This window comes from Sus scrofa, chromosome 6 (assembly GCF_000003025.6).
Source record: "Sus scrofa isolate TJ Tabasco breed Duroc chromosome 6, Sscrofa11.1, whole genome shotgun sequence".
NCBI lineage: Eukaryota > Metazoa > Chordata > Mammalia > Artiodactyla > Suidae > Sus > Sus scrofa.
The window spans coordinates 32,333,066-32,463,552 of NC_010448.4; the positions used below are offsets into that span (position 1 = coordinate 32,333,066).

At 43.7% G+C, this 130,487-nt stretch overlaps 2 long non-coding RNA genes across 3 annotated transcripts; one reads left to right on the forward strand and one right to left on the reverse strand.

Annotated features, from left to right (window-relative positions):
* Nucleotides 3,409-42,015, reverse strand: LOC110260955. The gene is made up of 3 exons (XR_002344599.1): nucleotides 41,880-42,015; nucleotides 32,405-32,488; nucleotides 3,409-4,857 (listed from the first exon to the last, which is right to left on the reverse strand). It is a non-coding gene; the product is annotated as an uncharacterized LOC110260955 (long non-coding RNA).
* On the forward strand, nucleotides 42,228-104,715 carry LOC110260956. 2 transcript variants are annotated; one of them, XR_002344601.1, is made up of 3 exons: nucleotides 42,228-42,315; nucleotides 43,067-43,190; nucleotides 101,735-104,715. It is a non-coding gene; the product is annotated as an uncharacterized LOC110260956 (long non-coding RNA). The 2 variants fall into 2 exon arrangements; XR_002344600.1 differs by lacking the exon at nucleotides 101,735-104,715 and adding an exon at nucleotides 43,382-43,949.

A 130,487-nucleotide genomic window follows, 5' to 3' on the forward strand; every position in this document is an offset into this window, starting at 1 on the left:
GTTACATGTTTCATTCATCTTCACAGACACCCCATAAAGGAGTAATGACAGCTCATGTTTATTGAGTACTTTTTATGTGCTGGGCACTGTGCTAAGCGCTTTGCGGGCATCCTGGGAGGCACTGGATCTGGATGGTTGGGAGTTGAATCCTAGCTGGGTGATTTTGGGCCAGTCACCTAACCTCTCTGTGCCTCTGCTTTCTCATCTGTGAAAGCCTTTCAACTTGTGAGGTTGGCAGAAAAGCATCTGGCAGGAAACACATGCTCCAGAAATGTTATCTAACGCAATGAATCTTCACATTCAACCGTGAGAGAGTCACCATCACCCCCATTTTGGTAAGGAAACGGAGGTGGGGGAAAGGGGAAGGACCTTTCCTGCGATCATCAGGGCATCAGGGAGTTGTTCAGCCAAGGCTGGAACAAGATCCATGTGACTCTAAAGCCTTCGTTCGGTCAGGACTGCACATCTGCCCCTGCCCCAGAGGTGGGTGGGATGGTCATTACCAGCTTTCTCTAGAGGAGGAAACTGAGGACCAGAGAGAAAAAGTGTGTACCTCAGTGTGGGTGCCTGGTAAGCAGGAAGCAAGCCTTGAATTCGAATCTTGGACTCTTGGCCCAGGACTGGTTCGGTGACCAAAACCCTGTGTCCTCTTTCAAGAATCACAGAATGTTCCAGGTCTAAAAATAACCAGGAGCCTGAGCTCTGCGTGAAAGCCAGAGTCTCTCCGTGAATTCAGGGGGAGGCGGAGGGGTGATAGAGGGGGAGGCAGGAGGAGGGGGCATTTAGTATCTGGGGTTGAGGACTGACTTGCTTCAGCGGCTGACACTACCTCCATCGACCTGAGGTTGATGAAGGGAGGTGGCATTCCGATGACAGTCATTGACAATAATCAACACCAAGAAGCATCTCTTGGGTGTTTTGTGTTCCAGGCACTGTGATTGTCATAGTCACTTTATTTAATTCTCCCAGCAAATCTACAAGAAAGGTCCTACATTGTCCTCAGCCTAGGTGTGGGAAAGCTGAAGCCCTGAGAGATACTTTGTCACCCAAAGTGTCACACAGTGAGTACCTGGCAGAGCCAGGATTTGAACCTGCATCAGTCTGACTTCAAAGCTTATGACCTGAAAACTTTTACAAATACTCTTTAGTCCTGTGTCATCCCCCAGGGGCCACAGTCCCACAGAGGTCAGGGGAGCCTGAGCAGCTGTGCTCCTTCTGCTCCCCCTCCCCTCTTCCCCACTCACCCTCCCCCATCCTCTTACAGGTGGGAACCTACCCTGAGTTTGGGTTGTGCATAAGCCTGGACACTCCCTCTGCAGAGGACTCGTGAGTGTCCTCAGGAACCAGGAGCTTAATTTTCTCCCACCTCTGTCCTTGCCTTCCTCAGTTCTTGGTGGATGTCCTTTCTTTCCCAGCTCTTTCTTCCTTTGGAGAAGTCTAGATTCTGCTTTATCTTCTCCTTGGAGAAATTTCTTTCTGAGCTGATGTGCATTTGCACAGCAAGGACCCGTGGAACAAGCCGTGATGGCAACACAGAGGGAGGTCCTCTTTGTGAGCAAACAGAGAAGATACATTAGCTTCTTTGATTTCTTTCCCTTCTCTGTCACACCACACACACGTGCACACACACACACACCACACACACTTTCTTCCTCTTTCGTTTTTTTTTTTTTCTTGTCTTTTTGCTATTTCTTTGGGCTGCTCCCGCAGCATGTGGAGGTTCCCAGGCTAGGGGTCTAATCGGAGCTGTAGCCACCAGCCTACGCCAGAGCCACAGCAACGCAGGATCCGAGCCGCGTCTGCAACCTACACCACAGCTCACGGCAACACTGGATCGTCAACCCACTGAGCAAGGGCAGGGACCGAACCCGCAACCTCATGGTTCCTAGTCGGATTCGTTAACCACTGCGCCACGACGGGAACTCCCCCTCTTTCGTTTTTATCGTAGAAGAAACTAAACTCTTAATTTCATTCTTCTCATGGCAACTTCCACCTTAGTAGTCAAATTTTTCTCCAAGTTCCAATTTGGGGCTATCACCTCTGGGTCCTTCCAGGGGCTCCATCTCCATTCTCCCCCATTGATCAGCTTTGGGGTCCTGTCAAAAATCACCAGCACTGCATTCACAGCGTCTGTCACCTAGTTACCTCGATGAGTTCCCTTCAAGCACAATGTGCTTTCAAGGCGGATTTTCATTGCTTTTTGCATCTGTCTTCCTTAGACCACACTGGTGTGGAGTAAAACATAAGCTTTCCAAACAACATTTCTTTGGCTCTAATTATATCTGCCTTATGGGATATCCAACGCCATCATATCATATAGCACATATCATATCATCATATCATAGAAGAAGTGAGATCTAAGAATTTGTTCTCATAGGCATCCTTTCTTACCAGCCTTCTCTTTTTCTGCTATATTTTATTGGTACATTATTGTCTATTCCCATATAAGACCAAATGGCGGCCATGGTGGCAACACCTTCCAGAGTGACCCATGGCTCCTACATCTCTCCACTGGTTGCTCTTCCTGGTGGGAATTGCTGGTACCAAAGCTTTGGATGCTGTTCCTTGATAGTGTACGCCAGAAATTTTTAGAAAATCCTTCGTACTGGCCTTCTCAGTCAAACTTCTTCCCTCCCCTCAAGGTTCCCGATGACCCAAGTGTCCAAAAGAAGTCAGTTTTACAACATCTTCGCCTGTCCCACAGGGGTGGCTTGGCATCAATTTGATTATCTTTGACTTTAAGGGTTTCCTTGGCACAGAGGAACCTGATTCAGTGTATCTCATTTAATGCTCATAACAATGTTAAGAAGAACATCCTGTGATTCCTACCATTAACAGATGAGGAAACTGAGGCTTAGCAAAGAAGAAGGGCTGGCTCGTGGTCATAGAATTGGTGTGTTTGCAATTCAAACCCAATTGTAAACTCCAGGACGGAGATATTATTCTGCGTCCTCTACATGTTCTGTGATGCTCCTCATTTGACTATTTTTCCCCTTAAGAACTATTAAGTGTCTTAGATCACTTGCCCTGATTTTTGGTCCAGAAGTGTGACCACCGAACTGATACTCATTGTTAGTAATTCACAAGGGCTGCCGTGTGCTTCTTCCTGAGGTCCCTGGCCCAGTTTTGAGAACTTTCTTCCCTGATGAGAACTTTCCTGTAATCAAGCTGGTAATTAGGAATGGAGAGTAATTTTCTAGCTGTTTTGGGGTCTATGTCTACAGAAAAGCCCTAGTGTAGAATATCTATTTTTATAGCCAGATTCTAGAAAGAGGTGGTGCTAGCCTGATCTAAAACTCATGCTAGCCTGATCTAAAACTCATGCAGTTTATTTTCTGTCTAAACATCAAAATCATAACCTCTGGCCTTGAGATGCAAAAAAAAAAAAAAAAAAAAAAAATCCTCAGATCCTTTGATTAGTAAAAGAAGTACATTGCTTTCAAATTATATCATTGAGGCAGTTGGTGCTCACCTATAAATTAATACAGTAAAATGTTTATATCTGCAGTAGTCACTAGGGATCCACTGCCCCAAAAGATGTCGTTGCCTAGCTGTTTTAAATACCTTTGCAGTGACTTCCTTTTTAACTCGAAGATAATCAATTTTTCCTGTGACAGGAAGGCAAAATTAAATGCCTAAATTAACCCACATCCCTGGCACTGATGTCTATTTTTAGTGAGATTTCGTTCTTAGGGGGAAAATGTACTGGTTGAGGCTCCCTTGAAGCTGGAAAAGGAGGGGATTGGCTTGGGTTGCTTGAACAACCTTTCTCAAAAATATTCTCGACACCTGCCTGGTGGAATGGGGCTGCTAGCAGAAAGAGGGGGTCATCCTGGGGGAAGATTCAGTACAAAGAAGCTCTTCCGATTCAGAGGTGTCTGGGAGAGGGTTTGGAAAGTCGTGGAAAGCAGATCAGGAAAGGGGTCAGAGCCCAGCCTGTTTCCTTTGGGACTTCATTTCCAGGACATGGACTGGTGGCCCAGGAAACATCCTGCAGGACGGATCCAGCCTGAGCAGAAGGGAGTTCATACATCCAAGGAGAAGATGAAAGCTGTGTTTGATTCTCAAGCATGCCTGTGCTGTTGGCCCAGGTGGCATTATTCATTTAGTGCCTTTCCATACTTCGCAGGAAAAGCACAGCAGGCTTATAATGCTTGAGTTTTTAAACATTCAGAAGGCTGTGATGCTATAAATAAGCTTCCTGTGTCAGAGATTAAATCAACCAAGATGCCTGCCATGCCAACTTTATTTCTGAAACAACGTGTTTTCAACAGAAATCAAAATACTTGTTAATCCTTTCCTTCTGACAGGCTAATACGAGACTTGAAAACCGCAGTGAGAGCTACTGAGAGGACAGTAAGTGGCAGAAGCTGCGTCTGTGTGGCTTATCTGTTGGAGAAGACCGCAGCCATCTCTTGTTTTGGAAGTCTTTTGCTGTAGAATCAGGACTGGGTTAAGCTGTTTTCATCAGCAAAGACTTGCTTGGCTGCTGAAACCAAGCTGTGTCTCTGAGATGACTGATAACAGGGTAGCAAACAATTAGTGAAGCCAACATCCATCCCTCTTTCTTTTGGTAACAACACCCCTAATTTTTCTGAGAAACCATTCTTCTCCCACTCTTAATCCCTGGGGTTCTAGGTGGGTGATGCCATCCTCTAGCTCCGGAGGTGGGACCCGGGCTAACCAATCAGAGCTATTCATCTCCTCGGCCACAGCAGTTCCTTCAGAGGTGGACCGGTGATCGAGGTGGGCCAACTGGAGTAAGTCAAGGAGCTTGGCTGGAATTGGTAGGGAAGAGAAATTCTCTTTTTCCGCTGGAGTTACGACCTTGGAGCGTCATTGCTGCTACCGCATCGCCTGAAATGGGCGCCAACCCAGAAAGAAAGATGGAGAACGATTTCCAATGACCTTGTTTGAGCACCTGCATACAGTCCCACTTGGAATGAGACACACTTCTAGACCTGTTTATGTGAATAAGTTCTATTCTTTTTTGTCATCACTTGGAATTGAAATAGTCCTGATTAATTCAGGGGTGCAGCTGGGTAACTCAGCCAAACTGGTCAATTCAGCCACGAGACGTATTTATGGGTGTAGGACCCTGTTGTTAGACTAGATTTATTTTAACTAAGTGAGAAGGACTGGTTTGGCAGCCAGGGCAGACTCAGCCATAGAACCCCAGTAGGGATAAAGGATGGTTCTGAGAAGCTGGGCATGGAGACGAGTGCTGAGGACTGTGCCATCTGGTGGGAGATTGTTTAGAAGCCCCGCCCCTAGGAAGAAGGAGCCTTCGACCAGGGATCCTAAGACTTCTGGAGTAACTTTAAGGACCTGTTAAGTCTCTATGCCCTTTCCCTAGAGATATTCACCTGTGCTCTTTCCCACGAAGGTTTTTATGTAATTGGGGGTGGCTCTCAGACTCCAGAAACCCAATTAGAGGTCCTGGGGATCCCAGATCACACTTTAAGAACCTGGGCAGATGACTCATCTTCTGTATTTTGTAAGATCTCTTGCAAGTGATAGATATTTGCTCATCAAGGTATTTGAGGACATGTCCCAGGCGCTGGACTTAACATATAGGATTTATATAAATAAATGACAATGACCTGTGGGATAGATGCTATTATTACCCTATTGTACCAATAAGTAATCTGAAATGCCAAAGAGTTAGGTACCTTGCTCAAGGTCATAAAGCTTGTAAGTGAGTGAAATCCAGACACAATCTAGAAGACACAAGGGGCCACATTCTAAATCCCTTCACTGACTTTATAAATTACCCTACTAATGGGTCACAACAATTGACCTAATGCATATCCATTCATAATGATTTGAATTTTTATGTCTAACTCAAATGCATCATCATGCAGTTTAAGCCCATTGCTTCATGGAGGTGATTGGGGTTTCTATTGGTTCAAACCCAAATTAGACAAGTGACTTGTAGTAAATTACTTAGTGTCTGAGACAATTTTTTTTAAATAGAGTTGATGTACAATGTTGTGTTAGTTTCAGGGGTGGAGCAAAGTGATCACAAGATACTGAATATGGTTCCCTGTGCTATACAGTAGGTTCTTGCTGCCTCTTTTGTGTACAGCAGTGTGTGTCTGTGCATCCCAAACTCCTAATTTATTCCCTCTTTCCCCTTGGGTAACCATAAATTAGTTTTCTAGGACTGTGACTGAGACAGTTTCTTTACACAGAGAGTATGGAGAGTATATTTTCATATTTTTTCCATTTTCCTTATTTTTTTAAAAAACATTGGAGAATTACAAAAGGGAAATATGCTTATGAAAAGTGAACTCAGAAATAGAAGGCAGCGAGTAGGTACAGCGTGAAAATTCCCCTCAGTGGCTCCCACCACTGCCATCTGACTCCCCAAAGGTAAGCTGCTTTAAAAGTTAGGTATCTATTTCTCAATCCTTTTCTGTGGATTTAACGTCTTCCTTCAAGAGACGTACAGAGTTTATTTTAAAACAAAACCAGAATCATACACCTTGGCACTTTTCCTTGTCAGTGGTACATACAGACTATACATTTGTTCATACATACATACAGTGTTTTTGATGTGCTATATTTTCATCCACTGATCCGGTCTTTGATCATTCCCTGATGGTGGATACTTCAGGTGCTTCCATTTTCTAAATTATCATTTTAACTCTGCTGCAGAGAATACCTGTGTCTATATATCTTAGCGCACATGCCTGTGTATTTCTATAAAACAAATCCCTGGAAGTAGGGTTGCAGAGTCAAGCGTGTTTCTGTATTTTAAAGTAAATATAAGAAGAAATCATTGGGGGGCATTATTAAAGGGATTCCAGGGATATATCCTAGGGCTTGCCAAGTTTAACTCTTTTCCCTGTGCTTAGGAACATTCGGGCATGGGGACAACGTGCCAGCTTGATTGCTCTGGTTGTCACACTCCCATTGGAGCCTCCTTTATATTCAAGAGCTCATTTGAGTCCCGTCTTCCCTTGAGCAGTCCAGGGCTTATGTGTACTATGGCACATGTGGAGTCAGCTTCCCAAGCTGTGCACATCTCCCCTCTGAACACATGCTGCCCACCTGCAGGCTCAGCTGGAGCTCGGGAGCTGCTGCCCAACCAGGCAGTGACTGGCAGTACCCTCCATGATGCCCACGGCCACAATGTGAAACTTTCTGCAGCCGCGGTCCGCTGAGTGCAAGGTGGGTCCTTAAGAAGCTGCTGAAGACACCAATGCTGGTGGCGTACAGCCTTTGACAAAACTTCATTTATGGGTTCATTCCCTTAACAACTATTTTTTGAGTATTGACTATGAGCCAAGCACGGTGACAGGAGTCAGGGATACAACAGATCACCAGACCCACGTACAGCCCCCTACTCATGATGACTGGTGACATGACCGTGAGTTATGCCCTCTTCTCTCACAGTTTTGGACTTCTGCCTTGGAAACACCTTGAACGAAAGGTGCATTTGAAGAGGCGTTTTAGAAAGCAGATCTAATCAACCTAAGGTGGAGTGAAGATAAACTGTCCTCCAAAAAAAGCAGATTACATTCCACCCTGGGATGGTAAGTCAGAATTAATTCCAGTAATGTTATTTGCTGTGCCTCCATCTCCCGCTTCCTCTCTCCCACTGAGCTGTTTCTTACACCCCTGCCGAGGGTACCACTTGGCCCAGTCTACTCCCAGAACAGCTCATTGGACCAGGATTGAATCCTTGACTCAAGCTCAGCCAATGAGATTCTCTCCCGAGGTGTTGGAGTTGTAGCATCAAGGTTCAGAGCAAGCTTTTGAGGGGCAGCTTAATTGGGAAGAATTTAAAAGGTGAAATCATGCCCCAGCCCGTGTGCAAATGGAACAGAGGAGGTTACAGAGAAAGAGAGAAAGAAACAGGTAGAAGGAGAGAAGCAGTGATGAGAAATGAAATGAAAGAGAGAGAGACCTGGGGAAGGTAACTCTTCTTAGGTCAGAACTCACTCCTGAGATCAAGAACACCTCCTGTTCTTGAACTCCCTGAATCTTCTCCGAATCATTCCAATAAATCTCTGGGTTTTTTTTTTTTAAATCTTCACTTAACCAGATGGTTCCTTCCTCTGATGACCATTTCCCACTCCTGCCCCCCGCGAAGACAATATTTACTCCCTCCTTTGTACTACTGAGAAAAAGGATGATACAGAAGCTTCTTTTTTGTTCTGTTCCTGAAGGCTATACATTCTTAAGATGTATATTCCGTTTGGCTCTATCTGCCATTTCTCTGATGGCCTGATTATTTTGGAAGTGTGCTGAATTCCAGCCTCCGAGACTCCCTAAGGAAGGCTCAGCTTGGAGCATTCGTGAATCCATTTGTTCATCAATTAGGGAGCCCTGGAAGCAGACGCTCAGTGGGTGGGACACTGCGCTTCTCGCTACTGGGGGGCTGGGGGGCGGTGGAGATGGGAGAGGAGAGATGGCCCTGGAGAAGCCTCCCCAGGAAGGTGGCCTCTCCCTGGAGGCTAATGAAGACACAACTTGGACGTGCCAGTTGACACCAGAATTATAATTTTAATCCAAGCCTAGAAGCTCAAAATCACTGAGAGAGCTTCTGGTCACTGGGTAGTGGTGAAGCATGAGGGACAATGACGGGTCTGTCCAGAAAAAATACCTCCTTTCAAGGACTAGGAAAACCCAGAGTGATGAAAGCAAAGTCATATGCTTGCTTCCATGACACATACATAGGCATACACAAGCACACATTAAAACATTATTGTTGGCTCCCTGTGGTATGAATCACGCGCGCGCGCGCGCACGCGCACACACACACACACACACACACACACACACGCATGCACATCCATTACAGGAAAACCGGATGAACCTGTCCAGAGTGGCTTTTGTGGCTGGGTGAGTTCACAGTGCAGTTCAGTTTCCCCAGGAGAATCTCTGCTAAGATGAATCTCTCTTTTTCCCAGAAGCTTTGAAAGCAATGGAACTTAATAATCTTGATAGAGACATTTGTTGTGAAAGATACGTTATGAGTCATCTTCTCTCCTCTCCCAGCCCCCACTGCCTTGGTCCCTAGGACCCGTCCATTGCTGTTCATACCGGTTGACAAAAACCCCATCCGCTCTCCATGAGGACCCAGCGCAGATGCCTACGCCCCCCGAGTTCCCATCACCTCCAGGTCTCCTTTGTGGGTTTTCTCACTCAAGTGGGCATTTTGCATGCAGTACCGAGGAGCAAGGAACGCAGCCTGGCATTGGGAGCAAATCTGGTTTCTTTCTTTGTCTTCCCTCCCCCACCCCTACCCCCCTTCCTTTAGATAGCTGCTTTCAGCTGTGTATAAATTAAGCACATTCTTGTGCTTTTGCAGGTCACATCTGGGATATTCTGGACATCGCTGGTATAAACTCCGAATTTATGAAACCAGTAATTTGCTGCTCCCAGCTTATAATGCCTGACATTGTCACTGTTTGCTTAGAGTTGTGGTATCTGATGGTCTTAATGTTAAGGTCAATTCTATTGATACTGGACTCGGTGCCCTCATTTCTTTCCCAGTTGCATTTTTTTCCAGGCACACGCAGCGAGGGTAACTAATCTTAATATCTTGTGTTCACAATTCTATTTAGCATGAAATCAGTAACTGACATATTAATTATAATAATCTGTTAAATATACTTTACCTCCATGTTAATTATGGGAGACCATTCTCATTTATTTCTCTGGGTAGCCTATTAATTCAACCCAGATGGTACAGCTTTGTGAGACGGTAACACTGAGCATTTGCAGAATAAATCATGTTGCCAAGATACAGCAGCAAAAACGTTATCACATCTGAATAAGCTTTAGTATGATATAACCAGGAAAGAAAACTTACCTATTACTCACAGACTAGAGCTTACTTAAAAACAGGATCAGTACACCAAATGTTTTTTAAAAAGTTGGGGGTGGGGCATAGAATGTTTTTCTGCAAAAGGGTAGAATCTTTATTTCAGCTCAGTGCCCCATAAATAATTCCAAAACGGGGACATGGAATCCTGACGCAGGGAGTTGATCATAATTTGGGGGAGGGGGGGAAAGGCAGCTGTGCTTTTATTGGACATTCTGATGTCAAGGCTGCCTTCATTTGGGGAAGTGCCGAAACGCCTCTTCCCCCTTCCCTCCATTTCCTTGCTTCCCTTTAATTTCTTCCTGGATAAGAGTAGGCAGAGCTCTGGTTTTTGTCTTTTGGGGGTGGGGGACTCTCTAGTTTGGGGCAGATTTACATTTGTGCAGCTGGTGCATCTCTGAACAGGGATGATCCCTGTTCAGAGGAAGCTTGGGATGGGTCAATGGGACATCAATAGCATCTTTATGGAGAAGATCTAGCCTCACTGGCCAGAGAGTCTTTCCGTTCAGCAATGTGGTTCAATGATCTAATCGGCACGCACTCATTACTTATTTCCAAGAAGAACTGCGCCAGTTCTTGGGAGCCAGTGGAGAACAGGACTCAAGTGGGCTGTCCCTTCACAGAACATAGAATGTGGGGGTTGGGGGGATTAAACAGCCACAATATAGTTGACAAGGGTCATGCTATGGAGACAGTGGCTGTCAGAGCACATAGCAAAGGCCGCCAACTCAGATGTGGGGGTGACTTAGGGAAGGCTTCCCAGGGTAGGGATTTCATCACTTGCCTCTGAAGGGCAAGCCAGCGGTGGTGGGCTGGAGGCCTAAAGAGTGATCCAGGGGAAAGGGAGAGCTTCTACAGATAGTACATCATATAATACATGCACCTGAAGGATCTTGGTGCAAGTGGAACAGAAATTTAGGGAGTAAAGGGGGGTTTATGTAGACTTTTAAGAATTGGAACTAGAGAGGGGCCAGATGAGGGGTCTCTGTACCATACGAAAAAGCTCAGCCCAGAGAACAGAGAGCCATCCAAGGTTTTGAGCCCTAAGCTGCCAGGGTCAGATTTGCATTTTAGGATTTCATTGTGGAATTTGACATTTCATTTCCATTCACCAAGGAGAGTAGTTAGTAGGCTGGAGCTGTTGTTAAAGCAAGAGCGGATGGTGTCCTGGAGCCAAAGAGAGACAGAGCCTTTTTTTTTTTTTTCCCACCCGCTTATCCCTTTCAGCCCTGCCTAAGTCCCCTCTCTTTCTCAGAGCTTTTCCTGGCATCTCCAGCTTTCACCAAGCTCTCCTGCCTTTAAGCTTTAATAGCAACATTTTGCAATTGTTTCATATTTAAGAACAAGCAAAGGCTTTGAGTCTCCACTCCCGGTAACCAGGGACAGATGGATCCTTCCCTACCGCCTTCTAACTTCTCTCTCTCCTGTCTCTCCTCCACGAACATGTGGATCATGGTAATGTTTACATTTGACCACCTCCTAACTTATGATGCCCTTGGCTACTCTGGCTCCATATGTGTTGTGATAAGTGTATTTTGGAATTGCGCCTTGATCATACAGGGTAAAAACAGCAGCCGCATAGCTCCCAGCTCCTCTTCTTCATAATGCTGGCCACAATGTTCTATTGGAGGTTAATTTGATTTGCTTGCTTATTTGTCCTTTTTTCTGCCTCCCCTACTAGACTTTCAGTGCTGTCAGGTTGGGAGACCATGCCTGTTTTCCTCATTGCATTATGAGAATGTAACACAGTGTCTGGTGTAGAATAGTTGTGAAATGGGTAAACATTTCTCTCTTTTTTAACTATTAGAAAGTCATTTATTTATTTATTTGGCCATGGTGTGCATCAGCTTGATGTGGGATCTCAGTTCCCAGACCAAGGGATTGAACCTGGGCCACAGTGGTGAATTCATTGAGTCCTAACCACGAAGCTACCAGGGAACGCCCAAGATAAACATTTCTTGAAGGACTGTATTTTATTTTCCTAAATTGAAGGCCCTTTGACTCTTGGGGGGTGTGCTCGGGTCTCAGAACATATTTCAGCTGTGTGATCCTAAGCTTAGAGGCAGAGATGAAATGGAGGATACAGAAGCGGGAATTATGAGCCAAAAAATGTTATAGTGACCAGAAAATAGCCTCCTGTAGCGATGATTAGAATTTACGTAAATGATCTGGGCACGGAACAAACTTGTCAAGCCCCCTGGAGGGAGATTTACCCAAAGAGTGGGGACCGTGAATTCGGGGAGAAAATTTTCGGCATCCAAATAAAAGCTCTAATAGGCAGATATATTTCAGAAGGATGTAATTTTAGAGTTGGCTTTCCATCTTAGATCTTGTCTTCTTTTGTTTTCTGAGAAACAATCAATCTTTGTTCCCTTCTTCCTTCCCCCCCACCAACCTCCTTTGGTTCATGCCTTCATCCAACAGATGCTTTCTGACTGCGGGGAGCCTTCTAGGCTCTGGATTGTGCTAGAATGTGCCTATTGGAAAAGTGGGCAGGTTGGCCTCGGGATGCTAAGAGAAAAGTACACCTCTGCACGGAGGGCCAGGGGAGAGCTACGGAGGAACGACTTCCAACTGAGAGATGGTGTGTATCCAGGTCTGACCCTCCTCAGCCCCACCCCCCATCCCCACCACCCGCTTCTCTTTCAAAGAGGATATTGAGGGTGGATCGGGGGCTGCCACATCTGCTGAACCCTCTGAAATCACAGCTGAGCCCCACTTGCTGGACTGAACATCAACCAGAATTCCACATCCACGACGTGGTTAAGCGGAACTTCTAGCTGGGGAATATAAAATGGTAAATGGCACAGATAACGTCAGTCTGAGTTACTGTTTTCAGAATGACACAGATGTTAGGATAAGGGAGCATAAATGGAAATTAAAGAGAAACAAATTCAGAACAGATGTCAGGAAGCATTTTTTTTTTTTTCATGCGGAGAATCACAAATGTGTGGAATGGCCTACCAGGCTCGATTGTTAAGGCAAAGACACAGGGGACATTCGAGAACTGATCAGATGGCATCACAGGGGAATTAAGCAGTAAAAGAGGAAATGAGCGTGCATACGGCGGCTGGCTTTCAGCTAATCCCCAGCAATGTCCGTGCTCTTATGTTCCTGGTGCTTACACACTTACCTTGGATAAACACACATAATTCCTCTGCTTTCCGTGCTCACAGATTGCACCGATCTCAAAATAGTGATTTTCACATCATAAAGATGACATTGGCAGAGTGTGGAGGAGAGAGCGAGAGAGGGAGGGAGATCCTTTCTTGCAGTTATGTTTTTGGAAGGAGGGTGTTGCCGTTCATGAATTGTCCATGGAAAATGAATGTTGACAATGTATGATCAATCTAACACCAAAGAACATGGGTAGACCATACCCCAGCCAGCCCTCTGTAATGTCTCCCGGAGCTGGAGTGCGAATTCTCACTAAGTACAGAACCACCAAGGAGTCCACGGGAGAAGCTCTCAAAGGCTTTTGCTGTTTCTGTCCTCTCCCTGTCACCTTGTGCCCCAGCTCATGGCTTCGTGGTGCCGAGGTCCTGTTTACCTATCTATTTAATCTTTTTAAGGGTTGCACCTGCGGCGTATGGAGCTTTCCAGGCTTGGGGTCAAATTGGAACTGTAGCCGCTGGTCACATTGGAGCGACGTCACAGCCACAGCAACGTGAGATCTGAGCCGAGTCTGCGATCTACATCACAGCTTGTGTCAGTGCTGGATCCTCAACCCACTGAGCGAGGCCAGGCATCAAACCTGCGTCCTCATGGATGCTAGTCAGATTTGTTTCCACTGAACCATGATGGGAACTCCCCTAGGTTCTTTTTTAAATGGACATATAATTGATTGACGATGTTGTCTCAGGTTCACCCTAGTCCTTTTAAACATATTATATGTGGGAGAAGAGGAAGTTAAGATGTTGGCAGTTCCGTACTGTAGAGAGTTTGAACTAAGGACGGGGCGAGAGGAAATCTGCAGCTCCGTGGCCACTTGTCTTCCTTTCATTGTGCCTTCAGAGCAGCCCTAGAGAGGCTGTAACCAGGTGCCCCTTTAAAGGAGTATCACTAGGGGGATATAGCTTATGATAATAGGGAAGGAGAAAGAGAAGAGCAATGATTCTATGCCCCAAGGGAAGGTAGTTGAGGATAAAAAGTGGAGTAAAACCTCATTAATCTGGACCCTGCTAATTTAGAATGTATGAATAATTCAGACCCTCTGGCTGGGCTGAAGTTTACCTTTGTACTAGATATGGAAAGAAGGGTTTGCTAAGCAAATTAATAGAGTAAACAAAATTGAGGGTAGGGAATATATAACCTATTTAAGAGAACAAATGTTTTCACATACTTAGTAGAACCATCTGCATAGGAACAATGAAGAGGTCAATTATAAGCAGTGCTGGTCTATTTATTAATCTTGGTCTGCTGGGCACCCACACTTAGCAGAATGTTGTCAGCTTTAGCGGGATGGAATGGAATACACGGAGAGTCCTTAAAAGTTCATATTTATGTTGCCTTTCCTCTCATCGTTTATTTCATTTTGTAAGACTTCAAAGACCTCTTGACAAACCATTCTTGAATCCTGTCTGTACTTTTCATCTTTAAGCCTTTAAATTTAAGCTTTTAACTTTGGGATGAGAAAAGATTAATTTGTAGAACACAGACCCCGGTAGTGTTGGCACCAGGGTAAATACAGGAAGCTTGTTTTGGCAGCTTCGCAGCTGCGTAGCAGGAATGGGGGGCTGTGGGTCTGAAAGTATGGGTTCTTGTCTGCTCTCTGCTAATACCCACTGGACTTGGGCAAACTCTTTATTCTCTTTGGGCCCCAGTTTCCACATGTATAAAATGGGATGAGATGAAAGACATCTAAAGACTCTTCGAAGACAAATATCAAGTGAAATCACTAATATGTGGAATCTAACAGAAATGATACACTAGAGTTTACAAAACAGAAACAGACTCAAAGATGTTGAAATCAAACTTATGTTTTCCAAAGGGGAAATGTGGGAGGGAGGAAGGGATGAGTTAGGGGGTTGGGATGGGTATAGACACACTATTATACACAAAATAGATGCATATCAAGGACCTACTGTATGGCACAGGGAAATCTACCTAATACTGTGTAATAATCTGCATGGGCAAAGAATCTGAAAAGGAACAGATATATGTGTATATATAACAGATTTACTTTGCTGTATGCCTGAAATTAACACAACTTTGTAAGTCAGCGATATTCTATAAAAATTTTTTTAAAAAGGATATCTAAAGACTCTTCCAACTCAACAATTCCATGATCATCCTTTATCTTCTCTAAGACAACTTCTCATCGGTAAAAAAAAAATCTAGTAATTCTCATGTTGTTCTGATAATCCAATGATAGAGCGAATGAAGTGCAGTGTATAGTATAAGCTATGAATAAGAAAAGAGCTAGTCAATTAGGAGAAACTGTTACCATGTCTCTGCTGCTGTCATATCCTAAGAATGAATTCCTCAGGACATCCTGACTTTCTTTTTTCCTTCCTGATCCATGGACTTCTTAATAACATTTTCTCACCAGGTAATATGGGAGTTTTCATCAGCCCTGCCCTGCACTTCTGCCACCCCACCCCCCCAAGCCTGTTTAGCCTGTGGGGCACTGCATCAGATGCAAGGTGCAGGACAAAAAGCATCCTCTTGTTCAGCAGACCGATGAGCCGTGAATTGGAACAATGGAGGAAGGGGGATGTGGTTTCCCTCAGCCAGAGATCTTGTTGCCACTCTCCCTGCCACCCTCGACACCCCCTCACAAGATGTGCCAATTTTAATTCTAATACTGAAGGTAGACACGGAGCAGGCAACTGGCATCGGTTTGACTCTAGACTTCATATCTCTGGTCCCACCTGTCACTAGCTTGTGAAGCAAATGGATCAATTAAATGTTGATGTTATGAACCGTTTCCATGTAAGTGATTCTCAAATAATGCTTCATCAATGAATGTTTAAAGCCGTTGCTGCCTAAACAAACCACCCCCTCACCCTTTTCAGATACAGACTCAGGGACCAAAAGCATATTGGGCTTCCATCTCTGTGTTTGGCTAAAGACAGTTCTCTCCTTACATGTGACTTTGACACATGAAACTCAGCAACAGAATAGTTTCAGAGATTTGCTAAAATCATATGCAAATCCCACTGGTATGTACTATGTACAGATAAAGGGCTCTCTATAGAAAACGGGAAAAGTCTGGGAGAAAAATGGGGTGGGGGTGCCGTGAGTAGCTTTTGTGGGGCAAGGGGTTTTCATCAGAGCCTATGTAGTCCCTACGTCATCTTCTAAAGAGATGGACCCTTCATCGCAGGGGCTGTTTATGAGATCTTTATTTAAATTAACTCATCAGGTTTGGAAAGGCAGCGTCTACGGAATCACGAACTTTGGTTTAAAAAAATGTTTTGGTGAGGTCATTTGACATCCTTGAAAACAAATCCGAATGGATACAGTGTCCTGTGCAATTGCTGTTGTCACATTTGCTGTGTTTCTAACATTTGCCAGCAAGCCTTATTTTATTTCTCTTTTTTTATTGACTGCTTGCTGTGAGCTCCATCCTGTGACAAACGCCCTAAGTTTTGCAGAAAAATACTTAGTCCTCCTACCTTCCCAGCAAGGTGAGGGACAAGGTATAGAGACCAAATGTTGTGAAGTGGTAGATGTGGCCTGCAGATATAACTTCTTGGTACCTAGTATCTTGCCACAAATAAGTAAATATATACAAGAAAAACTAAAATTTGATTTTGTTGCCAAAGTTTAGAAATTGGGATCTTCCACTTGAAAATTAAGAGTTCAGGCTTCTCTTGGAAAATTGCAGAAGACTTAGAAACACAGATCCCACATTCTTTAACGGCAACAACTCGCTGGACCTGAGTGATGGCTGCTTCCTTTCATTGAGAAATGTACTCTTCAGTTCCTCACAGTTCCCACCACTCTTAATCTAGCCTAACTTGCCTTGCTTTGAAGGTCATTGTGCCTTTAAAATCCTTGGAGTAGTAACATAAGACAAACACATAAATGAAAATGTAAGCCAGAATATGATTCCATGATCAAATGAATGGTACAGATAAAGACCATGGGTGGAACGACAAGATAATTAAGGACTCTGTGACCTGGTTACCTGGGAATCCTGGTTTGTCATTAGTTTGGTAGATAGCTTACAAAATGACTAATAATTATAAACTGAAATTTTCAAATGCCTTGAAAAATAAGTGAGAGAAGAATCAATGGTATGCCTATAATAATGAAATTGGACCCTTATGTTACTCCTTATACAAAAATGAACTCAAAATGGATGAAACACTTAAATGAAAGATCTGAAACTATAAAACTATTAGAAGAAAAAATGGGGAAATCTTCTTGACATTGGTCTGGGCAATGATTTTTTTTTTTTGGATATGACCCCAGAAGCAGAGGTGACAAAAAAAAATATATAGACAAATGGAATTACAACAAAGTAAAAATGCTTATGCACAGCAAAGGAAACAGCAGAATGAAGATACAACCTGTAAAGAGGGAGGAAATATTTGTAAATCGTATGTCTGAGATGGGGTTAATATCCAAAGCGTTTAAGGAACTCAAACAACTATATCGTAAAAAACAAATAATCCAGTTAAAAATAGGCAAAAGACATGAATCAGATTTCACAAAGAAAGACATAACAAATGGCCAACAAGTATATGAAAAGTGGTTCAATATCACTAATCAACAGGGAAATGCCAATCAAAACCATGATGAGACATCACTCAGAATGGCTCTTAGAATGGCTCTTCATACCTGTTAGAATGGCTATTAGCAAAAAGACAAAAGTAACAAGCATTGCTGAAGATGTGGAAAAAAGGGAAACCTTGGTATATTGCTGGTGGATAAGTACATTGTTGCAGCCACTGTAGAAAACAGTATGGAGCCCGTCTGAAAAAATTAAAAATAGAACGACCATATGGTCCAGCAATCCCACTTCTGGGTATATATCCAAAGGAAATAAAAAACAGGATATTAAAGAGTTATCTGTACACCCACATTCATTGCACCGTTATTCACAATAATCAAGAGGTGGAGACAACTTAAATATCCATCAATGGATGAATGGATAAGGAAAATGTGGTATATGCATACAACAAATATTATTTCAGTTTTAAAAAGAAGGAAAATTTGCTACGTCTGACAACATGGATGAACCTGGAGGACATTACGCTAAATGAAATAAGCCAGGCACAGAAAGTCAAATACCGCATGTTCTCACTTACATGTGGAATCTGAAAAAGTTGAGCTAACAGAAACAGGGAGTAGAATGGTGGTCACCAGGGGACCACCCTCACAGGGGGTGGAGTGGGGTGGGGAGGAGGGGGATGGGAGATGTTTGTCAAAGGGTACAAAGTTGCAGTTAGGTAGGATGGATACATCTAGAGAGCTAATGCACACAGTGAGAGCTCTGGTTAACAATACTTTACTCAGTACTGGAAATATTCACATTTCAGGAGCTCTCATTACAAAAAATTGCTAACTGTGTTAATTAGCTTGATTGTAGTGTATATATATGTATGTATAGGTACACACATATATACGTATGTATATTAAATCATCATGTTATATACTTTACACACAACTTAAAAAAGGAATGAAGTTCTGATTCGTGCTACAATATGAATGAACCTGGAAAATGTTATGCTAAGTAAAAGAAACCAGACACAAGAGGGCATATATTTTATGATTTTGTTGATATGAAATGTCCAGAATTGGCAAATATACAGAAACAAAAGCCGATTGGTAGTTTTGCCTTGAGTTGGAGGGACTGGGAGGGTCATAGCTAAAGAGTACAGAGTTTTTTGGGAGGGGAGGGTGATGAAAATGTTCTAAAATTTATTATGGTAATAGTTGCACAACTCTATAAATATACTAACTACCATCAAATTGTGCACTTTCAATGGGTGAATTGTATGGTATGTACATTATATCTCCATAAAACTGTTACCAAAAAAAAGAAAGGAAGGAAGGAAGGAAGGAAAAAAGATAGAAAGATAGGGAAAGAAAGAAAGGGAAAGAAAAAGAAATAAAAGATTTTTGGAGAGAAGCATTTATCACAGGCGTTGTTAGAATTGCTGGCACATGGTGATATTTACCAATAAACAAGGTTTGGCCAGTTTTATTGTTGTTTTAAAATCTCTACAATAGTCATGTATTTCTCTAGTGCCTGGCATGTAATGGGTACACAATAAACATTTATTGACTTAATTAATAAAAGATGCAAGTGCCTTGATCAGGGAAATACCTGCTTCCAGGAAAGGAACCTAACCTAGTCTAAGAGAGTAATTGTCCTTTGGCTAGTGACAATTAAGATGTATAAGAGTTTGTTAGGCAAAAGAATAAGGAAAAGTACTTTGATTTGAGGCCAAAAGAGAGAGGATTATTGTTTGCCCAGAAAACATCAGGGGGAGGAAGGACAAAGAAACGAGAAGAGAGGAGGGAGAGAGAGAAGAAGAGATGGAGAAGGAAAGAAGGAAGGAAAGCAGAGGCGAAGAAGAAAGAAGGGGAGGAGAAGAAGGAAGGGGAGGAGAAGAAGGAAGGGGAGGAGAAGGACCAGGAGGAGGAAGCAGCAGTCAGGGCCAGTTTAAAATGTGCTTTGTGGAAGACTTGTTACAAAATTTGGACATTTCCATTAGGAAATTCAGAACAAGGTTTAGGTACATAGAGATTACTGTGGGGTGAGAAGTCAGATTCCCTTTTCGTAGGATCATTTGATTGCAAATTGGAAGATCAGTCAAAGAGAGACAATGCAGGTCATTTGGTAAGTAGTTAAGAGGCCACTGGAGTGATCCAAACAGAGATAACGCTATCCTGGGCACGTCTATCGGCAGTGACCTGACCATGAGATGGTGGCGTCTTTTTCTCAGGATGTAGAATTGATGTGGGGAGAGGGACTGGTAGGAATCAAGGATCGCTCCTAGCTGTCTGGCTCTGGCAACTGGTGGACCGTGGTACCATGGACTAACAAGGAACACAGGAAGAGTTGGTTTGCGGTGTGTTTGAGATTTCTGGGAGACATCAGGTAGGGGCAGCTGGAAGGGTTAGGTGTATACATCTGAACCTGAAGAGCGTGATCTCGGCTGGAGAGTTAGATTTGGGAGTTCTTGTTCACAGGCCTTAAACAGATGGAAGCTGGGATATCAGGTGGAACCAAGCAGGGAGAGTGTGTAGAGTGAGGAGAGAGGGCCAAGACAGGACGGCACAGAACCAAGCCCCATTGGGATGGGTATTCTGCCCTGGGAGGAGTGGGAACACAGAAGGCAAATTTCCTCCCAATTGTTTCTACAGGGAGCCATCCCTAGCATGGACAAGCACTTGGGATTCTTTTTATAATGCGACTTAGATTCACTACCCTATCTGGAGGGATGTGAGAAGTCTCTTCCTGAAGGCTGGCTGTAGTTACATAATCATGTACTCCTTGGAGAAATTACTGTGGGATTCCTTTTGGCCTGGCAAAGACTGCCCGTCCCAAAGAACTCATAGTGAGGGTGGAAGTGGGGGCTTAACATCGGGCCATGGAATTTCCTGGGAGAAAGAGTCATAGTCTAGAAAACCTCATAGACACAAATTCCTTTAAGATGCAATATTACCAGAACCTGCCTGATAGGATAATCCAACATAAGCCAGCACAAAATCACCATGAGGCCAGATCACTTATGGTCTTGGTGTTCTGCTCACAGATATATCCTGCACAAACTGGCTGCAAGATTGGTATGTGATTGTGCAGGACGGGTGTTCAATGTGACACTGTCTCCATGTGGCAAAGATATTGAGGACAGCACTGGGAGACTTATCTGACTCTCCAACACTTCCAAGCCCCTGGATTTTGTGGAGAACAAATAGAAGCCTTTAGAGGAAAATTGGACTGCCTACTAATATAGGCAGATGGTGGATTAAGCAATTATTGGCAAAGGAAAGAAGTTGTTACTGTATTCAAACCCCAAACAGATAAAAGATCACTGAACCTGAACACCCTCAGAAAGACCTGTTTCAGGATCACTTTCTTTCACACTCTACCTCCATCCCAAAATCCCAGTTTTCCTTGCTCTGAAATGGAAATCTGGGAAAGATTTGACTTGGCCAGTGTACACTTGCATATAGCTGGAGATGTGCGATAAACTTTCTTTGCTCTTAAATGCATCTGACAGCATTTTAGAGTATTTTTCTCCCTTGTAGTATGCGATCCTTGAAAATTTTTTAAGTATCATCAGGCTGCATAGGTCTCTATATAGACTACGTTTCTATACACTTTATAGAGGCATAAAACAGTGGGTGGAAAGAGGCTTCTGAGAGACGTGGGTTGCACAGTTTTAGGCAGTGTTTCTCCTCATTATAAATTTCCTTAATCAATTGACAGAACTTTCTAATCTGATTTTTCCCCATTTATCCATGCAATGAAACATAGTCATACAATTCTGAAGTCATTATTATGGGACTACATAGTGGCAAAAGGATGCATAATTAGAAACACACAAGAAGCAATATTAATTCATATTTGTTGAAAAAGTCAGGGATTATTCTTTATAGTATTTTTTTAAAATTGTAAATTTTTTTTTGATTTAGGGGTAATAATTAAGAGAAATGCAATAGTTAAATTTAACATATTTCCTTCTTTCCTTTGGGTACTTGTCATTTGAACATTCTCATTTATTTCTATTAAAATTTGTTAAAGTGGTCCTTAATTGCCTTTGTCAGTAGTTATTATATTCAAGATTCCTATTAGTTTTTAAATGTCCCACTTTATTTCCTTCATTTTTCTCATTAAAGAGACTGGCTCAGAAAAATGAATTCAATTCAGTAGCCCATCCATTGTCGATTCTACTAATAAATTGTATTTTGGTTCTTTAGCACTCTTGAGACACCAATGAGGATCTTGAAAAACCAAGTTTGATTGGAAAAAAGTTATCTTCTATTGCAGTTTCTTAGAGAAGATTGAAAACCTTTAAAAACACAGTTTGTGGTACAAGTAATATAGTAACCTTAGATTAACCTTTATTTATCTACATACTTAGTCCCTGTCTGTTTGGAGTAAAAAATATTTGAAGCAACTTAAAGGAATATAAGAAATAAAATAAAATAGAAAAGAAATTAGAGACTTGAAATATAGATAGACTAGGGGGTAAGGACTGAAGGAAAATTAAAATGAATAAACCATTTTAACATAATACAGTTATTGAAAGTGGACTGGATCAAGGAATTATTTTTCTCTGTCCATAGGACTTTTGGTGAGTACTGGCACAGCAGGAGAACCTGGGGACGGGGTTGGGAAAGGAAAGCAAAAGTACCCACAATCTCACAGTACCTAGAATTAAAAGTTCTAGTAAAGGAAGGGGTCAGTGATGACTATACAATAGTTTCCTATCTTCAAGACAATTGAAATCAGAGGTAGACTAAAACTAACTTAGCTACAATCCAGTCACCACCCATCTTATTCTTGTCTGAGTCAAGGTGATTAGCCTCAACCAATTTCTCTGACAATGGAAAGGTAATATGGACTTACAGTCTCTAATTTATTTTATACGAGTCTCTGTCTTATAATAAAAATATGGCACATGAGAAGGAGCAGGAAAATGTGATCCATAATCAAGAGAAAAAATATCCAATAGAAACAGACCCACTCATATAACTCTTGTACCTTGCAAGTGGGAATGTAAATGGCAATTCTGAAAAACCCCTTGGTACGTTCTTATATAACTAAATATACACTTATTTATCATAAAATCTAGCAATTCCACACCCAGGTTTTTTTTATGTTTTTTTTTTTTTTTTGTATCTTTTTGTCTTATAGGGATGCATTGGCAGCATAGGGAGGTTCCCAGGCTAGGGGTCTAATCGGAGCTGTAGCTGCCAGCCTACGCCACAGCCACAGCAATGCCAGATCCTTAACCCACTCACCGAGGTCAGGGATTGAACCTGCATCCTCATGGATACTAGTCAGTTTCGTTAACCACTGAGCCATGATGGGAACTCCAACCCCCAGGTATTTATTCAAGAAAAAAAATATATGTCTCAAGAGAGATAACAAACATTCATAGAAGCAAAATCTAGAAATAATCCCCATATTCAAATGGTGAAAGGATAAATTCTCCAGGTTAAGGGAAATATTTCCAGCTGGAAGAACAGAACAAGAAGGAAAAAAGCGCTCTTAGAAAGGTACATGTATAAATACATGTGAAAGATTTTTGACTGCTTAGAGAACAACACTGTATTATAGTGTTTATTACATATGAAGTAAAATATAAAACCACAAAACATAAGTGTAGGAGGTGACTCAATGATAAGCTTATCATTTTAAGGTTAAAAACTTGGTGTTGAGCCTCCTGGAAGTCAGAGGAAAAGGGAAATATTAACTGTTTTCTAAATAATTTTTATCCACTGAAAAATCCATTCTTATTTCTTAGGAGAAACAAAATTTCTTGTGAAGCCGAAAATAAAATTTTAATTTGCCATTTATAGAGGGGTCAACTAAATCAAATGGGTAAGACACTCAAAAACATCCCTATGATAAATGAAGTAGTGGGTTTATTTAGCAATTTCTTAAAGCATTTCACAATATAACCCAAGAGTGTACTATCAGGTAGGGAAAGCTCTTCTATTGGTGGGCAGTAAAAAAGTGATTTATCACTCAACTTGAAATGATCATCTAAGTAATCAGAAGATTATTTCTTCCAACCCTTAGTCCCACTTTAGTATCTTGAAAAGACATTCATGAGCATATTTAGAACACATGTAAGTCCTTATATAGAAATAATTACCTTAAATATAAATGATTTAAACATAGCAATTAAAAGGCAGAGATCGACGAAGTGGATTTAAAAAGCCATCTAATAAATGCTGCCTATAAGAAATTCATTTCAAATACTTAATACTAATAAAAATTTGAAACAACCAAAATAAGCAAAACTTGTTCAAGTCAGTAAAAATGGTCCAATGTATTTGCAGAGTAATTTAGGAAGTTACTTATTAAAGGCTAAATTCCAAACAAAACTAAAACTTAAGGACTGGCTAGCATTGAAGTTACTCTTCCTTTCTCAGCAGTTTATAGGTGGTATATGTTTACTAAGTGAATATTTTGGATTAAATTGTGATCTTTTCCAACCTATGTAACTTACAAATTTCAGTAAGTTAGTTCATATGAGCTCTGCAATTGGTCCAGTTCAATAATTAAGACAGGTTTGAAAAGGTTGCATTTTGAACAGAAAGCGAACTTCTTTATTCTCAGGAACATGGTTATCATCAAAATAAGATATAATCTAGAGAAAGAGAAATTATATATTTTTGAGAAGTTATATTTTTGAATAAAAGGAGAGAAAAGCTAAACTTAACCAGAGTTCAGGTCTACTGGTATTGAGTGAAATACTTTCATCCATTTATCACTACTCTACTATAGAAAAAAGGTTTGCATTAATAACTTTTAATGTTTTTACTTCCATTATCTTTTGATGCTGAACACAAATGTTTTAGGCATTGTTTTTCCTATCCCTCTTCCAGAAGTTTTTTTTTGAGCAGTAGCAGAATTTGTTTTATAAAGACATCAGAGAATATTCAATCAATACATTACTTAAGAATAGAAATAGAAGTTTCCATAATTAAGAAGGTGGCCTAATTTTAATACTAAAAACTGATAAAATAGCACAAAATAAGAAAATAAGTCTTGGCTTGGAGTATAGAGACCATAATCCTGAATAATATATTAGCAAATATAATATCTCAGGCCCAAATCAGGGGTAAAGAAAAATCTCTTAGCATGAATTGCTATGTGTATATAATCACTTATGACCTCACGCATGTTGATGAAAAGAATCCTATGAGTTGGGTCGCCAAAACCTTTTTTTTTTTCATTATAAAAAAATTAAAAAGCCAAAGGCACTTTGGAGATAGATAGTTAGATATTCTGAGTAACAGAATATAATCCTGTCTGCTTATTGCTTTTCTGGTTTTATATTACTGCAGTAAATTATGGGAAAGTTTATGACGGGGTTCTTGATTTACAATTTAAAAAGACATTAGCTTTATTATTTATTAATTCTAACAGATTTCTTCTATAAGCACTCCATAAATATTAACATATCTGATGGATTATAAAGTTCTGATGAAAGTGAAAAAAACATTATGTCTGATGTATGAGGACGATTTGACAACGTTCTTCTTTTATGTTGTTTGTTCTTTACTGTTTTCGATAGTGAAAAGTACAATTAATTAACAGCTCATGTCAGTGGAAGAGAAAGATGTAGTATTTATGCAGTGAGTTTTAGATTCTTCTACCAGGAATAAATAATCACTATTTCTAGAAGTTTATGGTCCTATTTTTTTAAGTTTTCCTAAGTTCTTATTTACTAAAAAGTTTCCTTTAATTTGCTACTAGGGATTACTTCAGCAGAATCAAAGTTTTCATTATTAAACTAGAGAAATGAATAGTGCCACACAGATATAAGGCCTTTTGAAAATGAGGTAGACCTGGGGCTTTATATCTTCAAGAAACTTCCATAATATACAAGTATTAAGTTTATTAATACAATGTGGTTGTGGGCTCTGTGTAGTGTGTGTGTGACAGACACACACACACACACACACGAGTAAAGTGTTTCTGATGCAGAAACTCATGTGACAGGGAATTCTAGTTTCAATACCTTTTAGTAATGAATCTTATTTCTATATTTATTTCAGAAGTCTTAAAATTAAAAAGTCTGCTAGTAGGTTATAATTCTAGACCATGGTGAGTTCCTCTTCAGAGGAGACCACTTCATCTTCAATTTCAACATGCAAATGGAAGATGTAAATAAAAAGAAGTCCATCTGTGTTTTCTCCATGAGCAAGAAGAATGTGGGTAATAAAAGTGTACCGAATATTTTAAAGTATGGCTAATAATTCTCTCGCCATTTATGTGCCTGGCCCTGTGCTAAGAGACTTCAATATATTATTTTGCCTACCATTTACCCCAAACCTGTGGGGTAAATTATTATTATTTCCATTTTTTTTAATATGTGGGGGAATAAAAGCCTGGGAGTAGATCATGAGGAAAACTGAATTGCACATTGAGAAAGTTATTCCTTTTTAAGTCGTTTCATGCCTTGTGATTTCAACAAAGAGACTTCTCAGGAGTTAGTATGTATTTAATACCTAGGTAACATCTGCTGATCAGTTTCTCTCTCAGACTCTATCACTTTCTCACTCTTCAACAAAGACAGAGCAAACCTCTAGAAATCAGTAATTTGTAGCTAAATTGTAACAATGTTGTTTTGCTTTAATTTCATTTTTAATGCATATTTTCTATTTAGGGTCAGAGATACTATTATATATAGTAGTGCCCTAAGTGACCTTTTGGAATTAATTTAAAGATATCAAGTAAATAATTGCAACATTTATGAAGGTAAAAAGCAGAAGACTGAAATTTGGAAATAGCATAGAATGTGCCACTGCTTATTTGTTGACAAAATGTCATGCATACTTAGCATCTGAGGTGCACATTTTCTGGAGATTTTTAAATAAAGTACGTAGCACTGGGATTTGCAATACTCGAAGTCATCAATGGTTTGGAAATTTAATGTCAATTTATAGACCTAAGTTAATTAAACCAACAGGAATACTATGAGCATTTTTTCTTTTAAAAAGAAAGATAAATGTAAAAGAAAGGGGAAAATATTAAAATTTTAGCCCCCTTGATTTAGGCAAGACGATCTGAATTTCGATTTTTTAAACAACTATTTTTTTTTTTTTTTGTCTTTTTTGCCATTTCTTGGGTCGCTCCTGCAGGTTCTCAGGCTAGGGGTCCAATCGGAGCTGTTAGCCACCGGCCTACACCAGAGCCACAGCAACGGAGGATCCGAGCCGCATCTGCAACCTACACCACAGCTCCCGGCAACGCCGGATCCTTAACCCACTGAGCAAGGGCAGGGACCGAACCAGAAACCTCATGGTTCCTAGTCGGATTCGTTAACCACTGAGCCATGACGGGAACTCCTAAACAACTATTTTGATCATTTTTATATGTCAATCGTATAATGTCTTAAATGTGTTACTTCACTTAATTCTTGCAACAGTCGCATAAGATAGGACCATGGTTGTCTCAGTGTTTAAAATATATAGTAAACTGTCACAGATTAGGTAACCTGATCAATGCAATGAACTTCAATTTTTGACTCTTTTACGTAATGCCTAACATTCAGCGTTGTGACACTGAGTGCCCACTGAGCCCTGGACACTGTACAAGGAACTTTGTGGATATTTCTTCAATCCGCCCCCTTTTTAAAAATGTTGTGCCCATTTCTGCTGTACACCAAAGTGACCCAGTCACACATATATACATATAGACACACACATTCCTTTTCTTATATTCTATCATGGTCTATCCCAAGAGACTGGATAGAGTTCCTTGCGCTATACAGTAGGACCTCCTCGTCTATCCATTCTAAATGTACTAGTTTGCATCTACTAATTCCAAACTCCCAGTCCATCCCACTTCCTCCCTGCTCCCAATTTCTTAGAAACCATACAGAGGTAAGGGTTATTAACCCAGTAACAGTGAAGGAAATGGCTCACAGTAGTCAAGCAACTTACCCATGATCATATATGGTTTACAAGTGGTAGAGCTGGGGTTTGATTCTAAGCTTCTTTGATTGCATATAGTTTTCACTTCATTATGCTTTTCTGTTCCTTCTCCTCACCCTCTTTTAATTTCCCAAGAAATCGCATCTTTTTTTTGTATTTACTTTCATACTCACCTTTTCTGGGGCGGCTCATTTCTTCCTTAGATCTAAGTGTCTGTATGGATCATGTACACGCAGCCTGAAGAACTGCCACTAGTCCATGCAATTCTGTGGCTAACAGACTGTCTCAACTTTTATCTGACAGTGTCTTTTTTTTTTTTTTTTCCCACTGTACAGCAAGGGGGTCAGATTATCCTTACATGTATACATTGCAATTACAGTTTCCCCCCCTCCCTTTCTTCTGTTGCAACATGAGTATCTAGACATAGTTCTCAAGACAGTGTCTTGATTTCACCCTAATTTGTTAAAGATATATTTTTCTGCATATAAAATTCTGGTTTGACAGCATTCTCTTTCAGCACTGAAAATATATTATCCTATTGTCATTTGGCTACCTTTATTTTTTTATAAGAAGTTCTTTTATAAGAAGAATATCATATGATATTTTTTCTCTATGTAATATATCATTTTTCTCTAGCTGGTTCAGGATTTTTACTTTTTATTTCTCATTTTCAGGAGTTCAAGGCTGATATGGCTAAATTATGGTTTCATTTTATTTGTCTCGCGTAGGGTTGGTTGACCTTCTTAAACTTTTTTCCCATTAAATTTGGGAAGATTTTACATCATTATTTAAAAAAACCAATCTTTTGTGTGCCATTCTCAATCACTCCTCTCTTTCTGATACTGTAATGACAATGTGTCCCTTTGGTCACTGTGGTTCTATTACTTTTTCCATTTTTAAAAATATGTATACTTATTAGATAATTGCTATCATCCTGTTATTAATTATCTATTAACTATCTTATTAGATATTCCTATTAGTTTAAAGGTCAGTAACCATTTTTCTGCTTTTTCATTGTCCAGCTCATCCAGTGAATTTTCCATTTCAGAGTGTACTTTTCAAGCGTGGAATCTCCATTTAGTTCTTTTTATAGCTTCTATTTCCCCTTAGGATTTCTCTGTTTACTTAGTAGGACCATATTTTTATTTTCCGTCTTTGAATATATTTACAATGGCTGCTTTAAAGCCCTTCCTTGTTCCAACAGCTTGGTTATCTTAGTGCCTGATGATAGGTTTCTTCTTGATTATAGGCCATATTTTCCTGCTTCCTCACACATCTAATACATTTTTATTGTGTGTCGGCAATGATCTTTCTTTTGGCCCACAACTGCCGCCTGCAAAAGTTCCCTGGCCTGGAGTGGGACATGCCACAGCAGTGAGAATGCCAGATCCTTAACCCACTGAGCTACCAGCGAACACTGAGGCAAAGCTTTATTTTAAGGCATCTGAATTATGATGTTTTCCTTTCAAAAGTGTTGCCATTTTCCCTGGCAAGGATCTTACTGGGTGACCTTGACTACGTACGTCCATGCCACCTTGAGTCTATCTCAATGGCACCTACTTAATGGCATAGTAATTGAAAAGGCAAACTTAGCCTCATCTTAAAGGACCTTTACACAAAGCATTAAGTATGATCATATAAATATGAAGACTCCTCCCCTGCCTTCACAGTACATCTTAATCAAATTTTCTCTCTCTATTCCATGGTGGCTTCTTTAAGAACCTGCAGATTTTATCTCAGTATTAAAATTGGTTAGATGTAAATCGAATATCCATGTAGAAAAAAATGTATTTTGATTTTTACCACACACTATACGAAAATTTTATTTCATATGGATTGTAGATCTATGTATCAGAAGTAACACAATTTTCTAGAGGAAAACAGGAAAAAATATCTGTGATCTCGGAGTAGGCAAAGATTTTTTAAAATAGGACACAAATATGGCTAGTCATAAGGGAAAAATTATTGATAAATGGGAGTAATTTAAAATTGAGATCTTCCATCCATCAAAAGACACAGAGTGAAAAGGCAACCCTCAAAACATTGTATAGATCCACAAAAGTCTCACATCAACAATTTCCTAAAAACTCCTACAGATCAATAGGGACAAGAAAGACAACCTCATAGAAAAATGAGCAAAACACTTGAACAGATAAGTCACCAAAGAGGGTATCTCACTGACCAATAAACATATGAAAAAGTGATACATTTCACTAGTCATCCAGAATACAAAAATGAAGAGTACAGTGCAATACCACTTACGCACCAGCCAGAATGACTAAAATGGAAAAGACGCAAAATTCCAAGAGTCTGTAAACTCATAGAACAATCAGCACGCTGTTAGTGAGGGTGTAAGCAAATAGAGCCACTTTGGAAAACTCTTTCACAAGATCTATTAAAGCCGAATCTACCTATATGCCACAACACAGCCATTCTACTCCTGGGCACGGACTCAAGAGAAATGCATACCTGTGATTGCCAAAGATACGTCCTTAAGTGTATATGGAAGCACAATTTGTAATAGCCACAAAGTGGAAAGTACCCAAATGCCCATCAACAGCAACAGATGTAAATAAATGGTAATAGTCACACAACACTGTGCACTGAGTCTGAATAACATGCAACCAGACAGGACAAGCATGATGATTAAAGACGACACCACGCAAAAGTCCATACTGTATGATCCATTTCTGTAGACTACAAAACAGGCAAAACTAATCTATGATATTGGAATAAAGGTAATGGTTAACCTTGGGGGAGTGACTAGAAACATAGGGCTTTTGTGAGGTTGGTAAGAGTCTGGGTTTTTTTGTTGTTGTTGTTTTTTGTGTTTTTTAATCTGGGTGCTGTATATTTACTATTTGGATAAATTTGTATGTGTCTATATATCCTACCTGTATATCAATGCTATTTCTGTCTTTAACGCACTTAATTTTTTTTAGCTGGCTGGTAGCCGAGCTGGCAATGATCAATCAGTCCCTTTGTTGCTGGCGACTGAATGGAGCTGAATGAGAATTTTACGATTATGATTGCTCTTCTATTTTGAGTGATTGATCCACTTTATATTCTCTACAGCCCCTCTAAGTGCCATTTTAAGGGCCAGAGTGGCTTACTGTGGGTTTGGCATCTGTCCCAGCTTCCCTCTTCGAGTGGAAGGTGTAATCTGAGTTGCTAGCAAACACACCTCAGAAACCAGATTGTTCTTTGGCTAAGACCAGTGAGCCTTAGAGCTGCTCAGCTCTGCACACAGCTTACCAGATGTGCATAGACTCAGATGGCTGTCACGGGGAGGGGACCTGCCCACATTTGCACCCTCTGAAGGTTTTTCAGTCTATGAGGGTCCAAAGCTCCCCTCAAGGACCCAAGAGAAGTCAGCTCTAGCTGCTGGCCCCCCGGGCAGCTGCTGTAAGCTCTGGCATCCTAGTGTTTTCCCTCTGCGTCTGTCACTATCAGGTTGTATGGCTTTGCACTCACCTTATGTTGGGGTGTTGTCTCCACAGCTTTCAAGGCTCAGTTCACATGCTTCCTCCCATAAAGTCTCCCGTGAATAGTCCCCTACATGCAGTCTCATTCTACCTGCTCCCATGGTACTTTGCAGAAACATCCATTCAGTCCTTACTATTATTAGGAGCAAACTGTTGTCTGTGGGTCCCTGTTCCCTCCTAAGTGGTGAGCCTTTTGAGGGTCAACCAGCATCTTTTTGATTTATGGCCTTACAACCTTGGCCTTTACCTCCATGTATGTTTATTGAAAAAAAAATGGAAAGAATTTCATGTAAATGACTTTGCACGATTATTTGCTGAATGTCTGTCCCTCCAACTAGACTGTAAACTCCATGAGGGCAGTGGTTGCTTTTTAGTTCACCACTGTTTCCTTGTGCTAAAAGGGAGCCTAGCGCATGGTAGGCACTCAGTAAATATTTTTTGGGAAAATGAATGAGTCTAAAATGAAGATGTTGCTCTTTGAAGTCTGATCCAGTTTAGAATTATCTAATGAATCGGATTTACTGAATTTAGTTTCTTTTAAAAATAACTATGTGTATATATACACACACAAACCCCCAATATATATGCTCATTTAATGCATATATATGCATCAGCTCAGTAACACACATATAAATAGGTTTATATGGACATTATATAGGACATTATATATTCACCTCTTGAACAAAACAGGGGTTAGGTGTGCCAACCCCCATGCATGCTATCTCTGCCTCAAAAAAAAAAAAAAAAAAAAAAAAAAGGATTTGATAAATGACTCACTAAGGGCAGGAAGTTGAAAGAATTTGGGAAGAATCAGGATTCAAACCCTTGTTCTCCTGATTCCGCATATTGTGATTGCTAATCAAACACAATTTTTCCCCACATTTAGTTAAGATCTGTAAAATGAAAAGCCAAGTACTATATTCACTGAAAAAAAAAAAAGAAAAAAAAAAAACCACGTGTAAGCAGAATCATGCAGTTCAAATCCATGTTGTTCAAGGGGAAACTATATTTGATTGTGTGATTACCGGTTTGATGTCTTTCCTTCATTATAGCGTAAGCATCAGAAGCATAGAACTTGCCTATATTTTTCTTATCTGTCTATCTCCAGCCCCTTGTACAGTATCTGGCACAGAGTAGGTGCTCAATAATGATTTGCCAAATGAATGTGACCAAGTCTTGAAAGAAGAAAGATGGCTTGCTTCTCATTTTGCACTGAGATAGCTTTTCTCAAAATGTAATTTTGCACGTAACTCTATTATCAAATATATTTGGATAGTATCTCTTTCTACACTCCCCTCTTGGATATTTACTGCACAGATTAGTATACTAAAGACTCTGAGAAGTCCTGCAGAGGTCCTCATGAACTTGGCGTCTCTTTAACTCCTTAATTCAATGAACTTTTCATTATCTATTAAAATTCTGAAGAATTAGTACTCCATAAAACACAATTTGGAGAATACTTCCCAAAGTTTACTTAGATTTGCAAGTGACTTACTTTAAGCCTTCTTCCCAGTGCGGCTGGATGGGGTTTCACAGGCTGCACCACGGACAATTCCAGGGGCACCATTCACGATGCAACCTGCAAAGAGTGATACTGATTTTGTACCACATATTCTGTTTCCCAAAGAAATTACCACTCTTTCAATTTACAAAAATTAACAATTTACAAAAAAAATTCATCCTCTTCACAAAAAGAATGTAAATACTTTCTCCATTTCCTCCTTCTACTCTTAGCAGCTTTCTTTGCACAATGTAGAGGTTTCTTTTCGACTTTTATCTTTAAAACCTAATGGTTTCACTCTTTCACGAAAACAAGGATAACCTTAGGCCAAATCATGATGGAGGCAAATAAATTTTTCTTCTTTGCACCTGTCTTTTCTATACCTCTCTTCCACTCCATTGCATGAATCCTTCTATGATAACTTTCTCCTTCCTCCCCAATCAAGAGAAATTTTTGCATCAGCCACTTACACTTTAGTCTGAATTGACTCCTCTCTCCTAGAGGCATTTGTATCTTAAGATATATCTTCCATTGTGAAAGAAAAGCTTCAGACCTAAGTTATTCCAGGTGTTGGTGAGTCAGGAGGAGGCCGTGCTTGGGGAAGTGACCCCCCCCCATCACTTGCCAATCACAGGCTAGCTTCGCATATGATTAGAACCAGCTCTGTAGAGAGTATCTTTTTTTTTTTTTTTTTTTTTTTTCAGTTTTGTTGCCTCTGAGTTTCCTTCCACATATTCCCCTACCTTCAGCCCATGTGCTTGACTAGAACTCCATACCTGGGTCATGGATGCAGCACATCATTAGGCCAGTCCACAAATAAGATTCTTCTGGCCACACTAACTGGTTCAGGAAAGGTGCTTGAGGTAATCAAAGCCAGTGAGACATGATAGGGTTTTTGCTAAGAGTGCTGGGAGAGCCATGGGCCCCTCGCATGAAAGCAGAGAAAATATAGATTTTAGAGTAACTGGTGCCATTTTGCTCCTATGTGGAATCAAGGATGAAGCCACACAGCCAAGACTCAGTGGAAAGAGAGAGAAAATGAGTCCCCATGATTCAATTCCTTCCTCCCTGCTGTTCAGGCAACTCAGCAGGAAAGTTAGAGCAGAATATTGCAAGAGAGAATTTTCCAAATCATAGGTCATAACCCATTAGTGAGTTGTAAAGACAAATTCAGTGGGTCATCAAGAACATTAAAAATATTGAAAAGGACCACTGGGTTGCAATGAAATGTATATGATGTGTTAGGGGCAAAACATGTTTTAAAGCCACTACTAGTCAGTTACACATTTTGGTAATTTCTTCCTGTATATAAAGTAATTATTTTTAAAAAACCCTGAAGGGGTTTAAAAAATACTTTGTAATGATTGGCATTGGTCCTATCTGATGGTTAAAAGGGGAGATAATAAATAATAATATTTTCTATTAAAACAAAAGACAGGAGGAACCAAGCTGTACCTACAGCTGGCCTTACCCCTAGTCTTTTCAATTGGCTTTGCCTAATAATTTCCTCTTTGCTTAAGCAGGTAGGAGTTGGGTTTTCTGTCAGTTGAAACCCAAAGGAATCTAATGAAAACATTAGCCAAAGAGGTGCTCTTACTTTTTTGGGATTTATGCTTCCCTAGCTACCTGACCTAGGGATAAATTCAGTCCACCACTATCAGAAGAATAGAGGAAGAAATAAAATAAAAAACTTGGAGAGGTCTAGCCACCTTGGGAGGGCTCATGCTACATCTAGGGGAGACGTATGGGCAGACTTTTCCTTGAGGTCTAGAAATATGTCAGCTCTGATGTCACTTCTAGGAAGGGTACATCATATTATGCCACTCCCATATCTACCACTGCTTTGGAATTGGGACTCACCACCACGAACACAAACACACACGTTCATATGTTTGAGCAACATATCAGGGAAGGCTGAGAGACGGAAAAGACGCTGCTCACGGGCTTATAAAGCACGTACGTGGCTTGTGCCTGAGTAACTTTAAACCCAGAGAAATGCAGTGTTTTGTCCTGAAATTTGCCCTATAAGGCCTGGCTGCTATTACAGACTCTTATCTATCCACCTGGACCAAGTGGCTGCCCCTCAAACCTCTCCTAGGCAATAGTCACCTGTTAACCTGGTCACTGTGCTAAGGGTTTCCTAAGAGCTTTCTAGGTCTCTGTGTATTTACTCAACTCTCAAGCCCCAAATATTGTGTGGATTCTTGTAGAGGAGGATAGTGCACAGTCTTTTCAGCTCGCAAGCATTATAGGGTTATCTTTCCAAGAGGATGCTAGGTTCAGAAGAACCTATATGCCTGAAAGAAGGGGCTTTCTGGAAGACATAGAAATACACAGAAAACATTTCCTTCTTTCTTGCCTGGGTCAGGGAGAGAAGGGGCTCTTTTTTCCAGGATTCCCCACCAAAGGCTTTAGAACACCAGTTCTTCAAAATGAAGATACCAAGTAAGAAGGAATAAAGGACATTTTGAGATAATTGGTGGGGAGCCAGCCACATCAAATCAGAGTACTCCAAAATCCTCCTCCGAGTCGAGGTAATAACCTGGCAGGGCTTGAACGTGGCAGCTCTGTTTGTTCAGTAGTTGTTTTACTATGTATTTTTATTGGTTATTTTTCCTTCGATCCCCTGTTGATAGAGGGTACTTAACTGTTTATGAGTCCTGTTCAAGGGTGATGTTTTTGATTTCCTGCCTGGAATTCTAAGTGAATGGAGGCAAGTAGGGAGGGGGAGCAGGTCACTAATAGAGGTTGGGGGATGGGGTGGAGTTTCCCAGGGCCCCGCTGAGCCCAGCCCTGTGTATTCACATCACATTATGCCTCTCCCATACCTAACCGCTGCTTTGGGATCTAGACTCACCACCACGATGTAGCCTATATTGTTTCACAGACTCTGGCCACATGGTTCTATTATTTCCACTTCCTCCTATGCTCCAACCACATCTGGTCTTTTTCCAATTTTTCAGCCATGATGCCTTCCAGGTAAGGGCTTTGCACATGCTGTTCCCTTTGCCTGGGACAGACTAGGTGAGTTTCTCATTATATGGTGAAGAAGAGTCCATTCATGGTGGGGCTGGCTTGTGAGACAGTACAGGGTCTTCATAAGAAAAATGAAAGTATTACTTGAGAAACGTGACACCCTTAGCTGATTTTTCCAGCAGATCTGGAATACTACTGAAGTATACTGTGTGGGCAAGGGTGCACAAAATTTAGAGAGGAGGGACACGGAGCCATCAGCAAACTCATAATCTTTTCTTTTTTTTTTTTAGGTTTTTAAAAAATGATTTTTATTTTTTTTTCCATTATAGCTGGCTTACAGTGTTCCATCAGTTTTCTACTGTATAGCAAACTCATAATCTTGATGACACTAAATTACTGATTTGCAACATCACTAATCAGTAGGGAAGTGTGAATCAAAACCACAATGAGATATCACCTCATACCTGTCAGCATGGCTGTTATCCAAAGGACAAGAAATAACAAGTGTTGGTGAGGGTGTGGAGAAAAGGGAGCCCTCATGTACTACTGGCAGGAATGTAAATTGGTGCAGCCACTATGGAAAATAGTGTGGAGGTTCCTTTAAAAATTAGAAATACAACTACCACATGATATAGAAATTCCACTTCTGGACTCTTATCCAAATAAATAAATAAATAAAAGAACACTAATCTGAAAAGATGTATGCACCCCTATATTCACTGCAGCATTATTTACAATAGCTGAAATATGGAAACAACCAAAGTGTCTATTGATGGGTGGATGAATGGATGAAGAATATATTGTGTATATATATACATACATATGTATTTCACATGTTATATATATATATATATATAATGGAATATTATTCAGCCATAAAAAAGAATGAAATCGTGCCCTTTGTGACCACATGAATGGACCTTGAAAGCATTATGCTAAGTGAAGTAAGTCAGATAAAGACAAAAATTGTATGAGTTCACTCATATGTGAAATCAAAAGCAAAACAAACATAACAAAACAAAACCCATAAAAACAGAGAATAAACTGGTGGTCGTCAGAGGGGAGAGGTGTTAGGGGATGGAAAAAATGGGTGACAGGAATCAAGAGGTACAAATGTCCAGTTTTAAAATAAATAAGTCCTATGATCATAATATACAACATGGTGACTACAGACAATATTATGTAATCACAAATTTGAAGGTTGCTAAGAAAGTAAATCTTAAAAGTTGTCATCACAAGAAAAAATATTTTTATAACTTTTTATGGTGGTGGTAACTAGACTGTATTGTGGTGATCATTTCCTGGCATATTCAAATGTCAAATCATGTTGTACATTTTAAACTAATGAAATGTTGTATGTCAATTTTACTTCAGTTAAAAATAAGTACATAAATTACTGATTTGCACTGTGGTCTATAACTGGAAACATGAGCCTGATAAAAAATGCTACAAAGCAACAATCATCAAAACTGTATGGTACTGGCACAAAGACAGACATATAGATCTGTGGAACAGGATAGAAAGCCCAGAATTCAATCCACGAACCTACAGCCAACTAATCTATGACAAAGGAAGCAAGACTATACAATGGAGAAAGGACAGCTTGATCAATAGGTGGTGCTGGGAAAACCAGACAGCCACATGGAAAAGAATGAAATTAGAACATTCCCTAACACCATACACAAAAATAAACTCAAAATGGATTAAAGACCTAGATATAAGACCAGACACTATAAAACTCTTAGAAGAAAACAGGCCAAACACTCTCTGACATAAACGACAACAAAAATAAATAAATGGGACCTAATCAAACTTAAAAGTTTCTGCACAGCAAAGGAAACCCTAAACAAAATGAAAAGACAACCCACAGAATGGGAAAAAAATCTTTGCAAGTGAATCAACTGACAAGGGATTAATCTCCAAAATTTATGAAGACCTTCTGCAGCTCCATACAGAAAAAACAAAAAAAACCCCATCCAAAAATGGGCAGAAGATCTAAGCAGACAGTTCTCCAAAGAAGACATACGGATGGCCATGAAAAGATGTTCAATATCACTCATTATTAGAGAAATGCAAATCAAAACCACAATGAGGTACCACCTTACACCAGCCAGAATGGCCATCGTCAAAAAGTCTACAAACAGTAAGTGCTGGAGAGGGTGTGGAGAAAAAGGAACCCTTCTACACTGTTGGTGGGATTGTAAATTGGTGCAACCACTGTGGAAAAGAGGATGGAGATGCCTCAGAAAACTAAATATAGAACTACCATTTGATCCAGCAATCCCACTCCTGGGCATGTATCCAGAGAAAACCATGACTCGCAAAGACACATGTACTCTGATGTTCACTGCAGCACTATTTGCAATAGCCAAGACATGGAAATAACCTAAATGTCCATCAACAGAGGAGTGGATCAAGAAGATATTGTACATATACACAATGGAATATTACTCAGCCATTAAAATGAACGAAATAATGGCATTTTTAGCAATATGGATGGACCTAGAAATTATCATGCCAAGTGAAGTCAGCCATACAATGAGACACCAACATCAAATACTTTCACTGACATGCGGAATCTGAAAAAAGGACAGACTGAATTTCTTTGCAGAACAGATGCTGACTCACAGACATTGAAAAACTTATGGTCTCCAGAGGAGACAGTCTGGGGGGGTGGGGGGGTGGGGGGATGTTCTTGGGTTATGGGATGGAAATCCTGTGAAATTGGATTGTTATGATCATTATACAGCTACAGATGTGATAAATTCATTTGAATAATAAAAAAATGAAATATCTGTTAAAATAAAAAAACAACAAAACAAAAAAAAAAGAGTTGGGCAAACTTTGATTAATAATACCTTACATTTATTAAGTGCTCATCCCATTATCTCTTTTCCAATGTGAGGACGATTAATAATAATAATAATAATAACATCTATCTAGCACTTACTATATTCCAGGCACTATCTAAACTTTTCTTTTTACAGCTGTACCTATGGCATATGGGAGTTCCTGGGCTAGGGGTCAAATCATGCCACAGCCACAGCAACACTGGATCAGAGCTACCCCTCAGTTTGCGGCAAGACCAGATCCTTAACTCACTCAGCGAGGCCAGGGATCGAACCTGGATCCTCACAGACACTGTGTCAGGTTCTTAAGCCTCACAGACACTGTGTCGCTTGAGCCACAGTGGGAACTCCTAAACTCTTTACATGTATTACATTGTATTCACAATGATCTCATGAGGTAGACAGTACTATTACCATGACTTAACTACTGAGGATAATAAGTCACAGAGAGATTAAAATGTGTGCCCAAGGTCACACAGCTTGTATGTAGTGGGGCTGGGATTCCAACCTGAGGGCATAGTCCTTGGACTTCACCACCACAGACCACCCCGTACACTGCCTTGCAGGGCAGGGGAGAAATCGCACCTAAGGCATTGGTTAGAGTCGTCAGATTGTGCCCTTTAGCATCTCTGGAAGTCTTCAATCTGTAACTACTGGTTACATATTTCCTTGGGGAAGATTTTCCCTGAAATAGCATTTTCCTGCCAACATGAAGGTGGTTAAAGGGTAATCTGGGGTCAGGAGGTCAGGACCAAAGTAACTGGTGGCAGAATTTTCAGAAGTCAATATTATCATCAGGTCAACAGCAGGAATCAGTCCAGCACCTGTCCTTCTTAGGTTCCAACGTATCACAAATGTCCCACCCTCAGGGATATTGCTAGGGAATTCCTCTCCCCGTTTAGATTACTCTGAACTGACTCTGAAAGAACCAATGAATTAAGTGCAAGTAGTTCCAAGTAGCTCATTTGGGAGGTGCTGAGGATATAAGCAGGGCAATTGACAAGTGACACAGGGAAGGGAAGGCAGTCAATAAAAGATGTATTATTGGATCAGCTACCAGAGTAAGTGGCTAGAGCTCAGCCCCAGAAGGAACACACGACCTCAGAATTATCCCACCCAAGGGTGAGGAAGCTGGGACAGTTACACCCCAACCCTCAAGAACTCAGTTGAGGGTTTCTTCTGGCTTGCAATTCTCTAGCGCTTCTGGTCTGCTCTGCAAGGCAGTGCAGCCTTCAACAGATCTGGAAGGACCCAGAGGACATTTTGCTAAGTGCAATATTCCAGACCCAGACAGACAGATACTGCACAATCTCACTTACAAGGAGAATCTAAAAAAGTTGAACTCATGAAAGCAGAGAGCTGAATGGTGGTTTCCAGGTTTGGGAAGGGGGAGAGGAAAATGGGGAGACAGTGGTCAAAGGGCCCAGACTTTCAGACATAAAATAAGTTCTGGGGCTGCAACGTACAGCATGGTGATTACAGTTAAGCCACGGTATTGTAGGATTTCCCTTGTGGTTCAGTGGGTTATTGTCACTGCTATGGCTCTGGTTACTGCAGTGGCATGATTTCCACCCCTGGCCTAGGAACTTCTGCATGCCATGGGCACAGTCAAAAACAGAAAGAATACTGGAGTTCCCATTCGTTCATTAATGACCCTCAGATCCATGAGGATGCAGGTTCGATCCCTGGCCTTGCTTAGTGGGTTAAGGATCCAGCGTTGCCGTGAGCTGTGCTGTAGGTCACAGACTCGGCTCAGATCTGGCGTTGCTGTGGCTCTGGCGTAGGCCGGCGGCTGCAGCTCAGATTCGACCCCTCGCCTGGGAACCTCCGTACGCCACGGGTGCGGCCGTAAAAAGACAAGAGGAAAGATGGAGTTCCCGTTGTGGCGCAGTGGTTAAGGAATCTGACTAGGAACCATGAGGCTGCAGGTTTGATCCCTGGCCTTGCTCAGTGGGTTAACGATCCGGCGTTGCCGTGAGCTGTGGTGTAGGTTGCAGATGAGGCTTGGATCCCGTGTTTCTGTGGCTGTGGTGTAGGCCGGCAGCTACAGCTCCGATTGGACCCCTAGCCTGGGAACCTCCACATGCTGTGGGTGCGGCCCAAGAAAATGGCAAAAAGGCAAAAAAAAAAAAAAAAAAAGAAGAAGAAGAAAGAAAGAATACTGTATTGCACATTCTCTAAAGGGAGTAGATTATTCTGTGTTCTCACCCCCACCACACACACTCACACACTCACAAATACACCTACGTGAGGTGACAGACGAGTTAATTATCTTGATTGTGATCCTCACTTCACAAGGTATATGTATTTCCAACCATCACCTTGTACACCTTAAATATGCACAATTTTTATGTGTGGATTCTACCTCGACAAAGCTGGGGAAAGTCAGTTTTCAGGCAGACACAGGCTCCGGCAGCTACGAGCAGCCAGGAAACAGTGGTGGGCAGGCGGGGCGCTGCCAGCGCCTATGGTACCCCGGTTATGGCTGAGGACAAGCAGTTATGAGAGATGTGGAGATGGTCAGACCTGGGTTTTCAATCCAGCTTCCAGCACCTACGCTGTGACCTTGGATGAGTGATTTCATTTCTCCAAACATGAGGTCTCTCTTTTACACCACGGAGACTAAAATAATGATGCAACTTCTCACTAAAAAAATGCAACTTCTTATTATTTTGTGATTATTATCGTCGTTACCTAATGTGACACGTCCAAGCAGAGGGAAAGGGCCTTGGGAAGAAAGTGCCAGTCTCTGAGATGCTTAGAGCAACTCAACGCTTGCCAAACAATTTAGAGCTGTCAAAAGCACTCGGATGGCGTGAGGCTTCTACGAGCATTTTCTTCCTTTCCCTCCCCCAAAAGGTCAAACATATGCTTCAAGTGGGACATTTCCTTCAATCACTTTCAAAATAACAATTTGCCAGAACATTTTTATTAACCTTGAAACTTGTCCAATCTGCAGAGGAATAATAGGCTACAGTGATACGGATGATAATAAAGTCCCAAACAAACCTGGCCAACAAGTGACACATGGACTCTCTCTTTGCACATAATTACTTTTTTTTTTTAATGCTGCATGTGATCAGCACACAGAGCTGGTCCTCTCTGGGGGAGCATTCACTTGGAAAACTGCCAAAGGAGGACGCCCTGCTTTGCTTTAATAAAGAGGTAAGGGCTGAGTTCCCGTTGTGGCTCAGTAGGTTAGGAACCTACCTGACTAGTGTCTGGGAGGTTGTAGGTTCCATCCCTGGCCTCGCTCAGTGGGTTAAGGATCCAGCGTTGCGGCGAGCTGTGGTGTGGGTCGCAGATGCGGTTTGGATCCTGCGTTGCTGTGGCTGTGGCCGTGACCAGCAACTGGCAGCTCCACTTCGACCCTTAGCTTGAAAGCTTCCATATGCCGCAGGTGCGGCCCTGAAAAGCCAAAAGAAAAAGAGGTGACCGCTATAGAACTTCCCTGCATAAGCCTTGGCTCTTGGCTTAGAAGCCATCAGGTGTGCAGAGCCTGTGCTAGGGAGGTGGGTCCGGCAGCCATAGGTCCAGATTGGAACCCACGGTGGGGGAATTCCACAGGTGAGAGTCCATATCCTCACCTGATCAGCTGTGAGAGGAGGGTTGTGTGGGGCTGGGTCCCCTGGGAACAGACTTACCTACAGAAGGTTCCTGGGGCACCTTCTCCAGAGACGTTCCAGGAGGACCGTGGCAAGAGGCGGGCAAAGGGAGAAGCTGGTCCTTGATGTGGTTACAACGGAGACCTCGGCCCCCCTGGGGAGCACAGGAGTTGGGGTAGCCCTTCAAAGGTGTCCCAAATTGAGGCAGGGCAGCAGAAGCCAATTTTTTAAAAAATATATTTGAAAAAAATATTGTCATTATGAAGGTGCAGTTGCCAAAGTGGGAGGATGGCGCTTACTTAACAGCTTTTAGCTTGATTTATAGCTTGTAAATATCCAGACACACGGTACGTGGGCTTCTATTTGCAGTCCTGCCCCGTGCCCTGCGCGGGAAGGAGGCAGCCTGGAAGAAGGTGTTCGTTCAGCTGCAGAGCTTCGACTCCACATAGGTGGATACAGTGTGGAGTTAGCACAGGTAAGGGAGCACAGTCCTGTCATGTCTGGCTTTGTGACTCTGTCTACCAGAGGTAGCCACTGCTGTTATTACGCTTCTTTGGGCCATTGTGGATCTGAGAGCTTTCTTTCCTTGTTCAAGGTCGTGCGGTGGGTAAGATGTAGAGCCCAGGACGGAAACTAGACCACCGAACCCAGGGCCTATACACTCCATGGTTCTTTGTGCAAGGCCAAGCCGGCATCTGGTCCGTGCCACAGGTGACACAGATGACATAGAAGCCCACCTCTCCTCTCGTTGCTGAAATTCTCTTTGAATGTTAGGGCCTGTGCAAATGTCACCTCCGGCATGACTCTTTCTCTGGTTTTCCTCTGCCGCATTTCTTTCTTCACTTTGCTTGTCTTTCTCAGACATAAACTTATATACCCTGATTAATATTTAAATTGGTTTTCTGGGTATCTTCTCTCCAGGCCTAGAATATAAGTTCCCGGGTGCCAGCGTTCACTGTATTCATTTCTGTGTCCCTTTATGTTAGTTTTCCCTTGCTATGCAGGAGAGTCCCAGGAACTTAGCCGCTTAAAACAACACAGAGTGACGATTTCACAGTTTCTGTAGAAGTCCGGCCTTGGGGTCCTCTTGGAAGCCCACTGGTGGTTGGCTGAATTTGTTTCTTGGCTGATATAGGCTCCGGTCCCATTGTCCTGATCGTTGTCAGCTGGGCGCTGCTCTCAGCTTTGCGTCAGCCCCCACCCCATGAATGTTTGTTTTCTTCCAGGCCAGCTGCAGCCCATCTCCCCTGCCTGCAACACCCTGAAGAACACTCTTATTTTCAAGCATCACACGACTAGCTCGGACCCACCCAGTGTCATCTTCCTCTGGCAACAGAAGAACAATCACAGGTATGATATGGGATGTGATCATATTCACAGTTTCAACACAGGGTCCAAGGGCAGGGGATTATACAAAGGTGGGGGTCACGGGGTCATCTTAGACTTCTCCCGCTATCCTCTTCTCTCATCTAAAATGTATCCTGTGAAAGTTTGCAAGGCAGTGACTGATTCCTCACTGAGTCACTGTTTCATTTTCCTAGTTCATTGCACTTGAAGCAGAAGCACAGCAGCACTCCGGCTGCCTGCCTTCTTTCCCTCTGGGAGACAAAAGAAGAAACTTACATCAAAGAAGGCAGAAATAATTTTGGTCCCTCCTATTCTTCGAATCCAGTAGTTCCAAAAATAAATATATCACCCAGGGAATACAAGATGATGCTAAGGGGTGTATGAGCATAGTCATAAGTAATATGGAAGCAAATGATGAGAAATGCATTCCTTTTTCAATTCTTTTCCAATACCTCTTATTACACTCAGGAGAACGTCTCAGTTTTCTGCCAACATGTGCTTAACACCTCCTACGCTTGCAAATCTCCCTTTTTAAAAAGGAGGCTCAGGCTCAGAGACTTAAAGGTGCAACCGTATCCACCTAGCACTGGACAACATTTTTCTTTGCATCATGCCAATTTTTACATCCCTTTAATTATGGCAAACGATATCACTGCTGATAAAAGATTTCCTTATTAATGGAGTTCCCGTCGTGGCTCAGGGGTTAAAGAGCCCGACTAGTATCCATGAGGACTTGTGTTCAATCCCTGGCCTCCCTCAGTGGGTTAAGGTTCCAGTGTTGCCGTGAGCTGTGGTGTAGGTCACAGACACCGCTCAGATCTGGTGCTGCTGTGGCTGTGGCATAGGCTGGCAGCTGTAGTTTGGATTCAATCCCTAGCCTCCTGGGAACCTCCATATGCTGCAGGCATGTCCCTAAAAAGACACACACACACAAAAATTTCCTTATTAAGATTTTTTAAAAGAAAAAAGTAATAAATGAAGTTATTATATAATGAGTGTACTGGTGCTTCACAGATGTGGCAAAAGTTATCAATGTAGGATGTGAATGATGGCAGTTGGAGAAACAGTGCTCTAACCTGGGGGTTGAATGGGCTGCAGCATCTGGGCTGGGGCGGAACCTGCAGGGGAGACGTAAAGGGGGCTCAATTGCTGACACATTGGAAACAGAGAGGGAGGGGCTGGAGAACAGCCCGGGCCGTGGGAGCCTGGCTTCTTGTCCTGTGTTGGCCATTTCCCAGCTGTGCGCCTCGGAGCATCCTCTTCCTTTTCTGGACTTGCAAGATCTCCACTGCAAAGCGTTTGGACCTGATCACCTCTAGTGTTCCTTTCTACCCTGACTTTTTATGATCCTGTGAATGAGGCAGGCATTATAAAGTCTCAGTAATTTTGAGCCACATTTTAATATGTTGCTGTGGAAAAAAAAAATCTCTCCATAGCTGATCATTGACAACGGGGCTTCTCAACTGTTGCATTACTGACATTTGAGACACCATAATATCCTGTCGTGGGGATTGTCCTATGCTTTGTAGGATGACTAGCAGTCCCTAAGCTCTATCCACTAGGTGCCAGTAACAATTTCCCAGTATAATAACCAAGAATATTTCCAGACACTGCCACATATCCTCTCGGGGGGCAAAATCGCCCTGGTTGGGAATCACTGATTTAGGAAAAATTCATCAGTTTTGGTGTGGTCTACGTTCCTTTGGTTCTAACAGCAGAAGGTGACTCAAACTTTCCAATGGTATTTCTGGGGTGCCTATTGCCTTCCATGGAGAAATAGGAGACACTAGGCCACTGGATTAATCGATTGGTGTATTGACTAATTCTCTCACTAATCATTAACTGAACATAATCATACTGATCATCCGGCATGCAATGGTAAACGAGAACTTTTAAGGACTTTCAACTGGCCATCCTTGATTCACTCATCATTTTTGGCAAACCGTATTAATTAAGCGATTACTTGCATGCCTGTTCTTCATCCAACAAACAGTTCTTGTGTGTGTGGTGTTTGTTAGCCCTAGGCTGAAGCACAGAATCAGTGAGAAAGACAGATGGGCTACCTCTCCTTCAGGAAGTTCCAGCATGCAAGGCACTTGCTCTGCTAGATATTGCTGGGCACTCGAAGGTGACCATGATGAATGAATATGAATATGATGAATGAAGGCCACCTCAAGTATGCTCAGTTTAGTGAGGATGAGGAGGCACACACCCAGTGGAGTCTATTAGAAAACAAGAAGTGGGAGAGGTTCCCTGTGGCTGGGACGATTATACCTTCACGTAGGCATTTGAGCTGATAAGTAAAAACAGCAAAAATGGGCATTACCATGTACCCATTTTAGAGATGGGAAAATTTCAGAAGGCTGAGGACATTGCCCGAGGTCATGTAACTAGTGGAGTGCTGTGGATGGAGGGAAGATGGAGAAGGAACTTGCATCCACGTATGGATGTCTAGCAACAAAGCCCCAGGGACTAGTCTACTTTCCCAGGCTGATACTAAAGAGTGGTGGGAGAGTTCTCAGAGGGAGACAGATAGAAGCTAAAGAAGAGCAAGGGAACAAGAGTAGCAAAGCATTTGCAGAGCATCATCTGTACAAAGGCTGTGTAACAGTAAATGAATGACCTTTTCTCATCCCAGGACCCTTGGCTCCCCCAAGAATCCATTCCCAGTGGGAAAGAGATGCCACAGCTGAGATAGAGAATATGGTGGCTACAGCAGGAAAGCTGAGCATGGTTTGAGAAAAACAAGCAGTGGCCAGATTCAAAGTGAGCTGCACCTTTGTTGTTCAGACCTTTGAATCTTTATAGGATGAGTCATCAGAGAATGGCTCCCTCTTAAGGAAACTTAAAGGAGCCTCTTCTTCTTTTTAAAATTAGAGTATAGCTGATTTACAGTGTTGTGTCAATTTCTGCTGTACAGCATAGTGACCCAGTCACACACACACATATACATATATACATTCTTTTTCTCATATTATCTTCCATCATGTTCTATCTCAAGAGACTGGATATATATCGGAGTTCCCGCCATGGCGCAGCGGAAATGAATCCAACTAGGAACCATGAAGTTGTGGGTTTGATCCCTGGCCTTGCTCAGTGGGTTAGGGGTCTGGCATTGGTGGTGTAGGTCACAGACGCGGCTCAGATCCTGTGTTGCTGTGGCCGTGGCATAGGCCGATGGCTACAGCTTTGATTTGACCCCCAGCCAGGGAACCTCCATATGCCTCGAGTGTGGCCCTAAAAAAAAAAGAAAGAAAGAAAAAGAGAGACTGGATATAGTTTCTCGTGCTATATAATAGAACCTCATTGCTTATCCATTCTATTTACAGATAATAGAGTTGTAGCCTCTCTTCCTTCTGGTGTCTGCCCCCTTTGTGGCTGAAGTGGGTAGGGGGCCTGCAGTAGGCTTCCTGATGGGAGGGGCTGATGCCTGCCCACTGGTAGGTGGAGCTGATTCTAATCCCTCTGGTGGGTGGGGCTTAGTCTGGGATGCGATTAGAGGCAGCTGTGGCCTGAGGGGTCTCTAGGCAGCCTGTTTACTGAAGGGCAGGGCTGTGATCCCACCTGGATTGGTGTTTGCCCTGGGGCTTCTCAGCACTGACTGACAGGTGGGGCCAGACTTTCCCAAAATGGCCCCCTCCAGAGAAAGGCACCGCTGCTGTATATTCCCCAGAGCTTTGCTTTCAATGTCCATCCCTCACAACAAGCCACGTTCACCCCTGTTTTCCCAGGATGTCCTCCAAGAACTGCAGTCAGGTTTGACCCAGATTCCTATGGAGACTCTGCTTTGCCCTGGGACCCAGTGCACGTGAAAGCCTGTGTGCGCCTTTTAAGAATGGGGTCTCCGTTTCCCCCAATCCCGGGGAGCTCCTTCGCACAAGCCCTGCTGGCCTTCAATGCCAGACGCTCCAGGGGTTCTTTCTCCCAGCGCCAGACCCCCACACGTGGGAGTTTGATGTGGGGCACAGAGCTTTCCCTCCTGTAGGTGAGTCTCTGTGAACCAGTTAGTTTCCAGTCTGTGAGGCTTCCCACCCGGGAGGTATGGGGTTGTTTATGTCACGAAATCACCCCTCCTACCTCTTGATGTGGCCTCCTCATTTTCTTCTGGAGTAGGATATCTTATTTAAGGTTTCCAGTCCATTTGGGTGAAGAGTGCTCAGCCTTTAGTCGTGGATTTTGTTGTTTTTAGGAGAGAGGTTGAGCTCCAGTGCTTCTAGGGTGCCATCTTAATCCCACCTCTCACCTGCTTACCTATTCCAAATGTACCAGTTTGCATCTACCAACCCCAAAGAAGCCTCTTCTCATTCTAGCTTTCAGTCTTGGTTTTCTGCTTCAATGTGCTTGCAGGACAAACCCCGACCTTAAAGACATCCCCCGTTACTGGAGACAACAATCTCTGCAGGTTCTTTACTAGTTTCACTACTGAGCAAACTATGCTACCGCAGAGAGCATTTTACTCGTTCAACTAAGGAATAGGGGAATAATTTCAGTATGTGCTGTACGTACCGTCAGCATGTGTTCCTGTCACATGCGTTTATCTCTCTTTGCTGCCTCCTCCCTCTGTGATCTGTGATTTGTTCATAAATAATACACAATCTGAGAGCAAATACAGGAATTTCATCTTGTTGCATCAAAAGAATTTCTGTTGGAGTTGGGAATTTTTTTTTTTTTTTTTGCTAATGGTATTTAAATATATCTGGAAAAACTAGTTGTGTCTAGCAAAAATGCCTTAATGTGGAAAAAAAATTATCCACATTAGAATATTGGTCTTGAAAATATAAGATGGAATGTTTATTTAGAATAGATGATTATGATGATTTTAGCTGCATTTGTAATATCTTATTGATCTTTGAGAATTAAACCTTTAGGAAACCCACTGTATTTACCCTGATGGGCTGCAAATCACAATATGTACCAAGGCTGATGCATATTTCTTTTGGGAAAAAAGTGATCAAAGTGAGCATGTCTGTGTCTCCACCAGATTTTAGGTTTCCTGAAGTCAGGGAGAGGGGCTTTGTATCTGTCCTAGCATCAGGCACAGGAACTTGCATAATGGAGTGCTGGAGCTGACTTGCTCTGGTTTAGGCACGCTTTGGCAATTTTGCAAGTCACTTGTAAAACCCAGGGTGGCTTGAAATTGGCCATAGTGGAAATCTTTGCTCCACAGAAACTGACCAACAACAAATCAGGGTTTTGTTTTGTTGACTGCTAGTTTTCCAGGAAATGTTTGCTTGTCTAGAATGTGGGAGCCTCTATTTTGAGAAAATAACCACAACAAATCCTAAACTAATGCTTTATGATTGAGTTGGAACTTCTTCTTTTGCTGACTGGGCCATCTCTCCCTGCAATAGTGTTATTCCACAATATGCATGAAGAGACCGGGTAGAACGTATCCTAATTTTCCAAGCACAGACCCTTGTCTTATAGGCTATGTCTACCATAAAGAAGGCCTTTCCAACTTTATTGTGTGTTACACTCTTTCCATACTGCCTTCTTTCAATTAATGCTCTGACACTGAAAGCATAGTAATTAATACTCTGATTTCCGTCTTGGGACCCCACAGTGCACAAGGCACTTTGCCAGGGACTAAGGGACACTCAACATGACGAGGACCTAGTTCATGCTGTCTGATATTGCTCTTCTGGGAGAAGGAACAGGAGACTATAATTGATGGAGAATCTGGACTGGCCATTCTGTCCTGTTACTGTGATGTGTGGAGCTAATATCCATAGGAAGCAACAGGTCAGAGCCAGGGTCTCCCACTCAGCTAGAGCTAGAACAAAAACATGGCATAAGGTGTAACATAGTCCAGGAAGCTGTGAATCAAGAAAAGTCAGTGTAAGTCAATGTGGGGATGATGGGACGCTGAGTCTGGATATTCTAGACGTGAAGACTGAGCAGCAGGATAATTCTGGCATTGACCTGTGCGTGTGGTAATTTCTATGTTTCCAATCTGGTGACTGTGGCATGGGGTGCTGAGTCCATGGGAAGAGATGTCAGGGGCACCTGTGATCTCCCAGAGCTTGCAGATGACTTGAAGTGTCCTTAAACCCCCAGGAAAAGGGAGTTCATGATGAAGTCAGAAGAAATAAGTGTTAAGTAAGTGTCAAGGACTGAAGTTTAGCACGTCTCTGGATGCAAGGTTGATTACGGAATGTCTTCAAGGATGAAGTAGTATTTTACATTTAGAATAGATAAGCAATGATGTCCTACCGTATAGCGCAGGGAACGACATCCAGTCTCTTGGGGTAGAACATGATGGAAGATAATATGAGAAAAAGAATGTATATATATGTTTGACTGGGTCACTTTGCTGTGCAGTAGAAATTGCACAACATTGTACATAAACTATACTTTAATAAAAAAAAAATCAAGAAGGATTTTAAGGAAGAGGGAATTCCCTGGTGGTTCACTGGGTTAAGGATCCGGGGTTGTCACTGCTGTGGCATGAGTTCAATGCCTGGCCTGGGAACCTCTGCATACCTTGGGTGTGGCCAAAAAAAAAAAAAAAAAGAGAGAGAGAGAGAATTTGAGAATTTCAGGGGGAAAACAGCAGAGCCTTAAACAGAGAGTGAGGACTCCTGACACATGTCACATACCTATGAAGCCAGGTTTGCATTTGTTTCTCCAATTTGCCTAATGACAAGAATTGCCTTGGGAAAGGATATCGATTTTTACAGGTTGTTTAGCATCTCCCCCTTATAATCCAATACAGGGGATTGGGGGTGGAGCCCTGGCATCTGTATTTTAATTGGGGAAATTGCAGTGTGCTCTGTATCCTGGCTTTCTTGGGAGGAACTGCTCTGTGCTGAGCACTGTGTGTTTGTCTGGGGAAAGGGAGCGGGGACAGCAGGTGTTGGGAGGGAAGTCAAGTGTATGTGTTAGGCAGGTCCCCATCTTCCAGACTTGCTCCCGCCGACATCTCCAATGCCAGGGACAGGCTCCTTTATTCCCCAGAATTGGAACTGCCTGAATTTTAAAGCACTGCACGATTTATTCAGACGAAGTCTTTCAAGAAGGAGTGGGAGCTAGGCTGCAGGATTCTAATCTTGAATATTCAGGGAAAGCAGCATGTCCTATTCAACACGGCTGATCAATAATGAGTGCATTCACACTCTAAATGTGTGCATTATGTACAGATACAAAATATACAATGCCCCCAAAACGGGGAAAGACATTTCTGATTGAATTTTTTTGTTTGGGTTTATAAAAATAACTTGTGGTGCATCAATTACTCTCCATTTCCATGGATACAGGCAATACTTTATTATGTAACTCTACAGCTGTGCCGGTTTTTAATATAAAAACCCAGATTTTTTCATCTATTCCTCTTTCATAGTTACTGAACTGAGATAATAACATCTTTTACCTATGAATGTATTCAATTCCTTTTTTTTTTCCCCCACCATCCTGCAAACTCTTATTGATTAGAATTTCATTTTGTGGCTTTTGTAATAAAATCTCCAGTAAATGTTACCATTGCAGGCAGTGGAAGGGCGGAGCGGGAAAGAAGGTCATTCTTTATGAATATTGTGTGTAAATACGTATGTAGAAAGGATGCAGTGTGTGTGTGCCTTTCTTCCAGCTCCAACAAGTGAATGCCTGGACATTGTAGTGGCTTCCCACTTGTTCTAGGGCAGTTTGCACATAATTGTTTATGAAATCTTGAGAAAATAATTCCTCTACTTTTTTTTTTTTTAAAGACCCCACCATCCTCTTCTCTGAGAACAAAACTCTTATCTCTGTACTTCTATAATTTGTAATTCAGCATCCCTGTTTCAACTGCCTGGTGATGTTTATAGTTGATGAATATCACGTAGTTCTTTCCAGATGTCCCTGCACAGAAATGGCCTCCCATCGTCCCACGGGGTTGAGTAGTGAGATAGGGAGGGGGACGGAAGTGATGATGGGGAATGAAGACCCAGGGCGCCCTAAAAAGGGAGGAGTTTAGGCGAATGGAGCTGGATGGGATGTGAGGAGCTGCGGGGAAGACTCCGTTCCTGCAGACCATCGGCATTTGGAATCCTCCGCTAGCAATTCGAAAATTTTTTATATACAGCGTTCACTTAGGGGACAGGAATGGGGTTGAAGGAGTTAACAACTCCCTTCACTTCTATGTGAAGCGTTGCCTAGATGTGAGTGTGTGCATTTTGGAGGAAAGGAGCTGTGAGAAGTAGATGTGGGGGTGGCCACCTGGCCTAAAACAGTTCTTGGAGCGGTCACTCCCTCTTTGGATGACAGAGCCCTCCAAGAAAGTGGGGCGTAGTCAGGCCATCCTTCACCATTCTGGTCACAGTGATTGACCATGAGGTGGGCATCTGACCCGAGCCAGGCCAATTAGAATCTTTCCCTGGGGGTTTTCCAGCTCCACTGGGAGGAACGATTGCCCTCTCCTTTCTCCATGCTGGTGTGAGGATTCAGCCCTGATCTCCACCATGTGGCAAAAATCTGTCTACAATAGGAGGGAATCATTAAGTGATTGATTAATTCACAAGGCCACCATGGAACAGAAAAGAATGACGAGATATCATAAGATACTCAGTGTTGGCTCTTTCCTCACACTTCTGTAGTCTTCTTTCCCAGGAGGAGACAAATGCACAAGAATTTTAGTGCCATGGCTTTTCTTTTCAGGGAGCCTCAGGGTCTCAGTTGCCCCCCATCCATCAAACGGGTCATCAGAGGTTCACCCCTACCTCCTTCACTGAGGTGTTGTGAGGACACAATGAGCCTTTTTAAAAATTTTCAAATTTTATTTTATTTTATTAAAGCAGAGTTTATTTACAATGTTGTGTCAATTTCTGCTATATAGCAAAGAGACCTAGTTATACATATGCATCCTTTCTTTCTCCCATACTCTCTTCCATCATGGTCTATCCCAAGAGATTGGATAGCATCCCCTGTGCTGTGCAGTAGGGTCTCATTGCTTATCCATTCCACATGTAAGAGTTTGCATCTACTAACCCAAAACTCCCTGTCCATCTCACTCCCTCCCCTGTCCCCCTTGGCAACCACAAGTCTGTTCTCTATGTCTCTGAGTCTCTTTCTGTTCTGTAGACAGCTTCATTTGAGCCATATTTTAGATTCCACATATAAATGATATCATACGGTATTTGTTTTTCTCTTTCTGACTTAGTATGAGAATCTCTAGTTGCATCCATGTTGCTGCAAATGCCCCAATGAGACTTTTAAAATTACATGTTGTTTGTATACTCCTGGGAGTTATAGCAGGATCTATGCTGACATGTCTTGGTCTGAGGCGGCAAACATGCACAAACGAGGTTAATGCTCCCTTTCTCTGCCTGTGGCAGACATCACCAATTGATTCTAGCACGCTTTCTGGCTCAACTTCCTCGTGACCTTACAGTCTTTTTCAGTACAGTTCTCCGTGCAGCCTCCACCTCTGAGCAGAGTTGGCATGTAGAATAAAACCCATCTGTGGTCTTCGATCTGGGTTCTTGAATGGCTGGTATTAGGGTTGCAGCCTGGGGATCAATTTCCCAACTAATCATGGGGTAGGGATAAAGATATAATGATATGCTGCCACCATTGTGAAAAGGACAAAATGGTATAACTGTGAGGAAAACATAAACAGGAATTGGGGGTGAGAAGAAAGAGATAGTCATTTAAATGTCTTTGTTATCATTAATAACAGAAAACAGGAAGGTTAGCTAAAAATCACTCTAATTACTTCCCCTTCCAGCCGCCCAGGCTGTGAGCCTAGAACTGAACAGTTTGACAAGTCAAAACAGGACATAGTGTAAATCAGTATTACTTCTTGCTTCTGGGAATTTAAGAATGTGAGACTATAAGAACAACCTGATGTCAGGGGACATAAAACGAATAAAAAAATTCACCGAAAAATACTTTTTGAGTGGTTGCGGGGGAGAGCATTTGTAAGCCTATTGGTATGTTTCCCAGAAGTGAGCAACCACATGCAAAACCCTAGCTCTGTCAACAACTAATCAGTGGACAGAGGTGGCCTCTAAGGGCCTGAAGCGTCGGTGATGATAAGTCACAGACCCACAGCAACTGCATTCCCTCAGGCTCTCCCCAGCTTGCCAGTGGCTTTGCAGGACACGCTGGACCGAGATCACGGCCTCATTTCCACAGTGGCTTTGGGCTCCGTACCTGCGAGGTGTCTACACACAGGGTCCACACCCCGAACCAGGCTACGGTTGGCTGAGTTAGAGCCGGATTCCTCATCCGAGCTGAGCCAATAGGATGTTCTTTGCCCACTTTTATTTTTTATTTATTTATTTTTGCTTTTTGGGGCCACACCCTCAGCATATGGAGGTTCCCAGGCCAAGGGGCGAATCAGAGCTACAGCTGCTGGCCCAAGCCACAGCCACCATGACACCAGATCTGAGCCACACCTGAGACCTACAACACAGCTCATGGCAACACCAGATCCCCAACCCCCTGAGGGAAGCCAGGGATCAAACCTGCACTCTTGTGGATATCAGTCGGATTTGTTTCTGCTGTGCCACAAGGGAACTCCCATTTTACCCACTTTTAGAATTAAGTGACCAGGTCTCTAGTAAGTACCACTGGACCTAGGAGGCCATTTGGATGCGGAGGATAAGAATTCAAGGCAATCGGGATGGGCTGTGGCGGGCAGAGCGCAGAAGCCTTTTGGAGGAGGGTGTGGTGAAGGCTTTGGCTCTGCATTCTGAAACTACAGCCCTTGTCACTCCAGCTAGCTTAACTGGGCTTCGGATCTTTGTCAAATACTCTGTCCTGACCCAAACCGCTCCCCCAAATCTGGAGTGCTTACCTCTGGGTGCACAAGCCAGTATTTAGGCAGCAGGAGAGATGATTTTCTGTGGCGCGCGGCTACAGACTTTTAAAACATCGCCATCGATTTCAGTCGCAAGAAGGAAATTCCCTTTCAGCCCGGTTGATTATCTCAGTTTGGTGCTTGTCTTTAACACCTCAGACTTGCTAATTTCCTAGTTCAACAAAGAGAAGCTAGGGCTTAGGCGAAGAGCCTTCAGCAATCAACGTGATCTTGGTAGAATTTAACAATATTAACTTGCATGTAGTTGTAGGTAGCCTTCCGTTATGGAAGGGGATCTTAGTTTTCCTCATTCCAACCCACGGAAGCTGTGAGAGATATTAGACGAATCACAGTTGTTTAAAGCCAGGAAGTTTAGGGGTGGTTTGTTACACAGCCACAGATAATGGGAACAGAATCCATGCCAGATGATTCAATAGAGGACAATTAACACAGAGAACTGGTTAGAAAAATGTTGGAAGAACTCAAAGGGCTGGGAAGGGATGGTGCAGCCACCCAGCATTAGCGATGGCAGGAAGTCGCTTCTGCTCATCGGGCTATGGGCACCAAGAGGGTAGGAGACGTTACGGGTGGCAGGAGCCTGGGCCACCTGGCTGGAGCCGGAGCCATGGTGGAAAGGTCTGGTGGGAGATGGAAATGTATCTCCTGCCAAAGCCAGAGTCCAGATGGGGTGGGGGCAATATAAATATTTTAGCTTTTTCCTTCCCCCTTCATTCAATCTCCCCTTGAGCTTCTCATGAGACTCTTACCAGAATCCGGTTGCCATGGAAGCATGAGCACCATCATTTGCAGCGGTCAGTGCCCTGGGATACAGAAGAGGGCAGGGCAGAGGGGCCAACAGACTCAGAGATTTCAAAACCATACTTATGGCTACCAAAGGGGAAACGTTGGAGAGAAGGATGGATTAGGATTGGCATATACACACTGCTATATACAAAATCCACCAGGAACAAGGGCCTACTACTGTATAGCATGGGGAAAACTATGATAGATTCTGTGATGGCCTGTATGGGAAAAGAATTGGAAAAAGAATGGATGTGTATGTATGGTTGAGGCACTTTGCTGACCACCTGAAACTAATGCAATATTCTAAGTTACCTATAGGCCAAGAAATAATTATTTTTTTAAAAAATAGCAAATGGAGCAAGTACCCAGCACTCAGGGTCAAGTGACACAAACCAAGGGAAATGACTGTGGCTGCATGGCTCAGAATGGAATTAAGGCACGTGGATTGTCACAGACCGCCCTTTAACCATTCTTATGCCACCAGATCTATAGCTATCCCTGATTCATTAAATATGACTTAATCTTTCCACATTTGTACTAGTAACAGTCAGAACCCTGGCATATCCCCCTTTGTGGCTCAGTCAGTTAACAACCCAACTAGTATCCACGAGGATGCGGGTTCGATCCCTCGCCTTGCTCAGTGGGTTAAGGATCTGGCATTGCCTTGCCATGAGCTTCGGCATAGGTTGCATATGCGGCTCCAATCCCTCAGGCTGACAGCTGCAGCTCCGATTCCACCCCTAGCCTGGGAATTTCCATATGCTGCAGGTGGGGCCCTAAAAGGAAAAAAAAAACAAAAACAAACAAACAAAAAAAAAACAGAACCCTTCTCAGTTGCAGGTGGCTCACTTTTCTGAAATGTCCAGGGTGAAAAGGCTTCAGGCACAGATGGATGCAGAAGTTCAACTACATCATCAGGTGAATGTTCACGTCAACGCTGCTCCTCTGTCTTTATTCCCAGGCAGCTGCTTTTCATGTCGGGCAGCCTGACTACCAGCAGCTTTAGCCTTGCATCCATTGGCCGAGCAGCCCTAGTGAAAACTCAATGCCTCTTTTGCAATGATGGTTCTGGCCCAAGTTCGTGAGTTGAGTTTCGTTGGCCTGTCTTGACCGCAAGGGCCAGGAAAGTGGGATATTCTGGGTTGTGTTCATCAGTGTGCCCGTTCATGGAGGCAGAGAACCAAGTGAAATGAGGCGGGGGTCGGCCTCTCCTGAATGAAGACAGTTTGCTTAAAGAAAATTGTGGTACTTGTCCTTGAAACTGGGGGGTGCTGGGCAGGTGCAAACAATTGATGCAGCCTCGAACCCCTCCTGCACTTCTATTCTCTGCCTTCTTCCTGTTTCCCTGCATCCCTACCAGTCAGGCAAATGTTATACCTCATTCATCTCTATATCCCAACAAGATCTGACCTGGTACCAGAGACCAAGTAAGTGCACAGCAGATGCAGAGTTGAATTGAGGTGTAAGTACTTGCATTACGCATTTATTTCTAGAGCACAAGGGGTGTTTTCCATACCCTGAGCAAGGAGCAGACTAGATTCTTGTATTTTCTGGAGGGCGGAGGGGTGATAAGCAGAAGAGAAGGCAGCAGTGCTGGCCCAAATGCAGCCCTACTCGCATCCTGGAAACTTCTCCCTGCTGCCAGGTCCCTTGGGGCCTCTGGCCAACCCAGCTGAGCGCTCATCTCCATTTGCTACAAATTAAAAAACCAGCCTTTTCCTTTCAGTTGGCCTGAGGCACAATTTTTCCCTTCCAATTTGAATTGCATATAAGTACCATTTCTTCCCGGTGAATGTCTAAGGACAATCTGACACTTCAGTTGTTTTTCCTCCCCTTTCCGATTTAAAAGAGAAAACACATTTTAGAGCCCTGACTGCTATCCTAGCCCCCTTTTAAAAAGTACTGTTGGCATCCCACCGCAAAACCAAAGTTCTTCAATTACTCCATACAAATTAACTTCAGATTGGTCTTTGCCCAGGGCCACCACGGAAGCCCAGCCTCCTTTAGTCATCGGCCTCCAAACATTCTCCCACTAAACAGAGCCGTTATGGGGCCTGTTTATAACAGCACCATTAAAAATGAAGAGCTGTCAAGAATGCCTTATAATGATGTTGGAAACTGTATTCAGAAAGATTTTTTTTTTAATGACTGGGTGGTTTTTAAAAAGGCAATGAAACACTTTTAAGGAACTATAATGTAATAAATCAATCATAGTCCCTCTGACTTGACGACACTGTCTTCGCATTTATTGCAGCGTATGCAAAACCACACTTAATTCTTTCCTCCCTCCCCCACCCCCTGCAAAACTTTAGAAGGCATCAAAGTAGAGCATATTTATATCTGAAGGTATCTATATTTGCTTTGAGTAGCATTTACTACATCCAAGCGTCCAAGTATTTATTGGAACATGGGCTCTTTTAAATTTTACGTTCAATGCTTCCTCTTTTGAGGGGATGGCATGGCTTAGCGTTCTTTGATTGTAGGCAACAGAAGCTGACTTTGACTCACTGAAGAAGAGGAAATTTATTACCCATCCATCCAGGAACACTTAGGTTGTTTCCAACTCTTTTTTTTTTTTTTCCTTCTCCATTTTACTGAGAAATAATTGACATACCTCACCGTAGAAGTTTAAGCACAGCATGATGGTTTGATTTACATAGCGTGTGTAATGATTATCATAACAGGTTCAGCTAACATCCATCATCTCATATGGGTACATGGTAAAGAAAAGGAAGAAGAAAAGAGAAAAAAGAAAAAAGGAATTTATCCTGTGATGAGAACACTAAGGATTTACTTTCTCAACACCTTTCCTGTGTACCTAACAGCCGTGTTAACTGCAGTCATCATGTTGGGTCTTCATATCCTAGTACCTCTTTCACTTCTAGTGGAAATTTATACCTTTCAACCACATTCCTCCAATTCTCCCTTCCTGCACCCTTCACACCCAGTAGCCCCATGTTTTACCTCTTTATCTATGAGGTCTTTTGTTCTTTTAGATTCCACATATGCGGCTTATTGCACTTAGCATGATGCCTTCATGATCCATCCATGTTGTTGCACATAGTAGGATTTCCTCACTTTTTAAATACTGAATAATGTTTGGTTGTATAAACAGATACGACTTCTTTATCCATTGACCCATCCGTGAGCACTTAGTTTCTGGGTCGTGGTGATGGTAAATAATGCTGCTTTGAACACGAGGGTGCAGACAATTTTTTTGGACTTCGTATTTTCCAGAAATGGAATGCCTGCATCATACGGGAGTTCTATTTTTAATTTTTTGAGGAATCACCATGCTGTTTTCAATACCAATTTAAAATCCCATCAACAGTTCACAAAAGTTTCCTTTTTTCTCTGCAGCCACACCAGCATTTGTTATTGCTTATCTTTTTGCTGATAGCCATTCTAACAGACATGTGGTGATATCTCACTGTGGTTTTAATTTGTATTTCCTTAATGATTAGTGATGTTGAACATCTTTTCACATACCTGTTGGCCTTTCAAATATCTTTAGAAAAATGTCTGTTCAGGTCCTTTGTCGGTTTTTTAAAAATTGTGTTGTTCTTTTGCTGAGTTGCATAAGTGCTTTATGTATTTTGGATATTAATCCTTTTATCCAGATAAGGGGTTGCAAATATTTTTTTCCTATTGCACGGGTTATCTTTTCATTTGCTGATGGTTTCTTTTGCTGTACAAAATCCTTTTGGTGTGCATAGTCCCAGTTGTTTATTTTTGACTTTGTCACTTGTGTTTTAGGTGTCATATCCAAAAAATCATTTCCAAGGTCCACATCAGAGAGCCTTATTCCTATGTTTTCTTCTGAGAGTTTCATGGCTTCAGGTCTGACATTTAAATCTTTCGTCTATTTTTAGTTAGTTCTTGTGAAAAGTGTAAGGCAGGCGTCTAATTTAGTGACCTTTTCTGGTTTGGGTTTCAGGATAATGTTAGCCTTGTAAAATAAGCTTGGAGTGTTCCTTTTTGAATTTTTGGAAGATTTTGGGAAGGATTGATGTTAATTCTTTAACTATTGGGTAAAATTCACCAGTGAAAGCATCTGGTCCTGGGCTTTTCTTCACTGGGAGATTTTTAATACCAGTGTAATCTACTTTTTTTTTTTTTTTTTTTTTTTTTTTTTTTTTTACTTTTTAGCCGGCATATGGAGGTTCCCAGGCTAGGGGTCAAATCGGAGCTACAGCTGCTGGTCTACCCCACAGCCACAGCAATGCAGGATCCAAGCAGCATCTGCAACTTACACCACAGCTCACAGCAATGCCAGATCCTTAACCCACTGAGCAAGGCCAGGGATCGAACCCGCAACCTCATGGATACTAGTCAGGTTTGTTAACCACTGAGCCATGAAGGGAACTCCCCATCCTTCCTTCTTGTAGCTCTGCATTTTCAATTGTGGCCCCCAAACTCACTCTGTGGGTCGTCTATATTTCAGGGGAAAAGAGTGTGGAAGATTGCCCCTGCCCTCCTCTTATTTTTAAAAGGAGTCTTTTTTTTTTTTTTTTTTTTTAATTTTATGGCTGCACCTGTGGCATATGGAAGTTTCCCGGCCAGGGATTGAATCCAAGTCACAGTTTTGACATACGCCAGATCCTTTTTTGCCCACTGCACAGGGCAGGGGATGGAACCTGCACCTCTGCAGCAACCTGAGCTGCTGCTGTCAGATTCTCAGCCCCACTTGGGGAACTACCCCCCTGCTGCTTTTTAACAGGCCACCTCTGGGGGTGGTAGACATCACTTCCACTCAGATTCCATGGCTAGCAGTCAGTCATATGGCCCCAGTGAATTTCCCAGGGTTGGAAAGTATAAATCCTGCCAGGGTATTTGCTCCATCGAAGGAAAGCATAAACCTTTGGAGGAAAGAGAGATGGCTCTGCGGCAGCAGGGGCAATGAGGGATGGATAGACAGCCTCCTCCAATAGCTACAGATCCAATATGGAGTTTGCCCAGGTGTTGGATTTCTCGGAGTTGAGCATGAGTGATTGCAGAAGTGACTTTTTTGGGGCCACGCCCACTGCACATGGGAAGTTCCCAGGCCAGGGATCAAGCCACTGGCGTGACAATCCCAGATCCTCAACCCACTGCGCCAGAAATGAGACTTTAATCTAGTTTTGATACCATACCTTTTCCCTACCCCCACATCTGGTTTTTGATCTACAAGTTCCCAGTGACTCTGGAAAGTGTTGTTATCCCAGTCTTGCACCTGGGACATTTGAGAATTAAAAAAAAAAAAAAAAAAAGAACTTGCATTTAGTTTTTTTTGGAATCTTCAGAACATACTCCTTTTACTACGCAATCCCAGTATTTTGACATCTTGTTGTTACCTTAAGCAAAACAGAAAATTCCAAACTAACATTGGAACCAAAACGAAACCCTATTGCCCACGTCCATGGAAGAGGTTGCTGTAAACGTGTCATATTTCAAAATAAAACAAAGCCTCCTTCGTTTTTCCTCTCCCCTTATCCCCCATTTAACCCACCTCCCCACTTCAATTCTCCATTTGGGCTCACTTCAAAAGTTTATTTTCTCCCAGAGATGAAAGTTTCTTACAACAACCCCAAGCATTTTAAAACAAAGATCTTAGTTGTTATGCAAACACAGTCTCATTTCCACAAAAGAGCATTTCACAAAAAGAAAAATAAATGCACATTTCAAAATGTCAGTTAAAGAAATGGAAAAAAAAAAAAAGAAAACAATGAAAAAGAATGTAAACCTGCCAGGGAAAAGATGCAATATAATACCAAATTGCCTAAAGAGTTTTCCAATGTCATTGAGATAAGTGAAAATGACTGGCTTACGAACAGGAATATTCTGACAATTTTAAAAGTGTGTGTGTGTATATAATACAACATAATATAATATAATATAATGTAATATAATATAATATGATATAATATAGTTAATATAATATAATATAATCAAACCGATGCAGTATATTAGTTAGAATGGTAGGTTGAGAAAAGGAAACGCAAGTTTACTACCTTAATTTCTTGCTTTTGTATCATGGGTCTTTAGCATTAAATTCACATTAATTATACCATTAAGCAGAGTAAGATGTAATTCTGATCAATGCTGTGTCATTTCTTGGGGCGGTGGAGAAGGCCATTCACCCTGTTGCTCTACTATGCTAGAGAGAGCTGTGCACTGGGTTTTCGGTCGGAAGAGCTGGGTTCAAGGCCAAGCCTTGCTTGGGACCATGGGCACTAATCACGTCTGCTCCTGCACCCCTCGAGTGAATTTTTCAGGTTAGTTATTGTAATTTTCACCTTCCTCATTTCTGTTTGGTAATTTCTTATGTTTCTGTGCTTTTGTTAAAATTCTCACTTTGCTCATGTAGTGTCCCTGTGAGCATCTTTACGATGCTTATTTTGAATTCTCTATCAGGTAAATCATATAACTCCCTTTCATTAGGGGGATTTCTGGGGATTTATCTTGTTCCTTTAATTTGGAACCTATGTCACTGCTTCTTCATTTTCCTTGACTCTCTCTGTTGGTGTCAGTGCACTGGGTAGCCAACCTGTCCAGTCTTCATGGGCTGGTGTCACATAGGAAAAGACCCAGAGCTTCTTGGGGCTTCTTGAACCTTTGTGCCGTCTACTCTGCTTCTTTATTCTTAGCTGCCCCCAGACATTGGGAGGGTACCGGGTCCTGTCAGCCCTCTAAGACAAGGGAGACTGAAGCCAGTTCTTCAGGAAGCTTCCAGAAAAAGTTGGGTCATTAGATGCTCTTTTCAACTCTTTCCCTCCCCAGGGAGAAGAGGGGGTCTGGAGTTATTCACCTATTTGCACTGTGCTGAGACATAGGGCCATCATGTCTTAGGGCCATCTCTGCGCTCCCTGGTCCCCAGGTGGCAGGATGATGCTGGGCTCTGTCAGCCTTCAGAGACAGGCTTAGTGGAAGCAAATCCTCTGGGGAGCCCCTGGGAACATTGGGCTGTTGGATGTGTGGTCCACTTCTTTCCTTCCCCAAAGAGATGCTGGAAATTAGGGTGTTTTCTCCCAATACTAGAACACTGTGCTGGAGGTAGGGAGCACAGTAGGGAAGAGGGTATCTTGAATGTCCTGCCAGCCTCAGTGTGGAGGGTTTCATGCTCACCCAGGGTGCAGGAGCCCCTCAACTGATTTGTGGATTTCTCACATAGGGAACTTGTCAGTAAATTATTGTTGACTTGGTGTATATGTAGGGGGAAGAAGGATCCAGGGCTTCTTATGACCCCATCCCCCCTCCTTCTAGGAAATGAAGGGGTTAGAGGCGATGATTTTGACAGCCCTTTCCAGTTATAAACCATGGACAAGCGAGTCCACTGTGCTTCTTCCAAATCCCAATTTTCCATGTAAACTTAATTACATCGCTCTTCATTTCCTCTTGCCCTGAATTTTCATATTAATGCAATGACATCAGGTAGATTGTCTTTGATATTAGTGTTGCAACAAATTGATGCGCCTGATTAGATCTGCTTGGTCCATCTGACCCAAGAAGCTCATTATGAGATGGTATCTCCAGCATTACCCACGATGACTTCTCACTCTACAAGAGGGAACAGACAGGAAACCTCTGCTCAGATCCACAGAACTTCGGCACGTGATGGGTCTCCTGCATTGCTTGCCTCAGCTTCATCGCTCTAGAGAAGAGCAATTGGAGATGTCGCAGCCACCACAACCACCCCCCACCCTTGTCCCTTCACACTGTTGGTCACCTCACCCTCCCCTGGGAAGGAAGCCACATTTCAGCATGGTCTTCATCACACTCACTCTAAGAGCTCCAGGGCCCAATTGGAACCAGATGTGACCCGCAGAGTCCAAAGATGCAGCCCAAACCAGAAGGGTTGATGAGTGAAGGTTTTGTGAGGCAAACTCCACCCAACGAGAGAAAAAAAGATGTCAAAGAGTTTGCAGATGAATTCGTCACCCTTCCTCCCTTCCACAGACAGTTCCGCATTGCAGTGATTCTGTAGTTTTTCTAGGGATGTCTACATGGCCAAGCACTTGTGTTTCCTATGAGACGTGGCCAGGTCAGTAATGCACCTGCTTGTATTTGCTTTTCCTTCATCCCTGCCTGGCATCTTTTCCCCTCACCCTTGTTGCCCTGGTATTTACTTTCTAACAAAGCCCTAGCAGGCAAACTTTGCCTCGGGCTGTTCCCTAAGGAACTGTGCTAAGACCACATCGTCCAGCAGCATCGCCCCAATACTAGACACTTACCTCTTGCTTTTGTGAGATTACTTTATGTGTCCCACACAGATAAAATATTGAAGCCCACAGTGAAAAAGTTGCTTCTATATCAATTTACTTTCAATCGTTTTATTTTTAAAATTTTTTATTATTATTTTCTATGGCTGTACTGCCTAATCCACAGCCACAGCAACACCTGATCTGAGCGGATCTGTAACCTATGCTGCAGTTTGTGGCCATGCCAGGTCCTTAACCCACTGAGCAAGGCCAGGGATTGAACCCCAGTCCTCACAGAGACAAATTAGGTTCTTAACCTGTTGAGCCATAATAGAAACTCCTGCCTTTAATGCTTTTAATTGCCCCATGGAGCAAATTTCTATTTGGAGTGACTATGTCTTAAATAACTGTCCACAATTCAATTTGTTCCTTCTCAACAGAGACCAGATTGAAGGCACAAAATCTTCAGCAGTAATCCTAAGCAATTATCATTTAATCACAGTTTTTCATACCCACGGTATTTATTCTGTGTTTGGTTTCCCTTTATAGTAAGTGACACTCATTTTTTGGTTATGCTAGTGATATACAGTTCCCTTTTACATAAAAGGAGCCAAAAAAAAAAAGTCAATTTGGATTTCCCTTGTGGCTGTAGTGGAAACAAATCTGACCAGTATCCTTGAGGATGTGGGTTCGATCCCTGTCCTCGCTCAGTGGGTCAGGGATCTGGTATTGCCTTGAGCTGTGGTGTAGGTTGCAGATGCAGCTTGGATCCTGCATTACTGTGGCTGTGGTGTTGGCCCCCAGCTGCAGCTCCAATTGGACCTCTAGCCTGGGAACTTCCATAGCCTGGAAACTTTGTGCTGAAAAGCAAAAATAAGAAAAAAAAAAGTCATTTAAAAACAAGATTTGTGGTTGCCAAGGGGAAGAGAGGGAATGGATGGGAGTTTGGGGTTAGTAGATGCAAAAACTATTCTGTTTAGAATGGATAAGCAATGAGGTCCTACTGTACAGCGCAGGGAACTATATCTGGTCTCTTGGGATAGATCATCATGGAAGAAAATATAAGAAAGGGAATATAGGCGTTCCCTGTGGCTCAGTGGAAATGAATCTGACTAGGAACCATGAGGTTCGGGTTCGATCCCTGGCCTTGCGCAATGGGTTTAGGATCCGGTGTTGCCGTGAGCTGTGGTGTGGATCTCAGACATGGCTCGGATCTGGTGTTGCTGTGGCTCTAGCGACCAGCTACAGCTCTGATTCGACCCCTAGCCTGGAAACTCCATATGTGTTGGGTGAGGCCCTAAAAAGACAAAAACACACACACAAAAAAAAAAAAAAAAAAAAAAAAAAAGAAAGGGAATATATATACATGTATGACTGAGTCACTTTGCTGTATAGCAGAAACTGGCACAACACTGTAAATCAACTATAATTTTTTAAAAAGCAAAAATAACTCTATATTATTATATAGGTATAGTCTTATATAAATATTTCTAGAAGAGGAGCTTCAGATCTCCTTCTGCTAGTTTGCTTCTCCTAGTCCCCTCCTGTCCAGAAATTCTTATTGTTTCCACTGAATCCTTCCCTCCCCTTTTTGTAGCTTAGTTGCTGGAGCCCACCCTTGCCACCTGCTCTTTCTTAAGTTTCTGTCTCTTTCTTGCCTCTCCCATTCCAGGCTTCCATCACCTGGTTTTCTTCTTATGTTCTCTGAGCCTTTTTTTCAGGCTTCCTTACCATCCTCAAAACACGATGTTTAAATGTCACCCTTCTTCCATAATTTATGGAGAGCGGTTTACCAAGGTTTAAGAAATGCCATTGCCAAGACACCCGTCCCCTCCCTAGAAGCCATCACCCTCTTCTCCGGGCACGCACACACAGAACCAGATATGGATTTCCTCTTGGCATCTTGGGGTTCTTTCCTGGGACGAAGGACCCAGAAGTACAAGATCTTGACTCTCAACAGTTCTTTCTGGAGTTCCCTTTGTGGCTCAGTGGTTAACGAATCTGACTGGGAACCATGAGGTTGCAGGTTTGATCCCTGGCCTTGTTCAGTGGGTTAAGGATCCAGTGTTGCCGTGAGCTGTGGTATAGGTCGCAGACATGGCTCAGATCCCATGTGGCTGTGGCTGTGGTGTAGGCTGGTGGCTACACCTCTGATTAGACCCCTAGCCCAGGAACCTCCATATGCCATGGGTGCGGCCCTAAAAAGACCAAAAAAAACCCCAACCATTTCTTTCTGTGTTGGAGCCAGGAGAGGACTGTGGTCAGGAGGGCCATGCAGTCTTGTTTTTTGTTCCTCTGCCCTCAGGACGGAGGCTTCACCAGACCTGGGGTCCAGCCAGGACAATCCACTGTGGGATGCTCGGTGAAGAGCCCCAGCGCTCCTTCCTTCATTCATTCGGAGGAGATTCCCAGGAGAGTCCCCAGGACACAGAGCACCATTCTGCGCCCCCCTCCTTTTTTGAAAAATAAGCCAAGCGAGAAAAGACAGGAAAGGAAAGGAAAAGAGAGAAAAGGAGGGCCATGAGGAGGGGATGGGACCCAGGGATCAAGGCATCCAGTTCTACTAAAAATGGGTGGAAATTTGCTGAGGACTCTGGGGAAGTTGGAACAGTAATTTTGAACCCCGGGTTTGGAAAGAATCAAGACTTCCTGCTCTGGGATGGGCTCCTCAAAGAGATGAGGGCAAGAGTTGGGGGCAACCTCCCTCCCCCATATATGTCTACCCAAGAGTCTGAAATAATGGAGCTATTTTTTTATACAACCTTGTGATGCAGCCCTAGCCTCACCACCTCCTGGAAGCCTTCCTGGAATACTAGCCTGTATTGCCTTGTTTGACTTCCCTTCTTATTTTTCAACTTCGCTTTTTCCTTTTTTTTTTTTTTTAGGGCCACGCCCACAGCATATGAAAGTTTGCAGGCTAGGGGTCGAATTGGAGCTGCAGCTGCCAGCCTACACTGCAGCCACAGTCACAGCAACTCGGGATCTGAGCTATGTCTGCGACCTACACCACAGCCCACAGCAATGCTGGATCCTTAACCCACTGAGCAAGGCCAGGGATTGAACCCACGTCCTCATGGTTACTAGTCGGGTTCGTTAACCACTGAGCCACGATGGGAACTCCTGAATATGTTATATCATGCAACAAAAGGGGAATAAAACCTACAGATAGACTGAAGGATGCTAATCAGCTGATCTTCAAATGGGAGATTATCCTGCATTATCCGGATGGGGCCAATGTAATCACAAGTGTCTTTAATCATGGGAGAGGGAGGCAGAAATGAACCAAAGAGATGATGCTGAAAGAAACACTTAGCCTCAGGTGGCTGGCTTTGGAGGTAGAGGAAGAGGCCAGGAGCCCAAGAAGCTTCTAGAAACTGTAAAAAGCAAGGAAATGGATTCTCCCTTCCCTAGAGCACCCAGCATGAGCGGACCTTGTGGAGAGCTTGCTTTTAGTCCAGTGAGACCCATTTTGGGTTTCTGATCTTCAGACCTGTATGAGAATGGGTTGCTCTAAGGTTGATGTGTTGCTGCGTGGTCATTTGCTAAGAAGCAGAAAGAAAGTAATATATAGGTGTTGTGTGTAAAGTCCCTGGCACATAGTGGGTACTTTAATAATTGATAGCAGAGAATGAATAAATGAGTGAATGAATGAATGAATGTTAGTGTTTCCCACTCGACTATTAGCAGTGTGAGGGCAGTGTTTCTTCTCTTATATTCTACCCAGCATCTCCCAGAGGGCTGGACACACACCAATGCTCAAAGAGGCTTCCAGACTCAGCCTGGATGGCACCTTTGGAGATTGAGTGAGGCCAGCAGGAGAGATGGAAAAGAGACTCGGCGGAGAAGGGGATGTAAGGGCTTGTAAAAGGCAAATTGACTGTTTCTTGAAGTGTGGGTGTGGTGCGTGTCGGCTACCCCTACATGCACATAATGCAGAAGCCAGGTTTTCAGGCCACCGTGCTGGGAGGCTGCTGGCGAAGATGCTGGGGGAAGATGGGAGAGCGGACCCTTCATTCATCTCCGAGACACCCAGGTCGTTTCTCTGGGTGAGAGATGCTATTCATCAGCGGGGAAATGCTCATTACGAACAAGCCTGTCTCTATGTACCAACACTGTTTGCTGAGGCATCAGGCTGAATTCACCCAGCTATCCAAAGAGCCAAAGCGGGACGCAGGCTAAGACAGGGACGGCCATTCCAGAGCGGATTTTGCACATTTTCTGGATGCATTTGGGCCCTCCTGGAAGTCCAGGTTCCAAAGAGGAAATCTTGGTTACAGGGATCCTGCTGATGGATTGATCAGGGTGATGTGGCTGCAACTCACTGAATGTCTTCCTTCCTTTAAAAGAAAGGGCAGAATTTGGTTTCAGTTCTGAATGCACAGGGTAAGAAACCCAGGGGTCACTTTCTCTTTCTTTCAAGCTCTCTCTCACTCTCTTAAATAAGGAGAAAGGCTATATTTTTCCATGGATTAAGTCCAACACAGAGAAAACTGTCACTGTGAAAACAATAGAATTTATCTCCACTGATATAGCTTGACACTGGGACAAGTGCCTGAATTGTTGCCATAGCAATAAATGTGTCGGACTTATGCATGCGTTTTCTGCTATAGGATTTTGATTAATGGCATTGACTCAATGGTGTGAAGGGGGGGAGACCATGCAGAAGGCCCAAGGAGGGCAAGCCAGGCTGCGAGGGTTTGCCATGGCCCACGACAGAGGAGTGGCCACTGGGGTTGACCGGAAACCAGTGAAACGGGAGGCAGAACCTCCTCTGTGGAGCAGCATCTGTAAGGCAGAAGCGCCTGGTGGCAGAGACTGAGGGGGAGAGGAGGGTGCATGACACTGAGGCCGGAGCTGCATCAGGGCCAGAGAGCTAATGAAATCTCACTTCTTTTGAATGCTTCCTATATGCCTGTGTGCTTGGGATCTCATGCGTCTCAGTTTATTAAATTCCTTCCATGATCTCTACGAGGCAGCTATTGTTATTAATTTTCTTCTGATATAGAAACTGAGACACAGAGAAGTTCATTCACTTGCAAACGTCACACAGCTAGTGCGTGGCTGAGTCAGGATTCAAACCCCCAGGATGTTTGGCTTTGGGGGCTGAGCTTAAACAGATACTGCCCTCCTGAGTTTGCCCATCAGTGCTGGCAATGATCTTGGAAGAGGGGCGAGGGGAGTGGGAGGAGAGAGAGGGAGAGACAGAGAGAGAAAGAAAGAGAGAGAAGAGAGAGGGGAGAGAAAGAAAAAGAGAGAGGGAACACAGGCAGGGGAGAGAGAGGGGGAGAGAGAGAGAGACTCAGTAAAAGACATCCCACCTCCGGAAATTCAAGGCAAAGTCCTCAGAGCTCCTGCAGGAAGGGGACACATCTTACCTGTGGCCGATGTTGTAGACACCAGTCAGTGCCTGGGCCTTCAGTGTGCGGCCTGTCTGTCTATACCAAGCATTTCACGTTCACCAAAAGTCAGGAGAGTGCAATGGTCAGAGGTCTGGAAGCCAAAAATCTTGACTCCTGACTCCCTGCTCTCAGTAGGACTTTGGACTTCTCACTGGATCTCTCCAGGCCTCCATTTCCTCATCTGTGAAATGGGTAGAATACAAGTACCACCTTGCCTGTGGCTGTGAGGATTGAATGAGACAGCGTGTTGCACACACTGAACACAGCAATTGGCACACTCACTCAAGGAACTTCTCAGATTAACTTTGCAGACGGCTCAATTTTACTAATTTGCCTGGCATCCAGAAAACCCTTTCTGTTTTCAGACTTGGTTTTTCCTTCACTTCAAACAAGTTACCTACTGTCATTTTCCTTGACTTTTGCTTCCGATCCTCCTATTCTTTCCTTTTTGATACTTTTTTTTTTCTTTTTAGGGCCACACCTGCCATTTATGGAAGTTCCCAGGCCAGGGGTGGAATCAGAGTTGCAGCCCCCAGCCTACACCACAGCCACAGCAACACTGGATTCAAGCTGCGTCTGAACTGACACCACAGCTCATGGCAACGCCAGAGCCTTAACCCACTGAGCGAGGCCAGGGATCGAACCTGCATCTTCACAGACACTATGTTGGGTCCTTAGCCTGCTCAACAATGGGAACTCCCTTGATATTTCTTTTACTTGTAATTTGGGTCTCTGGCGGTGTATGCCTGCCCATCTTCCCTCCTCACTCTTTGCATTTCTAAGCTCTAGTCTCCTTTGAGATCAGGCTGCCATCATCAAACCTCACTCATTTGGTATTTTTCTTCAATATTCATTCTATTGTTCCTTCCTCTAAAATGGTTCCGACTTTTATTCCTTTATGATTATTTAATCTAATTATACAGAGGTATGTTATATTCAATATTTTCAACATCATTATTCAGCAGTCTTTTAACTTTTTTTTTTTTTTTTTTTTCAGTTTTCAGCAATGAATCTGTATGAGAAAGGCTGTTTCTCCAAGGTGTCCCTGTTCTGCTGGGCAGTGTTATTGGTCTGATTTCATTCATTCATTCATTCATACAAGAGTCATTTACTGAGTGTCTATTATACACCTATATCATTTATCAAGTCAGATGGTCATAAATTATCTGAAGGAAAATATAGAGGGTGATAGGGGAGCCAGATTGGCAGGGGTAGTTACTGTATGTGACCTTGGCAAGCAAGCCCGCTCTGGGAAGGCAGTATTTGAAAAAAGTCCTGAAGAAAGTAAGTTAGCAAGAGATGTAGCTCCCTGGAATACCTGTCATGGCTCAGCAGTAACGACCCCGACTAGTATCCATGAGGACATAGGTTCGATCCCTGGCCTCATTCAGTGAGGTAGGGATCTGGCGTTGCCGTGAGCTGTGGTATAGGTTGCAGATGTGGCTAGGATCCTGCATTGCTGTGGCTGTGGCATAAGTGGCAGCTGTAGCTCTGATATGGCCCTTAGCCTGGGAACTTCCATATCCCATGGGTACGGCCCTAAAAAAGACAAAAAAAAAAAAAAAAAAAAAAAAAAGATGTGGCTCTCTGAGGAAAGAGGGTTCCAGCAGAGAGAACAGCCAGTGCAAAGGTCCTGCTCCAGTTTCAGGAACAAACCTGTTTGCTGTAGAAGACAGCTTAAGTGGGAAACTCCATGGAGATGGCGGTCACCAGGGTGCCTCTCTGGCCTCAAACCTCACCTACCCAATAGGATACTTTTTTCAGGGTTTTCTCTAGTTCCTAGAGATTATACACACACACACACACACACACACACACCACACACACACACACCCAGGAGAGGGACTTTGAGTCAGTCCATGACACCTCCTTCAATAAGGCACCATTTGTACTCTAGCAGAAATCCTTTGAGTTTTGAGAGGTAGAAGACACTTACCTTGGTTTCAGGGACTATTGTCGGTATGCTGATGCCTTAAAAAGAGGGCCGCACCCACATTCCACTGTGGGAGAACAAGGATGGCAAATGCACACCACAAGTGCCCTGCTGCCATGACAGGTAGCACTTGTTGATCATGGGGTTTTTTCTTGCTGAGATAAGAAGCCACTTCAGAATCCTTCTTAACACTCCAGGTTAGTCAGAGTTGGCAGCCAAGGGGAAACATTTCCATCATCCTTGGTGAAGGTTTCTGACAATATGCACATAAATTCTATATTTTTTTCCTTTTACAGCCGCATCTGCAGTATGTGGAAGTTCCCCTGCTGGGGGTCGAATTGGAGCTGCAGCTGCCAGCCTACACCACAGCCACAGCAATGCCAGATCCAAGCCACATCTGCAACCTACATCACAGCCTGTGGCAATGCCAGATCCTTAACTCACTGAGTGAGGCCAGGGATTGAAACCCACATCCTCATAGATACTAGTTGTGTTTTTAGCCCACTGAGCCACAACAGGAACTCCAATAAATTGTATTTTTGTACTAGGTCGAACTGTATGAAATTGCTAATAGGTAACTTTTTTAAACCTCAAAAAATGACAATTTCATGTGGTCCAATCTAATTCACTGAATTAAATACAGCTCTGTTCAATGGACCTTTGCTGGGAAATCGTTGACTAAACAAAGATTTCTTGGTGAACACATAAACCCTCTGTGAACACATAAACCCTAAGACACCTGCAACTCTTCATGTATTAATTTTTCTTAAAGTGGAACCTGTTTGTGTTCATTAATATCCTAATACGTCTATCTTATACCAGCTTCATCTTTAGTCTTTGCCTAATTTTTTAGAAAAACTTCTAGGACCATGAGGTAACCAAACTTAAAATAAGAAGCCCCCAAAAGACATGCCAAGAGGCCAAAGCTTCCCCTCTAACCTCTATGTAGTAGCTGCTGTTATTTTTCTCTTTCACTCCCTCCCTGTAAGAGGTTTATACTTCCCCCTCTTTGCCACCTTGCAGTGCTATGGGATAAGTGACTTCAGGCTTGGTCATGTGACGTGCTTTGGCCAATGGAATGTGATATATGATATTGCGGGCAGAAGCTTTCAAAGATATTGCAGGGTTCATTCATCGTGCTCTTTTCTATCTGACCTGGACATCAGGTCATGGACCACACATGGAGCAGAAGTGCAGAGCCTGGGCTTTGCTGCAGCAGCATATGGGGTGAGTGTGAAATAAACCTCTGTCAACCACTGAAATGTTGGGGGCTATTTGTTACAGTAGCTCTACCTCGACAAGGCTGACTGATATACTTTGTCAGCATTAAATACCATGTGAAGAAATAACTTTCACAGGGGCTTGCCCAGGGTTAAGTATCATATAGCTATAGCAATTTATGCAGCATATTGTGGTTTATGTAAGCTGTTGATGTGGATGTGGAAGGTGTCAGATCATCCAGCCTTTCTAGACATAATGTGTGATAGATGTGCCAGAGACTTTTAGGAGAATGGGTCCAAGCCATTTCAGATGCTTTGTCAGAAAAGAGAGAGAGAGAGAGAGAGAGCTGGACCTCAGATAAATTGGGAAGCACTGGGTTAAGTGGAGTTAAACAGGTTTCTTTCCAGCAAGACTTCTCAGAGCTTTTAACATGCTGAGATGCATTGTGAGTCTCTAGGGAAGAGGGTGACATAGATTTACTGTTTTCCCAAATTGTTTGATCATGGAACTCTTTTTTATTTTTTATTTTTCATGGAGTATTTCATGGGCTTAATGCTCTGCAAAAGAACCCATCAAATGTTGCCCCTGGTAGCAACAGATTTTGCATATTTCTCCCATATTTCCCATCACTTCCAGCCATTTTATCTATTTTGCTGTTTGTCTTCTCTCTCGCCTTTGTTTTGTCTTCTGTCTTCTTCTTCTCCTCTCTCTCTCTCTCTCTTTTTTTTTTTTTTTTTTTTTTTTTTTTTTTTTTTTTTTTGGTTTTTAGCGCTGCACCGGAGGCATATGGACATTTCCAGGCTAGGGATCGAATCAGAGCTACAGCTGCCAGCCTATGCCACAGCCACAGCAACGTGGGATCTGAGCCGCATCAGCAACCTACACCACAGCTCATGGCAACGCAGGATCCCTGACCCACTGAGTGAGGTCAAGGTTTGAACCCTCATCCTCAAGAACACTAGTCAGATTCATTTCCACTGCACCACAATGGGAACTCCTGTCTTCTGTCTTCTTTTGCCACCTGCTCCTCCATCTCCTCTCCCCTGTCCACCTTTGCTTCCTATTTCTCCTTCCCCCCTGCCTCTTCCCTCCCTTCCTTCTTTCCTCCCCCATCCCCTTCCGAACCCCATCGTCCCCTCCTCTCTCCTCCACTCCTGCTCACTCTCCTCATCCTCTTTCTCGTACTCTCTCTGGCTTTTCAAGAAGCCAGAGGGTTTTCTCCGACTGGGTGACTCAGGAGAATGTCCTGCCGGATCGCCAAGCATCATTCCTGAAAAGGAGAGCTAGCCACGGCGGCGGCGGCGGCACTGCCTGCTCTTCCCAGGTGTGGTGTTAATTTTAAAGGGATGGGCTTTAACATGGCATCAGCCTCCTTAAGGAGAGATCCTTTGTTCTAGACTCAGACAAAGCAGCCCAGTCGGCCTTAAAAGAAAAAAAAAAAAAAAAAAAAAAAGCTGTTTCATTTTATATTGGAAAAATACAATGTGACATCTGGAGAATAAATTGTTCAGTCAGCCAGAAATACGCCTTGTAAAAATTGCTTAGGTTTCTGTAACAAGATTATTTACTGCGAGTGTTCACCTATAATACAGCACACTTTTGAAATGGACCTTTTATGAAACACATCAAGAACTGTAGAAATGTATTCAGTGCATTAATCTACAACACTGCACACTTTGCCACACTTTTTAGAGCAGATTTCAAAACTCAGCCCATCTAATGAGATAGAAAAAAGTTATTCTTGTCCTATATTCATTCCAGTCATGTTCTATACGGAGCCCTTGGGATAGTTAACATAATGCAATAGGTTTTTCAACATGCACACAAACACACCCTCTCCATCTCACACACAATCGTACACACCGTGACACAAGCCCTGGCTCACACACAAACGAAATATATGACTGTTCAGACCACTCCAGTTTAGAATGAAGTAGGCCCGTATTTCAACAGCCTGTGTGCAAGGAAAGGGCTGGCTATTTTAGAAACCAGAACTTTATAAATATTTAAAGATCTTGATTTAATTCAAATGAGAGATCGCTCAGGTGCTGTCAGTTACTTTCCAGAGCTCCTTCATTTCTGATCAGGGGGTGACAGTTTGGAGAGCAATCTCCTGGCAATTGGAGGCACTGCCTCAGTTAGAACCTGGCAGCTGGGCCTGGGCCTGAGGTGGCTGAAGCAGGTGGATTGCGGAGAAGTGGGTCAGGTGGGGGAGGCAGGGAAAAGCGAGCCCCACGGTTGCCTGCTTTGCTGACCTTGACTTTTCTTTGCTGCTCCGATGGCAGAAATGGGTTCTTCCAGCTGGGCAGCTCCATGTGAGGTGGTCCAAGCCCTTCTGCCTCAAGGTCAAATCAACTGCTCCCTGGGTTCAATGGATATCAGTTCTAGAACATATGGAACTGAGACCTGCAGAATGATTCCTCCACTAACCCAGGGAAAGGCTCAGGCTCTCAAAGTTTGCCTTGGCCTGGAGGTTTTAGTGTTGCTGGGAGAGCTAACGTGGCCCGTATGGGGATTCAGGAGAGGAGAAAAGGGGCCACACTGGAATTCGCTTTCCAGTGCCAAAGATCAACTCATTTCTTAGCCATGACTTCCTATCCTCCTCACACGTCCACACAGCAAAGTTTGCATGAGACCCAAGGCAGAGCTGGGGGGCCGCTGTGTGTCAGCTCGGGGGTACTGGAAGGTTTGCCAAGCTCTGCATTCTGAGGGCCTCTCCTCTCCGACACTGAGGCTCTGGAGGAAGCTTTCAAGAAGGCCTGGTTGTTCTTAGCACAGAGCTACCTGCTTCTCATTTCCTTTGCCAAATTTCAAGCCTTTCTTCCGGCTCTGCCCTCCTGGTCTGGTGGAGATTGGAGAATGACATGTTTTACTGTTGCTGCTCAGCTTTCTTAGACTTTTCAAAAACGGGCTTTAGCATTTTTCCGTTTTTGTTTTCTTCCAAGTCTTGGCCTCTGGGGATCTTCCAGGCTCCTGGAGGAACTTTCTTCTCATCACAGTTTCCATTCCTTCCATGGAAGTGTTGTCTTTCTTCTTCATGGTCCAGCCCGAGACCATGTCCTCCATGAAGCTTCCAGGACCCTCTGGCTCATACCAATCTTTTCCTCTTTTCCTCTCAGGCTAGGTATCAAACTGTGTCGTTTAACACGAAATCACATGTGGCCTGGCCTTGCTTCATCCATCGTGCCTTCCCCTGTAGGTGAAGTGGAGGCACAGAGGGCACTAAGGTCAATAAACAAGGGGTTCTAGTCTCCACACCATCCTCTACTCATCATGGGAACGTGGGCAGGTGCCTTAACCATTTTGAGCCTCAGTTTCCTCGTGTATCAAATGGAGGTGTTATATGACTTGTCTCATTAAAAAGATGTAATCTTAACAGTGGTATGAACTGAATTAATGAAGCAAAAACACTTCATAAACTGAAAAATCCTGGAACATAGATAGAGTATCAATAGTATTGAACTTCTTGTCTTCCATTCACTTCCATCTTCCCACAGTGGCTAGAAAAATGTGGACCACACAGAAGGAAACCAACAAATGTTTGTTATATAGAATGTGTCTTCTTGCCCTGCGGTAGCCCTTACAGGGTCCAGCTTCTGGGACGTCTACTACAAAGCACAAAGCAAGTCTTAATCAAGATGAGAAAGGTGTATAGACCCTGTCTTTTCTTGACACAAGGATGTGGAAAGCAGAGTTTCGGTTTTCCGCTAAGGTTTTCTAGAAAGCTGGGTCGAGAGTTTTGCTGTGGAGGATTCTCTGGAAAGATGCCGATGGGAGCTTGAAAGTTTAGCACAAACCATGAGATGATGTTTCTTCCCTTCTTGCTGGAACAGGATACGAATAAATTAGGATCATTATTTGGTAAGTCAGAGGTCACTAAATTACTTCCTGTAAAATAAATTCATGCTTATACTAAGGGAAAGTGAGAAATCCCTACAGCCCTGGTGAGAGCCCATTTGATTAGGAATTTGGTTGACTTGCCACTTAGTATTTCTCCACAAATAACCTTCTGCCTGAATTCCGAAGATGGCAATGGACTTGACTTGAGGACAAGAATGAGAACCCTCCTTTCCTTGGTGGCCTGGGGCTGGGGGTAGGGGATTTGGTTCTAGCCCTGAGGCTCAGAACCACTCAGATACTTGAAGATTTCACCTTCAGGCTGAGGCTCAAAAGGAATGTGTGCTATTTGTGGATGTGATTTGGCTGTTCAGGTAGTAAAATCAACTATACTTCAATGAACAAAATAAAAATTAAAAAATAGGAAAAGATTGTTGAGTAAAGAGCAGGTGAATCCTTTCGGTCAGACTCTCTTTCTAGGAGTTCTACCATCTGTCTCACTGTGATGAAATAAAAACTAAGAGTGGACCACTCCACATGGGAGAGACAGCATCAGGGTTTACCTCCCCCAACAGAGATCCTGAGCTCTGTACCCCAATTGAAGCAACTCTCTTTCTCTCCCCTTGTTCCTCTAAACATCAAAACACATATCTAAACATCAAACTGATGGAGGGGTGGGATTCAGGCTCCAAACTGAGGCCCCATCTATCAAATTCACTCTCTTCTCCTTCAAATAATGTCTAGAGGGAATTGAGGCAACTGTATCTCAACATGGACCTCATTCACTGATGAAAATTTCCCTTTAAAGACATTTTTAAAGGCATTCATTGAAAGGCTTGAAGGTTCAAGATTTCGTGGGGGAAACTGTGGAATAAATGGAAATAAGTAAGATGTGCTCCTTTTCTCAACAGCTCGCTTTCTCCTGAGGGAGATGGAGCTGTACAGATGCGAGGGTGGCTCTACACTGCTGCAAAGAGCTGTAAACCATGGCAAGCGCTCACTGAAAGAGCAGGGAGGAAGATGTGTACATGGGCTGAGCGGGTAGAGAAAGCTCCTTGGCGGAGGAAGGCAATCTGCAAAGGGCTGTCCATGGTGATCAAACCAATGTCTTCAGCCCCTACGCTTTAGCTTCACAAGGCTTCGGCTCCAGATTGATCAAAGAGGTCTTTGAGGTGTATTTGACATGTCATATTGGAGGAACGGTCCTAGAAATCGTGTTCAGTCTTTAGATACAGAGACTTTATTCAGCAGTATGAGCCCTGGAGATTTTTCTCATCGCTTCCTACATCTCTTCTTGGTCTTTATGATTCTTGTTTGGCCGCTAGCAACAAGGTTGCTGATCTGGGTACTGTCAAAACCATTTGACTTTCAAGTAACATAAGCCAACTCAAGAGAGTTCCAGCAAAAAAAAAAAACAAAAACCCAAAATATGAATGTCTTATGAAACCTGGGGAGAATCATATTTGAGCCTCAGAACAGAATTGCTTTCAGAAATTAGAAAAGCTGCCAGGCATCCAGGCACTGCTCCTTCTCTCTGTTTCTGCTTCTCTCTGAGCGTCTTTTTCATTCTTCTCTTTATACGCCTGTTCTTACTGTTTCTCAGTCCATAAAAAAAATGGCTGCCTCAGACATCCAAGTTTTTAATGTGTCCTCATATTCTACCATTCACATAAATTGGTTATCTCTGAATTCCTATTTCACATTCCTGGTAAAGACAGTCTGTTTAAACTCACTTGAGTCATGTGTCTCCCTTTGGTCCAGTTAAGTTTCTAACATCCGATTCCAGCTGCAGTGAGGGCTGAGGGCAGTTCCCAGCACATTCAAGGAATTCTCTGACACTAGCTGGGTGTCCTCCAATTCAGTTCAACTCTGACACTGAGAGAGCATCTGATTCCACAGGCTAAGGTCTCAGTACCTCAAGACTGACCTCCACTTCAGATCACAAGTCCAGTTTGTCACTTGGGCTTCTGACCAGCTGGCTATAAATCAGAGATTCTCACAACTTCTTCCTTGGGTTTGATTAATTTGTTAGAGCAACTCACAGAACTCAGAGAAACATTTTGCTTAGTAGATAACTGGTTTATTATAAAGGGGTATGACCCGGGAAGAGCCAGATGGAAGTGGTGTGTAGGGTATGATATGGAGAAAGGGCACAGAATTTCCATACCCTTCCCAACCCACCACTCTCCCTGAATCTCCACTGCTTACCAACCTGGAATCTCTCTAAACCTTGTCCTTTTGAGTTTTTACAGAGGCTCCATTACATGGACATGATTGATTGAATCACTGACCACTGGTGTTTGACCTCAACTCCAGCCCCTCTTCTCTCCCCCTAGGGCGGAGGTGGGATGGAAAGTTCCAACCCTCTAATCACAAAGTTGGTTCTCCTGGCAACCAGCCCCCATCCCCAAGTATGGTCCAACAGTCGCCTCATTAACATAACAAGAGACACCTTTATTGCTCTTAGCATCAGACATTCCAAGGGTTTTAGGGGCTCTGTGACATAAAGGGGGGCTAAAACCCAAATATACAGTTGAATCTTAGATACCTCCGTGGTTATGGGTGCCAATCCCTGTGGAGTCTAAAATCTAACAATAGCAATCTCTGCTTTAAAGTTAAAAAAGTGGGGGTGGGGGGAGACATTCAAATTGATAAATGACTCACCCAAGGACAGGAAGAGGAAACAGTTTGGGTAGAATCAGAACTCAAACCCTAGTTCTTTAGATTCCACACATCATGTCCTTTAATCGAACACAAGCTCTTTTCCACATTTCGTTAAAGATCTGTAAAATGAAAATACAGACATTATATTTATTGAAAAAAAATCCACGAATAATTGGACCATCGTGATTCAAACCAATGTCATTCAAGGGTCAACTGTGTATTTCTTCTTACAAATCACAATATCACACCAATCAACTTGTCTATAGGCTGGGTCAAAGTGTATAAACACAGCTGTCAATGTTCCATTCCTGTGGCAGAGAGAAGGTTCTTTAAAAAAGGAGGAGCTGAAAAAAAAAAAAAAAAGGAGAAGTTGCTCTGAGACTGGGCAGATCACTCCCTCCCATCTCACCTCAAAAAATAATATATTCCCTATCTCTTTCCAAGTGTCTCTGCTGTAGGAGAATCACAAATGGCTGGTATAGAGAAAGTGCATGTATAGGGAGAAATAAGAAAAAGAGCATTACTAATTTTAAAGGCCATCCTTTGGAATAACAGTGACATGAACCTAATCTTCGTGAACTCAAGCTTTGAGCAAATCAAGGTTGTGTTTCTGGATGTTGCTACAGTGCATATACCTCTATTTTGCTGGGTCTCAATAACTTTATTTTCTACCAGATGTACATATGGTGCTTCCAAATAAGGCAGGTTCATGAAGGATCTAGGAAGTCCAAACTCTTGGGTATCAAACACAAGGCCCTTTTAGAGTCTGACTCTTGGAGTTCCCTTCATGGCTCAGCGGTTAACAAACCTAACTAAGATCCATGAGGATTCAGGTTCGATCCCTGGCTCAGTGGGTTAAAGATCCAGCATTACTGTGGCTGTGGTGTAGGCCGGCAGCTGTAGCACTGATTCAACCCCTAGTCTGGGAACCTCCATATGCCACAGGCGCAGCCCTAAAAAAATAGCAAAAAAAAAGAAAAAAAGGTGAGTCTGACTTTTGCTCCTTCTCCAGTCTCAATGCTGACCACTCTTGTTCTTACAATTTACATTGCAGACATTTAGAATTTCATGTAACAATGCGTAATGTTTGAGAAGCTATGCCTCTGGACATCTTCTCTCTTTCTGGAATCTCCTTCTCATCACCTGTCCATATCACAAATGCCTGACCACCTGTTAAAAACTGGTTCATGTATATCCGCCTCCAGGGAGCTCTCCTTGAGATCTACACACACACACACACACACACACACCACACAGACACCACAGACACACACACCATGGAATGGGATGACAAAGTGACCTAACCCAACACAAAGTGGCCCTCTGAGGCTTGGGGCCTCCATGCATAGCACCACCTCAAGACTTTCCCTTTTCTTTGGTTAATGAATTATTCACCTAATGAGCTATGACCCTAATCTCCCTTAGGATAGCTGTGTTTTTATTTATCTTCATATTTATTTTCCTGCAAACACATCTTTGACTGAGAAAGTAGTGAAGATTGAAGATTAAGCAAAAGAACTCTGGATATGTGAGAAAAAGAATGTATATATGTATGTGTGACTGAGTGACTTTGCTGTAGAGTAGAGAATTGACAGAACACTGTAGACCAGGTATAATGGAAAAAATAAAAATCAATAAAAAAAATAAAAAGAACTCCAGACGAATGGTTGGATGGACCCACCAGGGTTCAAACTGGAGATTTTCTTCTGACTCTTAGCTCTAACCCTGGGAAAGATATCTTACTCTCTAAGTTTCTGTTTGCACCTGTAAAATGGGAATAAACTTAAGACCTGTAAGTGTTGTAAAGTGGTGATTTCATGAGACAATCCGTGTACCCTAGAAAGCCCTTGACAAATGCTGGATATTATCCACATCTTCTGAACAGGATTTCTCTTCTGTTTGATAACGTGGAAGAGACTCTGTTTCAACAATAACAAAAAGTCTCATGCACCTGGGGGATTGTTTTTAAGAACAATGGGAAACGATTGTCCATTAGATGGGCTAAAATGCTGGCTACCAGAAGCCTCTGGTTAATCCGTTCGGCTTCATCTTCTGCATACTTTGTAGCTTTGAGTCCTTTTCCCTTTTCCTAGATGGGGAGAACTGGAAACACAGCTGAGCTCTGATTTTGTACCTAGGGATTCTCTTCAGCAGCCACGGGACCACAGGGATGAAATGTCCTTTCATGGTTCTCTCATCCTTCTCCCTGCTTGCCAGCCAAGTCTCCGTTCAATTCATCCCTGAAAAACGTCCGTCTCGAAACAATAGAGGAGCTTATATAAAGTTCTAGAACTCTGAGCTTCTCAACCAGAACTCCAAGGGGAATAACCTCTTTTGCAAGAGAAAACAGAAATTGGAAGGGGAAGCAAAGGAAAAGAAAAAAAAAAACCTCAGTCTCTCTCTCTCTCACACACACACACATGCTCTCTTTGTGAACTATAGGATTTTTGAATTTATAAGAAAATGCAGCTAGTTTTCTAAGTCCGCTGGTGACAGCTCTTCTTTCTGGATGTCATTGGAGTGTGAGCCACCTCAAAGTTGCCCACATCTTCAAGGGCACAAGGACGGAAGGCTTGGAACCCTGCTACCTGCTCAGCTTCTCGTGCTTTCTCTGGCCCTTCATGCTCTGGCTTATGGTTTCTCCTATTCTTTCATCTCTTTCCTCTCTGTGCTTCTTTCCTCTCCCATCTTTTCCTCCTCCTGCATTTTCCTCCACCTCCTTCCCTCTCCCCCCTGTTATTGGCGAAGCCTGGTCATTCCTGGTCATATTCTATTCCCAACGCCAGGAGATGGGACACGTTTCCAGCTCCACAACACCAGCCCCAGGGCTGTGTTCCTCACGCGTGAGCACAGCTTTTGTGAGCAGGCACATGCCCGGGGGATTCTGGCCCTGAAACACCAGCAGCCTCTTGTCTCGAACTGTAGAATGTGGACAATATTGCTCCATCCAGAAAAGCCTGCACTTCCAGAGACATTGTTTTCAGCCTCAGCCAAGCAAGCTCTTTATTGCGAAACCATTTCTTCTTGGATTCTACAACAACCTTTCTCAAGAAAGGAAGGAAGGAAGGAAGGAAGGAAGAAAGGAAGGAAGGAAGGAAGGAAGGAAGGGCCTGCTATGGCTCAGCAGAAAGGAATCCGACTAGTATCCATGAGGATGCAGATTCTATCCCTGGCCTTGCTCAGGGTTAAGGATCCGGCGTTGCTGTGAGCTGTGGTGTAGGTCACAGATGCAGCTCAGATCTGGCATTGCTGTGGCTTTGTTTTTGGCCCAAGTCTGGGAACCTCCATATGCCACAGATATGGCCCTAAAAAGAGAAGGAAAAAAAAAGAAGAAGGGAAGAAGGAAAGAAAGAAAAAGAAATCACCTAATCACTGTGTACTTATTAACTGGCCTGGGAACACAATAGATTTCTGGCCTGATGCAAATCCCTGTTTTAAATCTGTTGCCACTTTTCTAAATACTGGCATTAGGATTAAACTGAAATGTCTCCTACCCCAAGTAAAAGAACACAAGTTTTAAGGCCAAAGGGAGTTGATTCTGACATTCATTATGATATTAAAAAAAATATGTATTTCAGTTTGGAGAAAATGAGATAGAGGATAACTGTAGAGAAGAGAGTTGGGTTTTTTCTTTTTTTCTTTTTTCTTTTTTTTTTTTTTTTTTGAGACCGGGGTTGGTTCTGAAGCCATGCATGTCAGAGAATTTACCCAGGAGGACGGCGAACCTGCGGCAGAGTCAATTTAGTTACAAGATCAAAATCTCTTGACTCACAGGAGACAGTGTTAAAAGGTTGGGAACAGCTACAGATCTGTTAAAATCATGCTTTTGCAGCAAAATCAGATTCGGAATTGCTTTACAGGCTCTTCATTTATAAAGCCCCTTTCAAGCTGGCAGTTTTTGGTCCAAGCAGTCAGGATGTTTAGGAAGCTGTTAAACCAAGGCATTGACTTCCTGCAACCCCCCTCCCCCACCTCCGCCCCAGATCCCAGCCCTGACCCCAGTCAAATCCAGCTGCTTGAAGGACAGGAAGAAAAAGGAAAGTCTCAGATTAGGGCTGATGCCCAAATGTTTGCAGAAGGGTTGATTGCAGGACTAGGAAGCCACTGCCTGATGCTCTCTTGCTCATATGGATAACAAACATGTTCCTCTTACTACTGAGCCCTTACTATATGCCAAGCACTGTGCCAAGTATTTATGGATGGGGTCAGCAACTCTAACCCATGGACCAACGTGTTCAACCCCCTGCTTCTTCTTTCTTCTTCTTCTTTTTTTTTTTTTTTACAGACTCCGAGCTCAGATAGTTTTGACGTTTTTTAAATGGTTAAACAAAAAATCAAAAGAATTAAAAATTACATGAAAATCAAATGACAACGTCCATCAGTAAAGTTTTATCGGCCCACATTCGTGTTCATTCATTACGTAATCTCTATGGCTGCTTGGGGGTTACAACAGCTGAATTAAGTGGTTGCAGCAGAAGTGATATGAACCACAAAAACCTAAATTACTGACTCCCTGGCCCTTTACGGAAAAAGTCTGCCTACCTCCGCTTATGTATGTCATCTTAGTCTTACAACAGTCTTTCCACAGGAGGGACTCTGACTATCCTAGCCGTCACAGTTGGAGAGGGAATGGGGGTGCAGAGGAGTCATTGTCCCCCAAGCACTTTGCATGATTTTCTTCTTTAAAAGTCACTTTTGGGATTTCACGTCATGGCTCCGTGGAAACGAGTCTGACAAGAAACAATGAGGATGCAGGTTGGATCCCTGGCCTCGCTCAATGGGTTAAGGATCCAGCGTTGCTGTGAGCTGTGGTGTAGGTCACAGACGCAGCTCAGATCCTGCATGTTTGTGGCTATAGTGTAGACCCGTGGTTGCATCTCCAATTCAACCCCTAGCCTGGGAACCTCCATATGGCCCTAAAAAAAGTCACTTTTGGCAGTTCCCTTGTAGTGCAGCAGATTAAGGATTCGGCCTTGCTGCTGTGGCGTGGATTCGATCCCTGGCCAGGTTCTTCCACATGCCATGGGTGTGGTCAAAAAATGAAAGTCACTTTTGATGAGATTTCTTTGAAAAGGAGGCACTTCTGGAATTCCCACTGTGCCGCAGCAGGTTAAGAAGCCAACATATTGTCCGAGAGGTTGTGGGTTCAATCCCTGGCCTCACTGAGTGGGTTAAGGATCCAGCATTGTCACAAGCTGCAGTGTAGGTCACAGAAGTGGCTTGGATCTGGTGATGTTGTGCCTGTGGCATAGGCTGGCAGCTGCAGCTTGAATTTGACCCCTAGCCTGGGAACTTCTACATGTCATCAGTATAACCATTAAAAAAAAAAAAAAAGAAAGAGGAGTTCTCGTTGTGGCGCAGAGGAAACAATCTGACTAGGAACCATGAGGTTTCAGGTTCGATTCCTGGCCTTGCTCAGTGGATTAAGTATCTGGTGTTGCCGGGAGCTGTGGTGTAGGTCGCAGACACCGCTCAGGTCTGGCGTTGCTGTGGCTCTAGCATAGGCCAGCAGCAAGAGCTCCGATTATCCAATTAGATCCCTAGCCTGGGAACCTCCATATGCCATGGATGTGGCCCTAAAAAAAAAGACAAAAGACAAAAAAAAAAAAAAAATTCAGGGAGTGAAAAAGAGCAAGAGGCCAAGTCACTGACCTGGAAGAGTTTCAGTCTCTGGTGGGAGTTTCTTATATGTAGTTAGTATAATTTTTTTAAGTCATAAAACACTGTTCTTTCATTCAATTATTTAATAAATGTGTCTATAGCGTGCAGTTATGTGGCAGGTCCTATTCTAAGCGCTTTATACATATTAACTCATTTAATTCTTTTGCTGGGGAAGCTGAGGCACACACTAAGGTTTAGTAACTCCCAGCTATGCAACTAGACAGTGGCAGAGATAGGATTTGAACTTGGTTGAACTTAGTTATGCCCTTGGTCAGCATCATGCTGTTCTTGCCTTCCCAATGTGTCATTTGATCTTCACAGCAATTCCCACTGGGAAGATATGGAATCTGAGAACCTAAGAAGTTCAATGATGTCCAAGGATGAACACCTGTTTTTGTGGGGTGTTTTGTTTTGTTTTGCTTTGTTTTTAATCTTTTTAGGGCCACCCCCACAGCATATGGAGGTTCCCAGGCTAGGGGTCGAATCAGAGCTGTAGCTACTGTTCTACGCCACAGGCACAGCAATGCAGGATCCAAGCCACATTTGTGACCTACACCACAGCTCACAGCAATGCCAGATCCTTAGCCCACTGAGCAAGGCCAGGGATTGAACCTGCGTCCTTATGGATGCTAGTCAGATTCGTTTCTGCTGAGCCATGATATGGGAACTGCCAAGGATGAACACCTATTTCGTTGCATGTCCACTCACACTCTGCCATCCCCTGCCTACTTCATGCCACACCACTCTCTTCTTGTCCTTTGCGTCCTATGAGCCACCCTGATTTCCTTTCAGGTTCACTTCCCAGGAATCTTCATTCACTTGGCTCTTTTTCATCTCTCCCATGAGGTGAACTTAGCAAAAAATAGGTCCTGCCTCACTCACAAAGAAATCTCCAAATAATAGTATTTATCTCTTACTCATGCAAAAGTGTGTATAGATCTGAAAGGCTGGTGGACAGCTCCATCATCATGAAAGGCCAGGCTCCTTTGTCAACACGGCTTCTGTCTTGGAGTCCAAAGACATTGCTCCAGCTCCTGCCATCACATCTGACTTCCAGTCATTCGAAAGGAGGAAGACAAAGCAGGACAACTCGCCTCTTGTGCTCACATTCCATTGGCCAAGATTTGGTCAGATGGCCACACTGAGCTGCAAGAGAGTTTGGGAGAAATAATCTTTTTTCTAGAAGGCTTTACGCCCTTCTAAAAACAGAGAGTCCTGGTGATGGGTGGAAAGGAGAGAATGGGCATGAAAAGACTACTGCCATAGAACCTTATACTTTTACTTAGTTGCATGTCTCCAATTTGTACTTAGATCTTTATTTGCTTGACTATTATTAAAGGTCTTCTCCTCTCCCTAGAACCTAAGACAGTCTGACCTGTTTCTGCTCTGTCCCCAGCACTGAGCCGAGAGCCTGGCCTCTTGGTGCTAGCTGCTCAGTATTTTTCGAATGGATGCCAAGCAGAATCAGGCATGGAACTCAGATCACCAGGCTCTGAACCTGTTTCCCCAGCTCCAAGCCAAGGCATACAGGGAAATGTCACCTTATCTTTATTAAGCTATAAGGTAAGAGAATTCCAGGCAGAGAGTACACAGGTGGGCACTCCTTTCCTGACCCTCTGGGTAGAGTTGTATCGTCTGATCAGTGATTGCCCACGTGGTCAGAGAGACGCCCAGTGGGAACGGAAGATATTGAATGTGGTCAACAGCAACATGGTAGCTCGGGAGCAAGGGACCTGGGTTCCTCTGCCAGAGTCATGCATGGCAATGTCATTTCATGAGCCCCAGACCACAGGGAATGTAACCATGGGGTCATTATTTGAGCACAATTACTACCAACCCTTCTACTCTTGAGATCTCTGCTAGCCAAGGTCAATTTTAGAGCTCTCTCCTAGAGAAAAATCTTTTTGTTTTTTTTTTTTTTTTTTTGCTTTTCAGGGCTACAGGTACGGCATATGGAAGTTTCCAGGCTACAGGTCAAATCAGAGCTACAGCTGCTGGCCTACACCACAGCCAGAGCAACGCAAAATCCAGGCTACACCACAGCTCACGGCAACCCACTGAGTGAGGCCAGGGATCAAACCCACATCCCCATGGATCTTAGTCAGGCTCATTACCACTGAGCCACGATGGGAACTCCTCCCTCACAGAGAAACATCTTTCTCCATCACTTAGACTTTTCCTTTTGCGGAGTTCTAGGTAGAAATGTCAGGTCTCAGCTGCCCACTATGTGCCTGGAACACCCAGTCTCTGGAACGTACACTGTCAATCAAGGCACTTAACTGCTATGAGAGCTTGTCAGTATAACCAGTGGAATAAACAATGTGCTATGGTCAACAAGCCGTTTCTTTTTCCTCTAGAGCTCATAGGCTCATAGAAAGTTTACATTTCTTATCTCCTCTTTGATGGGGGGGCAGAGGGTCTGGTCCGTAAGCAGATCTGGACCCTGGAATGTGGACAGCAGCCACATATGTTATTTCTAGATCAGACTCCTTTTTCTCTACCTGCCCTTTCCATGGTGTGGTGGCCACGTGTGCTCCGAGATGGGAGAGCGCCGAATCCTAACCACTGGATCCACAGGGAGGGTCGAGCTACAATATGGAATAAGCCCATACCCCTTAATCCCTGAGTCTCCACGTGGGAAGCATCCCAGGAGCCTGTCTTCCTTACAGTATTCCAGTTATTTCCACGATTGCTAGCTCACCACAAGTTCAAGCCTGCAAGTGTTACCCACATCAAAGCTCCATTGTCGATGGTGAATATATAAATAATTCAGAGGTGTCGAAGCGCCACGGGGGCAAAGGCTTTCTTTTTCCAGTCTTGTTGAAAAGTAACTGTCTACCTCACCGTATAAGTTTGTGTACAGCACGATGATTGCATTTACTCTGCAGAATGTACCGCCGTAGAATGATCGCAACAGGTTCAGCTAACAGCCATCATTTTAATGTTCTTCTTGTGATGAGAACTCTTTGGGTATGTTGTGGGTTTTTTTTTTTTTCTTCTTTTTACAGATGACCCTGTAGCATTTACAAGTTCCCAGGTTAGAGGTCAAATTGGAGCTGCTGCCACCAGTCTACACCGCAGCCATGGCAATGCCGGGTCCAAGCAGCGTCTGTGACATCCGCCGAAGCTTGTAGCAATGCAGCATCCTTAACCCACTGAGTGAGGCCAGGGATGGAACCCACATCCTCACGGAGACTACACTGGGTCCTTAACCTGTTGAGCCACAATAGGAACTCTGAGAGCTCTTAAGATTTACTCTTTTAACTATTTTTCTGTATATTATACAGCAGCGCTGACTGCAGTCATTACATCCCTAGTCCTTATTTATTTTATCATTGACTCTTTGTACCTTTTGACCACCTTCCTCAAATATTCCCTCTCTCTCCCCTCCACCTCTGATAACCACATTTCTGATGTCTTTTTCTATGAATTGGTTTTTTTGGTGTGTTTTTTATTTTTCATTATTTATTTTTATTAATGATTTTTATTTTTTCCATGATAGTTGGTTTACAGTGTTCTGTCAATTTCCACTGTACAACAAGGTGATACATACATACATACACATATACACACACATTCTTTTTCTCACTTTATCCTCCATCGTGTTCCATCATAAGTGACTAGATATGGTTCCCTATGCTATAGGGCAGGATTTCACTGCTTCTCTACTCCAACTCAGTTCTGTGTTTTACTGTAACAACGCTGCTTGCCAACAACTCTGTGTAGTAACTATAATTTGCCCATTTATTTATTTATTTATTTATTTATTTGGTTGTTTAGGGCCTCACCCACAGCATATGAAAGTTCCCAGGCTAGGGGTCCAATTGGAGCTGCAGCTGCCCGCCTACACCATAGCCACAGCAACACCAGATCCAAGCCACGTCTGCGGCCTACACCACAGCTCATGGCAATGCCAGATCTTTAACCCACTGAGCGAGTCCAGAGATTGAACCTGCGTCCTCATGGATACTGGTCGGGGTTCGTTTCCACTGAGCCACAATGAGAACTCCCTGAAATGGAGGCACAGAAAAGTTGAGTAACTTGCCCAAAGTTACTTGGCTGGTAAGTGGTAAAGCCAAGCTTCAACACCACCAATCAGTCCTCGGGTCTCATACTCTGAATCCATCCGCCATGCTTACTCTTCAGGGTTATGGTGAGAAGAAGAGATAGGAAGAGACCTGAAAAGTGTAAATTACCAGAAGGAGCATTTGCACTGCTGTTGGTGTCGTTACTGCTGCTTCCTTGGTGGGCAGGTGTCAGGAGGGCCTTAGGTGAGGACATTGGTTTGACTCAGCTCCCTCCAGCGGTTTCTCCCTCTCCACTACCCAACCCTAAAGACATAGATTTTTCAGGAGGTGGTGCTGTCTCCGTCATGAATGATTCTCCCACGAACAACTCCACGCACGATCTTTTTCCAGTCCAGGTCTCATTAACCTAAAAATCTCAGGCGAATGCGGTGATTAGAATGAATAAACATCAGTCACCAAAGGGCCGGCTCTGTGAATAAGTCATGTAGCACAATGTAAAGTGGGATAACACGTCGTAAATTAATGTTGTTAAAATGAATACTTGATAGTAATCCCAAGGAAGGCTATTTACCATCAGCCCTTGAAGCGACAGGGGCAGTGTGGAAGCCAAAGCAATTTGCATCGCATGGAAACACTCACGTTTGCCGCTGCTGATGAATTATCAAACGCTTTGGCTGTTCTCCATGTGCAGTGCTGTTTAATGTTTGCCTAAAAAGCAGTGGGGCAGGGATGTGCTCTGTGTGCCTTGCAAATGGCGAATGATAGAGGTCAGTGGTGATGCATGAAGCAAAGCAAAGGAAATCTGTTTTAGTAGCCATTCCCCTCCCTGGATGAACACACCTGGCTTTTAGCCTCTCTGGAATTTGATGGGACCCTTCCAACCTGTAGTTGGCTGAAGAGACACGGTCGTGACATCAGCACTCATCTGCTCTCTCTATCCCAGCCTCCCTTTCCTGGTCGGTTTGCCCCGATGAGCAGCCTCCAATTTTTTGGTGCTGGGGTTTCTGTATGCCTAATCAGGCAGCTAAGGAACGGTACTTTCCATGAGTACAAGTCTTGGGTGAAAATTATACGTGTCTCTCTTTAAAAACATCCATCCCAGGAGTTCCCACTGTGGCGCTGTGGGTTAAGAATCTGACTGCAATGGCTCCGGTCACTGCAGTGGCATGGGTTTGATCCCTGGATCGGTGCAGTGGGTTAGGTTAAAAAGATCCAGTGTTGCAGGAGTTCCCATCATGGCGCAGAGGAAACGAATCTGACTGGCATCTGTGAGGACGCAGGTTCAATCCCTGACCTCGCTCAGTGGGTTAAGGATCTGGCTCTGCAGTGAGCTGTGGGGTAGGTCATAAATGTGGCTTAGATCCCGCATTGCTATCATAGGCTAGCGGCTACAGCCCGGATTTTACCCCTATCCTGGGAACCTCCATATGACTCGGGTGCAGCCCTAAAACAACAACAACAACAAAAGATCCAGTGTTCCTACAATTGCAGTGTAGGTCACAGCTGTGGCTCAGAATGAATCCCTGGCCCAGGAGATTCCATATGCTGTGGGCACGGTCACAAAACAAAACAAAAAATATCCATCCCAGAACCCTGGGGTCCTCACATCCCCCTTGGAAGCCTTGGATGCCACATAGAGAATAACACATAGTACTGTTGTCCTTCTCTGCATCAAAAGCCAGCATCCCCCTCTCCTATATCCCAAGGGTCCTGACACTGTCCAGAGCTGATCTGCCTTATAGCTGTATTTATCTTAGGAAAATTCAACTAGAAAACAGGCAAGCAAAATGACGAAGAAAAGAAAAAGTGTAGAGTGCTAATGAGTGCACGCATACTTCCTCTTCCTAGGAGGTTGATAAGGGGAAGAAGAGTCCGATAGTCTTAGTTCCTGTTGGCTTCTCGATAGCATGAACAGCTCTCCACACTGAATGCAAGGGTTAGGTATACAGACATGCAGTTTTCATAGAACATGGCCCTTGACTTCTACTTAAGGGAGTATGAGGATAATAACTTGCTTTTCATTGTTTTTTGAAAAAAATTGTATTGGAGCATAGTTGACTTACAATGTTGTATTAGATTCAGGCATACAGCAATGTGAATCCGTTATGCATATAAATATATCCATTATTTTTCCCCATGTGGGTTATCACAAACTATTGTAGATTTTCCTGTGTGACACAGTAGGTTCCCATTACTCACCTATTTTACATAACATTGTGTGGATGTTATTCCCATCTTCCTAAGTCCTCCCGCCCACACCTCGGTTTCCCCTATGGTAACCCTAAAATTGCTTTTGAAAGCGTGAGTTTGTTTCTGTTTTATAAATAAGTTCTTCTGGATCATTTTTATTAGATTCCACATATAAGTGATATGATAGGGTATATTCCACATATAAGTGATATGATAGGGTATTTGCCTTTCTCTATCTGACTTAACTTCACTTTGGTACAATAATTTCTAGGTCCATCCACGTTGCTGCAAATGGCATCATTTCATTCTTTTTTATGGCTGAGTAATATTCCATTGTATATGTGTACTGCTTTTTATTTTAAGAAGTAGAGTCTATACTCACTGTAATGGTGAAATGTGATACCTAGTTAACACCACTGAAACCCATTCTTTAAACTGAGCTTTGAGTAGATTTTTTCATGTTCTGGGAGGACAGCTCTCCCTGGTACTCCTTCTCGCTCATGCCACCAACAAAAAAAAAATGTCATGTGGTCTAGAATAGAGCAGACCTTTACTTAATTTTCATCTGGTTGTGATCAGGATTTCTCAAACTCGAGTAATATGTAGGCTTTTTTTTTAGAGGAAAATAATCTTTCTAGGTCCCAGTGAGAACATGAAGTGTTTTTACTCAAATGTTAATATATATAAATGTAAAATCTGATATAATCTCCTTGGGCTTATTGTTTTAGTCAATTATGAAACCAAAACAAATTAGAAATTAAATTTAAACTTCACTGCAGATGCAATAAAATTCAAATTAACACTATTCAATAACTACGATGGATCATGTTGTTTGGCTGAAATGGATTCCTCTCTTTGAACACGGATGTCATATCAGGCTTTGGTGCAGGCTCTCCTGGGGTAGGAGACCTAAGCTACCAACAATCCCCTGTCTCTCTTCTTCTCATCACTTGACACGATTTTATCATCTCATACGAATTTATGCACTGTATCCTGCTCTATTCTTTAATGCAGACAGAAAAGCTGCAGTGATGGTCAATAAAAACGGCAAAGGTCCTTTCTATTTTTTAAAAAATGTATATTATTATTATTATTTTTATTTTATGACTGCACCATGGCACATGGAAGTTCCCAGATCAGGGATTGAATCCAAGCTGTATCTTCAACCTATGCTTCAGCTGCAACAGTGCTGGATACTTTAGCCCACTGGGGATTGAACCTGCACCTCCAGAGCAACCAAAGCTGCTGCAGTCTATTCTTAACTCACTCCCCCATGGCAGGAACTCCCCAAGGTCCTTTCTGGCACAGTGTGGCCAAACCCCCTTAGAAGAAGTTGGCCATTCAAATGATCCCCAGGGTGCTCCTATTGATTTCTTTTCCTTGTCATTGAAGTTGCAGGTGACAGTGAACATTTCTTTTAGAGGGAATAATGCATGTGGACCCTCCGGGGGTGTAGACTCTGGTTTGAGCACAGTGTTCTAAACGAATTCTAATGACCTTTCCATGTCTCTACCAGCCACCTCCCTTTGCGCCGTGGTCAGTTTAAGAGATCTGGTTGGACAATCTGGAGACTTGGAATCTAGTTCTGCTTTAGCCCTCTCTACCTCTGACTCTGGCCAAGTCTCTTCTGAGGTCTCTACCACCCCAAGATTAGCCACCAGCATCTCTGGCCCTGAAAAAGCCTCCACATTTGCCCACCTGCTTCCACTCCTGGGCACCTCCCCCTTTCATTCTTCACCCTATAGCAGAGAGTGATCATCTTATGCTGTTAAGGGCCGCACCTATGGCATATGCAAGTTCCCAGGCCAGGGGTCGCATCAGAGCTGCAGCTGCTGGCCTGCCCCACAGCCACAGCAACACTGGATCCTTAACCCACGAGCAAGGCCAGGGATCCAACCTGCATCCTCATGGATACTCATCAGGTTCATAACCCGCTGAGCCACGATCACTTCCTGTTTTAGCATCGTCCCTTTGGGGTTCTAATTTTACTTAAAATAAAACCCACGACCTACCAAGCCGTGTGGGATCCAGCTCCAGCTCTCTCGCAAGCCCAGTCCCCACCTCACTTCTCTCCCTCCCCGTGGTCCAGCCTCAGAGGGTCCCTTTCGTTCTTCAAATTGCTCCAACTCTTCTCTACATGAGGCCTTTCAACGGGCTTTTTCTCTCCTGGGAACACTCGCCGCTTCCACCTGTCAGCTCTTCTCTCTCTGGTTTCTTATTATCTTTTAGAGCCCAGCTTAAGTCCCTACGTTTTCAGATAGACCATCTCCGATGACCCAGCATAGCTTAAATTCCCCCTCAACGTTGCTCTCTGTCTCCATCTTTTGCTAAACTTCATCACCCACAGTTCACTTGTGCGATGTGGGTGGACTCTCCTCCTCGGGTCTGTCTTCCTCTCCTCCACTCTCTGGCATGGAGTCCACGCTAAATTACTTAGTTAACATTGGGCATTGAAAAAGGCATTCCGGGAATTCCTGTCATAGCTCAGCAGTAACGAATCTGGCTAGTATCCATGAGGACACAAGTTCAACCCCTGGCCTCGATCAGTGGGTTAAGGATCTGGCGTTGCTGTGAGCTGCGATGTAGGTCGCAGACGCGGCTTGGATCCTGTGTTGCCGTGGCTGTGGTGTAGGCTGGCGGCTATAGCTCCAATCAGACCCCTAACCTGGGAACCTCCATAGGCCGCAGGGGCAGCTTTAAAAAGACAAAAATAAATAAATAAATAATAATAAATAAAAAGGAGTTCCTTGGTGGCTCAGCAGGTTAAGGATCACTGCTGTGGTGCAGGTTCAGTTCCTGGCCCAGGAACTCCCACATGCCACGGGTGCATCCAAAAATAAATAAATAAATAAACTCACTTTTAAAAACTCAGGGAAGAATGAAGTCTTTCCACTGGGCTCCTTTTCAGGGTTTCATTTCCCTTAGCTGTAAAGTGGTGCTAATAACATCTGCTTTATTTGCCATCATTCGCTTAACACAGAAAAGTGGCTGGCTTGGTACAAGGGACACACATTGTCTTGAAAACATTCAAGGCATCTCGAGGAAGGTCAGGTTCTGGAGGCGTGGTGTCAGGAGCTGGGTAGATGGTGTGTGACTTGGGGCTGACTCCCTCTGCCCCAAACAGCTCTGCTCTCGGGGCACCAACCACCCAGCACCCCAGGGGCCTTCCCGTCCCCGCTCCTGTTGGTCTGGCTGCCTTGGAGTCAGAACAAGGTGCACTTTAGAGGTGCTCACTGAATGACCATGGGCCCACTTCAGTCTCTCCACCGTCTGCCCATGTTGCATCTTCTTTAACATCGCTTCTTGTGCACCCTCTTTCCACTTTCATTCTGGAGACTCCGATGGAGTGGATGTCATCAGCCTGGCCATGCAGCGAACACAGAATGAGCACCTCTTCTCGGCTGAGCGGTGTTCTGGGTGTTTCTAAGCAATCGAGAACTTTGTCTCCACTGCGTCTGAGACAACACAGTTCTTGGTTATTATTTATTTATTTCTTCTTCTTTTTAGGGCCACACCTGGAGCATACAGAAGTTCCCAGGCTAGAGGTCAAATTGGAGCTGCAACTGCAGGCCTACACCGCAAGCCACAACAATGCGGGATCTGAGCTGCACCTGCAACCTGAGCTGCAGCGTGCCGCAAGCCTGGATCCTTAACCCACTGAGCAAGACCAGGGATCGAACCCACATCGGCACGGATGCTAGGCAGGTTCTTAACCTGCTGACCCACAACGGGAACTCTAGTTCTTGTTTGTTTTTTTTTTTTTTAAGGAGGTATAGTTAATTTCCAATATTGCGTTCCTTCCAAGGGTATGGTATAGTGATTGCGTTTGTTTTTGGTTTTGTTTTTGCAGCTTATCTTCCGTTATAGGTTATTATAAGGTACTGATATAGCTCTCTGTGCTATCCAGTAAGGCCTTGTGGCTTATCTATTTCATGTGTAGTAGTTTATATCTGTTGATCCCCTACTCCTCATTTGTCCCTCCCCCACCCCATCCCTTATCCCGTTGGTAACCACATGTTTGTTTTCTATGTGAGACAACACAGTTCTGGTCCTAATGTAGGCTTGGGGTTTGGTGTGCTGGTTCCGCTTTTCTGAAGCATGTGTCCCTTACAGAACCCTGGGACATGGAGAGCACATGGCGGGGGACAGGGCACGCTGGAGCAAGGCTTAGGGACCTCGCCTTCTTCCTTCATTCTGCATTAACCACGTGCCCTTGGGTGGGTCTCTTTATTTACCGCTCGGGAATCAAGGACTTTCTCTCAGGTAAAACAGGGCTGTCGATTCCTGCTCCACCTACTTTTGAGGGTTTTTTCCAAACTGGAAAAAAAAATAACGAGTAATTACAAGGGATCTTTAGTGAAGTATAGAGCAAAGTGGAAACATAGTGAACTCAACAGCTATAAAATGCTAAGCAGACGGAAAGATGAAGAAACTAATGGTGATGACATTTCCTGGGTGCCTGAGGCTGTGTTGAACACTTAATATGCAACACCCGAACCCTCTCCCCGAACCATTTTATGAAGAGAAAGCTGGAACCAAGAATATTTAGGTCAGTTTTTCACAAGTGTGCAGACTGTAAGCAGTGAGGTCAGCTTTCAAACCAGATGCGAGTGACTTTTTTTTTTTTTAATTTTTTTATGGCTGCACCTGAGGCATATGGAAGTTCCCAGGCTATGGGTCAAACTGGAGCTACAGCTGCCAGCCTGCACCACAGCAACAAAAATGACACATCTGAGCTGTGTCTTCAGCCTACACCATAGCTCATAGCATCACTGGATTCTTAACCTACTGAGCGAGGCCAGGGATCGAACCCGCATCCTCCTGGATATTAGTCTGTTTCCTTTCAGCTGAACCACAGCGGGGAACTCCCAGCATGACTTTGAAGAACAGGATTCTCACTTTTCTTGACAGCCCCAAACAGCCAAACACTGGGTACTATTCTAGAGGGTCATTCGGCCTCTACTTAAATGTTTCTGTCTGTTTGTGATCTGATTTCCTTGAGGTCTTGCCCCTGAGGACAGGTGAGAAGGACCTAAGAGCAAAGCCTCTTCCTACTGTTAACGTTAGATCTTCTGTCCTTCCTCAATCAGCTGGAAATACTTTTCTAGGAGTCACAGATTTGCAGGCAAAGGGGAAATGTCTTGCAAAATTAGTTTCTCCTTTCAGACAATCCAAGTTTCTTCAAGTCACTATTGTGGGCTGTCAGCCTTATGATTCCAGGAATGCCTCCCTCTCTGCTGGAAACGCCATCACAGTGACAACCAGTTTCTGCATTCTGAGAACAGCTCCCCATGCCAGTGGTAATGGAATAAAGGGATCGAGGCTGCATCGAGAGAGAGAGAGAGAGAGAGAGAGAGAGAGAGAGAGGGAGGGAGAGAGAGAGATGAAGCATGTAGCAATTTGGTAACAGCTAACATCCCAAATACCCCGAGCTTCATCTGTATTCAGAATCCCCCAGTACCATGGATGGCTCCCGCGGACTCGAGTTTATCTTAGCCTCAAAGCTAATAGAGTTAAACCAGCTGGTCAATTTAAACAGGAGCAGAACCAGTGAGATGTTACTGTATTCTGAGATGGTGCTAATAAACTTTAATAGATTTCAGCTAACAATTTGGGATAAATTAGACATCGCACTGCTGCTGAGGTAATAACTTTTGGCACTAAATAACAGAAAATCAAGCTTTGTGATGTGCTTCAAAAGCACCTTCATCGAGCCTCCGAGATTCAGGCAGATTTCACTATTGATTACCGCTTACTCTTCCCCAAGCTTTAAGAAAACAGCAAACTGCTCCAAAACGCACCCCCAAAGGAGCCCAGACTTTTTCTCTCACTGGCTCAATAGCTCATTTACATGAAAAAGACTTTGGAATAAACGTGGGGGACAAGGTGGCTGGGGGGGGGGTCTCTCATGGTTGAGTCAGGAGCCAAAGGGAGAGGTGATCTTCTCAAGGGCAGGCAAAACACTTGTTCACAAATTTCTGGAATCTTCCAGAATGTTCACCAGCTGAATTCACTTCCCTTCTATTTAACACTAGAATTTGTCATTTGCAAGCTCTGAAAATAGCTTGGGTTGGGCACTAGAGTCAATTGGATGTGTAGCAAGAGGTCTGGCCATGGCATTGGGAGAAGATATTCTGGTCCTGGCTATGGCACTAATTATCCGTGTGACCTTGAGTGAGTCCTTGTACCTCAGTTCCCTTCCCTGCCTGCCCTCAAGGATTGCTGTGAAGTGGCAGGAAAAGTGGGAATCCCTGTGAAAGGGCTTTGTAGGTTGGGGCATGCCACCAAACATAACTTGTGAAATTCAATAAGCCACAGGACTGTGTGTTGGGCTTCTGAAGTTCATTGTTGCCCTGTTGAGCTTTGGAAGTGGCCAGAAATTTCCTTGTTACACATCGACCCCTACCCATGGGTCCGGGAACCCATCCTACTCTCTCCCTCCACTCTGCCCTTGTAGGATCTTCACAGACTTGGAATCATACTCAGAGTCAGCACTGCAACTTCTGTGTGGGTCTTCACAGGGGTCAAGAGAGTTCTTCTAGATCAGAGCTCTGCATGGGGTCTTGTTATTGAAACCTGTGCCATATGTCTTTGCATGTAAGACACACTTTTTCTCACGACTTAACATCTCTGGATTGGGATGTATCTCTCGGGCATTGCCAGGCCAGAGTTTCATTAGCGGCATCTTTTTCTTTCTTAGTGGTACAGGATAATGATGCTTCTTAACAATTGAGGTTATCCTAGAGGTGATGGGTTATGCAATTGTGTTCCTCTTATGAACCAGGTGCTCTTCTGGTGGCTGGAGAGAGTGGGGCCCAAGAGAGCACATCCCCTTTCTTCTGGTGTTCACACCCTGCCACTGTGGAGTTGGGGAAAGCAAAGAGGCAGCAGTTCAACAGAAGAATAGCATCTAGTGTTGAGTTTTGAAGTGACTCAACAGGGGAAAATGATAAAGAATGCCAAGAGAGTGGGATACTGTTGTGAAGCTCGTCCCCGAAGGCCTCTCTGAGGAGGTAAAGCTGAGTGCGAGAAGAGAGGTTGCATGGTACGATCTTGGATGAGAACTTGTCAGTACACGGGGGGGACAGCCAGCTGAACCCTGAAATAGGAATGAGGTTAGTGGGACATGGGTGACATAATCAACTAAGTGTAAATGAGAACAGTCGCATATGTTCCCAAAGACCTTCTCTCTCTGTCCTTCCTTGATTTGTTTCTCCCAAGCCTCCAGCTTGACTGTCATCAGACTGTACGCGTTTCCCATGGCTGCTATAACAACCACAAACTAGGATGGCTTAAAACAAGAATATTCGGAGTTTCCCTTGTGACTCAGTGGGTTAAGAACCCGACATAGTGTCTATGAGGATTCAGGTTTGATCCCTGGCCTCACACAGTGGGTTAAGGATCTGGCATTGGGACTATGGCCAGCAGCTGCAGCTGGCCCCTAGCCCGGGAACTTCCACATGCTGCAGGTGCAGCCCTAAAAAGAAAAAGGAAAAGAAAATTTTTATTCTCTCCACAGTTCTAGCAGCTAGAAGTCTGAAAACCAGGGGTGGGCAGGCCAGGGTCTCTCTGAAGAATCCAGGCTTTTCTCTTAGCTTCTGGTGTTTGCCTGCAATTCTTGGCATGCCTGGCTCGAAGACATGTCCCTCTGATCTCTGCCTCCATGGACACATGGCGTTCTCCCTGTGTTTCTCTGTCTCTTCTCTTCTCATAAAGACACCAGTTATATTGGATGAGGGCCCATCCTCCTTCAGTATGACCTTCCCCTAATCTGATGACATGGGCGAAGACCCCATTTCCAAATAAAGACGTAGCCACCAGGGTGAGAATGTCAATATGTCTTTTGGGGGGGGCTGGGGGACACATTTCAACTCAAAGCTCAGACACTGACGACACACCCCAGGAAGGATTCTCAGTGGAGATCAAAGCACCTTTGATAAAATGGGAACCAAATTCTCCTACTTCCGAACCGATCTTCCATATTTTGCCTGCTAAGGGCAAAAGCCATGACCCCATCTTCAGCATGAGAAACCCCTAGGGCTGGCTTCGCTATGAACATTTATGTATTTGTTTGTTTCTTTATTTTTATTAAAGTATAGTTGATTGACAGGGTTGTGCCAGCGTCTGCTGTACAGCATGGGGACCCAGCCATACATGTACATACATTCTTTTTCTCCTACCCTCTTCCATCCTGTTCTATCCCAAGAGATTGGATCTAGTTCTCTGTGCTGTACAGCAGGACCTCATTGCTTATCCATTCTAAATGGAATAGTTTGCATTTACTAACCCCAAACCGCCCATCCATCCCACTCCCTCCACCCTCCCCCTTGGCAACCACAAGTCTGTTTTCTATGTCTGTGCATCTGTTTCTGTTTTGTAGCTACGTTCGTTATGGGCATGTTCTTATTTCTCTTCTAGCCTAAGTGATTTTGAAGCTTTATTTGGGTGGAAACAGGTTACCACACCACTATCTCTAAATCTAATCACTGATTGCAAAATTAACATTACTTACGACTACTGGAGACGCGGGTGGCAGCAATAGCAAATTGAGACCTTTCAAATAACTTAGTAGCCAGTTATCATCAGTAGTCTTGGCATAAAAATAGGTAGTTAATTTCTCCGTCTATTCCCTTTACTATCTACCGCCACCTTTGAAAGTCATCATAAAATAATAATAGCGAACATTTATTGAGTGCGTACCATGTGTTAGGCATTATGCCACACAGTTTAAGTGTGTTGTGAGTCCATTTAATTCTCACAATAACCCTGGGAGGGAGGGGCTACTATGATCCTTATTTTACTTAGGGGAGCATGAAGTCTGGGCGGGCTTCTGTGTCTCCCATGGGGTTAGGAGGCTGGTGAGCACTAGAGATGAGATTCCCACCTAGAAGGATGGGCTCTAAAGTCCACGGATGCAACCACTCGGCTACTTCTGTTCAACAGGGCAGCCCCCTCATTTTGTGCCAGAAACGGGGAAGCAGCATTTCCAAGGTCACATGACAAGGAGATACCACAACGGGGAGAACCCAGATTCTTCTGAGTCCCTGGCCAGCACCTGGTATTCTTTCCATGGCTTTCTCAAGGCTTTGTTAGCCTTCACAGCCCGGAGAAATGCTCCAGCTTGGCATCTGACCCTCAGTCCCAAGAGAAAGTCTGGGTGGTCCATGAGAAGGTCTAACTGGCTAAGGCTTCCCCGGTGGTATTGACCTTGCTCAGTGGATATCAGCCTCTGGAAAGTCCAGATGTTCCTCAAGGTTTCGGGGCACAGAGATACCTTTCTATCTAAAACTGATATCGTGGATCTAATACTGCCACAGAGCCAAGTCAGCTCTGTCCCAGGTGACCCGTGGGTGACGGAGACGGGAGCTGGAAAAATGCTGTTGGGCCACCTTTCTGAAATTAAAAGCCTGGATTCTGACTGGGCAGTGAGTTTTATCTCCTGCACCACATCCTCTCAAAACAAATGGTTGCCTCACACGTCTCATAAATGGCAGCTTGGTCCCAATCTGGGGAAAGGAACTGGGTGACTGGGGATCAGGGTTGGGAGGGAGAATTCTCAAGTATATACTTTTGTGTCTGTGCCCTGACAATGTACTGGATAATACATTTTAAAAGATCTGGAGCCCTACCTCGGGATCATGAGAAGATCCTAAATACATTGTAATTAATCTGGGGGTCTCCCACGGACACAAGAGAAGGCTGTGTCCGTGCATGAGCTGTGTGTGTCTTATCTCTGAACCCTCGTCAAGATGCTCATAATTTATACGTTGTGAAGATAGAGCTTCTTATTTCTGAGGGAGAAGATCCTAGGGCAGTTGCCAGTGGTTCACCCGCTTGCCATCCTTCCTCAAAGCTCCCCATGGCTGCATGAATGCCATAAAACAGGTTTTCACAACTCCTCAGCTGTAGGGGGAGAAAAATAGACAAACCAAGAGGAATCTTTGTGTATGACCTCACTCCCTCCTGTTGGGCTTCATTGAAAACGGGCCTTGGCATCTTTTTTGGACCCCCGCCCCCGTGGGGGGCATCCTTCCCCTGTGCTCCCTGGAGCCCCCCCTTTCTCCCCTTCCTCCTGCAGGAACTCAAGAGCAGTTGTGGGAGTCCCTCAGGTAGGATCCCCCCAACTCACACACACACACCTCATTCAGGACCTCAGCCTCCAGCAGAATTTTAAACAGAAGAGGAGCACAGGTGTGGAGACTTGGGATGAGCCTCTTTTGCTGTTCCCTGCCTGGGAAAACTGCCCTCGACAAACACATTTGTTGCTCATACATTATCCGTTGGCTATCTACCCACGTGCCCATCTGCTGAGATGGCAGTGTGCCTGATCCCAGGTCCCAAAGCCAGCTCCATTAAACCTAGGTGCCAATCACCTGTGGGCCGGCTGCAGGAGACTTCTCCCTCTGGGGACCCTGCCCCCACCTGCCCTTGAGGATACTGAGACCTCCGGCTTCCTCTTTCTCACCTGGTCCCTTCCAGAGATCCCAGTCAGGAGGAGAAAGGCTTGTCCTCTGGAAGCCAAGGCTCCATGAAAGCTGGGACTCTGTGTTGGGGAAGGAGAGAGGTGGTGAAATTGAGATGTGTGTGTGTGTGGAGAGTTGGGGGATCCTACCTGCCTCTGCTAGGGACACAGAAGTGTCAAGCAGGATAATCAGAACTGCATCCCTTCCACCGAATCTCATGTGTGAGTGTGTGTGTGTCTGTGTATTAGGGAAGGACTAAATTCATCCACATCATCAGTAATACATCAAAGGTCTTTATTCCCCTCCTTTGGTCCAAAATGAGTTTGAAGGGCCAAGTGTCTGTGCAACCTGCTAACAAAGGCACATTTTCATCTCCTGTGATACAATTAAGACCCAGAAGGCACCTGGCAGGAAGGAGGAAGATGATTAACTATGGTTTGAGGCCAGCAGGATGTCAGATACATACTAGACACTCAGGCAAAACTGTTGAATGACTGAATGAATAACAGAAGTCCTCTCATAGAATTGTTGTGTGAATGCAATGTGATGATGTATTTGTTTACATTAAGTTTTAAGCACCTACTCATGCCGGCCACCATTCTCGGCTATTGGGACGTAGGAGCAAGCAAAATAGACAAGATCCCTGCTCCCGTAGAGCATATCTTCCATCAGGGAGCAGACAGAAACAAACAAATATGCACAATGAAAGTTGCAGAACTCAGTCACATTTGTGCTCTTTCCTGTGCTCCTGTGGAAAGGAGCAAAAGGAAGGAGACTTGAGGGCATGTATATGGTCAGACCCGCTCACCGGCATTTGCCAGCTGATTTCTGAAGAACTTTCCTCGCTATGGTCACGTACTCACATGTATGAACATACACACTCACATGTACACACATCATCTTGGATGCAGAATGCTCCTGAAATATTTTTATTTTCAAAAATGAAATCTACGAAAGATGGGCTCATGTAAACTGACCGAGGAACTAGTCAAGGATCCAGGGAGATCTGTTTGTTCAGAGCCATCGTCAGGTCACGATCCCTCCAATCGGAACATTTGGGCATTTCTTTTTTTAATTTTTAAAAATTGTAGACAATTTCTAAAGGTTGTTTCCATTTACAGTCATTACAAAATACCGGCTATATTCCCCATGCTGTACAATACATCCTTGAGCCTATCCTATACTCAAAGAGTTTTTCTCCCACTCCTCCCCCTCTCTACTGCCCCCTCCCCAGTTGCTAACCACTGGTTTGTTTCTCTATATCTGTGAGCCTGCTTCTTTTTCCGCTATGTTCACCGGGTTGTTGTATTTTTTAGATTCCACATATAAGGGCTAACATACCGTCTTTGTCTTTCTCTGTCTGACTTAGCTCACTTACCGTATTTCTTTGTAGCTGCACCTGGGAAAGGATCATGGCTCCTGGATCGTGTTCCCTAGGTCTCCACCCTGGAAACCTACAAGCTGGAGGAAGAGAGCATGTGAAAAGCAAAGACTGGAGAGATTCCTAAATAAAAGGTAGGCGGTACTCCACCTCCTCTAAGACCTCATCTGCCTTAGCGAGTCTGTGCTTCCTGGAACATTCCAAAGCTCTGACCTCCTTGGGCTGGTTTGTTGCTCAGGAATGGCAGGGTGGTGGGACCTATGGCTTGTCCAGATGATTGAAGCCATTGGATGTCAAGAGAGAATACCATCTACAATCGAGAAACTGCGCTCAGGAAAACTAATCTTCTATGAGATGAAGGCTGGGTTGCCTCTTTAGCATCTGTGGACCACTCTTATATGTCGAATACTCAAATGACCCAAGAGTAGCCCATTATAGTGTTGACATGGTGACCATCTTCAATCATGACCTGCAGGATTAAGAAGACAGTGTCTGTGAAGCTCTCCGAGACTGGTGAGTGAGTGCCCATGGGAGAGAAAGGAAGATCTGGATGGGCCCTGCTTTCCATGTGCTACGATGGAAGCAGTCTTGAGCCCAGGCAGTCTTCTTTGTGCGTGGTGGTGGGACCATCTGCTTCCTAAGACAGGAATCTTATCACTCTTGTCCATCACCATATCATCAGTGCCTACAACAATGCTGATACGAAGTAGGTACGCAGTAATATTGAGGGATGACTAAGTGAATGATTTGTTGCAATTTTTCTTTTCCCCCAAATGAAGTAAATGTAGTCGAAGTTTAACTGGTGCTGGTATCCCTAGTGCAGAGAAATTGTTAGCATTCGTGGTGGTGATGGGGAGAGGATCATCATGATTAGACTAAGAGATAATGTACTGCCTTGCTCTGGTTGCAAAAGCCCAGCATAAATCAAATGGTCAAAGATAAAAAATAATCATCACCAGTGTGCTGAGTGCATCCATCAATAGACAACTTCTGGTAAGTTTTGTAAAAGCATAATTTGGTACCACCTCTTTGGAGAAGAAGGTTGGCAAAAAGTTTTAAAATATTTAAATATGTTCAATAGTTTAGCTGCAGCCAGATAAACTGATTATATAACTAGTTCTAGTAGTTTATCTTAAGGAGCTACCTGAGAATACACACGGATGTTGAACGACTGGGGTGTTTAACATAGAAAAAATATTGGAAATATCTTTAATGTTCTACATAGTAAATTGTGGCTCTGGAATAACACGCTGCCATTTATTTTTGTGTTCATGAGGATGAGGTTTGGCTTAGGTAACAGAGAAAAAATTGTGGGTTTAGTTTTTTATGAGAAACTTTAGGGCTTTGATGGGGCTCCTCAGTCTTCTGGAATTGAGCTTCCGGATTAGGAATGGTGAAAACTCCTAGCACTGGGAAGCCATGACAGAGTTCTGAAAAGCATATGGCTTTCAACTGATCTGCTCCTTCTTTGTAAAAATGTCCTAATTCTTCTCAACAAAGTTTGGAGCTGCTCTTGTTTGTGTGACTTATGCAAACTCAATCAGGGCTTATGAAGATTCTAGACAACGAGGTTGGGAATATGGGACTCCAGATGGTCATGACTCTGTCTCCCTGATTAAGCTGCTTTTAATTTTTGTTGGCTCTTTCACTTCCTTTATAATCTAAATTAATAAACAGTCAAAGTTTGGAGAAACACATTTTTTTTTAAACTTTGATGCTGCCGTGATAAAAGGCGTATGTGGAGGGCAAAGAGGTTTATTTTAGTCTTTCCCAGCAGAGCCCCATGCGTAATTGTGTTGGGTGATGTCCGAGACACCAAGAAGCGTTTGTAAAGATTTTCTTTACAAGCCCACATTTGCAGCCTTCTATGAAAGGAAGGCAGCATTTGCTCATTAGGATGGACCCCGAAGCAAGGAAAACATCACCAGTCTTCCTGGAACACTCGATTCAATCAAATTAGGTAGGAGAGCATCACTTCAATTCCAGCATTGAAAGGCCATGGCCCCAAGCCAAAATAATGGGCATTAAGTGTTGACTATGATTACTTCTTGGAGGCAAAGAGTTCTGGGAACCTGTGTGGGATGAGAACTTAGGGAGTTCCAAAGGACTGAAGTCAGTGGTGAAATGGTGACATGTTCATGGCAGGTAGAGCCCTGATTTACTGGGTAGGAAAGAGTTAGACACAGCACTCGTCCTGGTGGAGGACAGAACAGTGTCTCAATTTATATATTTCCTCCAGTTTTATTGAGATACAGTTAATGTACAGAATTGTGTTAGTTTAAGAGGTATAATGTAGTGATTTGATATATGTATATATTGCAAAATGATTACCACAGTAAGTTTAGTTAACATCCATCATCTCTCACATAACTACAGCTTTTTCCCCATGGGATGTGAACTTTTAAGGTCTATTCTCTTGGTGGCTTTCAAATATACGGTACAGGATCATGCACTGTAGTCATCAAGCTGTCCATTAGCTCCCCAAGAATCATGCATCTTGTACGTGGAAGTTTGTTTTTGACCGCCTTCACCCATTTCTCCTATCCCCACCCCTTCCTCTGCCAACCATCAATCCATTCTCAGTTTATACATTTTTGATAGCAACTTCCATCATATTGATGTTTCATGGGTCTCTTAAATGGGCATTTTCATCAGAGGCATTTATAACAAAATCAGAGAGAAGTCAATAGTGCAAGTGCTTTACTCTATGAGGGACTCAATGGGTTGCAAGAAATGGCAACCAGCTTGAGTGGGCTGATGTACTAGAAACTTTTGTAAAAGGATTGGAAATATCCTATAAGCAAGTATGGCTAGGTGAAAAAAAATCTGGAACCAGGAATGGTAAAGCTATTAGGAGTCTGGTGAACTTGACCGACCAGCTCTCTCTGATTACAGGTGGCGGTACCAGGTTCTGGATGGTTGCTACAGATAAAAACTACTACGTATAAAATAGATAAACAACCATGTTCTACTGTCTAGCACAGGGAACTATAGTCAATGAACTATAATAAACCATAATGGAAAAGAATGTGTGTGTGCATATATATATATATATATATATATATATATATATGCATATATAAATAACTGAATTACTTTGCTTACACCCAAAACTAACACATATTGTAAATCAACTGTATTTCAGCTGGAAAAAAAAAAATGCTCCTACAAAATGGCTGCACTGGCGACCTTCCAAGGCTACATAATCCTACAGTTTCAGCACCCAAAATTAACCGATATTGTTTCTTCATGTTCCAAAGATCTGAAAAAAAAAAATATGATTGGTTCACCTTAGGTTTTATGTTTATCCATTGTTCAATCAGCTTTGGTGGAGGGGGTAGGGTCACGGGGTTGGGGTATGGAAGCAGAGTCTTGGAGAAAACAAAAAGGGCTGATCCTCTCCAAAGGAAAATGGAGCAGGAAGAAATGATGAGCAGAGAAGCGAGTTGCATCTCTAATTTATTAACCCAGAAGGAGAAGCCAAACTATTGCGCTCAGAGCCTAGAGGGTGCATTCCTGGGAGACAGGAATGCACGCTCTGGTTTTCCTTCTTGCGACTTCTCCGTTTACTTTGGTACCATTTTCTAATTACTACCAGCAGAGCGATCAATACAAGGTTATCAACAATAGGGACAAGTTAATTAAGATGAGCAAATTAATCAGGTAATTAAGTGGCCTTCCAGAGAGGGTGAGCCTGTTGCGGTGTTAGTGATGTTAGGTCACCTCGAATTGTCTTGATGCAGGCTCTTAGGAATCTTGGTAACGATAGTTTATGCCAGACATCGCTCAAAGTTTATCATCTCATTAATGGGCACATGATTGCTCTTGGTCTTATCCATTATAAGTCCATATTCCAACACATGCCCAGAGCCTTGGTCTTATTCTCATTGTATGGGCCCTTTGTTTCAGTGCACACGTGGCTAGTTAATAACCCTTAGTCTTTCCTTTTACCCAATGAACAAAACTCCGATCTATCCCTGGGGGCCCAGCTTAAAGACTACATTTCCCAGCCTCCCTGTAGCTGGAAAGTTGCCAAAGAGATTAAATAGAATCACTGAGTGTGTCTCCTGGGGTTCTTTGCAGGGGCTCAGTCAGCTGGAAGATATACTCTATTTCTGTTATTCAGTCTGTAATTTTCGTTTTGGTTCTTTTTAAATTTTTTTCTTTTTACGGGTGCACCTGCTGCATTTGGAAGTTCCCAGGCTAGGGGTCGAATCAGAGCTGCAGCTGCCAGCCTGTGCCACAGCGATGACAAAAACAGTTCTGCTGCATTTTTGACCTAGGCCACAACTTGCAGCAACACTGAATCCTTAACCCACTGAGCAAGGCCAGGAATTGAACCTGCATCGTCATGGGGACTATGTCAGATTCTTAACCCACTGAGCCACAACTGGAACTTTTAAAAAAAAGTTTTAAAAAAAATTTTATCTCTTTGCTGAGATTTTCTATTTTTTTCATTTGTTTCTGGAGAACATGAAGTTGATTGTTGGGGCATTTTTATGATGGCCGCTTTCAAGTCCTTGTCAGATGATTCTAGTATCTGATTCACCTCAGTCCTGCAGTTGGTTGATTATCTTTTCTCATTCAGGTTGTGATTTTCCTGGTTCTTAGTGTGATGGTTTTCAATTACATCCTGGACATTATTGGCTATTATTGTTAGGAGGCTCTGGGTCCTATTTAAATCTTTCAGCTTAGCAGGCAAACTAGGTTCAGCACACAGCTCCTGGCATGCCTTTGTGGGTTGATGAGAGGGAGAGGTGAGATATGAGTTTAGGATGCACATTTCCCAGGGACAGTTTAATTTTTAGAGCCTTTGTGGTGTGACTTTGGTGCTTGGTACATCTGGTACTGTGGGGGCTCCCACTGGTCTCTAGTAGAACCACCTGGGGGGGACACACGGCAGCAGGAGGGAGGCACTCAGTGGAGTAGAAGAGTCTCAAATCCCCCAGACAAAGAGGGTTTCTGGGACTTCCTCTTGTGGCTCAGGGGTTAAGAACCTGACATAGCATCTGTGAGGATGCAGGTTCAATCCCAGGAATCGCTCAGGGGGTTAAGGATCTGGCATTGACACGGCTAGGGTGTAGGTTGCAGATTTGGCTCAGGTCTGACAATGCCGTGGCTGTGGCATAGGCTGGCAGCTGCAGCTCTGATTCAACCCCTAGCCTGGGAACTCCATATGCTGCGAGTGCAGCACTAAAGAGGCAAAAAGGCAAAAAGACAAAAAAAAAAAAAAAAAAAAAAAAAGGAGCGCTTCTGGACCTGGCTGCTGGATGTCTCTTGATGGGACCAGGGAGTCTCTGGCCCTATGAGAATGGGGTACTTCTTCCAACTGCTTATTTGGGGGTCGGGAACAGAAAGGTAGAAGGAACCTGGTTCTGCTGATTGAAACCCACACACTAGCTTCAGAGAAAACATCTCTCTCTCTCTCTTTTTTTTTTTTGCCTTTCCTACGGCTGCACCCATGGCATATGGAGGTTCCCAGGCTAGGGGTCTAATTGGAGCTGTTGCCGCCGGCCTACACCAGAGCCACAGCAACAGGGATCCGAGTTGCGTCTGCGACCTACACCACAGCTCACGGCAATGCTGGATCCTTAACCCACTGAGTGAGACCAGGGATGAACCCCCAACCTCATGGTTCCTATCAGGCTCGTTAACCACTGAGCCATGACAGGAACTCCCTCTTTTTCTTTTCTTTTTATGGCTGCACCTGTGGCACATGGAAGTTCCTGGGCTAGGACCTGAATTAGAGCTGTAGTTATCTGCCTACAGCCGTAGCAATGCCAGATCCGAGCCGCTCTGTGACCTACACCACAGCTCATGGCAATGCCAGATCTTAACCCACTGAGAGAGGCCAGGGATGGAACCTACATCCTCATGGATGCTAGTCGGGTTCTTGATCCCCTGAGCCCTAAAGGGAACTCCTAAATAAATAAATTTTAAAAATTGAAAAAAAAATGGATGGTTGTGAATAAAGGAACTGTTTGCTGTCGGTTTCAAGTCAGAAAGTACTAGAAGGTGCTTCAGCAGACATGGCACTTCCCTTCCTAGAGGTCAGAGGAAGCACCAGGGCAAGTTATGCTTTGCTTCTGCTTTTACTGTAGCTTCCCGGACACCTCATTTGCCTTTTCTGCTCACAACTTCCACCAGTAGGCGCCAGCTGGTTGGATTAACAAGGAAAAACCCATGTAGCAAGAGAGATAGAAATCAAGTAAAAAAGTGAGAGGCTCAGCTGAGATCAAAAGGCAGATGCTCTTGAATTGGCACAGGGTACCACTGGTCATCTCTTTTCGCAAAAGCAAAATAAATTAAAAACTGCTCGTTGAAAGATACCATGGAGAAAATGTCAAGAACATGCACCAGAGGAAATGCATAGACTTTTTTTTTTCTCCCGAGAAGGAAATGCAGATGGCCAACAGGCATATAAAGAGATGCTCAACATTGCTAATCATTAGGGAATGCAAATCAAAACCACAATGAGATATCACCTTATACCTGTTAGAATGGTAATCATGTGTAAGAACACGGAGAATGACTGATAGGCCAGGGTGTGGAGAAAAGGGGACTCTCATACACTGTTGGAGGGAATGTAAATTGGTACAGCTACTATGGAAAACAGTATGGAGGTTCCTCAAAAAGCTAAAAACAGAGCTATCATAAGACCCAGCAACTCCACTCCAGGGTATATATTTGAAAAAAATAACAACACTAATTTGAAAAGACACTTGCACCGCAATGTTCATAATGGCATTATTTGCAGTTGCTAAGATATGGAAGCAATCTAATCCAAGAACAGATGAATGGATAAAGAAGGTGTGGAGTTCCCACTGTGACTCAGTGGAAAAGAACTGACTATGAGGATGTGAGTTCCATCCCTGGCCCCTGCTCAGTGGGTTAAGGATCCAGTGTTGCCGTGAGCTGTAGTGTAGGTCACAGATGTGGCTTTAATCTGGTGTTGCTATGGCTGTGATGTAGGCCAGCAGCTACAGCTCAGATTCAACCCCTAGCCTGGGAACATCCATGCCAAATGTGGCCCTAAAAAGCAAAAAAAAAAAAAAAAAAAAAAAAAAGTGGTGCATATATGCGATAAAATATTAGCCATAAAACAGAAAATTTTGCCAACATGGATGTATGTGGAGGACATTATGCTAAGTGAAATAAGTCAGAAAGGGAAAGAAAAGCACTGTATGATACTGTTTTCTGTGGACTCTTAAAAATACAACAAACTAGTGAATATAACAAAAAAAAAGGGTAATGTGAGAAAAAGTATATATATATATATATATGTATGACTGGGTCACTTTGCTGTACAGTAGAAATTGACAGAACACTGTTAATAGACTATAATGGAAAAAATAAAAATCATAAAAAAAGAGACACAATTATAAAGAATAAACTAGTGGTTACGGCGGGGGGCAGGTGGCAGTAAAGGGTTGGGAAGTGGGAACAAACCATTAGGTATCAGATAGGCTGCAAGGATGTATTTTACAACATTTAGAATATAGGCAATATTTTGTAATAACTGTAATGGAGTGTAAGCTTCTAAAATTGTATAAAAAATTTAAAAATTGAAAAAAAGGAAGAAAGGAGTTCCCATCGTGGCACAGCAGAAATGAATCTGACAAGGAAGCATGAGGTTGCAGGTTCAATCCCTGGCCTTGCTCAGTGGGTTAAGGATCCAGTGTTGCTGTGAGCTGTAGTGTAGGTCACAGACCAAGCTCGGATCTGGCGTTGCTGTGGCTGTGGCGTAGGCCAGCAGCTACAGCTCCACTTAAGACCCATGTGCTACGGGTGTGGCCCTAAAAAGACCAAAAAAAAAAAAAAAAAAAAAAAAAAAGAGAGAGAGAGAGAGAAAGAAAAGCAAAGCCACAGCCTAGGAGAAAATATTGCAATACATGTAGCTAAAAAATATGTATCTAGAATATATGAAGAACTTCTAGGAGGAGACCCAATAATACAGGACAAATTACCCAAGAATAAATGGACAAAAGATTTGAAGGGTTCACAAAATAAAATCTAACAAAGAACAATGAGCACACAAAAAGATGTTCATTTTTAGTTATTAGGGAAATGTAAATTAAACTGCAATAACACACCACTACATAGCCACTGCAATGGCTGAAATTAAAGACCAGGAAGCCAAGTGTTGGGAGGGGTGTGGAGCAACCAGAGTTTTCAGACATTGCTGGCAGGGTTGCAAAGTGGTATATCCACTGTGGAAATCAATTTGGCAGTTTCTTAAAGTTAACCATTCACTCTGATTCTGCTTATGACTATTTACCCAAGACAAAAGAAAACATATGTCGAGGAAAAAAACTTGTCCAAGAATTTCATAGTAGCTTTATTCATAATAGTCCAAAACTGGAAACAGCCTAAATGCCCATTCTCCGGTGAATGGATAAACCACAACGTGGTATAGCCAAACCATGAAATACTACTCAGCAATAAAAAATGTATTCTCATGAACTGATTAGAATAAATACTCTATTGATCTGCAGATAACCCATAATAAGAACAATGAATCTGAGTAACAGCAGGCAGATGCATGTACTGTACAATTCCATCATATGAAACTTTAAAAAAAATCATAGTGACCCTATTTGTAATACTACAGCCTGGGTGGCTTAGATAATAGAAATGGATTTTTCTCATAATTCTAGGAGCTCGACGTCCAAGTTCAAGGTGACGGTTGATATCTAAAGCCCTCTCTCCTTGACTTGTATTTAACTGTCTTCTCTCTGTGTCTTCACACGGTCCTCCCTCTGTGTGTATCTGTGTCCTAATCTCCTCTTGTAAGGACAACAGTCGTATTGGCTTAGGGTTCACCCATATGACCTCATTTTACCTTAATTACCTCTTTAAAGGCTCTGCCTCCAAATATGGTCACGTTTTCAGGAACTGAATGTCAAGACTTCAACATATAAATTTTGGAAGGGGAGTTCCCGTTGTGGCTCAGTGGTTAATGAACCCAACTAGGATCTATGAGGATATGGGTTCTATTCCTGGCCTCACTCAGCAGGTTAAGGATCCGGCGTTGCTGTGAGCTGTGGTGTAGGTTGCAGACCCGGCTTGGATCCCGAGTTGCTGTGGCTCTGGTGTAGGCTGGTGGCCACAGCTCCAATTCAATCCCTAGCCTGGGAACCTCCATATGCTGTGGGTTCGGCCCTAGAAAAAGACAAAAAGAAAGAAAAAACTTTGGAAGGGATACAATTCAACCTATAACAGCGACAGAAGTTTGCTTTGAAGCCAAAGGTAGAAGAAGTTTGGCTACAGTGGGCCAAGAAGGAACTTTTTAGGGTAGCAGAAATTATATTATAATTCTGTAATTTAATTGTTCTATATCTTAATTTGTTGGTGACAAGGGGGCACATAACATTTGTCAAAACTCATTGAAATGAATACTCAGGAAATGAGGGTATTTTGGAGTTCTCCTGTGGCACAGTGGGTTAAGAATCCAGTGTTGTCACAGCAGCAGCTCCAGGTCACTGCTGCAGTGTGGGTTCGATCCCTGGCCCAGGGAACTTATATATGCCATGAGCACAATCAAAAAAAAAAAAATTAAAAAGACTGCACTTTATTGTATGTAAACTATACTTTTATACAGTCGATTTAAAATGAAAGCTTTTATACTTTCAGAATCATTGGTAATAAAAGTATTACTCCACTATAGAACACAGGTTATAAAAAATAGAAGAAACAAACTAAAACTATGCTTGATTGTACCACTGCCATAATTTTGTTGTATGTCATTAATATATATTCATATTACATATTTGTACATATATATCTTTTAACAGCAAGAAGTAATACATGCTTTTTCAGCAACCTCCTTTTTTTTCTCTCAGCAATATAGAACAAGCACCCTTCCTTATCATTAAATTTTATCCTATTACTTCATTTTGAATAATGTTATAAATTGTGGACCATCATTTAATTACCTGGTTTCAATTGTTTCACCAAAGGTCATTTGGTAATTTTTTTTTTTCTTAGCATAAGCGAAGCTGTACATTCTCATAGCTAAATCTGTGCACACATCCTTAATTATTTTCTTAGGATGCATTCTAGAAGCGGAACTTCTGGGTCAACAGTTAGACAAATTTTGAAGCTTTTGAGATCTAGATTTCATACATACATCATTGTTATCTGTATCACCTCTGATGGGGGAAATCTGAACGATAACTAAAGCAGTGTTTGGAAACATATTTGCCAATGGAGAGGAGGAAAATGGTATCCCATTGCTGCTTTGGTTTGCATTTCTTGGGTTGCTTTCACCAGCTTATTCTTCCCATCTCGGCTGTGACGAGCTTGGACCCAGAAGTTTACCATGATTAGGTTCAAAGGCTGGAGCAGAAGAGAAGATGGATGAGTCCTGACTCTCTGAGTCTCCCCATGCTGGGGTCAATGGCTAATATTGGCTCTGACGCTAAACGGGTTCCTAGGTAAGGGGAGTTTCTGAAGCAGATCCCTAGTTCAATGACAACCCAGCCGGTGGGTAGGAAAATGCCTCAACGCCCAAGGATCTTGGTCCAATTTTAGGCAGTTCACACCTATGGAAAGTGAGCTAATTCACATTAACAGGATATGAGCTATTACGGTCAACACCCGTTGGCTTATCATCTCCTTCACAACACAGAGATCGATTAAGACTTTGATGCTGTACTGAGCTTGCCCGTGGGGAAGTATCATCCAGAGCAACAATAACAGCAAAAGGGGAAAAGGTTGACATACAAAGAACATCCCCATTTCTACCATCGCCCGAAATGAAGGAAGAGTGAAAACAAGTAAATGCTTCGTAGTAATTATGGGAAAACAAAGCGATTCCTGGTTGGTAGGTGGGCAGCTTTTTCTTTTCTACAGCATTCAGAGCTCTCACTCATGCCCCCGACGTCTCTTGACTTTCCTAACGAGGGAGAAAGTCTGTTTGTCCTTCAGTCTTAAAGAAAACCTTGAGCCTGGAATGTTCCATAAAGGCAGATCTGTTGGTGCCAGTAAAAGAACAATGTCGTGTATTGTGAACACAGCAATTGATGAGGTCAGAACCACCCTAGGGACATGAAAATATATATTTATGTAAGAGGCCATAAAATTTGTCTGCAATTAAGTTTTACCAAAACCCTCAAATCTGTTGTTTGGTTTTAAGCAGATGTTGAAAAGGTTTATCCTGGATTCTGTCTTTATTGATAGGATGTCTTTTGATCTGCAGCCAAATAAGAAATCTGGATGTTATTTTGGATTTGGAAATTTCCTTTAAATAAACATATTAGTTAAGTATGTAAATCTGCTTATCATCACTTTGGGCATGTTGCCAGAGTGGAAAACATCTGGGGCCTAGTGTCAGCCGACTTATTAATTCACACTTAGAGTATGTTTCACCCAGGTTATTGCTGAATAACGTTATCGTGATTGCCTAAGTCAGCTGTGTCTTGACAACAGTTCGTTACAAGTTGGAGGTTTAAATTTTGACTCCTGAGAAATCCACTGTGTAAGGCCTGTCTGAGCCTAGCGATGTGGGCTTCCAGCCCCCTTCAGGATTGATTTCGCAAATTAATTGTTAACATTTTGGATTATGAATGGTGGAGATCTGTGCTATTTATCTGAACTGGCCAGCATGTAATTCCGGGAAGGGATTATATGACCTCCTCCTGATAAGCACTGAAGTGGGGTCATTAATACAACTTTCTGCCATAAAGCTCTCTCCACTTTATGGAAGCACCTCTCCCTCCAGTTAAGATGATACTCAATTGACTTCAACCTTTAAGTCTAGAGTGAATCATTTTATCCGGTGGACCAGGAGAGGATGAATGGTCCCAGCCTGGTGTTCTCACTAATACAGGTAATAGAGCGTATAAATCCAGGGAATCCTCTGCCGCCATCCCCCGCCCCCCCCAACACACACACACACACACACACACGCACACACGGACACACACACACACACACACACACGCACCCACACATTTCTAGGCCAGGAAACCAGCACCAGGGGATGAATGTGTTTGGAGGGCACCCAATGAATGAAGACTTTGTGTTCAACAGAGAAAGCGGTTCTAGCCAGCGATTGATGGAGCAGCTGGAATTCATATTCCAAGGCCCAGGAGACACGAATTGTGGGGGAAAAGACCTTCAGAGAAGCTGGGTTTATGTGTGTCTTCTGGTTAGTCCTTACAACACCTCCACTGGCCTTTGTTGGTGAAGCAGCCCGGTTAAGCAGTAATTCCCGCGGTGGACCAGCTGCAAGGAGGACCTCAGTCCTGGACTTCTTTGCAGAAGGAATTCAGCAAAGAGACCACAGCTTTGAAACAGAGACAGCATATATTAGAGGCCAAGTACGTGTGGAAGAGCACACGGGCAAACTCGGAGTAAGTTGTGTGAAACCAGGGCGGCTTATGTTGCTTATAGGGCGGCAATTTTCTGGCTGGTCTCTGGCCAATCCTCTTCCTTGTACACCAGTTGCAGCGGCTCAGCCTGGGCCTATCTATCTCCTACCTCAGTAGCTCTTATGACTAAAGAAAAGACGTCCTCATGTCAAAACAGAAGAGAATGGATGTGTGTTTCCAGTTCACATACCTGTGCCATGTGGATCAGCAGGTGTGGGGATGCGAACGCTGCTCCACCAGTCGCCCATGGCTGGGGCTCTTCCCATTGAGAGGCTCTGTCAGTCCCAGGACTTTGGTTTTTTTTAATTTTTTTTTTTTGTCTTTTTGCTATTTCTTGGGCCCCTCCTGCAGCATATGGAGGTTCCCAGGCTACGGAGCTGTAGCCACTGGCCTACGCCAGAGCCACAGCAACGTGGGATCCGAGCCGAGTCTGCAATCTACACCACAGCTCATGGCAACGCCAGATCGTTTAACCCACTGAGCAAGGCCAGGGACCGAACCCGCAACCTCATGGTTCCTAGTTGGATTCGTTAACCACTGCGCCATGACGGGAACTCCAGTCCCAGGACTTTGAAGTCCTCCATCCGGCTGGAAGATGAGAGAAATGAGAGCACAGAGGGAGATTTTATAAACCAGGCCAGGCATCTTTTCAAATTTGTGTTTTTGTTTTTTCTGGATATAGACCCAGGAGGGGCATGGCTGGTTCACATGGTAAGTCTATTTTCCACGGGGATGGCACCAACTTACAGTCTCATCAAAAGTATGAAGGTTCCCATTTCTCCATCCCCTTGACAACATTTGCCATTTTTCTCCTTTTTGATGAGAACCATTCTGAGGGCGTGAAGTGATATTTCCTTGTGGTTTGATAAAGATGATGTGGTATATATACATAACATGGAATACTACTCAGCCATAAAAAGAAGGAACTTTTTGCCTTTTGCAACAGCATGATTGAGTTGGAGAGGATTATGCTAAGTGAAATAAGTCAGACAGAGAAAGACAAATACTGTATACCACTCATAAGTGGAATCTTAAAAAATACAACAAACTAGTGACTATAACAAAAAAGGAAAGAGACGCACAGATATAGAGAACAAATCAGTGGTTTACCAGTGGCTAGGGATTAAGATGTATAAATAATTATGTATAAAATAAACACAAGGATATATTGTGCAACTTAACCCGCTGAGCGAGGCCAGGGTCGAACCTGCATCCTCCTGGATACTCATCGGGTTCCTAACTGGCTGAGCCACAATGGGAACTCCCCATTTATTCACCTTCTGCATGCCTTCTCACTGGCATCCAGTTTCCCATATGGCGTTCTCTCTGTTCCGTAGCCTTGCAGGTTTAGACGGCTCTGGACCTCATTATGGTCACTGCAGACTGTCAGACACCACGTCAGTTGTCTAGGTTGGAGGAGAGCAAGCCACGGAATCCACACATTCCTCTTCTTATGAATAGCATTGACTGCCTTAGACTTTTCCTTGAGCCTTTGGGGAAAAGAGATGAGCTTATAAGCGTGCAGGATTGAGAAGGAAGAAAAGAGACATGGGAAGCTGTTGAGGCCTGGGAGAGTTTAGCAAGAAGGGCGAATGTCAGCTACGGATTCCCTTGCCTGACCCCTGGACCGAGAGAAGTTATCTCTGTCTGCAGAGGGGATTTCTCTTTTCAGTCTTCAGCAAGGTCTTCTTTCTTGTGACCTTTGGCTGTCGATTTGAGAAAAAAAAAAAAATTGAAGAACTTAAAATGTAAACTCACTCGGGATGGAGAAAGTCTAGTTATCCTCTGATTAAAGAATAAAAATAATTTTTTTTCTCTCTCTGTACATACACACACACACAATCTGTGAACAGTTGCTGAGGATTGGTTGCTGGACTCCACTGTGACATAGGTCAGGTGGATGCTGTCTTTTTACTGGCTTGGAGGATGTCTCTCATGGACTCCCTGCATTAGTTTCTTCTTTTGAAAAAGAAAAAAAGAAATACGGAGTTCCTGTTGTGGCTCAGTGCTAATGAATGAGCCTGAATAGTACCCATGAGGATGTGGGTTCAATTCCTGGACTCGCTCAATGTGTTAAGGATCCAGCATTGCCATGAACTGCGGCATAGTTCACAGACGTGGTGGCTTGGATCTGGCATTGCTGTGGTGTAGGCCAGCAGCTGCAGCTCTAACTCACCCCCTAGCCTGGGAACTTCCATATGCCACAGGTGTGGCTCTAAAAAGAAAAGAAAGAGAAAATAAATTCTAGGAATAATGCCACAAGTTATAGCAACGAGTGCAGGAAGTTTCTAGAGGAGAAGAAAGGCAGGTGAGTCTGGGCTTCTTGCCTAGAAAAAGTATGTGAGTTTTATTTTAGAAAGAAAAAGATGACACTTAATTTCAGGTTTCTATGGCAAGGAAGGTAGAATTGAGCCCTGGGGTTTTTCTGGATTCCCTCAAAGAAGATGGCTCAGTGTGGTTCCTTAGCTACTCAAGCTTACCTGTTTTCACCTAAGGTGATGGTTGGAGAAGCACCTAATATCTTCTAAATTCCTGTGGAGGTGTCAGGCTGAGTAATCTATGACCCCCATAGAGATTATTTTGGACATTTAAGAGCAAATATACCCAAATGTGATCTGATAACCTGCCAAATATCACATAATCATTAAGAATGTATTGATTGCTGGAGCTTCCTTGTGGTGCACTGGTTAAGGGTCTGGCATTGTCACTACATGTCCCAGGTTGTTGCTATGGTGTGGGTTCAGTCCCTGGCCTGGGAACTTTCACATGCCATGGGGGGGGGAAAATAAATTTATTGATTATTCAGTCACCCTCGGATACCAATCAGACAGACAGGATTTCTATCTGGTTGGGAAATGAAGGCACATCTCTATTATATTAGGATTCTTTTCATTTGAAGTGACTGAAAGCCCCAGTCGAACTGACCCAAACAAGAAGATAAATTATTGGGTCATGTAAATGAAAAATCGAGGAGTGGGGATGTGTGTATCAGTTAGCTGTTGCTGAGTAACAGATCACCTCAACATATAGTAGCTTAGAACTCAAAACCTGTGGATCAGCAGTGTAAGCCGGGCTCAGTTGGATGGTTCTTCTGGTCTCTGCTGGCCCCCCTCATGCATCTGCAGTTAGTCGTGGGCAGGGTAGGTACCACTGCTCCTGGCAGTTGGCTGGGATGCCTGGCTCTCCCCTACCTCATCCCTCCTCCTTCAGCAGCTAGTCCAGGTGTTGCTGCATCCTGGCCAGATTCGAGGGAAAGGGAAAGTACACAGCATCCCCCCACTGCTTTGCTTTGTGCTTTGCACAAAGCAAATCACAAACCAGTCCATATATTTGGGGTAGGAAACAGTCTCTAGCTCTTAAATGCTTTCAGCGGGAGCATCTGCCATCACGTTACAAAGGGTTTGGATGCAGGGAAATACAAAGACTTGTTTACCGTTTTTCTCCAGTCTATCTCATTAAGGTTGGCTGCTGGAACAATGTCATCCTTCTACTCTGCTGGCTTTAGCCTCAGGCTCCACACACTGGCACAATGGCTGCAGCAGTTCTGCCCTCACATTCAAGTCTAATGGGAAAGGATGGCCCATTTGATCACTTATCTGCATTCCCATTGTGGCTCAGTGCTAATGAACCCAACTAGCATCCATGAGGACAAGTGTTCGATCCCTGGCCCAACTCGGTGGGTTAAGAATCCAGTGTTGCCGTGAGCTGCGGTGTAGGTCACAAACTCGGCTTGGATCTGGTGTTGCTGTGCACTGCAGCTCTGAGTTGGGGAACTTCCACATGCCATAGGTTCAGCACTAAAAGACAAAAAAAAAAAAAAAAAAAAAAAAAAAAAAAAAACAACATCTGATCACTTATTGCTTCTCAGTCTCATTGGCTACTTGGAGCCTGTGTGCCTATAACTAAACCAATCTTTGTGGCCAGGGGATACATATATTCATCAGCTCAGGTCTGGCTATACTCTAATGCGTAGGTCCATTCATGCAATGGAGATGAAGCCCCAGTGACGGAATCTCAGGGAAAAATTTTGGCTTTGGTCAAGAGGACGAATGGATGCCGCTGGGGGTAATGAAGGTGGAACACCAGACATCCATAATGTACCCATACCAGAAGGCAGAACATTTGCCTACGCTCCATTTGCTCGTTACATAGACTAATACAGTAGGTTAGGAGAAGTGCAATGCATTCAAGATTTGAACCCAGATCTTCAGATCCCAAATCCTGCATTTTGGTTTGCGTTACTTTCTCCTCCAGACTCAGCATAATCCTACACGGTAGGAGGAAGAGATGGTCCTACCTGGAGGGACTTTTACTTTGTAATAGAAATATCACCCTGATGGCAGCTTTAGCTTTTCACGATCATCTTCTACGTGTTGTGGGATCAATACACTTTCAATACTCGCCCATTCACCAAGGCATTATCTCCCCAAACTTCTTTGTCCTTGCTTATATTTGTCAACTTTACAATCCTTTTATTACCAGCAAAAGCTTTGGGAAGCAACAAATAAAAGCAGGGATTATAAAAGGATTCTTATTAAAGCATGCTTTCTTTGAGCACAGAGTACAATGCCCTCCGTTCTCCCCTTGTGAAAAGATGTGTTTTCTTGTTTAATTAGAACAGACCTCCATTCCATTAGAAGAGGACAAGTAGGGCAGCAGGATGGAGACTCCAGGCCCCAAGGAAAAAAAAAAAAAAGGTTTATTTATTTCAGCAGCTGCCAACTTTAAGAGCATATTGCAACTTTGCAAAATCTTCTATCATATTCCGAGATGGGTGGATACATGTAAAGCACTGGGTCCCTGCTGCATGGTAATTGGTTATAGGCTCCATTTTTGTTGTTGGTTTTGTTGTTGTTGTTACTTTGCAATTAAAAGCCTGTGTCGGAGAAATGCAAAGCCAAGTGCATCAATTAGGGTCCTAGCAGGAAACAGATGGCACACTCAATTTGGATAATTTGAGGGAAGCTTAGTAAAGGATTGTTTGCAAAGATGTGAGCAGGGTTAAAGGAAACCACAAGGGACAGTGTTGTACCCTACAAGTTAGTAGCCACAGGGGACTGTCTCGCCTAAAGCGGAGGTTGGCAAACCATCATCCATGGGCCGAATCTGGCTGGAAAACTGTATATGAAAATAAAGTTTTATTTAAACATCGCTGTGCCCATTGGTTTATGTATTGTCTCTGACTGCTGTCACATTTCAAAGGCAGAGTTGAATAGTTGCATCGGAGGCTGTTTGGTCTGCAATACCTAAATTTTTTTTTTTTTTCTTTTTAGGGCCACACCTGAGGCATATGGTAGTTCCCAGGCTGGGGGTTGAATGAGAGCTGCAGCCACAGCAACAGCAATGCAGAATCTGAGCCTCGTCTGCAATCTACATTAAAGCTCGCGGCAACGCCAGAGCCTTAACACACTGAGCGGGGCCAGGGATCACACCCAAATCCTCATGGATGCTAGTCAGGTTCATTACCTCGGAATAACAATGGGAACTCCAAGACTTAAAATATTTACTGTCCAGTGCTTTATATGAAAATTTTTCATCAATGCCAGGACAAGTGTCCTAAGAGTCAGTGCTTCCTTAAATTTTGCACCCTAGCCTCCTCACGAATTTCTTTTAATTCAAGACATATATATTATTTCGCTAAGCACTTGATCTAGAACCTGGGCCCTTTGTTTAAATGACTACATTACATTGTTGAACATTCTAGATTACCTCTCTTGGGTAAACTGCATTCACAGGCATGAACTATGAATTTGAGTTTCATTTTCCTCAAAATGGAACATGAAGCCATGAGAGACAAAAAGAATGTTCTCAGGGCCGTTTCCATGTAGGTCTTCACAAAGTCCCTCAATTATTTTCCAAATTTGCCCATAGTCATTTTACTGACTTCCCTGTATCAACTATTTCCAAAGCATTCCTTCTCATTTTCATAGAAACACCTCTGTTTCCTTTGTCACTCACAAAATATGTCTGTACATCATCACAATAGCAAATACAACAGGTTTGGCAGTGTCGCTAATGGATTCCTAGGGAACACAGCACTCAAGCGATGGAGGCACGGGACCAGGACATTCTGGAAAGTGGCCTACTTGCCATGAGCCTTGGACCTGCCGGGGGCACGAGAAGCGCTGTTTTACCAGCAGAAGGGAGAGCTTTGGTTAACTGGATGAATTGGTTACATGGAGATAATTTAAGAAATGTTCCAGTGTATGTAAATGGCACGCAATATTTTTGAGCTCATAATTACAAAGGACTGTCCCTTTAGTGTACAGCACAGGGAACTATATCCAGTCTCCTGGTTAGACCATGATGGAAAAGAATATTCAATGATGTACATATATGTATAACTGAGTCACTCTGCTGTACAGCAGAAATTGGAACAACAGTGTAAATCAACTACAGTTTTTAAAACTTTTTTTCGGCGTTCCTCTCGTGGCTCAGCGGGTTAAGAACCCAACTAGGATCCATGAGGACTCAGGTTCCATCCCTGGCCTCACTCAGTGGGTTCAGGATCCAGGTTGCCGTGAGCTGTGGTGTAGGTCACAGAGGCAGCTCAGATCCCACACTGTGTGGCTGTGGTGTAGGCCGGCAGATGTAGCTCCAATTCAACCCCTAGCCAGGGAACTCCCACATCCTGCAGGTGTGGCCCTAAAAAACGAAAAACAAAAAACAAAAAAAAAAAAAAAAAAAAAAAACAAAGGACAAACCTCTTCATCACTGATGTTTGCCCTTCTAGCCTACAAGCAACCCAAAACAGTGGTACGAAAGACAAGCCAAAACTGGACAGTGGAGACACTTGCAGTGAACAACAGTGAGGGTTGTCATTCTAGACTTTGGTGCTTTCTACCCTCAGCATAGACCCAGGGCAGTCATCTCCCAGCAACTGCACGTACTTGTTTTCCTTTGGCCTGATTTTTACCCAATAACTTGGATTCCCTCTGAGTGGTGAGGACAGGAAACTATGAGTACCCAGCCAGATGCACCCACTGGGGCTTTAGTTGGACTGAAGCACAAAGAAATGGGCTCTGGAGTTCCTGTCGTGGCACAGCAGAAACAAATCTGACGAAGAACCATGAGGTTGCAGGTTCGATCCCTGGCCTTGCACAGTGGGTTAAGGATCTAGCGTTGCCTTGGGCTGTGGTGTAGGTGGTAGACAGCAGCTTGGATCTGGTGTTGCTGTGGCTGTGGTGTACGCTGACAGCTGTGGCTCCGATTAGAGGCCTAGCCTGGAAACCTCCATATGCTGTAGGTGTGGCCCTAAAAGAAAAAAAAAAAAGTCAAAAACCCCCAAAAAACAAAGAAATGGGCTCTAGTCCTTTCTTGGGGGAAAAATGCTCTGTGTCAAGGAACAGTTAGACATCTGGAGCCCTGTGTGCTAAAGCTAGCACCTCCACGTGCATCAGAGAGCGGGAGCTGGAGGTCACTGATGACAGAGACCCCAGCCTTTTACCTCCTCCGCTCGCCCCTCCCCGCCTTTTTCCTTGCCCCCCCTTTCTTCCCTCCTTCTTCCTTCCCCCTCCCTTCTTTCCCTCCTTCCTTCTTTCATTCCTTCCTCCCTTCCCTTCTTCCTTCTTTTCTTCCATTCTTTCTCCCTCCCTTCCTCCCTTCCCTCCTACTTTCCTTTCTCTTTCTTTCTTTTTCTTTAAGAAAAAAAAAAGGGCGATAGAGTGAAAGTGCACATTTTGAAGCCAAGCAAAATCTCATCTCTCTTACTTCTCAGGCAACCTATTGTCAGTCACCTTATCTAAAAAACAAAAAGTGTTCATTGTGAAGAGTAAATGGGATAGCACGTGGAAAATCTCCAGGAACAAAGCAGAAACGTACCAAATGTCTGTTTCCTTCCTCAATTCATCAGTTTCTCCTTTCTCTTTTCTCTCATTTTTCAAAAATCCTTCTTGAAGGAAGGGGTCAGGTGGGGGGCTAGAGAGAAAAAGCATTTCTGCTTGTACTATATGCTCTACCTCCAGCCGTGTCTTCAGTTGATATGCCAGTGGAAGGCAGAATCAACTGTGACACTCAAGGTCATCCCAAGGTCAACTCAAGGTGTTGCCAGTTGCCAGGAAATGCTTAATCAAGAGATTTCCATGAGAATCACTATTCTTTCTAGAAAAGGGACCACCATGCCCAGGAGGGCCCACTAGCATTTCTCAAACTTCCGTGTTTCTGAATCACCAGGGCATCTGGTACAATGCAGATTCTGATTCTTTAGTTCCAGGGTGTGGCCCAAGAGTCTATATTTCTGACAAGCCCTGAGATGATGGGCCCTGGACTGTACAGTGAGTGTCCAGGACAAAGAAATGAAGATTTAGGGGATGTTAGTCTAAGTTAGAATCCCGGATCTGCTATTGGTGACCTTGGAGGTTTGGGCAAAACCTTTCTCCATTTCAAAACCCATGCCCTTGTCTCTAAAGCAGTCAACGGTAACCACACCCCTTCATGGTGTTGTTGTGAGGCTTAAAGAAGATCAGACCCATAAAAAAACCTTGTCGACTAGAAAACGCTGGGAAGGGTGAGCTCTTGGTATCTCCTCAGGCTTAAAGCATCAGGCTCTCGCTCTCTCAACCAGAATGACTCTTGTCCTCTCTCTGGCTTTGCATTGCCTGACACAGCAGATGTGCAGGAAGCTTCTCCCCCATCTGCTGGGTCAGCACATCGCCGCTTCCAGAGAGATTTACCTTGTGCAACTGACAAGTGTCAGGAAAACGTGGACGAGGAACGTTCAGTCTGGACCACATACACATCCCCGTGGGCAGGGGGCTTGACAGGAGGGTTTTTGGGGGGGCAGCCCCCCAGCTAAGGCAAGTTGGTCTACAAGGTCCACGCAGAGGCATCTTCACCGAATAGAACCTGTTAAACCAGGCCACAAGCAGTGAGACCCTACTTTTTCTGGTGGGATGCGGTGATAAAGAAATTACATAGTTATTTGAGAGGAACATAAATAAAGATTAATAGGTTAATGAGTTATTTTCCTTTCATTACTACACTATTGTACTTTATTATAATTGCTTTGCACTCATTTAATTAAATTTGAACTGGGGCCAACACAAGATAATTTGTTTTCCCTGTACTGAACAATGAGTATGCAGATTGGATGTGCTGAAGCAGTAATCAGCCCTCTGTTTGCAACACTTTTCTACTCTGAGCAGACATTATAATTGATAATTTGATTGTTGCAGCACTCTGTGCAATATATTTTAAAGCAACATTAACATAATGGAAATTATGTTGTGAGCTTCATCTCAGCTCTTCACCGAAAGGCTATCTGGCTCCTCAGTGTGAACCAGGGAGGGTCCGACAGCCTCGGCTTTCACCGGCTCTCTGCGTCTCTCTCTGTCTCTCATTCTCTTCTCTCTGTCTGCTTCTCTCTCTCTCTCTCCCCCACCCCTCTTCATTCCCTTCTTCTGTCCTCTTCACCCTTTTCATTTCTATGGGTTTTTATATAGTCTTTCCTTCCTCTCTCCTTTCCTTTATTTTATTTTATTTTTTTTCCCCCTTTTAGAGCCACACTCACAGCATGTGGAGATTCCCAGGCTAGGGGGGTCCAATTGGAGATACAGCTGCCGGCCTACACCACAGCCACAGCAATGTGGGATCCAAGCCGCATCTGCAACCTACACCACAGCTCATGGCAACGCCGGATCCTTAACCCACTGAGCAAGGCCAGGGATCGAACCTGCAACTTCATGGATTTGTTAACTGATGAGCCATGACGGGAACTCCTCTCTCCTTTCCTTTTTTTTTGCCCATCTTCCTTCCCTGTCTCTCCCTCCCTCCTCCCCTTTTTGTCTTTTCTCTTTTCTTTCTTCCTTCCTTCCACAACCCTGTTCACTTTTCTTGTCACGCCTGGTTCTCCAGAGCTATTGAAGAAGGCAAAGGATCAATGGGAAGGGTAGACAGCAAGCCCCCCCGCCCCCAGCTGCCTTTCCTAATGTGGGGACCCATTCGTGTCCTCGGGACGTTCAGAAAAAGCAAAAAAAGGGCCTTTTCCGCAAACAACCAAATGAGAAATCATTGAAGGTGGTCAGTGCGCCAGCCAGCAGCACTCGGTGCATGGTGGCAATGGCTTGATTTGCAAGACGGTCAGGCCCTCTTTGAGGGCATTTCTGCAAATGTTGGCAGATGAGAAAAAGCCACTGGCATTGCCTTTTTCTAAAACTCTTTCTTCGGAGTTCCCGTCGTGGCTCAGTGGTTAACGAATCCGACTACGAACCATGAGGTTGCGGGTTCGAACCCTGCCCTTGCTCAGTGGGTTAACGATCCGGCGTTGCCGTGAGCTTTGGTGTAGGTTGCAGACACGGCTCGGATCCAGCATTGCTGTGGCCCTGGTGTAGGCCAGTGGCTTCAGCTCTGATTAGACCCCTAGCCTGGGAACTTCCATATGCCTCGGGAGCGGCCCAAGAAATGGCAAAAAAAGACAAAATAAATAAATAAATAAAATAAAATCCTTTCTTCCCTTGGGGCCCAAACCCTTTTCTGGAAATGATGCGGCCTTTATCCTTGTGAATACAATCTGGGAATGAATTCTCCTTTGCCCAAGGGTTTCCTGTCCCAGAAACTCTTGACGTTCTGTGTAAGGATCACAGGCCAGGGAGCTTGGGCCCAGGGCGGGGTGGGGAAACTTTGTGCCCAGGTGATTTCTGTTGAATTTTCATAACTCTGTAAATATTTGTTTCTGTGTGTAGTTGGGGAGGCAAAACACCTGTGAGGGGTTGAAAATGACCATGTTTGTTTTGGAAGAGGCTTCACAGGGGTTTCTAAGGGTTCTTTGCCTTCCTCTCCACTGCCCGGGCTCTGATTTGCTGCAAAAATCCAGTTTCTTTGAAGAAAGTCCTGTTCCTTCATCTCTCTGCTCCTTCTGAGGCCTGGGCACCCCCACTCTAGTCTTCTGTTAGGTTTTCAAACGGTCTGTCAGTGTGGAGGAGAATGTCCCAACAAAAGACTCGGGCCTCTGGAGAGAGCAACTTTTGCAGGGAGGCAGGTGTGTCTCATAAATGTATGCATTTTCTCTAGTGAACACTTGAGTGTCAGAGCTGGCTCCGAGGGTCTTGTTTCATTTTTTTTCCTCTTCTATGTTTTTATTTTTCATAGAAAAATTGAGCTAGATCTTGCCTTACTTCTATATCCATTACCCAGCTGAGGAGCAGCTGTCCTGAGTTTTACTTTTCCCCTCACTGTTTCCTTATTTTAGTGTCTTTTGGTCTCATTGTCATGAGGTAGACTCCTCTTTGCTGGGTCTACTGCTCTAATTTTTTCTTTCTTTTTTTTTTTTTTTTTTTTTGCAGTGCTCATGGCAGGCATAAATTCCCAGGCACCTGCATCACAGCAGTGACCATGCTGGATTCTTAACTCACTGAGCTACCAGGAACTCCAGCTAACTCCTTTTTTTTTTTTCTTTTTTTCTTTTTATGGCCACATGTGAACTTTCCCAGGCTAGGGGTCCAATCAGAACTGCAGCTGTCAGCCTAGACCACAACCATGGCAACACCAGATCCAAACTGCATCGGTGACCTATGTTGCAGCTTGTGGCAATGCTGGATCCTTAACCCACTGAGCAGAGCCAGGAATCAAACCCACATCCTCACAGAGACAATGTCGGGTTCTTAACCTGCTGAGCTACAATGGGAACTTCTCCATCTAACTCATTATTTTTATTTTGTACATAAAAAGGGCCCAGAGACTTAAATGGTTTTATATTTTACCCCCTATTTCAAAAAAGAAAAAAAAGGAGTTCCCACGGTGGTGGGGCAGAAATGAATCCGACTAGTATCCACAAGGATGTAGGTTCGATCCTTTGTCCTGGCACTGCCATGAGCTGTGGCATAGCTCACAGACACGGCTCAGATCCTGTGTTGCTGTGGTTGTGGTGTAGGCTGGCAGCTGCAGATCCTGTAGTACCCCTCACCTGGGAACTTCCATGTGCCACGGGTGCAACCCTAAAAAGCAAAAAAAAAAAAAAAAAGAAAGAAAGAATGAAGAGAGAACTCCAATTTACCTGGCTGGAGGGTGCTTCCTCTTATCCACAAAGGCTGTGTTTGAGTTGAGAAGCCCACAGCGGGGATGTGGTCCCAGCCTAGAGACACAATCCCAGCTTCTTGCATCAGCCCACCCATGGCTCCCTGCCTCCAGGGACATTGCTAAGGAAGCCTGCTTCTAAACAAGGACCTGAGGGTGGATTCATGGAGCACAGGTACCAGGTCTTCAGGCAAACAGCCACTTCCTACCAAGGGAAACTGTGGCCAAGGGCATCTCTCCAGGTCCCGACCGTAGATTCCTGGCACCTGCAGCCTATACAAACATCAGAGCACTTTGGGATACTCAGCTTGGCTCCTCAGTTTGTGTCCATCATAACATGGTCCCTAAGACAAGGATTCAAGGGCACATACTTTATTTGCAGATGATCCCAGAAAACACCAGGAGGGGGAGGAGGGAATGGGACAAGGCAGGAGGACAGCCAAGAAATGATGTGTCGTCCAGCCAGTGGCAACTGAGGTTCGAACCTGTCGGGGAACTCCAGGAGCCAATGTGGGACATGCCCACAGAGTCATCTCACAGAGCAGCACCCACCAGTCCCTCTGGGATCAGGGGTGGGGTGTGTGTGTTAATTTTCAGGGATTTCTACCCTGCTGAATATGTGGGCAGAGCAGGCTCTGGATGCCAGAGGAGGATACGGGTGAGATGCAGAGGCCAGCAACTGGAAGGTGGGTTTCTGCAATGCCCGTGAACCACAAGGCTAAGGCCAGAGGGGACACGGGTGGGCATCAGCAGCAGCTGCTGCTGTTTCACTATGAACTATCTCAAGTGCATCTACTCTTTCTCTTCCTTGATGCTAAGCTCCATAGTGACAAGGGTTGAGCCCCTGTGTCACTCTGTGTTCCATGGTGCCCGCATGGCATCTTTCTCCTCCATTTGGCCCTCAGGGTGGGAGTGCTGCTAAGCACATCCCAGGTGAGCTCTGCCAGTTTTCAAAACTGCCCCTTAGAGGTAGGTCCTATATGACCTCCATCTCAGGTGAGGATGTGGAGGCACAGGGAGGTAAAGTAACTCACTGAAAATCAAAACTACAATGATATATGCCCAAGAGTGGGATTGCTGGGTTGTATGGTAGTTCTATGTACAGATTTCTAAGGTACCTCCATACTGTTCTCCATAGAGGCTGTATCAGCTCACATTCCCACCAACAGTGCAGGAGGCCTGACTAGTATCTATGAGGACGCAGGTTCGATCCCCGGCCTTGCTCAGTGGGTTAAGGATCATGAGCTGCAGTGTAGGATGCAGATGTGGCTCAGATCTTGCATTGTTGTGGCTGTGGTGTAGGCTGGCAGCTGTAGCTCTGATTCGACCCCTAGCCTGGGAACTTCCATATGCCGCAAGTGTGGCCCTAGAAAGAAGAAGGAAAAAAAATGTGGTACATATACACAATGTAATACTACTCAGCCATAAAAAGAATGAAATAATGCCATTTGTAGCAACATGGAGGCAATTGGAGATTCTCATACTAAGTAAAGTTAAGTCAGAAAGAGAAAGACACATACCATGCAATATCACTGATACGTGGAATCTAAAATAGGGCATAAATGAACCTATCTCTGAAACAGAAACAGACTCACAAACACAGAAAACAGACTTGTGGTTGCCGAGGGGGAGAGGAAAGGAAGTGGGATCAACTGGGAGTTTGGGGTTAGTAGATGAAAACTAGAGCATTTAGAATGGATAAGCAATGAGATCCTGCCGTGTAGCACAGGGAACTATATCCAATCCCTTGGGGGTAGATCACGATGGGAGATATTATGAGAAAAAGAATGTATACATATGTATGATTGGGTCACTTTGCTGTACAGCAGAAATTGGCACTGCGTTGTAAATCAACTAAACTGCAATAAAAAAATTGGTTTTTAAATTTTAAAAAGTGGAGACTAGTTATGGATACTAGTTGGGCTCACTAACGTGGTAGTCAGGGTTGCCAAACTCAGGCAGCATAGCCTCAGAGGCTGTCCTTGGGGACTCTGTGCTGGACTTCCACTCACAGCTGGCTGGCTGGACTTGGAGTCTGGGTGCTCTGGAGACCCCCATGCACCCAGCTCTAGCTTGTCATTTGTTGACTACTCCTCGCCTGTCTCATTCTGCGGGAAATACTTTACATTCATTATTTGGGGTTAATTTTCTCATTCCCATTTTGGAGCTGAGGACAGGGAGCTTCAGAAAGTTTGAATCACGCAGCTGGTGAGTAGTAGAGTCAGGCTTCAGACAGAGGCACCTGCACTCCGGTGACTTCAGGACACTGACTGTCCTACCCGGGCCTCCGACGTAGGGAACAGGCAAGGGAAGAAGGCAATCAAGAAAGAAAGCTACATGCCCTGATGTGCCCCAGAGACAGGAGAGGGGTTCAAGGGTCAGGCAAGAAAAAGGGTCATTAAAGACATCAAAGCCCCCCTCCCCCGCCCTGCTTCCTATGAGGAACGTGGCACAGTCAGGTGAGGTGGTTGCTGTTTTTTTTAATAACCTGTGATAATATCCAGAGTGTTTTACAATCTATTTCCCTTTCACCTGGTGCAGTGGCAAGGCTCCCAGAATAAAGCCAACGGCGGCCAGGCTGTCAGAAGCCACGCCTTCAACACTTTGGAAGACTTATCTCAGTCCTTGAGACTAACAACAGGGCAGCCCCGGGTCCCACAGGTGGACTTTGGGGGCTGCATGCATTTTGCTCCAGGGTGCAGTGTCATTTTGGAGATGCTGGACCAGGTCCAGATGCTGGGTCCACTGACGGGCACTGGATCAGGGGGTTCTTCCTCTCTTCTCTTTCCTTCACTAGCTCCTTTCCCCCTTGTCTTCTTCTTTTGTCTCTGCCATATCCTTCCCAGAAAAGGAAGCCCAGGTGGTCGAACAAGCACTGCCCAGGAAATCAGCAGACCCCGCTGTAACTAGAACAAAGGATGTTGATCCGATCTCTGAGTCCCAACCCAGGGCGTCCACTGCAGACCCGCCAAGCAGCCTTCTCCTGGGCTTCAGATTTCAGTCCCCAACCTGAAACACGGGGCAGATGCACCGGATTATGGTTTGCAGCCCTTTTGAAAAGGCAGGTGAATTTCTCTTATGCTGTTTAGGATTATTTTTGAACCTGTATTTTTTTAAGAGTCTTTGAAGTACGCTTATTTTTTTTTTTTCCTTTTATAGCCACACCTGTGGCATATGGAAGTTCCCAGGCAAGGGGTCAAATTGAAGCTGCAGCTGCCAGCCTGCACCACAGCCACAGCAAAGCCAGATCTGAGCCACATCTGTGACCTACGCTGAAGCTTGCAGCAGTGCTAGATCCTTAACCCACTGAGCAAGGCCAGGGATTGACCCCGCTTTCTCACAGAGACTATGTCAGGCCCTTAACCCTCTGAGCCACAATGAGAACCCTCAAATGCTTAATTTTTATTTAAAAATATTTTTTATCTTAAATGGAAACTCCTCAATGCTTAATTTTTACTAAAATTTTTTAATCTTTTTTTTTTTTAAGGGCTGCACTGGAGGCATATGGAAGTTCCCAGACTAGGGGTTGAATCAGAGCTGCACCTGCTGGCCCACGCCACAGCCACAGCTTCACCGGACCCAAGCTGCATCTGTGACCTACACCACAGTTCACAGCAACACTGGATCCTTAACCCACTGAGCGGGGCCAGGGATCCAGTCCTCGTGAACACTATTTGTATTCTTTGCCACTGAGCCACAACGGGAATGCCCCTTTCTTAAAAATGTTTATCTTTATTCAATTTATTTTTAAATGATGGAATTTATATTTTAAAAAATTTAAGATCATTGACATTCCTTGAAAAATCAGATCTAGCCACCCAGGACCGCCACTCCTTCCTGCAAACAATTGTTGGCACTGAATTCCCCTGTCCCTTCTAGGTGAGGCGCCTACTCCCCACCCAGACCTCACGCTCACTTTGTCTTATACCACCCTGCTTCAGGGCTTGTGAGAGGCTGGGTAAAGATAGAACCCCAAAGGGACCTCAGGTGCTCCTGAAAATGCATACGGATGGGCGTTTGTATCTCTGTGCTTTTACTGTGTAAGAAAAGATTGAACACAAAGCAAAACACTGGCAATAATCTGGCACGGACCTCGGACGATGATGGAAATAATGCGTCCTATGGGCACAACTTTCAAGCTGCCCTCACCTGTGGGAGCTGCTGAGTCCTCCAACCTGGAGAGGCACAGCTGCCAGGTTCGGCTTTGTTCATTGTGAGATGAGGGACCTGAAGCCCAGAGAGGTGAAGCAACTTGCCCAGAGTCACAAAGCCACTGATTGTCAATGTCCGGGTTCTGACTGGGGTGTGCTCACTCCTGGCCCAGGGCTCCTTCCCCACCAGGAAGTCTCTCCATCTCAATTTGAACACCCCCCCCCCAACCC